The sequence below is a fragment of the Ixodes scapularis genome, unplaced genomic scaffold, assembly GCF_016920785.2.
Source record: "Ixodes scapularis isolate PalLabHiFi unplaced genomic scaffold, ASM1692078v2 PGA_scaffold4__175_contigs__length_147842914, whole genome shotgun sequence".
NCBI lineage: Eukaryota > Metazoa > Arthropoda > Arachnida > Ixodida > Ixodidae > Ixodes > Ixodes scapularis.
In genome coordinates, this window is record NW_024609879.1 from 30,780,274 (window position 1) to 30,924,452 (window position 144,179).

The following is a 144,179-nucleotide window of genomic DNA, read 5'->3' on the forward strand; positions in this document are numbered from 1 at the left end:
AACCGTTGGAGACCTCTTTAACATCGTTCGCGTGCTCTTTCAGGCGGTCGTTTAAGCAGCGCCCAATTTGGCCGATGTTTCGGGCAACACAGGACATAGGAACTGAGTAAGCACACTCTTTGCGGCAAGGAACGTAACAGGTTTTGTGGTTCTTTTGACAAGGGGGCGCCGCTCCGGGGCTCTTGACTTTTTTGCAAACAGATGCCAATTTAAACTTACACGATAAATTCATATTGGTGTTGAAGCCCCGCGCTATTGGTTTCGATCGATGCGAAATGTTATGAATGCAGGGAATGCACGCGAAGCGGGACTTTGGAGGCGGTTTTTTGGACTGAGACCCTGTGACAAGTCTTTTGATGGTAAGCTCGATACACTCGTTTGGGTAACCTGTCTTGAGAAGGTGGCCTATCTGATTGGACAGACTAGTTGCGGAAAGGTGATGACACGACTTGGATTTGGCAGCAGTCATAAGGTTTCGGACAATACCGGTTTTTTTACGTTTTTTGAGAACGAGCTCCTGAACGGCAGAACAGGCTTCGCAGACCTCCGTGGATTTTACCAGCAGACCCCGACACATGATAGGGACCAATCTCAGATCAAGGAACTGTAATCCCTCAGATGAGGGGGTCTCTTTTGTGAACATGAGCCCGAAGGAGTTATTCTGGAAAACACTTTCAATCGCTGCGGTATCTGAATTAGTGGAATGAAGGAAAAGATAATCACCTACGTAGCGATAAATCCTGGCTTCGGGAAACTCCTCCTGAAGGTTTGATTGAACGTAGTGTCAACGTGAAACATAAAGATTTGGCTTAAGGTGGGCGCTAGGCACGATCCTATGGACACACCGAATTCCTGAAGCAACACTTTGCCCTCGTGTTCAACTAGGGTGGACTGAAGATACAGGCGAATGAACTCAAGAAATGGTGAGAGTGAGATGCCACAATAATTTTGAAAGTCTATAACGCCTCTTAAGTGCACTGCTTCAGACACGAACCCCAGAAGGGTTTTCACATTGAGACTATGATACAAATCTTCAACATCAAGAGAGAACAGTCCAACAGTTCCCGTACCGGCATGCAAATTATCTACACTCTAACCGAAAATATACCCAGACGCGAGTACATCGCTTGTCCTCTAGCGCATTCCCTTACGAGAGGTTTTTATACTCTGTAGGATGGGAGCTCAGAATGAACTCCCACGCAGGCCAGAGTTTTTTGGGGGGTGCAAGGTAGTATGTACAGAACTCCCAGCAGTACGGGAGTCTGGTCATGGATCAATGGGAGTATTTATTTACTTCCATCAGAGTGTTCCTATGTGGATCCAAGGGAATGTTCTTTCACATCCTTATGGCAGTTTTTACGTGGACTCACGGGAAATGTTCCTTTACATCCACCTGGGAGTTCTTACGTGGATCCACGGGAGTATTCTTTCACATCCATATGGGAGTCTTTACGTGCATTTATGGGACTATTCTTTCACATCCATATGGGAGTTTGTACGTGCACTTATGGGACTATTTTTCCACATCCATATGGGAGTTTTTACGTGCATTTATGGGACTATTTTTTCGCATCCATATGCGAGTTTTTACGTGCATTTATGGGACTATTTTTTCGCATCCATATCGGAGTTTTTACGTGCATTTATGGGACTATTTTTTCACATCCATATGGGAGTTTTTATGTGCATTTATGGGACTTTTTTTTCACATCCATATGGGAGTTTTTACGTGCATTTATGGGACTATTCTCTCACATCCACCTGGGAGTTACTGCAGGGACCTAAGGGAGTATTGTTTCACATCCATTTGGGAGTTAGTACGTGGACCCACGGGAGTCTTCTTTCACATCCTCCTAGGAGTTGTATACCGACGGGAGTATTCCTTCGCATCCATCTAGGAGTTTCTTCAAAGCCAGGAAGTGTGGAAGGAAAGGCACAAGCAGGTAGCATCATGTACGAAATGAATTTATTGCACATGTCGTGAAACAAGAGCTCACTTTGCCTTGGGCGCAAACTGGCTTATACCCCGTCAGACGGCCATTTAAATGGCCTTCAGAGCAAACTCCTCAAAAAATGTCTGCGAACACCAAAGGGCACAGGCAGAGCCGAGATTGTGAACTGATTCGCCGATTCTTTGAAGTAATTCATTCCGAAGACCATTTAAATGCCCGACTGACAGGGGTATTTATTACAATGTAGGGTACGCTAGGCTAACTGTGGTACACAAGCCACGATTGCTCTGTAGAAATTTATCAATTCCAGTGCCTTCACCCGTGGCTTCATGTAGCAGTCGGCAAAACCACGTTCAATGAAAGTCAGCATCTTATGTGCCTTCTTTACATAGTGGATGTGGAAAATCCAGTAGACGGCAATGAGGTACGCCACATCCTGATGGAGCCATACCATAAGTTTAAAGTTCTTCCTTAATCAGTCCTAAAATATTGAAATAAATTACCTCAAACTTGACAGAATTTGATAAAACATAATATGAGAGTCACAGATTTTTCACCTCAGCTTATTTATGTTAAACACTCTGACTGCTCCTTCTTAGACGTCGCAGCTTGCTCGTTATATGTAGTAGCGGCAGATCCAATTACTCTTCCTGCAATCAGTCCACTGTTGGCCATTCTCTTTCCTGCGTAGTGCTGGAAGGAACCTATAACCAAAAAAGCACAAGTATTTAAGTTAAAATGTACTCACAATCTACACAACAGATGTTTCTGACGTTATCATATGAACCTTGCAAACCAGGTGGGGAGTGGACTTCTCTCAAAAAGTGAATTGAAGACAGTTTCTTCAAGGCAATATCAATACCACTGATATTGAAAATGGGGTAAAAGGGCAGAATGGTTTTAAAGTGATATAGCAACGAAATTGTAGTGCCTATTTTATTGTCTAAATGTCGACCATGTTTTGACCATACAGTGGAGACACCAATTTTTTGCTCAAAACGACACAAAACATTTAAAAGTGTCTCAGAAGATCTCCCGATATGCATCACGTTTGCGACGTCCGGTTCTCCTTCAGTCAAAGCCACGTGGGGGCTGGCGTGGTTGTGAGCTTACACGTTCGTGACGTCTGGTTCTCCTTCAGTCAAGGCTATATGGGGGCTGGCGTGGCTGTGAGCTTCGCCACTTGATGACGTCAATGCACTACAAGCTGGCCGTTCGAGTTGTCCCTCCTCGCTCTCCGCAGGAGTTGAATAGGCACGGGAGAAAAAAGAAAACCGGTTCAGCCAAGTTAGACAGGGCTCGGGCTCACACAGCCTGCCACCATGTTCCCGTGTAGCGGTGCTGCTTTTATGTGGTGTGACGTGACAGTATTTGGTTTATTTAAATAATGTTTCGGCGTCTTTTTAGGAAAAAAAATCGGTGTCTCCATGGCGTGGGCAGAACATGGTTAACATTTAGACAATACAATTAGTGCTAAAATTTTGTTGTAATAACCTTTAAAAAAAAAGAACAAGGTACACCCTTATTTTCAACAGTTCACATCAAACATGTTTATAACTATCTACCTTTCTGTACTAGTTTCCTTTTCCATCGTTTCATAGTCTCAGTAGCTTTAAGAGTGAGTGACAGTCCTGCAAAAATGTCATCAAGCATGTAAAAATTTTCAAAGCCGGAAAATTTGACAGCTTATTGCAAGCTTTTAAAAAGTCAAACCAAACACAACGACCTATTGCAAAAACTGTAGGATACCTGTCTTGCTGCATGTAAGCTTAAGAAATTGAAATTAGTATACATTTCTAGCGATTTACTCCTACAAACTATAATTTTCTTCACTCTCGCACAATCACTAGGCAGAAGAAGCAAAAGCCCTCCCATTATCATAATCGCGTGCACTGCAAACGTGCAAGGGTTATCAACATTTTGAGAAACGACTATAAGGGATAGCTCACATATACGGCAGATAGCTAAATCAACAGTAAAACAGTGCTGACTTGAACTTAACTTAGCACTGATACAGCAGTGTATGAGCATCAGATCATTAACAAAGAGCAAAATCAGCACTATTCCCAGCACTTACTAATAGTACTGCACTATTGTAATGCCCCGAATCTGGGTGAAGCCTTTCAAATCACTGCATAAATTGGCTTAACAATGTATCGCACTACGATTTACCAGAGAGGTGCCTGAAGGTGGTGAAAGCATCGCAGAAAAAATTTCAAAGAATGAACTTACCCGAGTAAAAAGTAAAAAAACTGGTTTGGCTACCTATGGCACCAGTGTGCTAGTATATGCGCACCCTCCGACTGGCAGAACAACCGACAGATGGCGGCAACGGCACCGACGCCTTATGGCAGCTCAGTAGCTCCACGGTCACGCCAAAAGCACACCACATGTAGCTGAAATTACTCAACGAACCATCGGTTTGATTATTTTTGTGTCCATTTAATGTAATTTATTGGGGGTGAAAATAAAATTATGTTCTGACAATTATAGCACCGAAAAAGTGTGCACCATTTATGACTCAAAAAGGTTGTCTGATTTTGGTGTGACTGGGCGGCTGCTGAGCAGCTAGAAGCCGCTACGGTTGATGTCGCCATCTGTCAGTTATTGAGCCAGTCAAAGGGTGCACAGTTAGCAGACGGGCGCCGTAGGTAGAAAAAAATAGTAATTTTTTCACCTTTTACTCAGGTAAGTTTGTTCTTTGAGCTTTTGATGCAGTGATTCCAATACCTTCGGGCACCTCTGTCGTAAATTGTAGCGAGATGCATCCCAAACCGAATTAATGCAGTACTTTAAAATCTTCACCAAGATTGAGAACTTTGCAGCAGATGTGTAGTGTATATGTGAACAGGTCTTAAAGGAAAGGAACAGAAATTTAGATTTCACGAAATAAGGTAGCAGGAGTGTTCAACGGGGCGTCACCAACCCCTAAACACCACTCATAAAGCGATATCTCGAACAGATGGCCATATTTTTGTAAAATAAGGATGCGATGAGTAAGAATTGCGACATCGTGTTTCCTGCAGAATAGTTGAGGAAGGGGGGAAACGGCCTTGCTTCTTTCCCTTTTCGCGTCCTCGCGGAGTCAAAGTGAGAAGAGGAGGAAACCAGAATCGCGAAGTCACGGGCCTTTTTGGCCATTGTTCAAGCATGCTCTTCTTTCACAAAAATACAACCATCCGTTAGAAATATCGCTTTATGCGTGATGCTTTCGGGGTTGTAGCGTCCCGCCTAGAGTTTCTGCGTTGTTTTCCGAAATCAAAATTTCGCTTCAGCATTCCTTTAAAGGATGTACACCTAACAATTATATTTGGCAAATATATAACAAGGAATTACCTAACTTATACAAATAATTTTAATTCTTTTCGTTGTAATAGACTGATTTCACAGGCCAGTTTGGCTAAGCCACTGCTGCTGCAATGCATCAAGGGAACTTTCGTTTTTCTGCATGAGCCCCAACCTCGCTGGAGCTCTGCGCGTGCAAAACGCGAAACGGCACGAGGTGTCTCAAGCACTGCCACCTGCCTCTTGTGAACTAAAGTTATGGCGGCTTCACACATGCACTGAACGCTAGGTGAGATCGGCCTATTCCACTAAAGAGTAAAATAACTATACCAACAGACTCTTATCAATCTTTCATGAGTCTTGATTGTTTCAAAAAGCAGCGTGTCCCCTATACCCTGTTTCATTATAGTAAGTTACAGCTCAAGAATATGGGGCGAGGGAAAGGAAGGGCGGGGAGGAGGAAGCAGACCGAATGCTAGAGAGAAGAGGGAAAAACTTCCTCCTCTCCTCTCCAGCAGTTCGTCTGCTTCTTCCTCCCGGCCTTCCTTTCCCTTTCCTTACATTCTTGAGTTGTAACAGACTATAATTACGCGAACGACAGACGAAGGCAACGCCAGACGAGGGGAGAAAGGCCAAGCACTAGAAAGGTTGGGGAGAAACCTACCCTCCTCTCTAACGTTCCTAGTGCTCTCTCTTTCTCGCCTTGCCCTCTTCTTCTGTCCAGCCTTCCTAGTGCTGGCCCTTTTTTTTTGCCTGGCGTTGCTTCGCTTGCACTGCACACAACTAGTGACGCAGACTATTAGCAACGTGCACGACAAAAGCGTCGCTGTAGTTGAAATTCGCGATCCGCCGAACCATAGCTTCCTGTATACTGATAATGCTTACCCAAATGCCGGCTAACGGAGAGGGAAATCCTGCCAATTACAGAAAGGTAGAAGCAAATATTGCCAATCAGGACAAGGAAAATTCTGTTTGTGACGTCACGGACAAAAACCATTAGAGGGCGCCAACGAAACATCTTGGAGCTAATGGAAGTGGAACATAAATAGCTCTGATGACTGCCCGGTCCGGTTTTCGAGCTGCGCAAGGCCCACTGGTCCTCTCACTCGAACAGTGCTTTCAGCTCTTCATTCTGGTACCTGGGCCACAAGTTGTGCCAGCAAGCTTGCAGCACCAGCTGCAAGCTTGCTGCAAGCTTGCAGCTGCAGCAAGCTTGCGGTCTGGTTTACAACCTGATAACTCGGAATCAGAGGACAAAAAATTGTAACAAAGCCAAGTTACAATTAGTGGCCAATCAGACAATAACCTCTCAATATTTAGAAAGCATTGACAAAGAAGATGAGCACAGCCATGACAATCTACTTGACTCACAATACCAAGTTAAGTGTCAGTCAACCAAATATTGCTTTATGCCCTTGAAAACTGTGGCACGGATAAAGAATACCACCAAAAAGATACCCCGTCACCATGCTAAAGCTTGCTCTACAAACGGACGTGTGAAGAGCAACCCACAAGGGCCACAAGAAAGCACCTGCCTCTCAAGAACCTTAGCTTCACCACAGAAGATGGTCTACTTTGATAAAAAGAACATAGCCTTGCAGCTATTTCAACTATCCGCTCACGTGATGGGAATAGTATACTAAACATCTATATCAGATTGAAGATATAGTTTGACGGTCAAGTTGACCGACTGATTACGGAGCAAATTGCACGGAACAGAGGAGCCTGCTTTAATCTGTTGGTTAGCAATTGTCTGTTAAAAAATTAAAGAAGCACCTAACCAATTTAAGTAGCTATTGCTACTTAAATCGGCATCAGAAATCGATTCCTCGGGAACTATTGCAGACACCTCCACATTTATGACCGTAAATAGACTTTCGCAGACATTGGTTTAGTGCCCCTTTAAGAAAAAAGGAAGACAAGTATTTAGAACACAATGCCTGTATGGGTAGTGAGCTTCAAAGAAACTGCTCGTGCAGCTAAAAGGCTTTTGATCGCCTTGTAAATGTGCATAATGGTGACGGGGTATCTCATGAGAGATCATTAATGCTGGAGAAAATTGAGTATGTCGTAGAGCTGCGAGAAGGAAAAAACGAGAAGGAGGAGGCAGTGCAGAAATATCAAGCGAGCATTCGCACAACCGAGTCGAAGTTGCCGGAGTCTTTCCTTTTTCAAATGTGCTGGCGACCTTCGGAAACTCGTGAAAGAAAAAGCATATTAATTTTTTTTTTAAAAAGGCGCCCACCAAATTGCTGTTAACTGCGGTAGCTTCCTAAAAGCAGAGGGACAAAGGGGAGGCCTGGTCGCTCTGACGAAACAACAGATATTCTGTCGGCCCGTCACAAATTTCCCTCGGCTCCCCACGAGCTGGGGGGATTTGAGAACATTTGTAATGCGGAGCACGGGAGTTTAGAGCTCGATGACGTTTAATCCTGTGCTCAGGGAGAAACCTAGTCGTGCGAATACTCTATTAAGAACTCGCAAAAGGATGTTGGTCTGAACTCGAAGTTTTGATTGATCCTGCTTTGACTGCTCAAAACTGATATCGTTTTGATATCAGTTTGATAAATTAACTGAAATGAAACGTTTGTGATGGCTGTTTCACAAACTTGTGACTGCTTGTAACAGGAGGGTGCAAAAACAGATTTTAATCTCTTGCGACTGCTTAGAATTGGTAATATCGCTGCACAGTTAGTAAGAAGTTGAACGAGGCGTAAAGTCCGGTTTTCACCCTCACTCTGGAAAAGAGAGGATGTAGTTGTGCACGCCATGGTGAGCGAGATTATTTCTAACTGCTCACAGGACACTGCTGCATCTCGCCGCGCGAGACCGCGCCAACCGGGGACGTAGCCAGGATTTTGTTTCGGGAAAGGGGGGGGGGGGGGGGGCGGGGCCGCCTAGGACAAAATTCTGTATGAGGGGGAGGGGGGTCACGAGGTCCCAGCAAAATGGAAGATTTCGGGGGGGGGGGGGGGGGGGGCCAAGCCCCATGGGCCCCCCACTTGCTACATGCCTGGCGCCAACCACCGCCGAACCCCGAGGCTGAGAGTTTCCGGCATAAGCATGGAGAGGTAGGCGCTGCTCGATCTGTGGTACCAGTGCTTGCAGAGTTCCTGTATAGGCTCCCTATGGGAGCCAAAGTTGCGTGCTTATCCCCGTAGCGCCGTCTTTCCTGCACGGCACGTTGATCCTGCTCCTCATCTGACTGAATTCGGTGAATATCGGCGCCGCGCGTTCGAGGCTCGCCCGAAAGCAGGGTAATGTACGCCGGGGCGCACTCAACGTCTACTTTCCTGCACGGCATTTGAGTCTGCTCCTCACAAGATCGGATCTCGGCGATTAGCGGCGCGGCAGCACGTGGAAAACAGATGCGCAACTCTGGCTCCCGTAGGGAGCTTATAGGCCATTCCATTTAGCTCTCTCAGAGCGGCGCCATTTTGTTAGACCAGAGCACCCTCTCCACACATCCGGGAAGTTCAGCAGGGTCGGCGGGGTGAAACGAGAGAGGGCACGCGCCCGACTCTGCTAGCAGACGAAAAACAGCCCGTCGGAAAAACCGACGGGCTGTACCAAACATCGAACTCTCGCTTGTGGCTGCCGTTATGAAGTGGTTCGCATTCTTAGAATATTTATGGCTACTCCAAAATCAGCCTTTAGCGCTCTGTTGTTTTATCTCCGTAAATGATCAACTAGCGTATCTTTGCCCTCTTACTTCAATAGCAGTGGAGTCAGCTGGCAACTCAACCACTGCGTCTATTGCGCCAGGAGAGCACGTTTTTATTTATTATTCCAGGCTTCCACTCATTGTCGCGAAGGGCCCACACCAGTACCAACTTCGTATAGTAAAATAGCTACAGCGACCGGATTTAACATTAAAAACGAGCGTGTTGGTAATTATACTTAAACAATCGGAAATAATAAACAAATATTTCGTCTCCGTTCAAACGACGGCCATCGAGCAGGTTCAGGGGAGGGTGCAGAGAAGGAAAAAGGAGGGGGGTTTGAAAGAGGAGGAGGGGGGAAAATGAGTTATTCGCGGCTTTCCCTCAAGGCCTCTGGTCCCTTCCGCCCAGTTCGGGACGGAGGAATTTCATCTGCCTGTCGGAAAGGGCTAGATAGAGAAGCCGAAGCGACGTTAGTGACCAAGCTCTTAATGGCCTACGATTCGGCGACTTCCCTGTCAAATCTCTGCCAATGTCCTCCCAATATGCGCTTACCTTCGCATCTGGGCGAACAACCGTCGCATGTCATACGGTGTACGACTATTGGATGCATGGAGTCGTCGGGGGGTTTGCTCAGTGATAGGCGAGTCCCTTAAGGCGATGTGCGGTGTTGTGCAAGTAGGGGATAACTGTAAAACGCTTTTTGCGAGGAACAGGAGCAGCTGGCGGTGCCCGGGAGGTGGTGTTCAGGCTCTTTAGTGTATTTGCCACTAAGTCTTCAGGATACCCTGCCCTCTTTAGCCTCTCTGTTTGTAGAAGCACGCTGTGCGCGCAGTGCATAGGAGCTGAATGGAGGAGACCGCACCGGAGAGCCGGGTCTTCCGGTATGTAGACGATTGTCGGATTGTGCACCCAAAGCAGACCCCTCCCGAGTCTGTCATTCAGGCTTTCGCTTCGAGACCCACCGGACTCTCCTTCAAGAGAGAAAAAGCTGAAGACGGTCTTCAATACTTGGACCTGCACGTGAAGATGCACCCCGATGGGGTATGCTGGGAGTTCAGATAGCGCACACAAAAGCCGGTCCGCCCTTCACGAGTGCCCACTCCAAAGGAGTAAAACGGGATCTCGTGAACTCACTCCTAAAATTCTCTCGAACCAGGTCGTGCCCCCATCTCACCGCGCACAGCGTGCTTCTACAGACAGAGAGGCTAAAGAGGGCAGGGTACCCTGAAGACTTAGTGGCAAATACACTAAAGAGGCTGATCACTGCCTCCCGGGCTCCGCCAGCCGCTCCTGTTCCTCGTAAAAAAACATTTTGCAGTTATCCCCTACTCGCACAACACCGCACATCGCATCACTTCGAGATAGGGGTAGTGTTTAGCTGCAAGCAAAAGCTTCAACAAATGTGCAGAATGGTGAATACCCCACCCTCCGTGACCCAATGCAACAAAAAGCACGGACAGCAGTTTGTTAAGTGCAGGAAGGAGGTGGTTTATACCATCCTTTTTTCGTGTGTGTGTGTGTGTGGGGGGGGGGGGGGTATATAGGGCGGACCGGCACGTGCCTAAATGAGCGCCTGAAAGAACACTCGCGAGAGGTCAGCAAACCCCCCGACGACTCCATGCGTCCAATAGTCGTACACCGTATGAAGTGCGACGGTTGTTCGCCCAGATATGAAGGTACGCACGTATTGGGAGGACACCGGCAGAGATTTGGCAGGGAAGTCGCCGAATCGTACGCCATTAAGAGCTCGGTCACTAACGTTGCTTCGGCTTCTCTAGCCCTTTCCGACAGGGAGATGAGATTCCTCCATCCCGAACTGGGCGGAAGGGACAGGGGCCTTGAGGGAAGGCCGCGAATAACTCATTTTTCCCCCTCCTCTTTTTTCAACCCCCCCCCCCCCTTTTTTTTTCCTTCTCTGCTCCCTCCCTTGAACCTGCTCGATGGCCGTCGTTTTAACGGAGACGAAATAAATCTCGTTGAGAGTTGAACGAGTTGTATGCGTCTGTTTTCGTCCCTAATTTTTGTTTATTCTACCGGATTTACTTTTCGCCGGAGCGACCGAGCCCATGCTAGCGCTAACTTTAGCGCATGCGTTAGCGCGCGCTGTGCCAGGGTGTTTTAGAATAGTGTTTCTACACCGCAACGGAAAGGCCTAAGCACCTTGTGCTTGCAACGCCACAAAGATAGAGTAACACTTTTTATTTTGCACACAAAATACTGTAACTTGAGTAGAAAAAAAGTTTCTTGGTTCACAGTAACATTTTAAATTTGTTTAAATATGAGAATGCAACAGAAGCAGTCGACTGCTAATGTCCACTTGCGTCGCCTAAGCAAGAGAGGTCTCGTGTACTGACCTTCGCACTCCATAACTTCGCCGAGAAACGTTTGCGCGTCGCAAGTTACCGGCAATTGTTGCCCACCTTGTTGGGTCCTATTAAACGTTTCTGACGCGCAACTCCTATAGCAGTGGTCTCAAACTCATTTGAGTCTGAGGGCCAGATATCCCATACCGGAAAGGTCGAGGGCCAACGCAACGGGGGGGGGGGGGGGGGGGGAGTCAGACGATTTTAAAAATGAAAAGACCTCGTACTCTATGCTTTTTGTAACTCACAGTATTGCCAGTGACATGTTTAAATTTGATTGGTTTATATGACTACTTGGGGCTCACGTCATGTGGTATCTATAATTAAAATGACACCGCCCCGCCAGCATGCTAGCATTTTTAATGAAACAAGAGAGAAATTGCACTGTCGTTTTCGCTGCTTAATTCGCTCGGAAATTCACCAAGCCCAACATGTCTCTAAAAAATCAATCAGTTAATTTGACAGTTCTTGCTTTCCTGACGATTTTGATTACAACACACTGAGAAAATACTGTGATGGATCTAGTCCCGACCTCGTAGCTTTATCTTTGGCAGCTACTCCTGCTGATCGAGAGTTCGCGCAGCCGAGATGTATCCTGAGACGAATAGTTCGCGCTTGCAGCAGTAGCGTAATTTTTGTACATTACAAAAAGCCGGGAAGCAAGAAAATAAAGCGAAACAAAGGGCAAATGAGCACAGATAAGTATAAGCTATATGAATACGTTAAAATAGCAGAGCTACTTTTCGAGCGGAAATGAATCGGCGTGATGAGATCACTACACACTTAAAATTTTTACACCCTTATTCGTGTAAATGGCTCGTCCTCTGGCTAACGCCTTTATTCGTGTAAGGGTGTTAGCCGCCGGAGGTGGTGAAAATCGTGTTAACTGCTAACACCCTAAAAACAATATGGCGGCCAGTATGCGACAGGCGATACGAGCCTGGCGAGCCGTACGCGGCTTCTCGCCGGAGCAAGAGCATACGGCTCGCACGCTCGTTTGGTGTCATCTGTAGGCGCAAAAAACTTTCCAAACATCTCTATGTCCAAGCGCCAACACCGCAAATAATACGAGTAAGGCCGAAACCGCTGGAGACTGAACAGCCGAGACTGTCGCCGAAGTCTCGCTCGGCCTGCTCAATGCCGGTCGCATTTTCATCGCATCAGAAGCGCTTATAAAGAAGGGATAGCTTTACAAAACACTGACAGGCTGGCTTTATTGAACAAAACGCCCACTTGCCGTGGACAAGTTGACAACGAATCGCTCCGACACCCTCTGTCGACAGCGGCTAGGAGATATCGCACTCGCGCTCCGTGTGGCTCTCGATTAACTATTGCCTGTGCTCACCTGTTACGTGCGTTATCCACTCATGAACGTTTGTGCGTGAACAGCGGCATTCAGCACCTAGAACACGCGCTGGGGAAGCCGCCTAACCTCCTTTTGTTGCAATCAGGCAGCATAACACGGCAACACAGCTGCCAGCGGAACCGAACAACTCGGAGCGATCAACACGACGGATGGACTAATGGCATCCAGCCCTCTAATAGTTATAGATCACCAACCGCCACACTTTTCAAATTGGGCGGCGACAACCCCCATCTAGCGACGAAAACAAAAAGTGATAAACATTTGAAAAAAGAAAACAGCTGCTTTTTTGCTGCCCACCGCGCGGTTACATTCACTCACTACATCGACATACACACAACACTGTACATACACACGCGCATACAAGCACTGATCAATAGCACAACACACAACAAATAGTACATACAACCTACTAATACAAACCAAAAACTGCCCCGAGCGGTATATATGCCCTCCTATTTCGCGCATCGGTTAGCCCAGTGACCACGCTAGTCTTAATCAAGATATGAAAAGATTACGCCAATTTTATTTTTCAATCATATTTTTTCTGCATTTGTCTTAGGCAGGTACACATATCCCTTAATAACTTCTTACAGCATAATGTATTATAATGATACGCGCCTAACTTCTAGTAACTCAACGTGAGTGACGAGAAAAAAAAATCGTGTGAATTCTGTCTGGCAACCACACTCGCGGCGTGGTTGCTATGGCGACGCTGTCGGTACGCGCGCCGGCAGCCGTCCAGCTGGTTCGGCCGTTCGGCTGGTTCGGCTACGGCCGAGTGCGCGAGTCCACGGTGAACGCCGCGAACGCAATCGAGAAAACAAAGCGTCGACTACTGAAGCTGTACGTAATCGAGTTTCCGCCCGTTCGCTGCCGAATTCTTCGTAGTCTTCTTCCGCCCGTTCGAAAGGGAACAGCCTACCAGTACGATTACCGCCGTGGCTTCAGTGGCTTCATCTTCGGAGGGAACTGTCAACTGAATTAGTTCCAAAACGCGGGTGCATCAGGCAGCGCAACGTGGCGCGGTCCACGCACAAAGTCGGTAAGTAAACAAAACACTCAATGCCGTTCCATTCTTTTTTTTTTTTTTTTTTTTACGGGGGCGCGCGGTGTTTCTGGGTGGCTCAAGGTATGGGAAAGCAACCGGAAAAATCGGCGCCTGATCGACCATGGGGTGAAAATTTCAAGGCGTATCGTACGCAAACGACAGCGTTTGCCAGCGGAAGACTCGGTCGTCCGTGGCGAACGCATTTTTAGTATTTTTAAGGATGTTCTAGCTGCAAAAGAAAGGAGCGCCTTAAAATTTCACAAGGTAAAATACACTGCTGAGGAAACGACGCCCCTTTGCGTGCAGGCGCCGATTTTTCCGGCAGAGTTTAGCGCGCTGTGAAATGCAGTGTGCATTTAGGGAGAGTTTTGGCATAATATAATGTTGCTCATTGGAAATAAAAAAAAGAAATGCTGGCATCATATGTTTACACAGTCTTAGTCATTTTTGGAAACTTAGGTACCCTTTTTGTGGCAGGTATCGGACGCCAGCACATTTTACGTAGGAACGAAGAGTGGAATCCGGCCAATTCCCTTCCACATTAACATCAAATGAGTGCTGTGAAAGCAAAGAAGAAAGTGAGGGTGAAACAGTTCCTGCAGTAGTAAGTGCCAGAAACAAGAAAAGTGCCCCGAAGTGGAAAATATACTCCCTTGAAAAGGATCCAAAAGAAGTAAGAGGTTATCAGGTATACCGCCGAGCGTCACAGACCTGGACACTCCATTTCAGTTTTTTAAATGCCCATGCCCTGATGAGCTGTTTACAGCGGTATTTGAGGGGACCATCCTGTATTGAACTCAATGCCACCATGAACACCATTTTCGGGTTCTGGTCACACCTCCACGCAGGATGTCCTGCTTCAGATCAAGGAGGATATCCTTGACAGAATCTCCTGTACGACAACGCGGGCGGTCCTGGCCCTGGATATAAAGGGCGCCTTTGACAACGTCAGTCACACGCTGGTGTTCGAGAACTTGGCTTCAACTGGGTGCGGGCCCCGGATGTATGATTATGTGTGGGACTTCCTGAGCAACTGGATGGCCACCATCGGAATCGACTCCATCCGCACAAGCACCATCCCGATACCGAGCAAGGGCAACCGGCAAGGCTCGGTCCTGTCACCCACCTTGTTACCTGGCGATGTGCAAGCCGCCTCCTCTACTGGAACGGATTCCCCGGATGAAGCATACACTCTATGCCACTCTATGTGGACGACCTGACGATTTGGGCTACGTCGGGATCGGACAGCGGGAGGCAAGACTTCCTCGAAGAAGTCATTGAGACGGTGCAGAACTACCTCGAGGCCAGCAACCTCCAGCGCGCCCCCGATAAGTCTCAGCTGTTGCTCCTCCGCGCGGGCAAGCCAATTCCCGAAGAAGAAGAAGGCGGACATCCGCCTCACGTTAAAGGATGGTACCCCCGTGCCGGTGGTGAAGCGGGTTCGGATACTGGGGCCTTCACCTCCAGCGGGACGGCGGAGCCAAGTACACGGTCGACCGACTCGTCAAGACAACCACGCAAGTCATGCGCATGGTGAGAAGGATAACGAGTCACAGACACGGGCTCGAGGAGTCGGACCTGATCCGGCTGACCCAACCACTCGTCGTGAGCCACATCGCCTGCGCAAATCCGTATCTCAACCTGACCTGCTGTCGAGAGGTAAGGGCAAGATGGACGTGATTATTCGCAAGGGGTACTAGCTGGCACTGGGGGTGCCGCCGTACGCGTCGAACGCCAAGCTCCGGCTGCTAAGTGTAAACAACACCTTCCAGGAACTCATCAACATGCACCTAGCCAGTCAGTGGGAGCACCTGGCCCTCACACTGAGTGGGCGGCATGCCCCGAGCTCGCTCGGCATCCCCATCCCCGCATCGCAATGCGAGGCTATCCAGCTGCTGCTGGCCCTTTGGGACAAGATCCAGGTGGCACCAATCCCGTGAAAGCTGAACCCATCTTTGCATCCAGGTCGCTGGATGGCTCCCGGTCCCTTGATTCCGCTTGGTCCCGTCGTGTAGCATAGGGCCTCTGGTAGCAATCGGTTGCTAGCCCAGCATTTAAGCATACTCCAGCCTTTTTGTGCGTAAAGCAAAACAATTACTGCAACTGAATACTTCTTACCTGACAATAATCGTAGTTTGCACTGCTCAATGCCCTTCTGTTTTATCTAAAATACCGCAACTAAGTACTCCGAGTACTGGTCGGAGCACTGCGGTGCAGGTGAAGTTTCTACTTCACCTGTTGCCCTTCTGTTTTATCTAAAGTACCGCAACTAAGTACTCCGAGTACCGGTCGGAGCTCTGCGGTGCCAGGTGAAGTTTCTGCTTATAAAAAAGTGTCTGCCCAAAAGCTTGCTTCGGTACCACGAGCTGCAACAGGAAGCCTGATGCAGAGGCTTTAAGAGCAAGCTCCATGCTTTGAATGTTGCTAAGCATGCGCGCTTGTGCAGTGCAACTGTCGTTCAGGACAACGTGCTCATTCTTGGCATTTCAGTTTCACTTGCAGTTAAAGGGATGTTGAACCGAAATCTGGATTCCATAAAACACGGCGGGAAAAGCGTGTAACAAGATGCTACAAACACCAAAACATCACTCATACTGCGATATTTCGAATGGATGACCTTACTTTTAAAAATAGGAGGCGCATTTGACAGATTTGTTTGTTTTGTTTCTCCGAGAAGGAAAGGGAACGACCTCGCGTCTTCTCCGCCTCGCCGCCTTGAGGGGGCGAAGCAGAGAGGAGAAAACGAGATATCTTGACGTCACGCGCCTCATCGGCCTCTTTCAATCTCAACCTCTTTCTCCAAAAATACGGCCGTCCATTCGAGATATCGCCTTGTGACTACGAGTAGTGTTTTAGGGATTGTAGCGTCCCGCCTACGGCTTCTGCATCGTTTTCTGAAATCCAAATTTCGGTTCATTAGCCCTTTAAAGGGAAACGGAGTGTGGCAGCGATTGGATGATTTCTTGTGTCAGCCGGAGTTGCCTACCATTACCACTGTAGGGCAGCAAAGGCTACAGGCATGCAAGAGCGACTTTGAGAAGCGCTTTCGCAGAACAAGAGCTTGCGATAGAGCGTGTACTAGCTCGCACTTGTCGCCTTCGACCGCGCTGTCACCCTGGCAAGCCTTCGGCAACACCTTCAGAATGCCCGCATTCTTCAAGAAAGCCACAATGTTATGAATATACCACAACAATGCCTGGCTTTTATATTTTTCTAAAAAAGAGCATTTATGAAACTTTGAAAATGCAGCAGTGCACGCTCATTACCTTCGGTACTGCTTAGTACGTGCTCACTCACGCTCACCTTATCCAGGCTGAAAAGCTTGTGCTCGGACGGGGCGTATTGAGCACTGGTAGTGTCTTTTGACTGAAGTAATATACAAAGTATGAACAGGAGTGATAAAGAAACACAACATTTAATGCCGGTCATCTCCACTTTTAAAAAGTATCTCAACGTGAGATTAATTTGACATTTCGTAGCAAGGGTGATGAATTCCAGACAGGGTGACACAAACCGTTTTGATAAAAACGTAAAAACAAAATGTAACTACTCCATACAGGTGCCTAATAGTTCGATGACTAGGAAACAACACGGAGGACTAGAGAAATGTGATGAATATAAATGAATAAAGCTGGTATGTGAGCCACACAACTTGCAGCTGCCATCTCAAGAAAAACAAACAAAGCCTTTAATGATTTCGAAAATCGGAACAATCCTGGCAGGAGTTTCACAGACTTTGGCGATTGCACTATGTGATCAGCAATCAGGCTACAGGTGTTTTCTTGATTGTATTAATCACCTTGATTGCAACTGGCCGTAGCTGTGAGTAGATTAGAATAAGACAAAGCCTCTCAAGAAGGCAGCTCGTATGTACGTCTTCTGGCCATGGGCGAAGCCGAAAAGCCAGTAGGCCGCCATGACCACAGTAAAGCCTTCGAAAAGCCAAATGGTTCCCTCCTGCATATTAAAGCAGAATTGATTCAGTCAGAGAATAATAAAGGCCGCACTGATGAGTATGATTTTAAGCATGAAATGCTTTTAGCTCCCGGCCACCAAACTGATGACATATCTTTTCGGGAACTAATGCCAAAGATCACTTCAAAACATCCCAGGTTTCGAAGTTGACTTTTGCGTTGGTTTTCTTATTTGAAACCGGCTTTGAAACCTACTGGGTCTCGAAGTCAGTTTTGGATCAGAAACGTGTACACTAGCAGGGTTCAAAATTTGCTGTCAAAATTTTGTTTCCTTAAGACAAGGAAAACAAAAAGGAACATACACACCACCGTCTCAAAACCAGCACAGCATACAGCTGTCATTTATTTCCACAAGTCATCTTCCTTGGCATCCCACAAGCTACACATGCTATGGAACCTATTCCTATACACACTATGAAACCTATTAATTCCGAACTACAGCTTTAAAAAAATTATCCAACATTCAAATTACTTTTTTGTATGACATCTCACTACCGAATTCTAAACCAAGAGCGCATCATTCGTTTAAACCGTTTGAAGCAATCGCCTGACGAGGAGCCCGTTGTCGTCACGCTTTGACGGCGCACTTTAGTTCACCTTTCTGCCGCCGTCTTGGGGGGGGGGTCTCAGGCATTGTCCCCGCGCAAATATTACCACAACCGTTTAATTGATTGGTGCGGCACACAAACTTCTGTTCGGGCTGGAACTTGGTCAACAGTGTCTGAGATGAGCCCGACGCCCATTTCAGACATCAAATAAAATTTCGAAATTGCTTTTATAATCTCTTTAAGAGTTTGAATGCAGGCGTCTGGAATTCGCAAAATTTAGTGGCCGCGATTATGTCCTCTGTGACCGATTTGCAAAAATAAATGGTTTTACAGTAATGATCCAGATTGTGATTTATTGGGAATTAACCAGTGCTGTTAATAACATGCTCTGTATTGTCCGCTCTGCTGGTGTTTTTTCTGCCGTCACTGCATCCACGCAGCTTGAAAGTGCACTGCTTTATGCGACAGGTGGCACGCACACACCGTGGCACTCCACTTCATAGCGTGGCATGTGGTGGCAGCAAAAGGCTCTGCCAAAAACATGCTAAGCACAGCATTTGTGGCGGCAGAAAAGATACAAGGCTATTATCTTGTTCCCGAGAGTATAGTATGTTGCAGGTTAAGACGGTACGGTGAGGGGAAGAAGCTCCGTCTACACTCTTTCCACTTTAGCAGAAAGGATGCTATAGAGAAAAGAAGGAAACTGCCAATCGTGGCAAGCAAACCCTTTTTGGACTGGCAGAAGTGATGGGAGACGCTAGGCAGTGTAAAAAAAGGGGAAGGGGGTGGACTGCAAACGTGTTTACCAGTAATAAAAAGGGGGAAGAGTGAAAGGAGGTATTCTTCTGTAGATTCCTCTTTCTCCCGGAGCTGTGAATGTGCCATGGCCGGACTGGGCTCAACTATGGTGCCTGGATCGCGTCTTTGACTGGTGTGTTTAGCGTCCTATCCCGCCCATACATCAAAAGTGGTCCCGATGTGGCAACAAATGACGCGAGTGTCATGCTGTTGCCTGTCGCAATCCTGGCGGTTGGCCGTAGAAATGCTGGCGAAAAGCACGAGCGAACGCGAGTGTCGCTGTCGTCACGGCGTCCCTTTAGACGTCCCAAATCCGGCTGCTAGAGCTACCGTGAACTGTCACAGTGGAAAGCGACCTGCAGCAGAACAGGCATCTGCTACATACACCACAGCTGTTGGGACGCCGCCAGGGTCGCGACCGGCGACAGCATGACACTTTTATGATGTCATCAGGCGGAAATCGAGGGACCACTTTTTTGTCTGCGGTAGACACACCAGTCGGAGACGCGTTCCAGGCACCATAGCTCAACTCGATGCCCCAAATCATATTTAAAAAAAAAAAATTATTGCCGGCAGAGTTTTGCGGACTCCTAAAATGCCTTTACGGAGAGGTTCCACAAACCCTCTTTCCAGAACCGTTGGCCTAGATTGCGGGCATGGGCATCTGCAGTACGTTTTGCAGGAAAAGGAGGGGGAGGGGGGCAAACCTTGTTTTCTTTCAAAGTTATAGGTTTGAAAGCTACACCCCTTCAGAATAATCCCCCCCCCCACCCCCTTTTCCGCCACTTTGCTGACGCCCATGATTGTGGGCACCTCATCACTTACAAAATGTTTCCTAGGACCCATGTGTAGAAAGTAGGAGCCACCATTCAAGCCCCTGTCATGACTACAGTGCAGACATATCACAATAGCAGGGAAGAACAATAAATAATAATGGACAGTCTGACCAGAAACAATATTGGTACAGTTTCAGACTCGCCACTCAGCTTGCCAGCTAAGCCAGGCTAGAAAAACGAAATTGGCAAAGTGAATGAGTTGCGAGTATAAAGATGCAACAACAAAACCCTACTGGAGTTCTTAGAAAATGTTGGGGCCTTCTTGTCAATGGAAAAGGCACTCAGTAATTAAATCCAATACTCTTTCGGATAGTGAGATTGGTATCGTGGTAAGGTGGGTGCTTGTCCCAAGCTCTTGTTTTAGCACCAGTGGGTGTCAAGTTACACACAGCCAGAAAACAAATCAGCATAGCCAAACGTAGCACAGGACAATTGCATCCGTAAAATAGCCGATGTTCCATATTTCAATTAGTTTTTGATCTCACTCTGCGCAGCACACAATTCATAGCAGACGATTGTCCCTTTTTGGCTCTGTTCGCAGAGCCAAAAAGGGACAATCGACGAACAGACTTGCCAGTCTATTCGTCGTTTTGTTTCTGTCAGAGAATGATACCTACCTAGTAGCAAACAAACTCATTATTATTCCCTCATGTTAGCAGACGATGCGTCTGGTAGCGGTATTTTATAGCGAGTTCGCTTCACACGCACTGGCACCGTTCGATTTCTCTCCCAGAATGCATCGCACTCGCAGAGTGTTGCACTGAGAACTGGACTCAAACGAATTCGCCAAATGCACCAAGTGCGGAAGACTGATGCTGCCGCCATCTATGTTGTAGAAAGAATACCGACCTCAAACCGAAACTGGCGCCTTGCTGTTCGGAGTGATGGGTGGGAATGCGAGAGTACAGTCGCTACCAACGTTTATCTACGAACGTTGGTCGCTGCAGCCTGTAGTTTATAGTTGCGATGACTTCAAGCAACTCGGCTGTCATAGGGATAGTTACAGACGGCGTAAATTTCCGCAACCAGCTGTCTACAAAGCAGCTGGTTGCGATCTTTCAATTCTCATAACCGTTTACACTGAAGAAAATGGATGATGCTGTCCGAGCAGAAGCTTGATCCATTTCAGCATGGCATTATGCGTGGACCACTGAAAGGGTACGCCTTAAAACTAGTCTGCTGGAATACCCAGCAAAACTTTTCGATTTTGATCGTCATTACAGGTGGATCAGATATTAGCTTTGGTGAGGGCGTCGAGAACGAGAGCTTTCTCGAACAAAATATGACGGGGCAAGTTAGCTGAAGTAGGTAAATGTTAAACATGATGATGTTGCCCAAGCCTCGGGTAAGATCACTAAATTTAGCTTTCTCTGATGCTTATTGGGCAGTCAAAGTTTCTGCTGGGGCAGTTTTGTCGACAAATGTTCAATTTTTCACCCGCACAAGTTGGTGATAAATATCTCGGGGGGCCGCTGATGCATTTGTTCTGAGCATTTCTTTACACACTGGTATATTTCAGCGTTTTTACGGCAACAGAGCGACTTAAAACCTCCAAATAAAGCACGGTTTGTCAACTGCTTCCTTCATGAAATAGGAGACGCTCACAGTTCAAGCTCGCGTTTGATTCCGTTGCCCGCGGGACGCAATTTCTATCAGGAAATCTACTTTTTTTCCTTTCAGTTCTGCGACACATCGTAGCAGACAAACTTTCGTCATCTGCTCCAGCACCTTGCCGGCCTAGCCGGAGCGAGGCACGACGGGATTGCATTTTGGCGCAATCTCGATTTTCTCGGTGCAGCGAGTGCATGCACGCGTGGGGTGTCAGCAATGAAACGAACTCGGAGAGTGCAACCACTTGTGGAGTGCCGGCTGAAACGAACCCACTCCACGCTGCGGGTGCCGTGAAACGAACTCGCTAATACTTCTTCAGTGCAAGCCGGTTGAGACCTCAATGACCAAAATCGGGCTCTCGGTGAGATGGAATGGCAAACTGAGAATGATTTCATGACCAGGGGCCAAACAAATAACAGGTGCATTGTATGGTGAGAGTATTAGCACCGAGAAGTTTGGGAGGCGACCTTTTACAGCGAGCCGGGGTGACGTCCTGCTGAGGACAAAATTTACCCCCTCACTCGCCCTACATTGGCCGAGACGGCGTTAACTGTCGGCATATTACTTTCATTTTTTTTTTGTGCGCATTTTACGTAGGAAATGCGAATTATTATATGCGGCCTTATTGAGGTATGGTCTGTAGCTGCAGGCGAAACTTCAACCAACATTCCGAGCATGGTTTCCAGGGCAGACAGTGCATGAATCACAGATGGTATATGAAAAGGAAGAAATGCCACCACACTTGCAGGAGCATTGCAGTATATTTACATCTCGCACAATCAACGCTGCTGATGATTTGAATAAATTAAGAGGTTTTTTTCAACTTTGTTTCTAAACAAAAACGCCTCGGCGAAAAAGCTGCACTCTGCTCGAGCAACATGTTAAATATATTCTGGGCCATGGGGAGAAAATTACAAGTGAGACCGCCCAAAGGCCTTTGACTTAGATGCCATTTGTATGCCCGCAAAGCGGGGTCTGATGTTCTCCTAAAGCGCGAGACAAATGGACGGCAGAATCGTCCGATCCGACAGTCCGAACGCCGCTCCGAATTGAGACACACGCACACGCTTCCGACCTTGCAAGCGACACAACAATCCGTTCGGCTCCGCCCAGGAGATCCAACTTCCAAGCACTCCAGCGGAGGTCCACGTTCATAGATCTCTGGTCCCAGATTGATGGTTTAGCTCGCACGAGCGAAGCTAGGAGCTCGTTCTTGTTAGCGCGTGCATTCTTTGCCGGGGCCATCTTTCTCGAATGGATCAGCGGGATCTACGCGTCCGGCTTCCCGTCGCCCGTCCCGTTTTCTTATTCGTCCCGACAGACCAAGTATGTCATCATGACGTTCGCGCTAGCTGTGCTGTCATTGGCTGGACGCATCCGACAATCCGTCCGCCGTGCGAAACTATCTGGCGCGTTTGACGCATCTCGGATCGCCGATCTGACGCCTGAAGCGACCAAATTTTTCGGATCCGGCAGTCGTACTGTCGGATAGGACGTCGGATCGGATGGATTTTTCGCGCATGTGTCTCGTGCTTAACTCATGAATCTGCAAAGAACAGAATTTCAGTGTCTGAAACACTTACACCGCCGCTTCCACAACCCCTTGCACAACCGCCTTATATCGTGTGGAGGGGGCGGGGGGGGTTCATCGACGGAGTTGCCTCCACCGATAGCTTTCCATACTTATAACCCAATTATAAGGGTAAACGTGACAAACACGGTTGGAAAAGCTATGAAAATTCTGTCGGCATAAGTCTCACCCAGCGCCTTGTACACTGGGTAAACGAAGCCCCGCTTCTCAACGTGCTTACAGCTCACAACGGCCGATGTTGACGGTGCCTTTCCCATCCTTAGTCTGACTGTCCATGCTCTTTTTAATCTCGAAGTTTTCGGGTGGTAGAATATAATACCAGCTTCTTTTTGGAAATTGCATTGCAGCGCTGAACAGTAGGTCAGCATGATCACAAACCTCCGATCGTGAGGAAATGGGCGCAGGGAAGCCAGCTAGATGCCAGCTAGATGCCAGAACGCGAAGCGGAGTCCGTCACCAGACGTCACGGTACACCTCACCCAATCAAGACGTGGCGACCGCAGCGACACTTGTGTTTGCTCTGAAGACTAATAGTACGCCGTGCAAGCAATACCATTGATCTCCACGACAATTTGCTGGATCGCGTGTCTCCGCTTGGTCGTTGCAGCTCAGGTGCGGCCACCGGATGGCCACCTTGGGACAAAGATTATCAGTCAACCTTTTGGAGCGTCGTGGAGGCTGCGCGGCAGTAAGCTGAAGACATGTTTTCTGCTCGTTCGTTGTCATTTACCGAAGAAGTTTGTTAAAACCCCGAACGGTGAGAATTGCGTTTGAGAACACGTGGAAATTTTTACGAAAGCTCAGCACCGCAAGAAAAAGGGGCAACTCGTCTAACGCAAATCTTACCGTTCTGGCGGCATGATCAAAGCTTCCTTGGCATGCCAAAGTGCTGCATCTTTGTCTTCGCACGCTTGAATACCGATCAAGAATTAACGCCGTGTGGATTTGTTTCGTGAGTGCAAAGAGCATGAAGATGCATGTGCCTCTGGAGCAGCATTTTACTTTACTCTTACGACTGTATTTGTAACTTGCGGCACTTGCAGTCCAGAAGCGGGCATGATCCAGTGGCGAAAAAGGAGGGGTAGGAGGCTATGGCGACGGCGACAGATTGCACACAACTATATGGACGGGCTTCATACTTTTGCCTTCGAAAACGTGCTCCACAGCATTGCTCTATTTGCGCTGTCATGTGATCCATTTGAGTAGATTTGGAACATAGCCATGGTTAATCCATAATAGCAACCACCGATTTCGTTTCCTATTGATAGCAACTCGCTGGAACAGCTGGGTGATAGAGAAGACGCCTATGTACGACATACCTTCAAAGCTCTGCCATGGGATTGATTCTTGATAAGTATCCAAGCGTGAAAAGGCACAGAGACGCAGCAGTTTGGCAGGCCAAGGAAGCTTTGATCACGCCGCAAGACCGGCGAGACTCGACGTTCGACGAGTTGTGCCTTTTTCTTGCGGTGCCGCGCTGTTGTAAAAAATTTTATGCGATTTCAAAGGAAATTCTTATTGTTTACACATTGCGAGCGTTTGGCGCTCCTTTCACTAAACAGAGGGGAGCGCCGCCGGAGACTGACACTCGAGCGTGCTCTTCGTGCTCCGAGCATTTCTTGGAGCACAAGTGACTTCTTTGCGCTCCGTGATGTCACGTCCACAAACAAGATGGCTGTGCCATTGTTGAGATTGTTGAAACAAAAGGCGTAGCCGGACAGCTGCTCCTTTTCAGTCCATTAGTGGTTAATCCAGCAGGTAAAAACAATTTGATTTGAAAGCCAAGACAGCAATTAGCATTCCGGAAAAGGTTTGTTCATGTGCCTTGCCTGAGAACAAAGTGATCTATCGAACGAGCGTGCTGATAGCTCGGCGACAGAAAAGTTGCCGAGAAGACAGTGGGACGGCTGCCCTTTTTAAACTGCTTAGTCCAGCTGCAGCGAATAAAGATACTTAGATTGGAAAGCCGAAGCATCAGTTAGCATTGCGGGAAAGGTTTGTTCGTGCATCTCGCCTGAAAACAGCTTGCACGGTCAAATATAAACAGCTTGCACGGTCAATAAATAGATCAGCCAAGGTGCCTTTCCCTGCACGTGCTCGAAGCGAGTCTCCAAACCTCTCAGAAATACTTAAACGTTCGTAGAAACTTCATAACGTCGCCGTCTCTTTTACTTTGTACCCTGCCGCTCTACACTGGCTTTAATTAATTTACCACCGAAATAATTTTGGCTTCTCCCACCCGTATCCACGGGATGCCAGGTTCGTCATAACCGTGCGGTGGGAAGGAGCTTGTGCGGCTCGTCAATAGATTTGGTGTGTACGCCATGCGCCGTTTAGTTGCTGTGCCTGGAGTATGAAACTCGGAGCGTCAGAGTAGGAGTAAAGGAGTGTGGACTTAAAGGGGAGCTGCAATCATACTTAAGCGTCTACCTCTTTTGCGGTTTCCACGTCTCTTTGGGTCCGGGTAAGCCAGCGGGCACGGAGAGAATAACTAAATATCAGTGAGTCATATTTTAACCGGACGACGCGGAAACCTCCTCCAACTACGAGGGCGACCCGCGTTGCCGAAAGCGCGGAATATGTGACGTCTTTGGTCCTGGGCTTACTACTGGTCAGAGCCGCTAAAAGCATTTTTTTTAGTCGATACAAAATATAAGTGTCGCGAACCGTTTCAATTATGTATGAAAGTAGTTTTTGTTCAGTATTTTAGATCAGAAAAGAAACAAATGCAGTTTATAAAGTACGGAAACAAGAAAAGACCCGTCGACAAACCCGCCACCAAGCGGTGAAAAAAACGGCGCATACTAGAAAGGCGTAGTGGGATGAGGCTCCGACGAACAATGGGCTTAGAAAGGTCCCGGATGTACGCGGTGGCGCTGCGGTCGTATACCGGCTCGAAAATCCGACCGGTTCCGAGCGTTCCCAAGGCTTTCGGCGCGGGCTTGGCTGGCGATTTGACCCTTTGGCGGTATGGCAGCGCGAAGTGGCTCCCGTTCTGAACTGATCTTTACACCGTGTTTGCCGTCGTTTGTGGCCAATGAAGTGTTATGCCGAATTAGTCTTTAATCGCGCGGCAAATGCAATGCGAGCTACCCTGGCCGCCCGCTTCATACAGCCTAGTCAACACGTGCTTTAGTGGCACCCTCTCGAGCCGTCGACACTGAGTGCGGCAGCCGTGAGCGCTCGATGAGCTCACTACTTCACGGCCACTCAAGCCAGGACCTACGACGTCATGAAGGATGTTATTTTTTGCTTGTTTTTGTAAGTCTAATTTGCCTATAACTTTTAGAATAAAGCGAAATTTGAGAAAAGAAAAGTTTCTTTAAATTACTACGTTCAGTGCGCTCAGGTTCGGTCCAAATTAAAAACCAGTCAAAAAGTTATTGCAGGGCCACTTTAACGCTCCCAATGACGACAAACGAGCAAAAAACATGTCTTCAGCACGCTGCCGGCCAGCCTCTGCAACGCTCCAAAAGGTTAATTTTCCGTGTCCCAAGATGGTCGTCCGGCAGCCGCAATCACGGAGCGGGGAAGCGCAATTTAGCAATTGTCGTAGAGATCAGTAAAAAAATATGGAACGCATACCCTCCTAGCATCCATCAGGTAGGGATAAGCATTCTGTGCAGTCTATATGCCCATCAATGTCAACACATGTAGCCATTTGCAGGCAGTCGCATCCTTTCGAAGATCAATCTGGCCTTCGTCAGGCACCAGCTTTCGCTCTCAGCACACAGCCACTGTTGGTGGGCTTCGAGGCTGCTCGCATCTTCACCCTCCACAGGCGGGGCAGCCCCGGTCTGTAAATGTAGAATATGAATATGGCAGGTATTATTTGATAACACTTTATGTTTTGGCCGTGTAAAGAAAATCTGCATTCCATTTTCTAACATATCTGTTATGAAATAACAAGGTCAAGTGGAACGGCTCGAGTTCGCTGACTGAAAGACAGAGGGCTTAGCCTGAACCAATATCCTAGCAGCCTTCGATATTGGTGTGGGGGGAGAGAAGGCTGAACCTCTAAAGATGTCTTCAAATGATTCTCTAATTGCTTAACTCCAAAGTTTCAGGCTGCTGCACTTCAATGTTCTGAACTTTTTCCTTTAACATATATTTGCGCTGTCGCTAACCATGTTCCATTTGCCAATTTTTTACACGCCCCTTCTCCTCCAATCAGAACAGCACGAGAGTCCGCCGTGAACAGACTTGGCATCATCGTGTGTCATATATCCCCGATGATTGCCCATTAAAGCCAAGGTTCGAGCACAAGCTCATAGCATCGCTAGATGGTCGCACTGCACGAACCCTCGTGCAGCCTGAGTATCTACTAGTACTGTTAAAAGCGAGCGAGTTGAAAATGAATACTTAAAATCGAAAGAATAAAGCGCGAGGGACAAGCACAGGACAACCACGTAAAGCCTGGTTCAAACAGTTGCGTTTGACCGCGTTGCGGCTGCGAGAAACCAGGACATCCCTGCTGCTTATATCGCGTGCCAAGATGATTCTTTGAATTGGAATCCACGCTTCATACGAAGCACAGATGTGACGGTGACTCGTTTTCGGTTCTAAACGCAACGCAGACAAACACACTCAAACGCAAGTGTCGGAACCGACCTTTACGGTACAGGCTCACAGTAAAGCTGTGAGCCCGAACCGTCTCGCACGTCTAGCCTTCGCTTTAGTACATCTCAGGATAAGAAGGAATGTATCATAATAGAACCGATGTGGTCTCACCATTCTGAGCAGAAGTGCGTGAGTAACCGATGCTATTTTCTTGGTCGCTTGCACGTAAACAACCAAGGAGCTTGTACACAACGCCGGCATTCATCTGGCTTGAAAACAACTTGAGCGTTGGCTTGGCTTGGATGTCAGCTGCCCATTGTGCTTACTTGAACTTCACGAAATCCTCTAAATTGAGCAGGCTGCTTCTTGACTTCTGCTGTCGGCGCGTATGTCTGCAATTCGGCGGTTTCCGAGTTCGACGATTCGGAAATCATGGGTGTACCACCGCAACACCCTCTTAACACGATTTCGGTAGCCGTAGGGTGTAAAAAGGATGTACGAAGGGTTAGGCCTTTCCGTACACCCTTGAATATTCAAAAATCATGTAAAAATGGTGTAGGAAGGGTGTGAGCTCGGAAAAACACCCTTTTAACACGAACATGGGTGTTGAAATTTTTAGTGTGTATGGCGCATGCGATTTCCAGCGCACAGTAACCGGAACGCGTAGCCGGTTGCCTGCGGGCCGCGTCCCAGCGAGTCGGGGGTCGCGTGCTTGAGACCCCTGTCCTATAGGAATGCAATGTCGTCCTGCGTTGTAGATCGCAGCTGAGATGATGTGGTGAGGGTCTAGGACAAATCGTCGATGGTCAACTCGTCGGCGGTTCATTCGTCGAATAGGCCTATTCGTCATAGGGCAATTCGCCGCACGAAAAAACGTCCCAGATGTTAACTGGATGCAGCTTTTTAAAAGCCAAAATATACTTTTTTCCCTGACATTTTAAAACAAATACTGCGTCATAGTAATCCCTAAAATTGCCACAAGGTAATGTACCCCCATGTGCCCTTCCTTGTCGAAGAAAATAACCTACCACTTTCACTGCTTTCACGGTGCCATGCATAGATTTTTTTTTTCTTTTTTTTTGGGGGGGGGGGGGGGCCTGGCTGGAGAAGTTTGGGATCTTTATGACCAGGGGAGGGAGGGCTGAAGCCCGATAAGCCTCCTCCCTGTCCACGCCACTGCAGTGGGGGACGACCACTATGTCGCACACGTAACACTAAGGCGCGTGTTAAAGGGATACTGAACCGAGATTTCGAGCTAACAAAACAACGCCGGGCGGATAGGCGGGAAGTTGCAAAACCAAAAAATACCACACATACGGCGATATATCTAACGGATCGCCATATTTTTTTGGGAAAGAAGTGCGCGATTGAACTCGGCCGACGAGACAAGGCACGTCACGATTCCCATTCTCTCTCCTCGCTACGTCCCGCCAAGCTGGTGAACCGAAGCGAGGAGGAGAGAAGCGAGGCCGCTTCTCCTCATTCTCAAATTCTCCCGGAGGACAGTTACGTCAAAGAACTAGCTTGATCACGCCCTTCTTTTCCAAAAGTACGGCCATCCGTTTGAGATATCGATGTACGAGGGATGTTTTGGAGTTCGTAGAATCCGGTTCAAACTTCGGCAGCCTTACTTTGCGAAATCCAAATTTCGGTTCAGTATCCCTTTAACCTACCCGGTCCACCCATTCAAGCCGCTTCGCGGTGACAGTCTGCGACGACTTGTTACAAAACGTAAGAAATAAAATTAACAAAAGGACGATCCCAAGATGACACATTTTTCAACTTGTCTCAAGGTCCTTTCCTGTCTTTGCACTCTTGCGACCTCTTTTTTTTTTTTTTTTTTTTTTTTTTAGTTTTAGGGATGCCGCGAACCACCCTAGGTTCGATTTCGAAAGGTTCGATATTTTCGACCCGAACTGATGCTCGAATTCGAAAGGTTTCTATATTTTTGACCGTACGGAGGTTTTAATTCGAAACATTCGCAACTTTCCTAAATCGCGGGGTTTCGAAATCGAAAAGATCGAAGCTTTCACGGTTTCTGAAAGTTGGGGTCGATTATTTCGAATTTTTGTTTACTTGAGGTTCGATAAATTTGAAAATTTCTAACTTCCCTAATTTGAAATTCGAGAGATTCGAACGTTTCGATTTGCTTTAGATATAAAATTCGAAAAATTCGAGTGTTTCGAATTTTTAAAGACAAAGGTCGATAAATTCGAAGATTTCGATTTCCTTTCTATATAAAGTTCAAAGAGGTCGAAGGTTTCGATTCTCTTTCAAAGATAAATTAAAAAAAAAAAAAAAGCTTTGAAGGTTTTAAATTTTTTTGATGTCCAAGTGCGCAAAGTTCGAAGTCGGGTTTTCATGTTCCGCCAACAGTTTCAGTTTCAAATAAGGTTTTCACGCCACACTGGTTTTCACGAAATCAGGTTTAGAAAAGTTCGGGTGTGATATTTAGACTGCGCAAAGTTGGTCAGGCAATTAAATGAGACGACGAGTGTCCGGGATGTGCTGGAATATTTGCCAGTGCAGAGTGACGTGTGACAATAGATCAGTAATTGTGACCGCCAGCCCGGGGTGGTCATTAACGTGCATCACGAAGTAGTGATCCTACGAACGCACTGTTTAACGATACTCATCCAGTTCGAAACGGCCGGGGACAAGCAGGTGGTTGAGGCTCGGAAAAACCTTGAAATGATCTGGCAAACTGCCCCCCTACCCCCTTGCACGCTGGTAGTAATCCGATCGAACGCCGCCCGAGTGACACTGGTATATAGTAAGTTTAGTTTGTAGATGATGCAAAATCCTGAGACTGGGAATGAAATTTTGAAGAAAAAGTGTAAGAAGGCAGAAAGAAGGGGACAGGACAACGCCTCAAACTCAGCTCTGGGAATGAGATTTGAAAGAAAAAGTGTAAGAAGACAGAAAAAAAGGTGACAGGACAACGTCTCAAACTCAGCTCAGGACAACGTGTCAAACTCAACTCAGCTGAAAACTCAGCTCAGGACAACGTCTCAAACTCAACTCAGCTGAGTTTAAAACGTTGTCCTGTTCCTTTTTTTTCATTCTTCTTAAGGCGCGTTCACACTCTTGCAACCGAGTACGACCGAGAAAGACTTCTTGGGACCGGATGCACTGAGCGGAGCTGGTCCTAAGAGATCGCAAAAGGCTTAAAAACCGGTTTGGTCTCTCTCGGTCGCACTCGGTTGCAAGAGTGTGAACGGGCCTTTACACTATTTCTTGCGAATTTCATTCCCAGTCTCGGGATTTTGCATCGTGATAAACATACACCAGCTCGCCTGCATCTTGACAATTGTTTGTTTGTAATTGCTTTGGAGGCTTATCTTCGGAGGCGGAAGAAACGCCGAGCAAAAAGCACAGAAGATGATGCAACTTGAGGTCGAGGAGCGTTCAACAATACCAGTGGCGTCGGAAGAGGAAAAACGGGGGGGGGGGGGGGGGGGGGGGCTCCAGACCCTCCCCCCCCCCCCTCCCAGATATTTCGGACTGTTAAAGAAAACATTACAGGGAAAGAGGGCATGCTCTAGCTTATTTTAATCTGAAATTATTTATGCATATGTATAGCTACTGTCGCTCTTCACTGCATAAAAGATCGCGTAGATGGTCATTGTTAGAAACTCGTTGTCAGAAGACACTGCTCGTCACATGCTCGGTGGCTCGGAAGTTCAAAGCTATGTGTTTTCGACCCAAAAAACTGTGCCATTGGTAAAAAATAATCAATAAATAAACATAACAATAAATGCAAAAATAAAAAGCTGAAGAGAAAAAAGAACTCTCAAGAACCAGCCGGAAGTGTTGTATTCTTGCATATTCAGTGGCCCAGAACTATGAAACAAGTTTCTCCTACCAAAATGTGTACAGGCCAAAGGAAACACGTCCCAAAAACGTAAATTGAGAAAAAAAACTGTTTTTTTTTTTTTTTTTATGACGTGCTGAACTTGAACAATTTTAGAAATCTTCCCCCATGAGCTAATTTGTTCTTCAACGGGGAAAAAAAGAAAGACGTTATTTTGTAAACTGCAGATGGTAATGATATGTACTGTCTCTGGTGTTAATTTAACTGCGATACCTCAAAGAATGTAGGCGAAAAAAATTACCAAGTTTAGGGCATAATTGCCCGTAGGTACATGTTTGGATATTTCTTCGAAACTCGTCTTGAACAACAATAATCATATCTTAAGACGACACTTACCTAGGTTATACATAGATCATTCTTAAAAAAAGTTTAACATCTTTACCATAAATAGCTTCGGCTATAGCGCGCTTCAAATATGGCACGAACGACAATTGTCAAAAACCCGTTGTCCTTTTTCGCTCCTTCGGGAATCTATTTCTTTAAAACCAAGCGTGCCAGATGATTGAAATAAACGGCATTGTCTTTCGCAAGGAATGCGGCACCGCATGTAAAATTGCTAGAAAAAAAATTACGAATGTACCTCACTGCTTGAGTCCAAATGAAACCGCCCGCCGGTCTTTCGAAGTTCCACGTACTTCGAACTTTTACCCTAAAAGTTCGAAGTTCGTTAAACCTTTGACGTTTCAGGAATCGAAAGTTCGACAATTTTTGAATTATGTAGATTAATTAAGTTCGAAAGTTCGAAAATTTTCGATTTCTTAGCGTAGAAAGTTTGAAAGTTCGAAAAGCTTCGAACGTTTTAATGCAAGAAGGTCGAAAGTTCGAAAATCATCGATTTTTTAGTCTATCAAGTTCGAAAGTTCGACAAGCATCGAATTTTGCCGGGTAATAAGCTCGAAATTTCGGAAAGCGTCGAAGTTCTTAGTTTACTAAGTTGGAAAATTTGACTTCCGTCGAATTTTTCGATATGGAAAGTTCAAAAATTCGAAATCTTTTGAACCACTTGAATCGATTACCGAAACTTCGGTCCAAAAATGTTCGCGGCATACCTACACGGGATTAAATATAAAGATGGACGACTTAATTCACAGTATGATTGAATTTGTTTATGCGCCTAAATCTTGTCACTTTACCTGTTGATATTTTACGCACATTTTCGGAATTAAAGGGCACGGCGAGATTGGTGCGTTTTCCACCCATCGCAGATAACACGCCAGCTCGTTGTCCTTTTTGAGCATTGCACAGCGATCCGGTACGCGAACAGTTAGAAAGCAGTCCGCCAGTGCCGTAGCCAGGAAATGTTTTCAGGGGATGCTTTCCTTTGCCCAGACCATTAAAAAGTAGAAAACAAAATCAAGAAAGAGGAAAAGAAATTCCGCAAACACAATTTTAGTTGCTATTTTTCTGTTTCTCAGAAGACAAGAATCCAACCTTTTTTATTTCGTCCCTCCGATCTTTAAAGAGGGGAACTTTACTGTGGAACAACGAAAACACGCAATCATAAAATATAATAATGCGCTTTGAACAAAAAAGTCTAGACAGGCTCACAAAATATCCCGGTGCGTTCACTTCTCTGCGGAACACTTGGGTATCCAATGACTGAAAGCTACGTAAGAGTGCCAAAGAATAGCGAAGTTTAGAATACGATTACCCATAAAAACTCCAATGCGCACCGACCGGGGTAACGAGCAAGTGAAACATCACGCTCATTGGTCTTGCGCACATTTTTCAGAAATGATCGTGTTGTGGTCATATTTCGGGTTTTTCCCGTTCCTCGTTGTCGTTTTACGAGAAAGCGGCAGAGAAAAGTACCAGTTTCTATCATTTTGTGGGGTCTAAAGATTTAGTGGAAGCCGCGGTTGGTCGATCGAAAGAAGCGAGAGGACCCTTTCGGAGCTGTCTCGGATGTTCCCGTGAATGTTCAAAAGCGCAACCCCTATACTCCGTTCACCCTTAGCTGAGACTAGAAGCTCCGCCTTCAGCGCGAGCTTTCTGCCCTTGCTGGCACAAGTCTGAACGCGAAGGCGAGCGCAAACAAAGCACAGCGGAAGCCAGCGAGCTCGCGCTGAAGGCGGAGCTTCTGGTCTGAGCTAAGAACGGAGTAGCAAGCGCTCCGGGGACGTTGAAGCTCTCAGGTATGGCTTCCGTCTTCGGAGTATCGAGACCGAACGTTCCGCCTCAGCGGCGCTAACGGGCATGGTGGCCAGGATTTGCAGCAGGCGGTTGACATTAGAATACAAGACCTGGGGACCAATGCAAGTTGTCTCTACCGGTGACACGCGCTAAGCGGTGCGGTCCCTTCGCATCTGTGTCCAAACCAGAACTTCCTCAAACAGTTTGTTTAATGAAACGAATGCTCCGCACAGTATGGTGATTGGCCCAACCCGAGGATTGCGACATTGCAACCGACGTCGTTGGCCATGACATTGCTCTAGCCTAGGGCGGACGACGCTGCCTGACGTGAATGTGCCGACTCTGTTGGAGACGTTGATGGCACGCTTGAAGTTGTAGCTCAATAATCATTCTTTAAAAAAGCTTCAAGCGAGAGCTTTGGCTATTGAATTAATTTTTGAGTGTCTATATACGCAAAGGAACTTTCACGACTCACGTGTTGAACGCAAGATTATAAACATTACCCACTGCAGCGATTAAAGAAGTAACCTCGGTACGCTTTGAAACCAAAAGAATTATGAGCATTCCAAAGTGCTTCTACGGTGCATATGCTGCCGCTTTTCTCTCCCGCTTCTTTTTTTTTTTTTTTTTTACAGTTTCGTATGCCCCCAAAACAAATAAAAGACAGGACGAAAAAAAAAGAAAGCTAAGCTGTTTGTCATTTTGTCGTCCTGTTTGCAGGGTTGTGGGGTTTGCAAAGTCAAAGTATTGCTATTTTGAAATTTTGTTTCACTGCCCTGATAGTGGCGTGGAGTCCTTGAGGCTCAAAGAGTATGGGGGACTTTAGTCAAGCCGCCTGCATTCTCCGAGGCGAGGCCAGCGTCCTTCGAGGTCAGGATTTCGCGGCTTATGTGACGTCAGGAGCGGAGTGATCAGCACCTGCGAGCCCGAAGAAAGGCTTAGGTTGTAATAACACTGTCGAGTTTGGCGAGAGCTCTTCGGAAAGCCGGAGTTCTCACGCTCACGCAGTCCACGGACAGTGTTGTCATCTTCGTTTTGCTTTGGGATGTTCCGGACCCTCGCCGTAGTGGGTTGTCGAACAGAAAGAGAAGCACATAGGACTTTTAATGCCTTCACAAAACAAGAAAAAAAAAAAAAAAAAAAAGAAGCTGACAATGGAAAAGGAAAAGGGGGAAAAAGGAAAGCCATGCAATTTCGAAGGTGTTTCGACCCTTGAACACGACCCGGCTACGCCACTGTCTGGTTTATCAGCGCGGCCAACCAGCGCACCCCGACGAGCTGCCACCTTGAGCATGCGTGTCTTCGCGGCAACCGCGTCGTATTTACACGTACCGTATGTCGGATTCCCAGTCCGGTACCTTTTGTTCCCGTGGTTTGGACCCGCTTCAAAACAACGATTCTGTGTAGTCGTTAGCAGATCGAAGACAATCAAATGTTGGGGGATAACGAATGCAGACCAGCATTTATTTTCTCCAAAATCTCACACAAATGTGACAAAACAGAAATCACACTATCGGGTTTGTCGAAACTAGCTGCTTGGCAGATTTTCCGGAGTCGTGTCAAACGACTCTTGTGATTCCGCCGGAATGCTTCGATGAAATCGATATTCCACAGCGACCTCTTTCTGACAGATGGCCAGTCTGTTCGCCGAGTCAAGAAACTGACACCAAAGAAAGCGGACGAAGCCTAATTACACAACGTACGCGTTTGAAATTGTAGCGCATTTCACAGAACCTTTACAAAGAATGCGAAAATTGAGTCCCACTTTCATCGCGTACCGCTACTATCGTTTACCTAGCCGAGACACTCCAGATGAAAATTTCTGGCCGGCTTGGTTAAAACGTTTCATTGGGTTCACCGTTCCCGTACATTCGACGGCGCTTGTTTCGACCGGGAACGGCTGCCATTACGTATGACTAGCACATGAGATAATATAGCACACACATGAGGTCATCCTTAATTCTAATTAACTCTACCTTTGGCGCGTCATGGAGATTCCCGCTTGTGCCGGCACCCCACCACCACCACCACCGGTTGTTGGGCCTATGGGCCCGAGCTCGCTAGAAAGATAGGCCTAACGGCGTAGCACATCCTCGGAGCAGTCCACGTCCACAATCGCGCAGTGAGCGCACGAATGTTAAATGTGCACACCAGCACGGGAAAACGTAGACAGCAGGCGACACGCGGCAAGAGCGGCAGGTTCAGTTCGCAGAAATGAGCGCCTCGAGCACCACACTGGCCCCAGCTGCCCCGAATTCCGTTCCCGTACATTCGATGGCGCTTGTTTCGACCGGGAATGGCTGCCTTAACGTACGACTAGCACATGATAAAATATAGCACACACATGAGGTCATCGTTAATTTCTAATTAACTCTACCTTTGACGCGTCATGGAGCTTCCCGCTTTCGCCGGCACCCCACCACCACCACAACCGGCTGTTAGGCCTATGGGCCCGGGCTCGTTAGACAGATAGGCCTAAGGGCGGTAGCGCATCCTCGGAGCAGTCCACGTCCACGCGCACAATCGCCCAGTCGAGCGCACGAACGTTAAAAATGCACACCAGCACGGAAAAACGTGTACAGCAGACGACACGCGGCAAGAACGGCAGGTTCAGATCGCAGAAGTGAGCGCCTCGAGCACCACACTGGCCCCAGCTGCCCCGAATTCCCGTAAGGGGCGCTCGCGCGTGGGCTTCTGGGTAGTCACCGCCGTCGGGCAGCGCTCTCCGGGCTCGTTGACGGCGCGAATAGAGCATTCTTGGCGGCGACGTGCAATGTTCGCGCTCGTCGCTACGAGTGCACAAAAATTGAGAAAGCTGCCACGCTCTACTGAAGCTGCCACGCGCCACCGACCTGTGCGCACCCGAACTCGTATGGACCAAGAAAACGCAACCTACGTATCCATCCGTGGATCGCGCCGTGTTTATTTACTTTTTTTCTGCTGTGGCTTTGAATCGGGAAGAAATCTGGCCCCGCCAGGTACCGACGCCGGTATTTCAAGAGAGGGGAGGTTAGCGTATCAGATCTCTTTTGAAATCCCCCTCCCCCCCCCCCCCCCCCCCCCACCCTTTCCTTTTATTTTCCCGCCCTAAATTTTTACACATGCACAAATCAAGAGGAAGTCGGAACATCTGAACAAACCGCCCCCCCCCCCCCCTCTTAATCCGCCACTGGGCTCCGCCAACTGCTCGCTTATCCTTTTGAGATCGCGTGAAAGCTTTCGCGAGAGGCCGTTGGCTGTGTTTTTCGTGAAAACCCAGGGAGATGCAGACGCACATTTTTCGGTCCTGTTCAGACGGCGCATTCATTTCACGAAACTCGTTTCGCGAGTCAAGATGCGCCAGAAAAATGCATCGTGTGAAAGGGCCTTTAAACGACACACAATGGTTGCACTATACTTGAGTCTGCCCGAAAAGAGCTGGATTGTCTTCTGCTTCCCCATAGTACCCTCAACTTTTGAGTATTCGCCAGATTGAGCGAAAAGTTCGTACTTTGTGATTGGTTTTTCACTGATGTAATATTTGTTGTTCGAGAGCGTCGGGATTTTGGACAAAAACCAGCCCCCAAACATCTTGGACCCATTAAAACGACCTCTTCCACGACGGGAAACCCGTTGGTGCCAGAACCGGGACTGAGCGGGACGGGGGAAACGCCGGCTGCGTCTATAGGCCCATACGCACATTCGCGTTTGAACGCGTTTGAGTGCGTTGCGGAGTCCTTGCGGCCAAGCGCGGTCGCTTGCAGAGCGACGCGCGCCTCCCCGCAACGCTCGGTAGCGCGACACAAGCGAGTAGAGACTTGTTCAACTTTCCGAAGCGTTGCGGTGCGTTCGGGTGCGTTCGACCAATCAGAAGCCGAAAGAGGAGAGGGGGTGACGCGTTCGCTCGCCCCACCCAGCCGACTCGGCGACTGCGAGACGTATCCGGTTCGCCGGTCGCAGTGCTTGCTTTTTCGTTTTGGGGAGCGGTGGGGACTGTATTTTCCAAGGCTGCGATGGTTCAAGCGTGACAAAACGTCGGGGAAGCCTGCGAGATCGCCCCAAGATCGAAACATTTCGACGCTGTCGCTGTGCGCCGCCATGTTGCCTTGCATTTCGCTTCCTATTGGTGAGCCACTAGCGACGATAGCGCGTTCTTATTGGCTCTTGACTGCGGTTGACTGCGTGTCAACGCAACTGTGCGTACAAGTTTGGCGCAAGCGGTCTTCGCAACGCAACGCGTCCGCTTGCCGCTACGGAACGCACCGCGCTCAAACGCGAATGTGCGTATGGGCCTTATGGCGGCCGATCTCCCGCAGACGGGTGGACGGATGGGAGTATTTTCAGCTCCCATTTCGTCTTGCGGAGGGTTGTCATACAAGAACTCTGGTTTAAAATGGGAGTAAAATCAGGTGTTGTCGCTTTTATACCTCGTCTCTTAGCGACCAGAGTAAAGTTGTGGTTTCTAGTTTTTATACTCCCATGTGCGGGAGTTAATGCTTTAGGCTTGGGAGTTTAATCGGTATCTTATTCTTTAAAACCCCCATCCGGTCTACTTTTCGTTTACAGTGTAACGCTGGGATAAGGTCCTAGGCATTCCTTAGCCGGAAAGGTTGAAGAAGGTCCAAGGTTTCGAGATGTTCTTGTAAGGACATCGCCAAGGGGTTCTGAAAGCACCCTGTTTCCGAAATAATGCTACGGGAAGGCACTCCAGGCTTATGTTTCTTGGCAGAAAAGAAAATGAATAGGTACACTCTAAAACCGGTCTTTCATAAAAAACGCTGTCCCTCTGATTTTAGAGGGGACAACAATGCTTTCAGGGTGTCATGTTCCTCCGCGGGGACGAGGGCAGGTCGAAAGACGAAGCGACACATAAGTAGACGAACAAAAATTAATTTACTCACAAGCACAAAAAAAAACAGAACAGAAAACAAAATTATAAGTGGAAGCGAAAGAGCAAAAATAGAGTGGTTAAATAGCTACAGTCAAAACAGTCAGTCTCGGTCGCGATCTGAGAACACTCACAGTCTCGAGCGTCGATCTTCCTTGGGACGGAACGCGGCCTTGTTCTTCGATGTTACGGGTGTGGGTCCAAGCTTGCTAGGAGCTCTAGGCCACCCAGCACCGGTTCGATGGTGTCGCTTGACCAACCAGGTACGCGGCCTGGGTTGACAGGAGTGTTGCGGGGCCACCCCTTCGCGTCCGCCTTCGAGCTCGAAGTCCAATGCTCCGGGCTTCTGGTGCGAGCAGCAGGCACGACGTCGCTCCGGCTCGATGGCGGCGAGAAGACCTGGAGCGGAGCCAGGGTTCACCAGGAGCGAAGTCTGGGCTGCCGGGAGCGTTCGCGTCTCAGCTGCCGCCCTTCAGGTTCAGTCGTCGAATGTCTTGCGCGAGCTTCTCCATTCTCTTTTGCTCGAGCTTATCCTTTCCCTTTTGCTCGAGCTTGACCACTTCTTCGTTTCTCGCTTTCACCGTCACTTCAGGAACGTGACACTCCCCCCTTCTTCAAGAGCCTCACTTCCTGAGGCGATTAGTGGTCAAAGTTCTGATGAGATGTGCATCACGTCGTTGACGTCGCTTGTCTTCCTCACAACGCTCACCACACAAACACGCATAAAAACATCAGCGTACAGATAAAAAACAAAATGAAACTTTGATAATCGCACCAGTCTTACACTGTTCATAACACTCGTTCAGGCTCAGCAGTTTATCCTTTGAAAGTTTCGGCCAGACGTCTGCTTCTGGAAACCTTACTGTAACTTTCCTTTAACTTTGTTCCAAATGAACTCAAAGCTTAATGGTAAATTCTATAGGCTAGTCACGACTTCTCACACGCGACTCACAAAGTCAGCCCCCACGTTGTCTCTACCCTTAATATATTCTACATGAAAACTTTGATCTTGTAGCGTCCAAAGGCTGATGGTCGGTGTGTACCTTGAAACATGGGCGTACCAACCGGGGGGGCAAGGGGGGCACTTGCCCCCCCAGTTCTCAGAGTGGGGGGGCAAGGCATGCGTTCTGCCCCCCCTGAAACGGCCGCCACTGGGCAGAGCAGACACAGGCCGGCGGCGCCCAAGGAATACCAAGGGCACTGCCCCCCGACCCGCGCGGGCATATTTTTAACGCGCAGGCGATACAAACCCTAGCAACGGTGCTCACGCACGCCGGATTGGCTGGTTTGTGGAGCCTTGCCCCACGAACAAAGCTACACGGTAACCTAACGGAATCCATCCGCGAGACATGGGCCGGACGGGCCGTCCAGACCAGGACGTAGGCCCTTACAGAAAATAAAGTTTTGCTTGCTTGCTTGGAGATAGGCGCTGCCGCCGTCAACATAGGCAGCGGATGCAATGCGAGTTTCCGAAGAGGTAGCGTAACTTAGTGGTGAGATGTCTGCCTCATACGTGTCAGACCCGGGTTTTATTTATGGTGTGGGCCGGCTTACTTATTTTTATTTTTTTTTCTCGAACATTTTGTTTTGTCGAGGCATTTGGCGATATTTACATTTATTTTTTACCATTAACACTAAAAAAACGAATGTTGTTGACGAAACATCGCTAAACTAAATCGTATCGACTCTATTTACGGAAGTGCATGGGGGGCAGCGGGGCTTGGGTTGCCGACCGGACGCCACAAAGCGGCGTGTACGGGGGGTGGGGGGGGGCTAGGTGGGTTAATAGATTTGTAATTAGCAGCCGCACACCGTCACCGCGAAGCGGCGTGAACGCAGGCGCGGGGGTGGGTTAACGCGCTTCGAGTGATACACGAGCAGCCCATCCGGCGTGAGCGTCGTTGTTAGGGGTTCTATCGCCTGCACCGTAAAAGGAGCAGTGTGTGCACCTCCTGTAGTGGGCAAGAATTCCTACATTGGAGAGAAGCGGGGACAAGCCCTTTCTTCAAATGCGTCAAGTCTCCTTGAGCTTCGGAATACAAAGAAACGCCACTATTCGGAGCAAATCCCACAGTTACTCGACCTCTCTTGCGTCGTGTCTGTTCGCTCCCCGCGCCTCGTAGCAGTGTTGTTGCAGTGGGGGGGCTCGTTAAAATTTTGGGATTTTTTGGACTATCTAAATCACTTTCTTCCTTCCCATCCCCCCCCTTTTCTACTCCGCATGCTTCCCCCTCTGCAAATATCAGCTGACCTTCCGACATCTTTTCTGTGTTGATAGGCAAAACAACCACTAAAATTAGAAAGTAATTTGTAATTTGAGGGGAAGTCACTCGGAAAAGTAGTTAAAGTAAACTACGAATTACTAGAATATAAATGTAATGTAAATGTAAAAGACTGGGAACTACCCTTCCCACCTTTTGGTCAGATGGAAGGCACCTTTGAGATAAGGACTGAATAAAGATAAGTTTTAAATACTCACTCGAAATAACACTGGTGTTTCTTTTAAATTTTAAAGTTGATGTTTTCGGTTCCAGCGGACGAAGTAAGTTTTAGTTTATCAATCAATGTTATAATACCGGCGGAGTTAACGTTAATAGGATGCATGCGCTCGTAAAGCTCTTCAGGGAGAGTGGGGACGGAGTCCAAGCACTCGTTAGTAAACACTGATGAAAAATATTCGTTAAACACAAAACTATCATGGTCGGCGTTGCACATCCGACCATTCCTAACTCTCCCCATCTTCCTAAACGTCCGTGTGTGTCCGAACACCAGAAACCGGAATTTTAAAGGTTAAAAACGGCACGTTGCGAATATGGAACGCGCACTTTCATGCAAAGCTGACGTCAAGTGACTCAAATCGAACAACATGCATATTTACAATATTGTTATCTCTTCTGGTGAAGGCTCAGCAACCGTTGCATCCGTTTTCGCGCACGAAACGGCGACTTCCAGAGAAAGAAAGAACGCAGTGATTGCCTTTATTTTAACAATGTAAACACACTTGCAGGCGTGCGCTGATGAAGCCTCAAAATCAAAGCTCTCGTAGTGTGATTCGTGACTGTGCCGGCTACTACCCAACCTCGTTGTCACGCCACTTTCTGGAAGCATACACCAAAATTACAAGTAAACACACAAAAGCGACATCGATACAATTATCTTCTAGAATATCACCTTATTTAGTCATAACTCTTTCAATAGGCACTACAAGTTGTATTTATTTTAAGAAGAAGAAGCAAAATTTTTTTCGCGAGAAAAAACAAAATATCAATGTTAAGTCTGGTAACGTTGTAATTTTGCCGAATCATTGCCAAATCTTTAGAAAAGTTGGACAAAAGTTGCGCCGAATTTTCGATTTGGGGGGGGGGGGGGGGGGAGAGGGTCTGGTTTGCCCCCCCACTCAAAAACAAGTTGGTACGCCACTGCCTTGAAAGTTCTCCCGTACAACAACAACTTGAATTCTTGCGATCTGGTGATACCTTCCCGAGTTGAAGAACTGTTCAAAAGAAACTTAAATTTATGCTGTAAGCTATTACTGGACACTAAGTCCAAGAAGACAAGAAAACGAACAGTCACAAACTGGATTCCAAATAACTGGCCTGGAAGTAGCGAAGTATCAACACAAAAGTTCGAAAACCCGAAGTTCGTTTAGAGTTCGAATACCACGTATAACCCACTTACCAAGTGGAAGTTTAAAAAGAAAACACTGAAACCGCCATGACAACAGTGCGAAATCCAAAGACGAAAAACAATCAAAAACGACGCAGCTTATGACTTGCAGCAGACGCCACAGACATGCTGTGTACAATGTCCTGTCATAATTTCAGTATTAAATTGGCATTCTAAATCTAAATTAGCTAACCGCCCAACCTGGGCCTTCGAGCTGACCAGCTTGGCGTAGGACCTAACCGCGTTTTGGCTTCACTCTCAATCTGTGCTAGGCTGGCCTCAGCAGGGTCGTACCCAACCTCTGAGCATCTAGGGCTTCCGGTTTGTTTTTGTGTCCGCACTTGCTTCTGCATCTTCTGGACCACTCGTCTCTGACTCCTGCTTATCTGGGGTACGTCCTGTCTCAGCCCAGTGATTCCTGTTCGGCGGCGAAGCTTGCGTACTTTGAAGCACTCTCTCCGCCGTCCTCTGATCTGCACTACGTAAGACATTTGACTCTGTGGTCCTCCCGCAGGAACAACGCTGCGTTTCGTTCGACGAGATTCAGTCAGACATTTCTTTATTTCGGACTTTTCGCCGCTACCTCGTTGTCGGGATTCCGAAGCATCACCGGCTAGAAGCCCCAGCAACAATTCATTGGTTACGTCCTCCACGCTCGGCATCTCATTTTTCACCGTCTCTGTGGTGCAGCTTAAACCACCGTAAGGTTTGCAAGCCTCCCCGCATAATCTCATTTCCCTGTCAGGCGCCTCTGTGTCTGCACTCAGGTTACGGGTGAGTGTTATCGAGTCACCCTCAGGTTTCTCCTCCGCGTTTCGCTCTTCAACTGATGCGCACATCGCATCTTGTGCTGTAGTCACTATGGCTTCCAAAAGCCCGATCATCTCTTTCAGGCTACGAGATTCTGCCTGAAGACGCGAAAGTCGTGCGGCCGTCTCTCTTTTACATTTCTGCATTTCTAAGGAATCTGCGTCACCTCCATTTTCCGTCTCTTGCCATAGCATTTCCCATTCTTCACATTCCAGCTCCCACTCTTGCTTTACGAACGAAAGGTGACCTTCTAGCCACTTCTTCAGTGACACCTCGTCCATTTCCAAGGACTGCCCGAGTTTCGTTACCCTATTGAGTGTGTCATCTTTTCTCATCCATGCTCTTTCGTCGTCTACAGATTTCTTCAACTCCGGCCCAACATAGCCCAGTTCCTTTTCGACAGCCGTTAATCCCTCTACCTCCATGACCCTGGATGCCTTTCGCCTTCCGACGCTCCTCGACCTCTCAGAAGAACAAGACGTTAGAATGGGCCATTATCCTGGCAGGCTCGCCAATTGTCATGTTCCTCCGCGGGGACGAGGGCAGGTCGAATGACGAAGCGACACATAAGTAGACGAACAAAAATTAATTTGCTCACAAGCACAAAAAAAAAACAGAACAGAAAAAAAAATTATAAGCGGAAGCGAAAGAACAAAAATAGAGTGGTTAAATAGCTACAGTCAATACAGTCAGTCTCGGTCGCGATCTGAGAACACTCACAGTCTCGTGCGTCGATCTTCCTTGGGACGGAACGCGGCCTTGTTCTTCGATGTTACGGGTGTGGGTCCAAGCTTGCTAGGAGCTCTAGGCCACCCAGCACCGGTTCGATGGTGTCGCTTGACCAACCAGGTACGCGGCCTGGGTTGACAGGAGTGTTGCGGGGCCACCCCTTCGCGTCCGCCTTCGAGCTCGAAGTCCAATGCTCCGGGCTTCTGGTGCGAGCAGCAGGCACGACGTCGCTCCGGCTCGATGGCGGCGAGAAGACCTGGAGCGGAGCCAGGGTTCACCAGGAGCGAAGCCTGGGCTGCCGGGAGCGTTCGCGTCTCAGCTGCCGCCCTTCAGGTTCAGTCGTCGAATGTCTTGCGCGAGCTTCTCCTTTCTCTTTTGCTCGAGCTTATCCTCTCCCTTTTGCTCGAGCTTGCCCACTTCTTCGTTTCTCGCTTTCACCGTCACTTAAGGAACGTGACACAGGGGGACAGCTCTTTTTAAGAGGGAAATTGAAAAACAAAATAGCAACATCTAGAGGGACACCAACATATTAAGAGAGACCAAGGAAACTGTTTCGTTGGTCCCTCTGAACAGGAAAGACCGACAGAAAGATTCACGCGTCTCCCTTCATAATAAGAGGGGACTGGTCCCTCTTAACTCGACCAATGTAGTTCGGTCAGGAGGAGGGGGGCAGGCGCACTAATCCACGGCAAAGAGTTCGGACGGTGCTAAGGCTTCGCGCCAATTCACGGAGAGCTGGAAACGGTCGTTGCCGGAGAGTCGCAAGCGTCATGCTGCTCGTTTGGCTTCCTTCGGGTGAGTAATCCTGCCATATTGACGCTTTTGTTTTGGGTGCATTGCGGTTGGGAATAACGAGCCATCAATATTTTCACGCTGGCTGTGAGATGCACGAGCTTTGCATGTAGAGCGAGAGTGTTCAGCCGTAGTCCGCGGACGCGGTCGCTTCCTGGATCTGCTCGCTCAGCTAGGACAAAGCGTCGCTAATCGTTTGCCCTGCCGTGAGCCGCAGGGCTGTCTTTCGAACAAAACACTTTTAGCGGGTTAGGGTGTCCCAATGTGTACGCGTCTGTCTTAGGCTGGTGATATCAGACCATTTTCTGTCCGACGCTCTTGTCTACTTTTCAATTTCGAACGCGCGTTCGTTCTTCTCCCAGCTTGAGCTGCTAGCTTTGGCACTGCTACGCCGGCATTTTATTACCGGCACTTTCCTTGTATTTTATCCGTGAGCGTACACTGTCGGCATCGAGTACCACAAAGGATGGCATCACTCTCCCTAAGGCAAAGCTAACATAAAGGCACCCTAGCTGGGGCAGTCAGTGTTTGTAAGCTTGGCTCGCCCATTTCTTTCTCGGTGTGCACTCTAAATGCTTGAGGTTGACCGCCCGAGAGCGTTGATTGACGGAAACAATGTTGGCAATTTTGCGTTTGTTTGCCTTCAGAATTCATTACATCAATTTACACTGCAACGTTATGTTGTAGACATCGTTAGCGTTGCAGTGATTATGAACTTTTTTCTCAAGTGGGAGGTGAGCAAAAACCCATAATGTGTGTGTGTGTATGTGAAAAGGGCAGGGGGATTGGACGAGCACAAAAAAAAAGAAGAAAAAAAGTGTTTTTTTTTTTTCTTAGCGCGTTCGCGTTGCGTCGGCGTCGCGGCGTCTGCGGAAAGAGGGGAAGGGTGTAACGGTGGCCAGGGAGTACATATTTTTTTTTTAGTACTTCTTTGGCGTACTTTTTTGTTCGTTATATTTTGACGGCCGTGCCGGCAAAGCTACCGGCTTTTTTTTTTTTTTTTGGTGCCGACCATGTTTTTGTTTTTGGAGTTTTTATTTATGATGTTTATTATGCTCTTTGTTTTCTGTAGCTGGCTGAATATTCTTTTTCTGTGTCGTACATCCGCGAAAAATATATAAACAGAAGTTTGCTTTTTTTCTTTCTTTTTTTTTTTCCTTTCTTAGGCGCTTTAGGGCTAGGTTGAGTATGGACGTTAAATGGCTGACCGTTAACAATCTTGTTTTCAGAGTGAGGCAACGGTAATGAAAGTTGACATGAAGGGAATCAGATGGGGGTTCTGCTCGGATAGCTCGTGTAAAGAGCTCTACTGGGACCCTCTGCACGATGGAACGCACCACCCTGAGTGGTGAGCCTACTGCGGCCACTCGCACACGATTCACAACGAACTCGGTAATTATTAACTTTTTGTATTCTGGTATGTAGGTAGGCTCTATTTACGTTCGGTTCGCATATGCATTGCTTCTGGAAAAAAAAAAAAGAAAAAATGAATGGCTTGCGTTGAATCGTCTGCAGAAATATAATTTTTTATTTGATTATGTTGCTTTCTAAAACAAGCATTAGATCTATTCTGCAGCTTCGAGCCGCAAATGCAATCCATGCTTTCCAAAGCACATGGGGCTTCTAATGTTCATCTACTACTAAATGCGTTTTCGTTTTGTCTTGGTAAGACAAAAACGATTGATTCTCGTAAATTAATTAAAACAGCAGTCTATCCTCGTACCAAAAATTAGTAGTAGCAGAAGTTACGTCATAAGCTAATGTCACTCGCTATTTCATCGTATACAGATTGGGTTCCGAATCTTTGAAATGTTTGCACTTTATTTTCGCATTTGTTTCCTATCGCCTGTTTGATAACAGGAGAAAGCGCTTCATTACCTTCATTTTAATTCCTACTCTCTGTATCTAAAGGAAAACAATATGGTCTTTCATTCAGCCAAACGTGGATGCACAACTTCGGTTCCATAACACGATCGTCACCATGCTGGGAAAACTGGAGGAAGTGATAGGGGCCTTCTGCGGAGGCAACCCAACAACATTCTTGAACATTAAGACCATCCTCCGGTCTCGATTGTCTAGAAGTTCTCTCATCACCTATGGTATGTGAAAAAGCGAATGCAAAAATATAAATGTAAGTTTGACGCTGACGTAATTTTTTTTTTTAACAATTTCTGCTTGCAGGACGATTTTACCCCTGACAAAAAGTTCCGGGACCCAAGACTTTCTTCGGTTCGGAGAAACGGATCGTTTCTGGGAACCGGTCAGTGAAAATCTCCGCTAGCACGGCTAGCACTAGTCATGTGTTTATGGGTGTATTACATAACGCGACTCTCCTACCTGTGGCATGTGGACAAACCCTTGGACTCCTCCACGGTCTGCTCGTTAAAAATAAAGTCTTTTGATTCAGTTTATGTCGGAGAAGTTCAGAAAATTGCTAATGGCCGTTTAAAAACAACAGAAATTCTGAGCTTCTGCTGATGGCAAGAGACGCCGAATAATTCGTTTTTAATGCTATGAAGTAGGTAACTACGCTCTAAAATAAAGCACAGGAATCTACTTTCCCGAAAAGCACTTGGAAAGTCAATCACCGTAACTCAAGGAAGCAGCTCAGCGAATCACGATGCCGAAACATAAGATTAGACCAAAAAAGCCAGTCCGAGTTGTGACATTAACCAATGCAAAACATCACGCTCGTGGTGCTTAGTGTCGCAACTCATTTTTTTTTTGTATAATCATGTTTCGGCCTCTACATTCGCTGAGCTGCCTCCGAGAGTTATGGTGATTGTCTTTCCAAGTGTTGTGCGGGAAACTAGACGCGCGGGCTTTTTTTTAGAATGTACTTATCTTTTTGTGTTATCCGCTAAAAGAAAAAGTTTTTTTTTTTTCAGCACGATTTTATTGTTATTGTTTATGATAGGCAAAATGAGTCACTTTGCAGCACGACATTTTTTGTGTGATAGTTTCCAAGAAACGCCGATTTCTGGCGTCGTTCTGAGTCTTTTTTATCCGTAAAAGCTACCAGAACATCGTTATGAAATTACTATTTTGATAAAGACATTTCAAAATATTTTCTTGTGTCATGGCAAATAAAACACGTGTTTACTCTTAAAAAGTTTGTTACTGTTTTCTTTAACACATTGATTCCGTTTATCAAACAAAATATACTGATCAAATTTAAATTCTGCTACGCAGCACAGAATAACTTTGGTTAAACAATATCAGCAAAAGTCCGAGAAGTGCAGTGCAGCATGTCAGCTGACAGTAAAAACCCGAAGGAGCAGAAATTGTACGATACAATAACAGAGGTAACCTAAAGCCAGGGTCACGCTGTTTATACATTATACAAAATACATTCTGCACACATGTTCCAATACGAGTCACCGCGACATCCGTGCTTTGTATGCCACGTGACATAACCCCTTGATTTGGTTGCCTCGTGGCGTACGAAGCACGGATGTCGAGGCGACTTGTTTCGGAACATGTGTGCAGAATGTATTTTGTATGATGTATAAGCAGCGTGACCCCGACGTAAGGGGGACTATACCCCTGCATTTTAAGCGGGCCACCGTCCCTCCAAATTTAAGGAAGAAAATATCTAAAAAATGTCCCTCTTACCAAAGGGACTCTGACCTCAAAATTAAGGGAGACGCCGTATCGCTTACTTTAAGAGGGGTGGTGTCTCACTTAATTAAGAGGGAGCATCTCCATGTGATATTCAGAGGTCTGTCGCCCCCCTTAAAATTAAGTGGGAAAAAATCGAAGAAATGTCCCTCTTACTAAGTGGGACCGGGCTTAGAGTGTACTGCTTAGCAAGAGCAAGAATGACACTTTTTAGAGAAGGGAGGTTGGAGGGAGGTTTCACCCCCTTCCGTTTCCTGTATATAAATGTTGTTGCCAGTTGGAAGTTCGTGTTTGTCCGTCACTTCTTGTTTTCTTCCTCAAGTTTAATTGGACGGCATTTTTTACGTTTATGCGCACTCTGTCGAGGATGGCTCGCTTCTGATACAAGACGACTGCCTTCGTCTTCCCCGTCGAGGTGCCGTCGGCGCCAGGACTCTCCATCTTTGAGTGGCGAAGATTCGCCGAATTTGTACTTCAGCGAAGCAGACTTTTGCGCAAGAGCGACCCCACCGACCAGACGCCGACACGGATCACGAAGCAAACAGAGAAGCGCACACGGCACCGAGTTCGTGCTAAAGCTTGTCTGTCGTCGATATAGAGAGTATAGATTTAGGAGGTAGAGCGACTTTTCCATAGGGTCACGTGGTTTATAGACTGCGTTTGCAAAAAGGTGCCATGCAAAGAGTCAAAACTCAAAAGCGTTCACCTTCTGCAAACGTGTCCGCCTCTCTTTATTCTTTATTCATAAAAAACGCACAGCGCCTATACAGGCATTATTGCAGGGGGCACAATGCATTATTAAAGAGATCCACAGTCTCGCGGCACACCACTTTCGCCGGCAATGAATTCCATGCCGCAATGGTTCGTGCAAAAAAAAAGTGTTTCATAATTTTTTTTTTCCTGGAGAAGTACGGCTGAACCTTATAACAAGGGTCTGTGCGAGCAGAACGTTAAGATGGGGAATGCAGAAACTTTGCAGCACAAAGTCCTCTTTGGTTGTGATAAATCGAGTAGAACAATTTGAGACGCAGCCTTTTACGACGTTCATTTAAATTCACCCATCCCAGTTCCTTTTTCATTTCAATTGTGCTACTGAAACGATCGTATCTTCCCAAAACAAACCGAGCAGCAACAGATTGAGTACGTTCGATAGCACTGATACGAACCTGGTAAGACGGATCCCACACATGACAAGCATACTCTAATATCGGTCTAACATACGATTTATACGCTGCCTCCTTAAGCTCTTTGCTTACATGTTTAAGGTTGCGCTGTAAAACATTTAAAGTCCTGCCTGCCCTGGAAACGACACTGTTCACTTGAGCTGTCCATGTTTCGTCTTCAGAAAATATAACACCTAAATATTTATAAGATGGCTCAATTCTAATATTTTCATTGTTAATGAAGTACTGATGAGCCAATTTATTATGTTTTCTAGTGAAACACACATGAACACACTTGCTAGCGTTCCATGACATATTATTGTTACTACACCATGATTCAATTCGTTTAACATCTCTCATAAGCTGTGTGAAATTCGTTGCACCAGACACTGCGTTGTACAATGCACAATCATCGGCAAATAGACGTATTTTGTATTCAATTTCTCGGAAAATATCATTAATATAAATCAGGAAGAGAAGCGGTCCCAACACAGACCCCTGTGGCACGCCAGACGTTACAAAAACACGACCCGAACTTGTCCCATTTACCACAACATGTTGCTGCCTTGAAGCTAGGTAATCTCTTAACCAGTGCATCACAATATTATCAATATTTAAAACTTAAAGTTTCTGCAGTAATACTGAATAAGAGACAGTATCAAATGCTTTCTTGATATCTAAAAATATACAATCAACTTCACCTCTATTATCAAGTACTCTGACAATATCATGATAAAACTCGATTAACGGCGTCGTACATGAAACACCTTTCTGGAACCCATGCTGTTGATCATTCAGAAAGCCGATCAAAACAAGGTGCTTCATTAACGCCGAGTACAAAACATGTTCGACAATTTTACAGCCCACTGGGGTTAGCGAGATCGGCCTATAGTTCGATACAGTACCTTTAGATCCGCCCTTTAAAACTGGCACGACATTGGCTATTTTCTAATCATCAAGTAGTGTTCCCTCCTGTATCGACTTAGAAAAAATGACAAAAAGATATTTCGCTACTGCACTCGAACAATACTTTAACACCCTAGGGGAGATACTATTAGGACCAGTAGCTTTGGATTCATCAATGTTAACAAACAATTTATTGATTCCATTAATGGAGAACTCAACCTGTGGCATGCCAACATACTGGTCGCTGACCATCTGCAGGGAAACATTTTCATCGGGAAGGAATACTGACTTAAAGAAATCATTAAATAATGTAGCTTTATCATAATCATTTGTTACTACAAACCCTTCATGTTGCATTTGACTGGGGGCCCAAGTTTATCTTTACCGCACCGTTTCATAAATTTCCAAAACTTCTTCTTGTTGTTGCTTTGCAGGTCTGAAGTTAAACCTTGAAAGAAGGTCCTCTGGCATTCTCTCAATTTTTTCTCATATTCTGACGTTAGGTCCCGCAGTTTACAAAAGTTATCCTCAGATTTATTTTTGCAGTACCTTGTAAAGGTTCTCTGGAGTCTGCGTATCATGCAAATTAGCTCACCAGTAATCCATGGTTTCTCCATCCTTTTCAGTTTACTGCTTAACTTACTATGTACGTGAGCGTTCATGAGAGTAAGAATTCTTTCCTTAAACGTTAGCCACAAATTATTAACGCTTATGTCGTCTGCAATACATTAAAACGACAAGAAACTGTTCTCAAGATTCATTGAGATCTTCGCATAATTCCCTTTGTTAAAAAAGAAAACTTTCCTAGACTCGTTAATTTTTACTCGATTAGTAGTTGTGGCCAAATTGGCAACGACGGCATGATGATCACTGATACCAGGTATGACGCAAAGATTCGACACAACATCGGGGGTGTTGCATAACAATATATCAAGAAGGTTAGGGCCGCGTGCCGGCTGGGTGACATATTGAGAAAACCGAAGTGTACCTGACATAGTTTTCATCTCACAGTATAAACCGCTATTCGAGCCTAAAACACATATACCGTCACTTCATGTGGCATCCGGTAAATTAAAATCACCTCCAAGAAAAATACACTCGGCAGAAAAAGAACAAACAATCTTGCGCAGCTGCCGCATAACACTTAAATCAGAAGCTGGTGGACGATAAAAGGAGCCAACCACAAATCTGGAACCATCAGACTGTATGACAAGGCACCAAACAGATTCGGTTGAGTTGCTATCAACACGAAGTTCACAGCTATTTAATGAATCCCCCACTGGGATAAAGACTCCGCCACCGTGCGTCGTTCTATCACAACGGTACACATTGAAAGAACGAGGAAATACTTCATTGTCCATTATCGTTGCGTCGAGCCAAGACTCCGTTCCGATGACGACATCAGCACATATTGAACTGATTAGGCCAGCCAACTCGCCCACTTTATTCTTAACACTCCGGCAATTTACAACAAGTACTACAGTTTCACAAACTGTCCTTGATTTGGGGGTACATTATGATCGTTTAGCTTGTACCACTTCCTGAAGTTCTGAGTCCCATGTATATGACTTGCCATCTATGTATAGTTTATCGCGTAATAGTTTAACCGAGTGGTCGCCTTGCTCCCTTTCTGCTTTCGCATGGTCCCATAAGTGCTTACGCTTAATACGTACAGTCTCCGGAAATATGAAAAACCTACTGGGAGCGCGCGGCCGAGGTGGTGGCTGGCGGGAGCGCTGCCAGCGCTCCGGGCATTTCCATTCTGCTTCGAGGGAAGGACGCTCCCTCGGGCTCAGCGAAAGCGAAACGCGCTTATCAGATTGTGCTGAGCCTCGAGTGAGCGTCCTTCCCTCGAAGCAGAGTGGAATTGCCCGGAGCGCTGGCAGCGCCCCCGCCATCCACCGCCTCGGCCACGCGCTCCCAGTGGGTCTTTCATATTGCCGGAGACTGTACATCCTGCGAATGGTCGTCACATAGTGACAAGCCAGAATCTTTAAGTCTACGAGCGTTCCTAAAGAGCTCAGTTTCCTCGCCACGCTGGCCACGCGACAATCAAATGCAGGCATATTCACTGCTCCCACTCTAATATCTAGGCTCTCTCCGTCATCTCCGCCGGAACGATGTCGCTAGCGCTCGGACGCCCCTATTGGTTCCGGCACGACGGCTTCTCCACTTGCGATGCGGTAAAGCAGCTTCCTAGATAAGGAGCGGGGAGCAGGGGACGTTGCTGAGACTGCCGCCGGTTGCCTTTCCAGCATTTCCTGCAGCCTGTTCTGGTGGCTTATTGGCCGCGTCAGCAAAGTGCAGCGGTCCGATACTTAATAAACTTACCGAATTTTATCATTATTTGTTTAAATTATCACAAAATTTCTCTTCGCTATATCTGCGGGAGCTGCTCAAACTCTTTCACTAAAAACAGGCAGAAATGCTTTGAAAAAGTGCGAACGGGAATAAAAAATCGTAATCGCCTCGCTGTAGCCTCTATTTTGTTAGAACCGACTTCGTTATAACCGGTGTCGCGCACCCTTTCGGGCACTTTTACAGGGGTGGAACGTCAAATCCAATACACATCGTATCGTGCAATATGATTTCATTTCTTAACACCCTATGCATTTTATGCAAAAAGGCAAAACTACGCCGTTTGACATCACGCTACACAAGCAAATAATGTATATCGTTTTAAAAACATTAGGCGCTTTTTTACACACTCGTAAGCAGAAATTAGATTCTCATGCAGTTCAAGTAGAAAATTTCCGACTGAGGCTAATGAATCACAATTTACCACACTTCCAAGGATCGTGTTCCAAATTTTAATTGTTCTAACAAAAACGTAATGTTTTTATGTGCCATTAATTCGGTCTGCTCCGTCTTGAAGTGATGGCAACCCTCCGTGTCGTGCTTGTTGCAGATGGTCGTGTTGCATGACCTATCGGCGGCGCTGGCCACTAGATGGATAGTGCTTAGACTTCCTAATGCATCGGTGCTTCACGCAGTGCTGCAACATAAAAAAAAATATATTTTAAAATCGTAACTAAAACAACTTATAAACTTGATTCACGATTGCCTGCATGGATGATCGCTCCTGTAAAACCCCACCCAGAGGCGCTAATTTACTTAGGCTTAAGACTGACTCCAGAGGAGTGATATGGAATCGTTGCAAAAACGTTACCTTTTGTTACTGGCAAACATGATCTGGAAGGTGGCGAAAACGACGAGCGGCATGACAGGAAAGGCACGAGGAGAGGACATACCACAGCGGCCCAAACGAGCCGGTCCTGCCTGTGGCATCCTCGTAAACCTGAACTACATGATGAATTGCTCGGTGTACCGAACTGGTTTGTCCCCAACAACCACTAAACACCATCGATCAGTAAATTCGGAGGTATCCCGCAGGATGCCGTTCAAACACCAATCGGCCATTCGGGCATGTCCTGAATTGGAGTCGTCCCAACACCGGTCCTTAACTACGACGGTGTCGCGAATCGAGGCCGTCCCAACATTGACCGTCATCTTCCGCGGTATTCCAAAGGCTTGAAGGACCACAACCAAACTACGACAGAAGAGAGCAAGCTCTGTGCTGAATTATAGGTATCCTTCAAAGTTATAATCACGGATGTCGCGAACCTGCTAGCGTTCAAGTTTTTATTGTCTATTTCAAAGTTTAATGAAATTTTGAGTGTTGTCCAACTATTATGTGCATGCTCGGATATTGAAAACGAGTAGAAGCAACCTGGCTGAGGAGGGGTGCAATAATTTCCGGGTATATTGTTTTAGAGCGCAGCTCTTAGGCGCCGGTTTCCGGCTTGAGCGGCGTCGGCGTTGCCGTCGGCGTCGGCGTAACCGAGCGGCGCATTATGGGACGCGTGACGTCACTGATAACGTCATCAGTGACGTCATCGGCATCGTCATTGCCATCGTCACTGATGACGTCATCATTGACGTCACTGGTGACGTCATCGGCATCTACATTGTCATCGTCCCTGACGACGTCATCAGTGACGTCATTAATGACGTCATCGGCATCGGTATCGGCACTGATGACGTCATCAGTGACGTCACTGATGACGTATTCGTCCTCGTCACGTGACTTCATAGGGGTCACGTGACCCCCGTGAGGTCATGTGACCCTCGTGAGAAGACGGCGACGCCGCTCGGAGGGAGGAGTAGCAGACAGGATGAGGAGGTGAGAAGGGAGGAAGAATATACCTTCCCCTCAGAACCCTTCCCCTCCTCCTCCTCATGAGCTGCGCTCTAATCCGGCGCTACAGCGAGTTGTAAACGGCTTCCATTTTTTTATTGTTTCGCATAACTAAATCACATATTTTTTTTTTAATTGTGTAAACACTAGTAATCATTTTATAGATTTTAACATTTTTTAAAGCTTCTTGGCCAAAAAATATAAAATGTCGTATACAGGTCGGACAACATTGCTCTCAAGTTGAACTTTGTCGAATTTCGGTAAAATGTCCTGAATTTGCCAGCGAGCTAAACCTCGGGGTTCGGCGTCGAACGTTGGGTTAGACAAACGTTCGCGACAGCCCCATACATTTTTTAGCCTAAATTAAGACGCAGCCAACACGACGAGATGATAGGACCAATTTAGCGGGGTCAAAAATGCAGTCACTTGGCATTTCATGTTCACGATTAATTCAGCGATGATACGACACGTACAGAAGCAACAAACACCATGATTTTGCCATTTTGATGTTCTCCGATTGGTGATATCAAGTCGCAGCATCGGCGGCGTCTGAACTTAAGATCAGAAGTAGGGATACTCTTTCACATTTCTCCATTTACTTCCAAAAAAATGGTTCGTGTAAATTTTTCGTTCAGAGAGCAATTAGTGGTTTTAAATATCTTCCAATCTCAAATGGTACGTCATTTCAGGTGTGCCTGATATTGTTGTTGATGCTCGTTCTGCCATTACAATGTTTGCAGATGAGTGAGTAATGCATAGAGAGGTCAGTAACACACATGATAGCCTGATTTTGCAAAAACACATGGACAACACTTAATCATGGTGCCAGTCATAACAAATGACTCTGAACATTAAAAAAAAACTGTACAAGTCATCTTCAGAAGGAATGTACTGCCTCCAGAATTTAGTTATTCACTAAACGAAAAAGTACTAGAAACTGTTAATAAAATTAAATATATGGGTGTGCACTTCACTTCCGATCTGCGGTGGAAGGAACATGTTGACTACAATTCCCCGAAGGCCTCGCGTATGCTTAGCTTTTAACTTCTAACCCAGTCGCTCAAAGAAACAATTTATTTCGACTTTTGTGTTCTATGAATATGCATGCGTTGTCTGGGACCCTTGTACCGCATTTTCTATTCAAGAACTTGAAAAAAAATGCAAAATATAGCTGTAACGTTTTCGTTTTCTTAGAAAATTTTGACTGGCGACTTAGTATGACGGAGTGCAAGCACGAGCCAAAATTAAGTTGGTCATTGTTAGGTGATCGTGGAAAAGCCCCTCCGTCTGAAATAAGTTCACAATATTTTTTTATTGCATGTATTTCAATATATTTTTTACTACTGGCGTAGTAAAAATATTTATATGAAAATATTTTTCTGCTTATACAGTAGAAATGAACATACCTTAACAATAAGAGAAAATCCTTTTAGGGGTGACGTGCTGCGGCACTCTTTTTTTGCTGAGACCACGCGTGATTGAAGTTCGTTTCCATCGCGCACGGTCAGTATAACTTCAAATGACGCCTTTCTTCACGCGCAGATTTTTTGTAGTCCCCCTACTCCAATTTAGATGGTGAAGTAGATACGGAAATAAAGAATAAAAAAGAAACGAAACAGCGCAGCACATTTTAAGTTGGTGTGTCAGGTCCAAACACAGCTGACGGCCCGATCCGATCGAGCAACCTCGAAAGTACATCCTTACGGCAATCGTCGTGCTAATGAGTTTGATATCACCGGCTGAACTAATCATGCGTAGTGAAGGCGCCGAGATCTGGCACTCTTTTTCAGCGAGTGATTGGTTTTAGCAGGTGATGCTCTTTTCGGCGCTCGCTGCTTGAGTGGCTCGTTTGTTACGTAGCGCCGTCTGCGCTCCATCTTAGTGTCCCTCATCCTCTTGCTGGACAACAGACACTGTTACCGTAGCGTTTGCATCCCGATAAGCCAGTAAAGCGGTCACTGCACTGTGAGAAGGAGTATAGCTAACAAGCCCGTAGTGCCCTTCACGTGCCAAAGGCCAGCACGTGACACAGAATGGACACGAGCGTCGCGTCAGAGTTTGACTGGAACTCGTGTTTTGAAAGACTGGACACGAGTCGCTACCGACTCAGCAGCACTCCCGTTAAAGATGTGCCCCCGCCGTCCCCTTACGGGGACATAAAAGATCCAGAACTACGGCTTCGTTGCTTAGGTGGTCTTGGTGTGGCCCGCACAACCTGGCCAGTGTTGGGACGTGCGGAAAGACGTGTACGAAAACAAGGCAAAAGCACCACGGACACACGCTGCCTTTCAGTTGGTTTAATCAGAATTCTGATCCCGCGCTACATGTTGTTCCCCTGCTTATTCAGCCGCCACACCGGTCAGAGAAAAAAAAAACAGATGTATCTTAATTATACGATTGAAGTCGAAATGAATATAGGTGGCAGCCGAAAGAGTAGGGATATATGCTATCTATTTATAAGTATGAATTAAGTGGTAGCAAATAATAACGAGGTTTAATTAATTTATATATATGTAAGACCACTGAATTTAGCGGTCATGAGACGGTTGCTGGTGACTCTGTTTTGTAATTTTATGTTCATCTTATAGAAGCCGGCCCTAAAACACTTCACCCTTTAGTTTATAATTATTAATTAAAAGCCTGCAATGAATTTACGCCTTCATTTTTTTTTTTTTTTGCCTTGAAAAATCTTTAAAGCCTTGTTTGTTTTCACGCTAAGCGATAGTTATTTTATTTCTAAGTGCTTTTAGTGAATGTTTTAGGCTTCGTTTCAAGTTTGTGTACGGTGAATCTTTTATAAAGCACACTGTAGATGTGCCCACTCGCATATATTTTGTGTACTTTGTGCATTTATATAGGCATATTTTGTGTCTATTGGAAAATGTATTTTCAAATTCTGTTTATGTCAGTTTGGCGTGTGCCCATACTGCTAGTTTTGGGGACTATTTATCGGGCATTCTGCGTATGTACTGCTGAAGACTGGTGTTCTCCTTTTTGTAAATGTTTCCTGGTCTTGTACAAATGTAAGTCAACCAGTTCGGCCTTTAGCACCACGAACCTCTGTAAGGTGTCCTCCCGCCACTGCTTGACAAAAAGTATAAAAAAGCTGAAGCTTGTAATAAATCACTCTATATTAAAACCTAAAAAATTACGTCCTCAATGGGTCATACTTTTATTTAGCGCACTCGATGGCGTGCTAGCGCATTTGCCAAGTAAATGTTTCATTAAAAAATTCTTAGGTATGTTTTTTTTTTTCAATCATATATTCAATTTTTGATAACTGCGAAAACTTACCGCGAAAATATACGCGCAATAAAATCGACCAAAAGCCGCCCAGCATTGAAGAGGTACTTCTGCTTTCTTGAATTCCGTGGGGATACAATGTATCATAAGCTACTTATAAAAAGGGGTGTTTGGCCGGTGAGAGTTGCTGGCATCCAAAGCGTTGCTTGCTATATTCTACAAAAACTAAAGAAACTATATTTTGAGTGGACCTTTTTTGTTTCGATTATAAAGTTTTTGCACGAGACCATGACGAAACTCTTCTACCGGTTCCTAAAGCTCACCGGAACCCGCGGAATCCATGTTGGAGGCATTTGAAGCTGTTATGCAATGTTATGCGTGATCCGTGACAAACTGTAGCTACTGCCAGCAGTATATTTTTTTGTTTTATTATATACCGGCAATCATTAAAATTAGTACATAGCGACACTCGAGCAATCGGTAGTTCGCCGGCGATATGAATTGCTCGGACGAATACGTCGGCAATATCTGGACTAAAAAGCTTCGTCTCTAGTGAAACAGCCATTTGTATGAAAAATCCCCTGTGTCCAATAAACACTTATGAATCATACAAGATATATGAAAGGATAAACGACTACATAAGAACTATATAGGAACATAAGAACCATATAAGAAACTTATAAAAAATCTCTTACATGTTTCTTATATGGTTCTTATATATCACGTATGATACACGTGGGTTTTTCGGACCCACAAATTTCTCATACAAATGAGATTTTTCAATAGGGTTACCAACTAAGAGTTTGTGGACTGTACTTCGTGTTAGGCGAACCGCAAGGAACTGTTTTGCGATTGACTAGGAAAAGTAAAGCAGACCAAATTACTTCTGTGGCACTTCCTGTCTTCATCTGTGTAGCTAGTCAAAAAGTTGGAGGTTCGGCTAAAGTATTGAAAGTTTATGGACGATATCTTCTATTAAGTTCACGGATAGATAGTGGCACTAATTCTCCGGTCATTCAACGGAAATGATTAGCAGATGATGCATTTTTTGCTGTCCCACGCCATTCTTGCGAGGCGTTCAAGTGCCGAGCGATGGCACTCCACGCGCGCTTTCGAGTGCCGTCCGAGGAATTTATACTCAAGGAACGCTTATTCCTAATTGTGTTCCATCGCCTGCATGAAACGAGTTTGTTTTAGCTTCAACGTGAGCGGGGCAAACGCCAGGGCCTTACGACACAACTGGTGCTGCAATAAGACGTTCATTCCATCCAACATGGCGCCAAGGCACAGTTGGCAGACGACAATGTTGGTTTCTATTTCGAGACTATCCGAAAGTTACCAGGTGCAAGAAGCCTACACTGCCTGATCCAGTTATGACAAAGCGATGGTCATAATGTAACAAGCAGCGTTAGTGTCGATAAGTGTAGATGATGTGACACTCATTTATGCTGGCCGTCACCTGCGTTTTTTTACTGTTTGTACACTCCGAAATATCCAGTGAACTTAGTTTTCAGTAGGGCGCTTGGGAGAGTCACTCGCCGCTTTATACTAAGAGTTGCGCGAACGGCGACGATGAAAATATGTTTGGACCCGAAATAACGATCTCATCTGGAACACCGAGCATGATGCAAGCTCATGTTAAATGTCACGAATAAGGCTGTATTTTGTAGGTCTAAAGATTGTGTGAGCCTCATCATTTGTCAAACTCCCTCCGTAGATTACAGGGTTTAGCCCTTCTATACACTGTGGGAAAACCTAGACGCATCTGATTACTTAGATTGCGTAATTCGCTGAAGCAACTCGGCTAGTTCAGCATCGTAATGAAAGAAGTAAGGCGGCTGACGCGCTGACCTCTCGATACACCAACCCAGTGTTTAGAAACAAGCCCGCTTTGCCCACACCAGGTGTGGGCACTGCGCGTGCGCAGAAACGAAATTCGGGAGGAGCGAAGCGTTTGCGGAAGCGCAGTACCGACAGCAGCGCCACCGCAGTGCGTGACGTTAGCGCTTTGAGTTTGTCTATATGTCTATCTTTTGTAAGCAAAAGTTCACAATAATTTTGTTTAAAAACACTAAGTTGTTTTGTGTAATATTGGACTAATAAGTTACCTACATGGACTTTTAGAGTAGCGCCTAATAAACAAAAAACCAAAATGGAACATTTGATTGCTTAAAAAAGCCACGAAACTATTAACCTCTCTCTTTACGTAACTCACCGTCAGAGTTCTACATATTTGAGGTCCAAAGCCTCGGAATAAACCAACGTCACCGGGCATCTGTCACTAGGTTTTTACTTGAAAATAAACATATCCTAGTTGAATTGCAAACTTCGGTGGCAATTCAGTTTTTATGGATGTGCAGAAAGAGTAAAGTGCCCAAATTTTACAGTCTTGCTCCTCAATGCTAGCTGTTGATGTCACCGTAGACTGTCTCTTTGATCTACAAAATGAAGCTTACTCATTTCGTTTTTGATTGAACAACAATATTCTGCTAAACGTATTTCTTTCCTCGGAAATAGCAAATATTATTCACAATATGTTGCTAATAGTTTAAGAAACGTTAGTGATAACGAAGACACATACTAGACAAAGAGATGCTTAAAGAGATGTTATTACGTGGCTAAGTGATTTCCTTTCACCGAAGTCAATACCACCTTAACTGCGCCCTTGTAAGCTTCCATATTTTTTTTTTGTTTGTTTAAAAGCTGACTTTTGTTGTAGAACAAGAATAATAATCGCTTTCGAGAAGCAATATCAGGTGTTTTTCGGCCCGGGTAAAAGCTACGCATCGCAGAGAGCTCACACTCCGTGGAAATGTGAATATAGCGGTTAGGTTAGAACCCGAAGATTCACAACATGACGTTACTTGAATAAGAAAATATTTGCGAGAAATAAAATTTCTCTACGAGCCGATGTCCTCCTGAGCTTCATATCTTCAAAATAGACGTCGACGTTGTGCACGTTTTTAGAAATTATATCAGTGGAAAACACTTCCCAGCAAGAAAGAGGATATATGTTTTCTTTCTTCGTGACAAAATTTTTTCACTGAAATTTGAGCTACAGACACCCGCAAGGTCATTTCTTGTAGTTCACAATATTAGGCTTAGGTGGACATCCGTTCGTAGAGGAATTTCGTCGTTCCGAATTGTCGTTTAATTCAGGTAAGGTCATCTTGTCAAACTGCCAAGTTTTATTCCAAGCGCTAGCGTCACATTCTAACGGAGTTGGAGCTTTCTGCGATGCATAGCTGTTTTTTTGTTTTTTTTACTCTTGCCGGATAACGCGGCTCACTCTTCTTGGGAGCTCCCTGTATGATGGTTTCATGCACATTGGAACTATCAAGGCGTAATGAACTGATATGTTTTAAATAAAGTGCATTTGGTTGGAATAATCCACTATAAAAGTTAGCAACAAACAGTCCTTACATATCCGTATATACATTGCATTCCATCCGTAAGAGCAGCTTGTAGGCATTTTTTGTAATCTCTAAAGCAGCACCATATCACACAGTCTCGGGAGTTTTCAAAATCCTGTCAACAAAAAAGATTATATATAATTTTGACAGCATTACGAACGTGCGGTCTTGTGCTTTAACTCGGCAGCTTTCGCGACTCAACGAGAAGTAATCTCAAAATTAATTGATGCAAAATCGTCGTTTTTTTACAAAAACGCTGAGGTTGATCTTTTTAAATAGTATACACCGGTTGAGACCTGGTCGACGTATCCCGCAGTGCCCAGTTTGGTACCGACCCCCGAGGCTTGCATACTGTTTTGAAGTCATCCCACACTTTCTGTAGATTTTCAAAAGCTAAGTTTTAAGCCATGTAAAATGTTGTTTTTAAGACAATCACTTTTGCAAACGCTTAGGCGCTTAGTGGTATACGCAACTGCAAGATTGACATCTTTCTGGCGTTGTTGGCGTGCAAGCATATGCGGTACTTTTGGATAACGTTGGTAAGCTTGCAATCGCACCTGTTCCCACACTAAGACAGAGTCACATGAAAGCTCCCAGAACCCTCCGTTTATGACACGTTGTAAAAACTCTGAATCAGCGATCAATCCCAACTCTGCACAAAGGTAGCCTTATTTATTTGAAGAATATAACATGACCCCAGTACTGTGAAAGAGATAGGCTTAATTTGCTAGAGAAATGTTTTGTTCTCTTCTGCTGAACCCAGGAACGGCGTTTCTACTGAGAACGTCTATGCATCAGGACAGTCAGATAGACTAAACTTAAGGAAAGGTGTCCATAATTTACCCTTGACAGGAAAAATATTACAAAACAAAACAAGAGGACACACACATACGCTAGTGCTTAAGTTGAGCGAAGAATAAAAAAAAAAGCAGTTTGGCTTAAGAAAAACACTTAACAAGCCTTAATTTTAGCTTTCCTTTTAAAGTTGTTTCCAGAATCCTTGCTCGCGTATATGGACCACCTTGTAGTGATTATTCGAGTTCCTGTGCTTGGTTCCTGATTTACGCCAGAGCGCAACCGACTTTCTAAGCCGAAGAACCAGTCAAGCAGCGTCAACAGCCTGAGGTCACAGCGTTCGTCGTCATTATTCGGGTTATTTAATGTAGGAAGAAAATGCGCCCTGACTTTGCGCTTTTAGTCGATGTGTGTGTTTTTGGTTGTCTTTAAGGATTTTGCAGCGCACCGATCTAAAGCAAAAAATACAGGTACTGAGCTACGCGCAATATAAAAAAAAAATATGCTGCATTGTGCTGGAATATCACGACTCCCATTTTTGTGAACATATAAATCTGGCATTCGAAGCGAATTTTTAGCCAAATAATAGGTCCCAGGTCATTGGGCTTATAGTGTGTTTTGTAAGAACCTTGTCAAAGTAATGCAACTACCCAGATATAGAAGGAAACAATTTTAGATTTTACGAGCATTCGGTCCGCGGCTTCCCGTAGAAGATCGTTGTAAACGAAAATTTGTCTCTTTCAGAGATGGTACAGCTTCCGTCCAGTTGCATGAGATGATGTAGAATCAACCATTCATGAAACACATATACGTTAGACAGGGTGTTCGTCGAATCCGTGCACACAATCGTCCTCCGGCATTCCCGTGCACTCTCGGTTGTTTCGCCGGTGCCGAATCCTAACAAAATGTGTTCTGCGCAGCTGAGCATTGTGACGACAGATTTAGGCCTTACGGGGTGGACGCGGATTCCCGTGAAGCCTGGGTAGGTTCTTTCACACAATTGTAGCTTTGTCATTCCTTCTCCCGGAAGTACCGTCATGTTTATCGAGTAGTGCCTTGATGAGAGTAGATCGAAGCAGGCTTGTTTTAGAGTCCTAAAAAAGAGATAAAATCAGTATTGTCCATAATCACTAATATCACGATTAAACTGCAGCGTATTCTCTACACTTGAACTCAACATGTACCTTTATCATATTCGTTTAACATATTTAACATATCCGTTTACCAGGGTTTCTTAAACGCTCCACTCGATTTTCTTAATGTGTGTGTATAAAGGACAACATCCACCGTTTCTAGTATACTGAGTCGGCTACCGCACAACACTAACCAGCTACTGTACTAGCTGTCGTTTGCTTGCGCAACATGACAAATCTCTCCACCCGGAAACGATATCGCGCAAACCTGGAAGCTTGTGCCTTGAATCACTTTGAGACTAGCCCTTAAATAGCAGGGCTATGTCCACCACAACGCAAGACACTTCAGCGTGGTTGAAAATATTTATAAAATATCATTTTAATTAGGTCTTATTCAAACAAAACCTTCAACGTCACGGCTTCATTCCTAGAGCTAGCTTTTAGTAAAGCTTAATGTTTCTGAGACAAGGAACTTCCTTATGCACTGCGTAAAACAATTTTTGGGGCCTATCCGGTACGCATTTGCTGATATAATCAAACCCACGTCTTTAAATTTTATGCAGTTACCAATACCGGTATGTCCAACACAAACTTATAAACCAAGCCTATCCAGAAATAAAAAGAAATATGATTATTCCGGCAAATGCACTTTTATTCCGGTGCCGCTTAGAGATCCTTCTAAATTTTTATTTTTATTTTTGCTTGTCTGCTCACTATTGTTTGAAATTGGTATTTTATAGTTTGACTAAACTATGCAATTAGAAAATATCCACCGCGTATATATTGTAATTCGTGTTGTCGTGTTTACATTATTAAGTAAAGTATACAGTGGACAAGAGAAATTAGGTCGTTTGATGGAGACATAACCGAAGGCTAACTATACTTTAAATGCTCCACAGTAAGCAAATAATTTCTTCTCCGCGCTTGGTCTCATATTTTTAGCAAGTCTGACCCAACACGAAACTTTTTTTTTTGTTTTTGTTCCCGAAACGTAGCAGGTGCCAAATATACTCGAGCGCTTAATTGGTTTGTTTGTCACTGCTTGACGTAATAGGCAGCTTCGTTTTCGTTTTCATGCCATAAAAACAGAGTTGTGTATAGAAAAGACGGGCTTCGAAAGGTTACGTGTTTTTTCATGACATTTGGTGTGGGGACGCTTCGGCCTGGGTCAGACCTTTTCCAAGAACGGTTGCATGATCAACATCATCACTGTCAGTTTAGGAAAGGCAGGAAGGATTTTGCGTTCCGAACATCTTATAATGGCTCTGCAGGTGATCAGGTTGCGCCTTTAGCCCGATATAAACGCCAAAAAACAAATCACAAAAGCAAAGAAGGGGGAGCAGATGTTTTGCTGTATTTTTAGCGATCTGTGTCTACAGCCTTCGCAGACTGGAATCAAATCCTGTGTCGCATAAGGTGGTGCAACAATCATAATGAATTTTGATGGTTAACATTAAGATAAACCTATATTTGTTTCCATCGTTAAGCTGCAACAACTTCAGGTTCGTTTTCATTTTGTTAGAATTGTTTACTATGTTTATTAAGCCCAAAACCTTACTTGTCCTATTACGCGAAAAGGCGGCGTCGGCGTTGCGCCCGAAAGATGGTGCTTTGCAGATGCTTTGTCACGGAAGCCGACGGGGTGCTCAAGGTCAAAGCGGACGCTCCTTAGAAATAAAACACAAAGAAAAGCACAGCAGTGCAGATGCTCCGTCTGGGAAGCCGTAAAGCCGGAGGGGGCCCAGCGACTGAGAAGTGGAGGAGTGTAAGGTCACCGCTGGAGTGCCGTTTGCAAAATGATGACGTGATTCGCTGCTTGTAGGAATGCGCTGTGTGTAGGAATGTTTTCGCAGTCTTACATCTAAGCAGTCCTAAGTATCTTCGCCGTGTTTTTCCAGTAAAGTATTTTTAACTAAAATGTGTTATAAAACAAATCGTCTAATTTTGTGCATAGTGCCGAGCAAAACGAAATAGACAAGGCGGCCCGGTTGCCTTGCGTACCTGTGGTGCCATTTGCCAGGTGAAGTGGTCTATCTGGTGTCGCGAGTTGCACACGCGAACAGGTGCCAAACACTCAGTCACTCTTCGTGCTTGATGCACAACCCCTGATAGCTGATCAATGATGGCGAAGAGTGTGCAATGATAGCATTTTTTTTCTTTGCAACTGCTTAAAACGATATTTTTTTGTTTCCAAAGGGTGATCTTGTAATATATGGGCTGCAGGAAACATCATTGTTGTTTGTCTATGAATTGCGACAGCAGTCTTCGTGAGGCTCACGAAGTGTCTCGCTGCAAATAATTGAATACGCAAATATTGGTTAAGCAATTTTTTTTTTTTTTTATGAATGGCTTACAACGATATCCTTCAGGTAAGCACAACTTTAGCGCGCCACTTCGAGATTGAGTGATTGCTTCGTCTCTGTGTATTCGTATAGTATTCTGTCTATGCATAATCGTTTGATGTACAAGCTCTTTCCCTACCATCATTGCAGGTTCGTGTGTGTTCTCGTCCGCTATCGGCGTGATCGTTCAATGTTCACACTGTTTTGCCACGATCATTGACCATCTACCAACTAGCTCCACCCAAACCGATAATTGCTTCGTAGCTTGGGCAGAAATGTGAATGTGTACGCACTGGCGCTCCGTGTATGCGTGGCGCGGGTTTATCTTTTTGCTAGGACAACGTCCAGGACGACGCCTTAGAGGACGACGTCAACGACTACGTGTAGGACGACCTCTAGAACGACGCCGAGGACGACGTCAAGGATGTGAGGTGCTTAGAACAGGGTGCAAATGTGCAGTGAAGTTGAAATTTGGGCTAGTTGGTAGTCTAACATACTGAGGTATTTAGCGCACAAGGTAGAGAAAAGAAGGACAGGACAGAAAAGAGCGCTACTCTCTACTTCGTTTACTGACAAGAAAGGAAGAGAAAGAAAAAAACAAATAATCATCCGCGGACTCGTGCATCTACCACCAGCCCCGTGAATGATGGTTGCTCGTCCATCCAGGTTCGTGTGGGCCCTTCATTGTTTGTTGAAGAAATTCCCTTTCCTTGTTTGAGAGGGCTATGGATTCTGCACTAATACAATTCCTGTCCTCACGGAGGATGTAGAAGGCCTCCAATGCCTCGCGGGTTAATTTGTCTTTGTTCTTCCCCAAGATATTGGTCTCGCCGAATAATGGTCTGCACATGCACTCCCTGCAATGGAGTGGAAGATTTCCGCCCAGTATAGGCCTTCAGGGAGTAATCATGTTCCCGGAGTCGGTCATTGAACCACCTGCCCGTTTGGTCTATGTAGCTCTTGCCACACGAAAGAGGAATCTTATATACTACTTCCGAAGCGCATGGACGGAAATTGCTTCCATGCTTCTTGGTGCACTTCTGTTTTGTGGTAACCTCAACATGCGCATTCACTCTAGGGCAAATTTGGCTATTTTCTTTGTGGTGCTGAAAAAACCTACTCTGAACCCATAGAGGTTGGCGACGGTGTTTTTTTTTTTTTTCAAATTATGGGACATTTTCTGCTGGTACGGTACTACTATTGGCCTTGCTTACTCGACACTGGTCTTGTTGGATTGGAAGCCTTTTGCCTTCTTCACCAGAGCGTTTGCCAGATCAGCCAGTGGGGCTGACGAATAGTTGGCTTTTCTTAACCTCTCTGCTTGCATACTGAAGTTGGCTGAGGTAGTATGAAGACAGGACTTCTTTAGTCTCGAGCCCAGACACTTTAGAGCTATGCACATCTTGATGACTTTTGAGTGGACCGAGCTGTAGTCTAGAATGCCTTTCTTTGTTTGTGAGCTGTACGACCAACAAAGATGGGTGTCACCCAGGTTGGATGGGGTCACCCAGGAGCAAAAAAGATTCTTCACATAAATACTGAATGCAGTTCTCTTCTCAGTATCCCCTAACCGGAGGTATTCCACTATCTCCTCGGAGTTGAAAACCCGGAAGAAATTTCTAATACTGGAGCGAAAGATCCAGTTCCTGCATATTTAGCTCCACCTACCTGGGTGACACCCATCTTTGTTGGTCGTACAGCTCACAACCTAAGAAAGGCATTCTAGACTACAGCTCGGCGCACTCAAAGGTCATCAAGAGGGACATAGCTCTAACGTATCTGGGCTTGGCACTTAAGAAATCCTGTGTTCATACTATGTCAGCCAGGTTCAGTTTGCTAATAGAGAGGCTAAGAAGGGCCGGCTATTTGTCAGCCTTACTGGATGATCTGGCAAACGCTCTGGTGAAGAAGGCAAAAGGCTTCCAATCAAACAAGACAAGTGTCGAGTAAACAAGACCAATAGTAATACCTTACTAGCACAGGATGCTCCATATTTAAAAAAAAAAACTACGCAAGCCGCTATGGGGACAGAGTAGTTTTTTCAGCGCCACAAAGAATTAGCCAAATTTGCCCTAGAGTGAATGCGCAAGCTGAGGGTGCCACAAAACACAAGTGCACCAAGAAGCATGCAAACTAATTCCGTCTATGCGCTTCGGGAGTCGTATCTAAGATTCCTCTTTTTGTGTGGCAAGAGCTACATAGGCCAAACAAGCAGGTGCCTCACTATCCGACTCCGTGAGCAGGATTATTCGGCGAGAACAACGTCTTGGAGAAGAACAAAGACAAACTGACCTGCGAGGTATTAGAGGCCTTCTAGATCCTCTCTGAGGAGAGGACTGGTATTAGCGCAGAATCCGTAACACTGTCAAACAAGGAAAGGGAATTCCTTGAACGAACAATGAAGGGCCCACACAAGCCTGGATGAACGAGCCACTATCATACAAGGAGCTGGTGGTAGATGCTTGAGTCCGCGGATGATAGGATGATTTTTTTCTTTATCTTCCTTTCGTGTCAGTTAATGTAGTTGTGAGTAGCGCTCTTTTCTGCCCTGTCCTTCTTCTCTCTACCTTGTGCGTTAAATACCTCAATATGTTAGGTGCAAATCTGAAGGATTGCGTACTGCCGCCCCGAATACGCGTGGTGCATTCGAGGCCAGATACCGCATTGCGAATACCGGGTGAAGTAGCTAAAGAGTGATATCGCATTAAAACTTTCCACCACTGGCAGTGTTCTCACTGTTTATACTAAATAAATGCGTAGTGTCATGGCACGTGCGCCCTTTTCTAGGCGGAATAAATAAGATGTCTTCCCTTTTCGCTGTTTTCTTTTTTTAACATATTTGAGAAAAACACTTCACATCCTGAAGGACTGATAAAATTCCGTGTGTTTCGCGATGATTAAAAAAAATATTATGCTTGAAATTCATTCTTTGTAGTAGTCACCTAAAGGGGGTTGCGCTACAAACGCAAACAGCCGCTGACTGCTCCTACATTGTGTCAGCGAGAGGCGCTGTATAATAAAAAAGAGTAACCATATATGAATTGCAGTCATCTTCGTTTAATTTTAACAAACGTAGCAACCGTATGTTTAATATGGGGCCTCTTAAAACTTCTTATTGCGTGCTGCTATTTCTAACTCTAATCAATATGTTGTTGACCTATGCGAAACCACGTGGTAGTGTTCTTAAATATAGTCAACTTTCACCCTATTTGTACATTTGTTTCTTTTTTTTGCCTAATATGTATGATGGGAACCCTCATCATAATTAATACCTACTTTTGTGTGTTATAGATAAAAAAATGAACCAAATTCTATTATCCTAGGTTTTTGGTCCAAGGTTAATAGGATTGCATACGGCTTGTCCGCGAAGAAAATTAGTGTATTTTTTCAGAGCAAAAATAAACTACGCTTTGCCGAACTCGCAGTTTTCCCCCAAACATAACACTAGCGGTTCGAACCAGATGCGAACGTTTTACAGCTAACCTTTATCTTGTTCAAAAGTTAAAGCTTATACTTACTTTTCTGACACTTTCAATAAAAGAATTGGCCCGTTCCCGGTACGTGAACCATTAAGTTACATGCTTTCGTGATCCTCGTCGGCCAGAATTTTCACATTGAAAATATACGAAGCTCGCGTAAACTTTGGAGTAAGATAACAGATATTTCTAAAATGTATCATATGAACCGGACCTCTAGCGTTATGTTTGAGAGGGGTCTGTGTGCGTTCGACGATGCGTAGTTTTTTTATTCGATAAAAAAGCGAGGTTTGTTGCGGGGACTACTTGTACTTATATCTTATAGTGAGGATTATATCTAGTCCGATTTCTTCCGCCTATAGTTAGCTCGTCAGCTGAGCAGCAATAGGCAGGTACCGAACATCAAATTTCCTTTAAAAAGCCCAGAAGCAATGCAACAGAAAAATGTAAGGACAAACATTTTTTTTTTTAATATTTCAAAAGCCGATGTAAAATTAGAAAAAGCTACGTAATTGAGTGACCTCCATAGCAAACATACTCAAGTAGATAGTAAAATTACTTCCGTAAACCATGGAATGGGAATGGCGAATGCTGCACTTATGTCCCGTGTGAACGATCCGGGACCGCCAAGTTTGCACATGTGTTACTAAGCTGAAGCGCGCATATAAAAGAAAGAATATCTTTCAAGTCCCGCAAGAGAGTTTCTAAATGGCAACTCAATTTTAAGAATAATTTCTGATTTCAGATAATGTTAGAATGCCTTTCTACCACTCAATATGTCCAGTGTACTTGTAAGATCGATCTTAATGTAAAATAGGGTCATTAACCTTTTTTCACATGTTGTTTATATCTCTACTACTAAAATTGAGAATACTGATGTATTTCAAAGTAATATTTTCAAATACGCGAATAGCTTTAACATAGCCGTATAAATTATTACGTATCGGTACATTCGTGTCTTTAATGAGGTCGACTTTACGGGTCGTTGACGTACAATTCTCAAAAAAAAAATATGAGATGTATTTTGATAGATTTGAATTCAGCAAGAACTACTTTGTGCAGTGATGCTAATATTGTTGATTTTGGCGCTATATCATATTTATAATTAATTGGCCTTCAAATACATAGCTTCTTGTTTTATGCAACATGGTAATAAATAATGTTAACAGTATAATTTTTGTAATTTTGGTTTAAAAGAGCATCACTCATCAATGCTCTTCTTATGAATGCAAATAAAGTAATATTTCAAATAAATTTTGCAGAATTGTTTAATATCGACTTCTGAGAATAGCCTGATTAAGCTTACAAATGTCATGACAAGTCAGGATCTAGTACAGGTATATAAAAACTAAGTGCATATTTGAAAGTTTCACAAAGAAACAAATCACTAAGAAAGATTTCAGCTCGATCAATGACTAAACATTGAAAACTTTAAAGCCACTCAGCCCCCTTAATTAATATCCACGTTACTTTATTCTAAATAGGATGTGGCGATCGCGGTTTTTCGATTTGGTTTAATTCTTCCTACGTTTTGTTTTAATGTGAAACGAAAGTTTTATTTTTATAGTGAATATGTCTACGCCTCTAACTATAATGGGCGTTTATCGGTTCATATGCGAGTATCTTAACACCACCTGGAAGCTATTTACTTTTTTGTTTTGTGGGTTCTGACCAATTTCCTAATAACTTAGCCTCAAACTTAACGAAAACGATAAATGAAAAAAGCATATTTATTTATGAAATGGATACATAAAAATGGTAAGGAAAAAAGGACGTGAAGGTGCAAATGAATTCGATATAACGTATCCACTAAGAAACATTGCATTTAATTCGTCATCTAGGCGCACCACGATTACTTGACCTGATTGTTGAGAAAACGCTCAACCTTTTCTCGCAGGTTTTTTTTTTTTGTTTATAACTAGGGTTTTACATTTTCAGCAAATACCAATACGCACAGTAAGGTAGCATCTGAGGTTGTGCTATTAAAAAGGGGGAATATAAAAAAACGAATTTAAGATAGTTTTAAATTAAAAAGAAAGCTTTCCAAAGAAATGAAATATCTCCAGGTTCATCAGGCGCCGACCGCGAACACAACACAACTGATCTATTTGCGAGGCTGCATTTTTTAATAGGAATGGTCCCCCCCCCCCCCCCCCCCCCCGCCTTCCCTGATATCTCGTTTTTTTTGTTTTCTCGCTACTGGGAACTTTCCAGGATACGCATATTCTCTGGAGGTTGGGGACTCGCATGCTTGCGTCCTGTTTCCTTCATCATAAGCCCCGATGAACACCGATACTTAGTACGACGCTGCAAATTTACACTGAAAACACTTAATTCCTAGAAAAAATAAGCCCCGAACGCCCCCCCTCTCTCCCTCTCAACGTAAAAAAAAGTCAAGCTGGAAACACGGAACTTTTTATACAACTCTGATTTTAGCATAATTCTCAGAGTTTAACCTTGAAACTGCCTTGCTGATCGGGCGGAGTGATGCAGTAGCTAGCTTAGGCTAAATAATAAAATGTTCGGACCGACTACAGAAGGAGCACTAACTAAACCGTGCTAGTTTATTACTGCTTCACTGAAAAAAAAATCCGGGTGGACCTTGATGGCAAATGCGAGAGCCACACTTCCTAATCTTCTTCCAGTAAATGGGATGCCAGTCCAGCACTCTTCCACGCCACATACAAATTGACTTAATTAAAAATAATTATTTGTGTCCTGAAACAAGGCGAAGTTTGAAGAAGGGTGTTAAAAATTAGTTTGGAACCTTATTGTTCAACCTCTTCTGTCCACAGAGAGGACAAATGGGATAAAAATGCCCTAGGCCAAGTCCTTTCTCAGAAAGGGAACATTGCATACAAAACCCTATAGCAAAATGCATACAGATTTTTCCCCTGAAGACCAAAAGCTACACCCTCAAGTCATTGTTGAAAGTTAAGCTTCCTTACTGCTTAATAAAAGGAGATGCGGAAGACAGTATAATTTGATGAGGTGGTGTCAGGGAATAAATGTGGAGTCATTGCAGGATCCCCCTCTCCTAAAACCCGTCGCTAGCTGTAACAAACTGCTAAAACATACACGCCCTATTTTCTTAAAGCAGGATATAGCAAAAAAAAAAAGAAAAGGCTTACTTTTAGTGTTTTTGTCTTTTTAAAACAAAGCCATCATATACTATCATGCCCTTATTATAACAGGCGCGTATTCGATGAGCCCTATAGAAAACGTACCTGACAAAACCACGAACCTGGTCCAAGGAACAGCGGGACCACTGTCCATTCCGCGGGCCGTGTGCAACAGGTGCCATTATGAAGCCGTCACTTGCGGAGCATACTTGACGCTCGTTTCCAGGAGTGCTATATTTTGGTTTGTCCCCATCATGGACCATGCCAAGGCTGTTGAGATAATTCGGTTCAAGATATTTGTTAGTAACGTGCTCGTGAATGATGGCTTGATGAAATCCCACGTCCATCCACATTTGGCGTAGTAGGTGTTAGTTACATAAAAATATATTGTTTAATTTGAATGGCGCTCATTTTTTACCGTAAAAATTAAATATCTAGTAGTTGTTTTGCACTACTGCGTAGATTTACAAGGTCTGTGTGAGTTCACATCACGAAGATCGCTTTCAAACTTGAAGCTGTCAGCTCGTTTGTTATTGTTTGGCAGTTCCTCGAAGTACAGAGGGCTGTTCGCAAGGATTTGTCTTGTCGTGTACCATGCTCAAAGGATTCACGATTTTTGGGCAGGGTACGGGAGAACGGTACAGCTGTATAGTACAATATTAGACAAATTACCAGTTATATTGAGCCTGTCTCAAAGGTCTGTTCTTGAGCAACTTCTGTAGACATTTAGTTTTATATTATTTTTATTTATTGAACCGCAAATGCCTCAAATAAGAAGTATTACATGAGGGTAGTACAATATTTAAACATCAAAACAAAATTTCTTCGATGAATGCTTTAAAATGGGTGGGGTTGGAGTGGAGCGCGGTATCGGTGGGCAGAGCATTTCAATCCTAGGCTTTATTGCAGAAAAAAATGAGAAAAAGATGCGCAGTGCAGCGGGCATGGGAGGGGGGGGGGGGGTGGAGGGGGAGGGGAGTAGACAGCGACCTGATGACTGATGCTACATGAAACGCAGTGAGCTGGTGCAATAACAGAGCTGTCAAGTGATGAGTGATTATACTTGTGAAAGGACAGAGTCTGGAAATTTTACGCCGTGATTCGAGGTTAAGAAGATTAGCTTGAGATATAAGTGCGGTGACACTGGTATGATAGGAGTTTTTTGACTAGATGAATCTTGCTGCTCGATCTTGCACAGATTTGACTGTCCCAGCTTGCCCTACTACAACGGGCAGGTGCTTGAATGAGAGGCTACGGGAGCACAAACACGCGTGTGAGCAGTTGCAAGCTTTAGGGAATCTCGCAGCACATTCTACTGCATGCCCCTGCGATACTTTATTTGGAGCAACGATTATCTTAGAAAGATTGAGTGAAAGGACGAAGCGAAAAATAATGGAGAACTTTTTGCGTAAGGTCCGGAAGGCGCGGGACGTGCCCGCTGCCAGGCCGGAAACCCAAGAGACGTGGAAATTGCAAAAAAAGGTAGACGCTTAAATATTATTGCAGGGCCCCGTTAGGGACATAGGGCGTGCTGAGTCCCGGCATATTTATTATAGTTCCGGTTTTAAGGAGCTGACGGCATTGGCCAGTTGAAACGCAAAATAACCACTCATGAAGCAAGAAGCGTTATGATAATAAGCCCCGGCCCTGCATCCCTGCGTTTCTTAAGATCTAAAGTTTTCTATTTTTTTTAAGTAGAATATAAAACTGTATTGCTAACGTAGGAAATATATACAATAATGCATTAAAAAAAGCTCTGGACAACTATACAGAAAAAAAATGCAAATGAAGAGCCGAAATTAGCCCCATGTATGTTTTTATGTCACCAACGATAGAATTTGTAGGCCAGTATAGGAGGCATTAACGCAAAAAAAAAGTCTACAATATAGACCTTTGCAAAAAGAGCTCTCTGGCCGGCGCCATTTTGCGATTCGAGCGACCCCTATCAGGCGGACATATCTGTCACCCGCCTGAGGTGTGAAACCCGGTCAGCGCGACTCTCCACCTGCATCGTGCATTCGAGTTCGTCAGCTTTTCTTGGAAGTTTTTACTTTATTTCTCTATTCAGGATGCTTACCCTTTTTGTATATCTTCCATTCTGAGAACCAGTGAATACCAGGGCCCGTAGCCTGCTTTGCCTCCGCAGGAAACGAACCAAGAAAGCGAACGTCAGGTAGCCAGCGACGCGGGTCATTCCACATTCTTCGAGGATTATTTCCGTTGAGATAATCTCCGAAAAGCCTTCCCGGCTATGTTCTGAGTCTTCGCGAAAAATAGCTGATAGGGTCGGGTCCGGGGTGTGGGGACGGATTACAGACGGTCGTCCATTTGCTTTGGTGCTGTGCAAAAGAAGCAGCTTTCTTTAAGACGCGGCCTATTACAAGCCGGACTCCGTTCGTTCGCCGTGAAGTGACTATAGTGGGCACTGTATGTTGAATATGCTTTGTCATTTGAGACCTTTCTCAAATCCCGTTCGAATAACGCGGCACCGTGGGGTACGTACTATATAAGTTGTTCGATTTATGAGACTCGTTGAATTTCATCTTGTGAGCGGGGAATGCCCATACCATTATTCTAATATTTGTGGTCAAATATTTTCGACAGTTAAGATCTCTGTAGATATATACGGCTGAGTGTGCGGTGCCGCAAAAAGATCAACGTAAAGAAAACAAAAAAAAAGAAAACATTCCAGTTGCATTTGTTCTGACACGAACGGACTCACCAAATCAGCTTTCATTTGTTTGTTTTTGTTCACAAAAATAGTACAATGCGTTCTTAAAAACCTCGAAAAATTCTATTCGTCATAGAACACGAAAGAAAAGATAAAACGCGGCGATTTTGCCTCCACCAGCGTCTGGGAGTGGGCAGTGGCAGGCTGCCGCTGTCCACTGACGAGAAAACCCACAGCCCCGCGCAGTCGGGCAACACTGACGTACACTCTCAAACCCAGGGACGCTCGCTGTAAATCGCTTCGTTCGAGACTGCCGCTGAAAGGTCTATGAAGCGGAAATAAATTAACCTTGTAAACCATTTTGCGAGAGGTCGACGAGACGTAGGGTATTACAAAGCTCGTACTTACGAGTGCCCGAGTTCGTGCACCAAAATGGGGACCATACTGTGCGTATGAGGCGTGTCTTCGGATTGGGCAACACGCATATGGATAGTGCAGAGTCCCCCGAGGTAGGCAAGACCTGCAGAAAACGTCGACATTTGAAGTTTTCAGTACGACTGTTCGATGCATGGTTAGCAAAGCCGAAGAGGCTTTTTCCACAAAGCCCTCCACTCGTTCCATGTCAGGAAAGCGAACCCTGGAGATGAGGCGAGTGGAGAGGAGGAAACCGCCAATCATCACGAGCAAAGACCTTCGTGGGAGGGGCTTGTTCTACTACTCGAGGTGAGGCCAGGCAGACATATTGAAAGGACCAAAAATACTTCAATTTAAGAGAAAAACCGCAAACAAAGAAGGCGTGTCACTTCAAAACAAAATGTGTGTTTTCAGTTCATGGCCATAGCCGTTCATAAAAAAATTACCCAGTATCCTTTAGTACGGTGATTCTTTATTCGGAAAACACGGGCCTCGTTCGATGTGCGAAAGGGCACAACGCTCACAAAACGCAAACTGTTTTCTTGTTCAATGTCTTTCTTTTTGTGTTTTCCCGGAGGGGGGGGGGGGGGGGGGGGAGGGGTGGAGTGAGGGTAGGTTTATTAGGGGGCCGAGAGCCGCAAGTGTGCCCCAAAGGAACTGGCACAAGGCTCGCCAGCCGCGCTGTGGCCACCCCCTTTGTTTTTCTAAACCTGTAGCATGCAATAAGAACGTTTTATTTTTAAATCCACAAATGGGAAAGGCATGGAGCAAGAACCTGCACATGTGTGTCTGTGTGTGCGTTGTTTTTCTACGTTTACAAGGATAATAGCATCGAACGATTTACTACGAGATACATCTCAATTCGTGAAAATTCAATAGGATTCGCGCGCAGCCTTGGGGTTTTCCCCTTTGACCTGCGAGGGCTGACTGGCCCCATCTATTGTCCTGAAAACCCCATTGAGACAACGGAGACAGCTGTTTCTGTTCTCTTGTCGAATCCGGTATCTGAGGGCGTCGATCGAAGCCCTATCCCTCTGAGCCGTCCGCAAGGGAACCTCGTGGGCAGTGAAAGGCACAGGCGTCCTCTCGGAAAGCGGGGTTTTTACACCTCGAGGGGTTTCATACAAATAGACAGAGTTGAATATATTTTCCTAGTGAAGTACTTAATAAAGTGTATAAAAGAAGGCACCTTGCGACAACATATGGTGGCGCATATATTAAATTGCGTAATAGTTAAAATTAATACTAGTGAGTTTTAGTAGATACGTATGCGAGCGAACCCTTTTACTGTGCGTTTGCGTCAGCGTTGCGCGTTTCACACTGCGCGTGCGCGGAGCCCAGTCTGCGGTCTTCGACTGGACAATGGCGACGACGCGCATCATAATGCAAGGAGTACGCTACCGTAACGCAAACTCAGAGCGCTTGCGTTGGCTGCTATACGCAGTACTAAAACTCTCTATTCGCGGCTGATGTATGTTTATAGCCAAAATTTCCTTCATTGGGTTGCACCATTATGCAAGATGAAAATTGATGGATTTATAAATGCTTTGACCACTCAGAAGGGCGAATTTAACTCTTCACGTTTAAAAGCATAAAACGAAGTAATCAAACCAAAAATATTTTTTTTTCTTTGTTTTTAAGCAGACCCGTGTACGACGAAAGAGGGCCATTAGGCATGCCACCTTCTTGAAAATATTAGGTGCATTAGTGAGCTTTTAAGTATTTTACCCAAACGCTTTGCGTGCAAAAAAAATAAAAAGAGTCTGGTTGCCATGCTTCAATCAAAAACCAGATTGGTACCCCGGGGCGTCAATGCTATTTTTTTTTTTGTACACGAAGCTGTAAAGGCCACCCTTCCGAAACTTCGTTTTGTCTCTTCGCGAAGTATAAGGCAGGCACTAGATCATCTCAAAGATAGAAAATAATTTAAGCTATAATTGAACTGATGAATTACAAACCCAGAAAAATAAAAAAGATACAAATAGCTCCAACCAAATTTTCCTCGGGGTACTTGGCGCGTGGAAAGACGCCTCAACGACGGGTCCTATCTTGAAGCATCTACATAAACATTTAAAAATAATTGGCGCACGCCTACTTTCCATGAAATAACTAACAGACGTGAATACTATGATTCACGGCAATATGACAAAATGAGGATTAATCGCAAGTGCTCCAAAGTCGACCATATGGTTTTGTGATTCACAGATCACCAGTCCAGACAAATGCGTAAATGTAGTATTTCGACCTCTGTGCTCCAAAGGTTCACTTTTATTGGACGGGAATTGTACGTAAAAGAAAAACATCGCCATGGTTCCCGCTGTGGCTGCCCGTGTACTCAAGCTCCTGACGCGGCCGGTCCTGCGACGCAGACCGCGCAAGCGGACGGCGGCCGCAGGGGTGAAACCCGGCACCACGTATTCTGGAGGGGGAGAACTCGGTGCTTGACCGTCGGGGGACCGTCGGCTGGAAAGCCAGACGTCTTAATAGATTCTCCGTCACCTACGTGAAGAGAACTCGCCGAGAGGGAGTCTTCGTCTGCACTCGTAAAGCAAACACGTTTTTCGGTCCAACTTGTTAACTTTGTTATTAAACTTACGTAGTCCTTGTTAAGCAGTTATCTCGCTCTACTCTCCTATTACCCATATTGAAGTTTCTTCGCGACTACGCTACCAACAACTTGGGCCTATCATTCAATTTTGTAATCAAACTACTGTTTTTTTTATCAATAACTAGAATCCTTTTCTGTCGTCATTAGACGCTAATAATACACGCAACAGGAGGTAAAAAAAAGTATGGTTCGTGTCTCTTCCAAGATTGCACGGTATTATCGTTGGAAGCAGAGATTTTGGGCGCACGGACATTGACGAGTGCTCCGCTCCTATTTATGGCAGTTATATTTCCAGCTTCATTCGTAGTACATGTGATTTTGGACCATGCTAGCAGGTAGTCGGTCCAAAATAAATTGAACTTGTTTCAGGAACGCCGCTATTATTTACATCAATTCGATGACGGGGTGCCCTTTTGAACGTGGCTAGAACTGCACTTTGAAGGCGGCAAATTACAACTTTCCTAAAAATGATTTTAAGTCTGCCAGAAATATGAATTGCGACACTAAGCCCCATGACGAGTTATAAGGTAAGACGTGAGCAGGAATAACTACGTCCCTCTAGTTATTAATGCATTATAAACGGCAAAGGCCTACAGTACCCACGACCTCGTTGGAAAGTTTTCCACTTTCAATATCTGCGAGGTCCAGCCTAAAAAAAAGAAAAAAAAAAGAAGAAATTAGACAGTGCTTCAAGTTTAACTAAACTGTAAAGTTTTCAATCATACGTGTAACTTCCTTCATTTACTGCATGAGCGAAGGCATATTGTCACGGGTGGTGACTAAAAAACAATAAATAAACAGGCAGAAATAAACGTTTAATGTGGAGAACTTGTGCCAAAAATAAAAGAGTACAAAAGATAATAATAGAGCGTCGCGGGCGTCGAAGTCGGCGTGGCAGCAGAGTCGAACGCTGGGGCGAGACTGACTCCGGCTGGCCGCGGAGCCGCTTTTGTACACACATTGGCTTCTGGAGCATTCGACGTAGAAGGTTCGCCGCGTAGAACATTCTGACCTCAAATCAGCTAGACGGTTTTCGATTTCACCAGAACATCACATTACAGTGTTAACAAAAATGCATAGTCGCGTCCAGGAATCGAACCCTGGCCCTTCGCGTGGGAGGCAAGCGCGATAACCATTAGGCTACGGCCGCGCTGCCTACTTGGCGCGCGGCATTACTCCCCCCTTAAAAAGTGCATCGCCCCGATGCATCCCAAAACAAAACAAAGCACATAAGAAGAACGGCAAACTAAAGAGTCACTTGAAACACATAGGATTCACAGTCCTATCGAGCATAGTACGGCTTCAGGCGCACGACGTGGACGACTTCAGGTCGTGGTGGGCGGCGTGATGATGTTCTTGTTCCGTCGGGCATCACCTCGTAGTTGAGCTCGCCGAGGCGACGAAGTACCTTCTATGGTCCAAAGTACCGTTTCAGCAGTTTCTCACTGAGGCCGCGGCGACGGATGGGCGTCCACACCCACACCCTGTCTCCGGGCTGGAAGAGAACGTCCCTGCGACGAAGGTTGTAGCGGCCCGCGTCGACGCGTTGCTGGTCTTGAATCATGAGTCGGGCGAGCTGGCGGACTTCTTCGGCGCGTTGAGGAACCGCCTGGGCGTCGTCGCTCTCGTTGTCAGATGGCTCATGGGGCAGCATTGCGTCCAGCATAGTCGTTACCTTCCGACCATGTACCAGCTGGAAAGGTGTGAATCCAGTGGTCTCCTGAACCGCCGTATTGTAGGCAAACGTGACGTAGGGCAACACCTCGTCCCACGTCTTGTGCTCTACGTCGACGTACATAGAGATCATATCGGCGTTTGTCTTGTTGAGTCGCTCGGTCAGCCCGTTGGTCTGCGGGTGGTATGCAGTGGTTCGACGATGGCCGGTGCCACTGAGACGAAGGATCTCTTGCGTCAGCTTGGCCATGAACGAAGATCCGCGATCTGTAATCAGAACTTCGGGAGCGCCGTGCCGGAGGACGATGGACTCCATGAAAAACTTGGCGACTTCCACAGCAGTCCCTGAAGGAAGAGCTTTCGTTTCGGCGTACCGCGTGAGATAATCTGTGGCGACAATGATCCAGCGGTTCCCCGACATCGAAGGCGGAAAAGGACCAAGTAGATCCATTCCGATCTGCTGGAAGGGCGTAGTTGGAGGAGAAATGGGCTGCAGAAGTCCGGCCGGCCTCGTCGGCGGTTTCTTGCGTCGCTGGCACTCGCGGCATGATCGTGTGTATAGGTGGACGGTCTTGGCGAGCTTCGGCCAGTAATACTTTTCGCGAATACGGGCCAGTGTCCGGCTGTAACCAAGGTGTCCGGATGTCGGGTCGTCGTGGCAAGCTTGGAAGATCTCCTCTCGAATGTCACTCGGGATTACCAGCAACTACGGTGTGTTGTTGTCGCCGAAGTTCTCTTTTGTAGAGTACACCTTGTCGGATGGCGAACGTCGGCAGTACTAGTGAGAAGACACGTGGCACGGTACTCCTGCCCCCTTCCAGGTGCTCGATTAATGCGCGCAGCTCAGGATCGTCCCGTTGACGTCGTGCCATATCGTCGGTGTTCACTGCTCCTAGGAAGCGCTCGTCGTCATTGTCGTCGCTGCAGCCGGAAGGGGTTTCGACGGGGGCTCTGGACAGGCAGTCAGCGTCGCTGTGCTTCCGGCCTGACTTATAGACCACTGTCATGTTGAACTCTTGTAGTCGAAGTCTCCATCGAGCGAGGCGTCCTGACGGGTCCTTCAGGTTCGCAAGCCAGCAGATCGAGTGGTGGTCCGTGACCACACGGAACGGGCTCCCGTACAAGTACGGACGAAACTTCGTTATTGCCCAGACGACCGCAAGGCATTCGTTTTCAGTCGTGGAGTAATTTTTCTCCGCCTTGGACAACGTCCGACTTGCGTAGGCGATGACTCGCTCGATGCCTTCTTGCACTTGGACTAGTACTGCGCCCAGTCCCACGTTACTTGCGTCCGTGTGAATTTCTGTTTCCGCATCCTGGTCGAAATGTCCAAGCACAGGAGGAGTCTGGAGTCGTCGTTTCAGTTCGTCGAATGCCTGCTGTTGCTCCTCGGCCCATTTGAACTTCTCGGCGTCTTTCGTGAGATTCGTAAGTGGTGCGGAAATCCTTGCGAAATCCCGAACGAAGCGTCGATAATACGCACAAAGTCCATGGAATCTTCGCACGGCCTTCTTATCTGTCGGCGCTGGAAATGCCGCGACGGCGCGAGTCTTCTCGGGGTCTGGGCGGACGCCGTCGTTACTAACAACGTGGCCGAGGAACTTCAGTTCGTCATAGGCGAACCGGCACTTTGACGGCTTGAGTGCGAGTCCGGCGGTCTGAATGGCTTGAAGAACAGCTCGGAGTCGTCTCAAGTGCTCGTCGAAGTCAGCTGAAAATACTACGACGTCGTCAAGGTAGACGAGACAACTCTGCCACTTCAGCCCTGCCAGTACGGTGTCCATGACACGCTGGAAAGTCGCTGGCGCCGTGCATAGTCCGAAGTGCATCACCTTGAACTCATACAGTCCATTCGGCGTAACGAAGGCTGTCTTCTCTCGGTCCCGTTCGTCGACCTCGATTTGCCATTAGCCGCTCTTCAGGTCCATCGATGAAAAGTATCGAGAGTAGCGCAGCCGGTCTAGAGTGTCGTCGATGCGGGGGAGCGGGTAGACGTCCTTCTTTGTAACCGTGTTGAGCTGCCGGTAGTCTACGCAGAACCGAAGAGTTCCGTCCTTTTTCTTAACCAGCACGACTGGAGAGGCCCATGGACTGCTTGAAGGTTGAATTATGTCGTCATTCAGCATCTCTTGAACTTGCTGATGGATCACCTCCCTTTCCTTAGCGGAGACTCTGTACGGCGATCGATGCACAGGGCGCGCGTCGTCCTCGATAACGATGCGATGCTTGGCAACCGCGGTCTGGCGCACCTTCGACGACGTCGCAAAGCAGTCGCGGTATTCGGCGAGGAGGTTAACCAGCTGACGCCGTTTAGGGTCCGGAAGCTTAGGGTCAATGTCGAGCTGCGCTGGCGACGTACTGTCTTGCTGGGGCGGCGAGGATTCGTCAGTAATCGCGTTGATTTCGGCGGGGTTCCGGAGTTTCTCGACGTGGCCCACGGCTGCACCTTTCGTGAGGTGTTGCGTTTCGTTTCGGAAGTTCGTCACGAGGGCCACAGTCCGCCCATCCTGAACTTCAGCTACTCCCCTTGCGACGCCTATGCCTCTTCCCAGGAGCAATTGGAGGCTTCCCTCGAGGAGAACTTCGCCACAGGAAGCTTCATCGATCCCGACAAGTACGAAAACACTCGACCGCGGTGGTAGGTTTACGTGGTTTGCGAGGACTCGGACCGTGGGTGACGTCGCTTGGGGTTCCTCCGCTGGTGGAGCAGGTTTTCGTAGCGTCAGCCGGTTTGTTCCGAGGTCGATGACGGCGCCATACTCGCAGAGAAAGTCCATTCCGAGGATAACGTCCCTCGAACAGTCTTGCAGAACGACGAACTTCACAGGGCACGTTTCACCGTGGATCTCGACGCGAGCAGTGCATCTCCCGACTGGTGTGATGAGATGTCCTCCGGCGGTTCGTATTTGGGGTCCTTCCCACGGCGTCATGACTTTTCGAAGGCGGCGGGAGAGCCTCCCACTCAAGACTGAGTAGTCTGCTCCGGTGTCCACGAGTGCAGATGCGTCGTGGCCGTCGATGACGACGTTTAGGTTATTGGACACCACTGCAGCGGCGTCGTTTTGGTCTCTGGTAGCGTTCGAGTGGGGGCCCCCCGACCTCAGTGGAGGATCTTGGCGTCGGTCGTCTTCGGCAACTCCACCTCCAGGGGTTGCCGCGCCTAGTTTCCCCGGTGAGGAGCGAGGGGGGACAGGCTTTCACGTCGTGATCGGTGCATCGGCGAAGCTGGACGTCGCGGTGACGGCGACCGGAACTCTCGGCGGGACGCAGGCACGGGGGACTGAGGTCGTCGCAGGTACTCGTCGATCTCGATAGGGCGTTCACCATGACGGGGGCGCGGGTCGTTCGGGTGGAACCCCCGTTGCCCGAGTCGTCGGTATGGGCATCGGCGGTAGGTGTGGTCCGCTTCCCCGCAATGGAAGCACAGAGGGCGTCGGTCGGGCGTTCGCCACACGTCGGTCTTGCGGGGTGCGCGAGGCTCCGGGCAGGCGTACTGGACCCGGTCGTCGTGGCGTCGGTCGTGCTGCGGCGCAGGAGACTGACATCGGGGCGGCGTGACATAGGTGCGACGAGGAGGCGGTGGCCGTCGGGCCACTGCGACGTAACTCAACGTCGGTGGTTCCGAAGCGGTGCTGACGAGAACCTCAGGCTGCAGCGCTTGCTGGACTTCTTCCCTGACAATCTCGGCGATTGAGGGCGAAGCTGGGCTTGCGGCGGCAGGTAGAAGTTTCTTGATCTCTTCCCGGACGACGTCTCGGATGATCTCGCGGATGTCTGTGGTGTTGCAGCCGGAAGGCGAAAAGGAACCGACGCCGGGAACTCGGTGATAGTGGGTGGCTCGTGCTTGAAGGGCACGTTCGATGTTGGTGGCCTCCGTCATGAAGCCTTCGACGGTGGTAGGCGGGCTCCGCACAAGACCACCGAAAATGTTTTCTTTGACGCCACGCATCAAGACTCTGAGCTTCTTTGCTTCGGATGCTTCGGGATCGGCGCGGTTGCTCAGTCGCAGGACATCTTCCACGAAGCTAACTACGCTCTCGTTAGGGCCTTGAATCCTCGCTTGAAGAAGCTCTTCCGCGCGTTCTCTTCGTTGTTGGTTCCTGAACGTTCTTCGCAACTCAGCCTTGAGTTGCTCCCAGGAAGTGATCGAAGCTTCGTGGTTCTTGAACCAGTTCCGGGCGGTGGCTTCCAAGGCGAAGTAAGCGTTTTGCAGACACTGTTCCGGTGTCCACCCGTTATGACGGGCACTCGTTCGTACTGTTGGACCCAGTCGTCGATGTCTTCGTGGCTTTCGCCGTGGAAGGGAGCCGGTGTCCTAGGAGCGACGGGTAGGTAGACGACGGCAGCAGCGGCGGGGGCCTGCGACTGGTTGTCCATCGTCGTCTTCTTAGGCTTGGGTTTGTCCAGGAGCAAACCGTACTCCGGATCCTCTCCTTTGGTGCGGCGGCTGGTCCGAGTTTCAGGTTCCGCGCTGAGTGGTCTTCTCAGCGAGCTTGGAGTCGGGCTTGCACTGCGGGTCCTGGGAGGGGAACGCTGCACGGGCATGCGGTACCCCGCACCTCCACCAAAATGTCACGGGTGGTGACTAAAAAACAATAAATAAACAGGAAGAAATAAACGTTTAATGTGGCGAACTTGTGCCAAAAATAAAAGAGTACAAAAGATAATAATAGAGCGTCGCGGGCGTCGGAGTCGGCGTGGCAGCAGAGTCGAACGCTGGGGCGAGACTGACTCCGGCTTGCCCGCGGAGCCGCTTTCGTACACACGTTGGCTTCTGGAGCATTCGACGTAGAAGGTTCGCCGCCTAGAACATTCTGACCTCGAATCAGCTAGACGGTTTTCGATTTCACCAGAACATCACATTACAGTGTTAACAAAAATGCATAGTCGCGGCCAGGAATCGAACCCTGGCCCTTCGCGTGGGAGGCAAGCGCGATAACCATTAGGCTACGGCCGCGCTGCCTACTTGGCGCGCGTCAATATTTAAACAAGTTTTCTGTATTTCATGACAGCTTCAGAAACGCAGGGCGGGGCTCTATACTCTCGAGATTCGTTTGCAGCCAATACTATTGCTGCATCTAATCAGTAAACAAATTTAAAACAAATAATAAATACAATAAGCCCCACTTTGCGTTACCTAACTTGTCAGCTATAGGCTGTTTTATCGCGGCGGCCGCCACGTTAAAATATGACGTAGCATGAATTGGGAAAAAGAACTGCAAATATTTTTATTTGCCGATTGGAAGGCGCTAGAATTCAAGTGGTTCACACAATTAGTTTAATTTATTCATGGCTGGACTTTTGTTTGTTGAGGTTATGCTTAAACTATTTACTTCTTGGTCTGTTCTTGTTCTTGTCGCCCAACCCAACTACGTCATATTCCAACATGGCAACCGTTTCACAAAAACAGCCTATGGCCAGTGACTGCTTAAGATAGGTTTGGCCTTCGGTATCTTTTGACTACGCGTCCATTTGAATTATAGCATCAGCTATAAGGATCACATATATGTATGAAAAAGTAAGTATTACGAAGCACGAAGCATTGTCATATTAGGTCACGCCCTGTGGTTATGAACCTTGATTAAATCGTGGCATGCTGGCGTAGTATAGATGCGCTATAGCATTGCCTATCTCTAAAAAAAAGAACAAATAAATTTCTGCCATGTGCGTCGCTAGTGTGACTGGTTTCCTCAGAGCGTTCGGTTTACAAATTAGACGGTGGTTTAGAAGGTATTTAGTTTAATTATATTTGAGCAATTGTGCAATCATTTCCCCTCGCCGATTCGGAAGTAGAGGGCGGCGGCTAAATTTAGTTAAATGGATACTACAACGAAATTTCGGCGCTCATTTTTTGGTCTATATGTGTTCAAAAAAGCACCATCAAATCGAACATACCAATATCTTGTTAAAAAAGTCACGAAAAGGAATTTTAAAACGAATTAAACGATTAACAAAGAACACCTGGTGGATGTCGCTAACGCCTCGCTTGTAATGCCCGTCTAGCAACCTTGGCAGCTAGTGACGGAGGTTGTCTCGTCTTCGGCCACGACGAGAGAAGGGGGGAAGGAGAAACTCCCCTCTTCCCGAGAACCCCTTTTGTGTGTCGCAGAAGTCGCTATTGTCCCCCTAGAAGATTATAGAAGATTAACCCATCACTCAAAATTCGTACAAAAGCAGCCGCTTCGGTGGCTGGAACGACTAGGCCATCCTCTCTACGTCAGCCTCGCCGTAGCTTTGCTCGTCTTGAGACGACCTACGTCACGATTGCGTTGGATGTCACGTGCTCTAAGCTGGGCCTTCTCCGAGCGCTTGCCTGAGTGGGCCGTTTATAACGAAAAATACAGCCACCAGGCTCAAAATACAAACGTGCGATTGCCATTTACGGATATTGTGGATCATATTCAACCTCTTTTTGAACACGACGGGAATATTTCAAATATCGTTGAAGTATCCCTTTAAAAAAGTGGTGAACCGAAATTTGGATTTCAGAAACAACAATGCACGAGATGTAGGTCGGACGCTACAATCGCTACAATACTACTCGTAAGGCGATATCTCGAATTGAAGGGCGTTTTTTCGGATAAAGAGGTCGAGATTGAACCAGGCCGACGAGGCGCGTGACCGTGAAGATGCCTATACTCCGCGACAACTTTTCTTGGCAATGCAGTGGAAGGTACAGGCCGGCGTCCCCCCTCCCATTTTGAGTTTGCGGGGGCTCTCCTCCTCTCCTGGAAATGGGGGAGGAAGAGAGCCTGCGTACACTCAAAATGGGAGAGGGGACGCGGGCCTGTACCTTCCACTGCATTGCCAAGAAAAGTTGTCGTGGAGTATAGTTTCCTCCCCTTTTCTCTTCGCTCCATCAAGGCCCCGAGGAGGAGAAGACGCGAGACCGTCCCCTCTCCTTCTCGGAGAAACATGACGTGAACATTTCTGTAAAGTGTGCCTCCTTATCTTGAATATTACGGTCATCCGTTCGAGATATTGCTGTATGAGTGATGTTTTGGTGTTTGTAGCATACCGTTGCACGCTCTGCCGCGTGTTTTTTGGAATCCAGATTTCGGTTCAGCATCCCTTTAAAGGACGAAGTGAAACCTCGGTTTTCTGCTGACAAAATAATCCTCCTTGTACTCCAATCTCCTAAGCCGCGAGAGAAGCCTAGTTGGGGCAAGATAAAAGGTGGGGAGAATATAGGAAAGGAGGTGGGCAAAAGAGGAAAGCTCGAAGTGCAGGTTGGCCTTTAAGGTTTCCCTTGTGACTCAAGGAATATAATTAAATGGAGACCCGTCGCGTGAATAACATTAGCATCCATCAATGAAATAATATAATAATAATAAAACTTTATTTCCAAATGAATTGGAGGGCAGAAGGAAAAAAAGCCTCCAGAGGAGGCTTGACGAGCCCGAAGTCCCCTCCCTGCTATATGTTATCCCGAGCCGAATATGTGTGCATAAGATTTTGGCAGCTATGATTTTATAAACAAAATGTAATTGTACAATGAGCTGATGTCAAACAAATCTTCAAACTTCTTATATCAATTTTCAGCTCTGCTTGAGAATTAGTATTCTTCCAGTGCCACTTTATTTACCAACATATCGGGATTTTTCATAATTATGTATGACATTATGTTCGCGCTAGTAAATGCTGGCTTCTATAATTTACCTTAGGCAAGAAGAAATGTTTAAAAAGGCTGTATTGTTATATAATAAAAACAAAAACAAATAGAGAACATCTTCAAGAGCACGAACATGACAAGGACAAAAAAGGTACACCTAGATAATGACGGGTGCAGACCCTTCTTGTATGTTTCTTTTCATACTTCTCCTGTTCGCGTTTTTATTTGTTTTAAGTACGAACCAACTATCCTAATCAAGTGTGGCATTGCAAAAAAGTGTGCCATGGAACGTAACAAGACAGTCAAAAAATGAAAGCCGCTTAGAACTCCCTGTAACGCTGAATTAGAGCGCAGCTCTTGTGGAGGAGAAGGGAAGGGTACTAAGGGAAGGGTATACCCTCCCCACCTCATCCTCCCTGCTACTCCTCATTCCTCCTCTCTCGTCCTCCTTCTCCTCCTCCCCTCCTTCACCTCCGATCCTCTTTACCCCCTCCCCCTCTTCCCCCTTCCCCCTCCTCCCCTCCTTTCTCCTCCTCCTCCCCTCCTCCTCCCCTCCCCGAAACGTCACGAGGGCGACGTTTTGTCATGGTGCCGAAACGTCATCGTGCCGAAACGTCACCTCGGTTACGCCGACGGCGAGCCGCTCAAGCCGGAAATGGGAGCCTAAGAGCGTCGCTCTAAAATAGCTATCTGTTCCTCCCAAAGTGTTTTCTTTGCGCAATCACTTCAGAGTGGGGAACCAAGCGGCATCATGGGAGCCGGACAACGTTATCTCCTGCGATTGGTCAGCGCCGCGCCGCTGATCAGTTCCAGCAGACAGCGTTTTCCCGGTACCTTGGTCGCGGTTGGTCCCGCTGTGTACAATGTGGCCCTAGCACTTATTTAAAAAAAAAGTTTATAGTTTGATTGATCTTACGATGTAATCAAGACGACCAGGTCTGCCACAACTTTGACGTGTCCCGTTTGAACAGCATCTGCTAGATTAGTCAGCGTGTTCCCAGAGAGCATATATCTTTTTCGGTGTGTTTGGGGCCTCAAGTCATCTGCAGCTTCTATTGTTTGCATAATGGAGTTCCACTAGAAAACAATATGATTTTTCGTAACAAGTTTCTTAGAAACGGGAAACAAACAGAGAGCAATAAAGAGAGACAAATGAAAGGCCACATACCTTTTCCAGCATCATAATACCAACCAGAACAAAGCGAATTCTCGGAATCGAAGTATCGTGGTATCGCAGGTTCACCTTGGGAAAAAGGTGGGTTAAATTTAGTAAGTTTTTATATCAGCGGCTGAGAACAAGGGCATGGGAAAGAACGTAACCAAGAGGGGGAGGGGGTGTTTAGAACGCTTTCTACTCCCCGCCACCACCATCGCATTTACAAATCGTAGTAATTGCCCGACGGGCGCTTAGAGGGCACTGGCGGGCTCGCCACTATGAGATATCTCCGATTTTGTACATTTCAGTTCCAGAGCACTCCCGGCAGCATTGGTACTTTAGGACTTTTTTCCCGTTAGGTTCTGATGCAAAATGTGTTTCTTGTAGCAAACTGCCAATAGAACCGATATATCGAACCACATCGAGACCTGCTGAGCGGTTTCGAGCCTAAATTTCGGACTTCTGTACGTACTCCTAGTTATGCATGTGGCCTTGTTCGTCGTTCGGTGACGATACCCCTGAACTGATGCGGGAAGCGAGTTACCAGATTACTTACGTTTCTGCCGTGCTCTCTGACAGTAGTTTCCAGATAGAATATAGTATTGAAGGAACTAATGAATTGATATTGGACAAAACGCACGTCCAAAACCCTGATTAGCGATATCTTGAACGCGGAGAAAAAATGAAATCACAAGTTTAGTGTGCATTACCTTATTCTCTATCTTTTCATTTTCGAAGCTTCACAGAAATCCGAGTTAGCGAATATAAAACCTGGTATTGTCTTAGCCTGTTTCATTTTCAACAAATAGATGCTACAACTGGGCAACGGCATTCCTCTTTCAAGTTCTATAATTCAGTCATTGAAGCAGACATTGAAACTGTTTAAAAGACGTTAAACACTCGTTTGGGAAATGAAGAACTTTTCTTTTTATCAATTTAGAAGAAACGGAATACGTGTGGTCACGTGACCAAGGAAAGGGAATGGGGAAAACAGAAAACTGGAGAGTGGAGGGAAGGGCAGGCACTGTAGGAAGGCGAGGGAGGGATAGGGAAGGCAGGACGTGGAAATGAGGAAGGGAAAGGTAGGGAAGGGAGCAGATGGAAAAGGGGAGGGGAGCAACACCACCTAGCCGTAGCACTTCTCTCTCTCCCTTCAAGGGGCATCTCCATGATTAGGCTAAACTGATAGCGCGCCTCTTCGCAAGGATCCCGTGACAGTTGGCTTCTTTGCAATGCACGTTTTCTTTTATTTTCTCTCTACCCCTCTGACTAGGCAAAGCTAACCTAACAAAAAAAAAAAAAAAAAAAAAAAGCTTCGCAGTAAGGTGTTAAGTTTGTTTTTTCTTTTTTTCTCCCCAACGGTTTTCCGTCGCGTTCGTTTCTTCGATGGCTTTGTTGAGCTAGTCCTGCTGGTTGCATTAGGTGTATATGCGTCCAGAGGCTGATGGATAGTTTACAGCGGATGTGAAAATGTCCATATTTGAGTTTCTCCAAAGATGACTATGGAGACCTTGACTACAGCGAACCGACGGGAAGGTCTTTCTTTTTCACGGCATGGCATGGTGAGAACTTCTCAATTTTTTTGATCGTGGGTTCGTTTCATCTTTTTGCGTTCCGCTGAATGCACAATTAGGAGTGACTTGGTTGTGCCCTGAAAGCAACATATTCAAGTGCTGATCTGGTCGCTATTTGTAGACGCATAACTAAATAAAAATGGCTTGATTGATTTAGCGAGTTCAGGTTGGAATAATTCTTGTAAGCCAGGCAAGTGTTCAACTTTCAGGGTTGCAACCACCACATCAATCTAAATATATAAATAAAGGAAGAAGTTCATCGTGTCGTTTTTGCGTATCGTCATCGGAGCGCAGAAATGATCCGCTAAAACTCTATAGTAAGACCAATATTTTAGCGGGTTTTCGAGGTGTAGTTTGTAGAGCACGCAAGCTCGAATATGGTTCATTGACCAGTTTACATATCAATACAACACAGGCATATACTAAAAATTTAGCTGGAGCTGCAGCCCCTTCAGGCTTCCAAAGGAATCCCACCCCACATCATGTAGCTCTATTATTATCACGCAGTCAACGAGATTCTTCATGCAGGCTAGAACAATGTGGACTAACTCTTAGGAATGTACGTATTTGAGTGTTTTGAAACACAATATTAATATACAGAACCAACTTTTTTATGGTATTACAGGTGAACATAAGAAGCACAAGGAAGCATTGGAACCTCTTCAACGTCGTGGTGAAAGACGTGACGGCAAACACCGACATTTTTGTACTTACCGAAACGAATGTCTGTGAGGACTGCTGTAATCAATATGAGCTAGCAGGTTATAATTCATTCAGGTTTTCGCGATTGAATACTGGGGGTGGGGGCTCGCGGTTTTCGTTGAAAACACGTGGCTAGTTTCTGGAAATGACATCTCGTTTTCTCACGCAGAAGCGATTGCCCTTAAAATTGACAATACTTGTTCTGTGATATTTTTCTTAGCTTCTTAAAGTCCCCCTTCGAAGAGTATTAGCAGTTTTCTTGACGAATTGAAAGAAATACTCCCTACAATGAGTAACCTATGTTTGTTTTGCTTGGCTGGTGAAAATATGGATGTTGCGAAGCAGGATAGGTTTGACGTGTGTGATTATTTGAATATAGTGGCACATGGGGGTGGGGCATCGTGAACGTTATTACTACACCTACACGAGAAGAGATAGTAGCGGGTCAGCTAGCATCGTCACGCATTAATCACGTCTGCATTCGACCTGAAAAAATACCGTTGTTATGTCATCAGTCATTAAGCGAAAATTGACAGATGATGGCACATTCTCTTTTTGGTCGGCGCTACAATTACAAGACAACATCAGGGAAAAAGCGCGCACGCAAGCTCAAGTTAGCTGCTAAACCTGCACAGAAGACCCGAAGACAGTGCACGGGTTGTTATGCACCGATCAGTGGACGTGGCAGCCCAACGGAGGCCTGATAGATGGCGAAGAGTCTCACGAAATTCTGCGGAGACTGTTCGGGAAAGCCATTTATGTTTCTGGCATGATTCAAGAATCGGCGCAAACAGAAGCCATAGAACGTCAATAGATAGTGGTCATTCTGAAGATGACAATACAGGCAGTATTGTTAGAGAAAACGTCAGAATGTTAGCAATTTTAAGTTTCTTTTTGTTTCACTGAAATGCTCTGAAGGTGCTTTCAGTAAAATGTACTACAAAATATATAACCCTTGAGCATCAGCGGTATACGGGCGGTCACTGTACTAGCATTACTTGTTTATAGTAAAATAATAATTTGAGCTTCGGTAGTTCAAAGCTAAACGCCAAAATCCTTCGTCCGCATTTGTGTATTTATCACCCGGTGCGACTTAGGGTACCGGTGGGCCACGCGATGAGGTCTTCCGCTAGATCGGCACGTTTTGAAAAGCCTGACACAGCACCAAGAGCATTGCCGCTCTCGCCACATCTCGGTGGCACCAGATGGCAGTTTTACTGGCACCGGCTAGGACACGAGGCAACCGAGGGAAATGACAGGAGATCACCGGTTTGGTCATGGGTATGACACATAGGAATCAAGGCCTAAAAAAGAGCTGCTGCAGTGAACGTGTTAAAATTGATGATTAATGGTGTTAGTAACGTTCCGTACAACCTTACATTTATTGCTCCGCGTTTTCAGTCCATGCCGATAAACTCCCCAAATTTTTCCCCGAGCAGTTTTATTTTGTGCGAATCTGAATGAGAGCTTGCCCCCCCCCCCCCCCCCCCCCCCCCTTCACCTCTCCCTTTCCCCACATCAACTATGCCCGAGGCTCTTAGCAAGGCTGTTTCTTTCTTTGAAACAAGACCCCTTGTTTCGTTTTTTTTTTTTTTTTTTTTTTTTGGTAAGAAGACATTTTTAAAGTTTGCGGGGCTTTTGTATGTTGCCTGCAGGTTGTGAAATTCCCTTTTCCAATCTAATTTGCTTCAACATAGAGTCGCATAAACACCAATAAATCTCCCGAAACAGAAAATACAAAAAAAAACACACACACACACACAAAAAAAACAACGTATTTTGGGGAAAAAGTTTACTTCCCAAAACACTCCCGAATTCTAGGGAACATAAACCTTAAGAGCACATAGTGAAAAGAAAAGCATTGAATAGCACGGGGCCCTAGTTATAATTAAATAATTGGCTTTCCGACCTGAAAATAAGCAGACGAAAATCGGATACATTCTAGAGTACAAAAAAAAACACAAAAAAACATTACTCTATAATCTTTATGAAGGGGAGAAGTCATACCATCTCAACACTTAGCGCTGCATATTGTAATAGCTGTTGTTCATTTAGAAACTGCTTGTGGTGGTCTTCAGTGAAAATAAAAAACACCTCGACCTCGAAAACGTTGGGGATTCGTACTTGGGGTCGGATTGCTGAAAAAAAAAGACATTCATTTGGCGCAATAAAATAAATTATTAAAACTAGAACTGCGCTAATCATAAAATTCTAGTTGGAATCGAATTAGCGTCATCAAACCAAACGTCAAATATATTTGTACTGTAAAAAAAGCACTTAAGAGAGCCAATGGCTGCAGTCCTATGAGGCAACACGGCGATGGGCTAGGTTGAAAATCTGTTCAGACTCAAAAAAGTAGTGCGCTGTGGCACTGAGCTTGATGTCTCACGTCCTTACGTCATGTTCAACGCCGTAGCGCGAACAGTTCTCCTCTTCTTTTTTTCAAAGAGGCCCTCCCCCCTCCCTCCCTGGTGTAAACGTACTTTGAGTTTTGTCATTCAGCGAGTTCGGTTCGTAGATTGCAGCCATTGGCTCTTCCTATTTCATTGTAAATTTAAAGACACACCGCAAATCTAGAAATCCAATACAATAAAACTAGCAACAAAAAAAACAACAAATAGAACGCGTAGACAAAAAAACAAAAAAGGCAACTATGCGCATATTCTGCCCAAAGCGCGCTGACTGAAGAGCCTCTAGCACAAATAAATGGCGTCATTGATCACTTGCCATGCTTGGTAGTGACAAACTGGTGGCCAGTACAGCCAGTGCCTCCTATATACAGTACTTTCGTTCCCTGGAGAAACAGGCTCCCGAGGCAGTCGCGCTACCGCTCGTGGCGACCGAGTGAGGAATTCATGTTCACAGGTTTTGTAAGAGTCTTCACTCTGTAGCAGCTGAAGAGGCGACTAATGTAACGAACGCAATGGGATTTAGGAACAGTGAGGAAAAAATAGACATGGGGAAGGGGGAGATAACCAAGAAGAGATTATCTGACTACCGGCATAGGTCGAGGCAAGGAGGAATGTTTCTTTATTCCCTTCCGGGCGACCCGTAGGGCGCGAATTGTGTGCACCTGGTACCGCAGAGGCGCCCCCGTCGTACGGTTTATAGCAGCTTTTTAAAATACATCTGTAGATGTATAACTCTACCTTAAATAAATGTTAGAAGAAATAAAACGCATGCATACACTGGCTAGGTGGCGCGAGCCGTCGCACAATTCAAAGGGGTTAGGCTTTGGATTCAGCCCAACGTTACTAAGCACTCAGTTGGGAGACATACCCTTGAAATCCGAACCGCTCGCGTCCACCGATACCATACTAAATACTATAACAGCACCACCCTTCAGAGATTAGTCAAAACAGGAAAGTTAATTTAGAGTGCTAGTGCGAAATGGCAATGCGAGATGACGGCACCGACCCTTGCGCGACTCTACCTGGATCGGTACTTGAAGATGTGCTGCAGGAGCACTACATAGCTCCTACGGAGCAGAGTAGCGCAATCCTTTGATCCGCGTGTTTCGCCGACAACATGGCGGACAGAGCAGCTCGGCGCGAGTCACGTGGTACTGAGGGCTCCAAGAGGCGGCCCGCTCTATGGGAGAATACATGGAGATCGACTCAACACGGCTGACTAAAAAATGAACGCCGAGTTCACACTTTTCGAAACTAGTCTGTCGAGAAGTTGGTAAAGCACTAAATAGTTCATCAGTTTTAATAATATTGGATGCGTGTGAAAATTGTGAGAAGGCAATTTTCAAGGCAATGGCTTTTCGAGCAGACGATTGCTTTGCGCAGCGGAGATGGACTTTATGGATTGGCCGGAGCGGGCACGTGAACCGTACGACGTTGCCGCGTCGTCTGCTGCATGATGCCGCTCAAGCATTTTTAAAAGAAATTACGTTATTACATGGCAGACAACTTATCGCAACTTATTGTAAACTGTTCATTTATTATGTCGAAAAATATTGTCGTTCCCTGCACACCCAAAATATTTCAGAAACGGCGATTTTGTCACGTTCTCCATGCATTATTGACCGGAGTTGGAACCCTCGGGCGTTCGCCGCTACTCGCCGAGAGATGGCGTTCTAGATTGCGCTACTCTGCTCCGAAGGAGCTATATAGTGCTCTACTGCAGTACAGTTCCCAGAGTTTCCGCTACGGGAGAAATGCCGACGTTGCGACCGCCTACAGTTCGGTTCTGGAGCACAGGTGGAAGCCACTTTTTCAAAGCACACTCTATGGAAGTTTCCCATCTTAGTCCTTCTAGAAACGTTGGTTCAGCCTCATCCCTCGAGCCAGCAGCCAAGGGAGCCAAGATTTTAGAAAGGGAGCAGGTCAAACCATGGAAAACTCGAACAGTTTAATGATGAATTGCCCTTGGTAGACTTTTCGCAGGTTAGCATGCGTTGCACCAACACCACCGAGATAGGAAAGCCTAAGCGATAAATGTGCCTGCTTCAATAAAGAAAGCCACCCGAGCCACTGTTTGGACTCGATTGCGGCGTTTGCGTTCGGCTTGGAGTTGTGTGCAATCAGTGAGAACACGATTCCTAGCCGAACACTGGCGCCGTAGTCGTGTCCTATCTGTGGCCCACGGTGGTTCTCTTTAGTGGCGCAGAAACATTCAGCACAGTTTCTTTTTTTATCGATGAGGTGTTGGTTACGCTGTCGGCGTGACGAGGAAGAAAGCCGACGGAAAGGCGCAGACGCTTGCCAACGATCGAAGCTAGATTTGACCTCCAGGCAACTAATATTGCGAACTCGGCCCATAAACCACGTGACTGTGATGCAGATGCTGAAATCCAGGCCCACTATATAGGGTCCGCGTCGTCTGCTTCCGTCTATAGTTTGTCTTCAACATTCGAGACATTTTTGTGTGATTTCACCTTGAAGCAACGCTGAAATGACACACGTTTCCTCTGCTCCGATGGAAGTCGGACGAATGACAAAAGTCAGAAAGGCTTTCTTTCATAAAGTCCTTGCTGACCCCCGCCTAAAAAAGAAGTGGCTTTTTGCTGTACAACAAAAACGCTGGGCACCAAATGCGACGCCATGCTACTCAAAGGTATGCAATCTGCGTTTCGAGAAATAACCCTTTTCTGGGAGGACGAACGTGGCGACTCAAAAAAGAAGCCTGCTTTCAGAGCAAATCGCACAAAGATATACATAAAAATAATGCATTAGCGTTGCGATTTCATCACACGGTAGAGGTCGACGTTCGTCACCACTGCATGCGTGAACGCTATAGGTTCTATATGTACAGCGGGTATCACAGTAGCGGTGGCCAACGACCCTGTTTCCATAAAGCGTCTAGTGGCGAAGCGTTTTACTTGCGAGGACGGCGGTGGCTCTTTGCTGCTGGTTGTTGAAAGTACATATATAGGAGGCACTAGTACTATCAGGAATGGATCCTCTCATTCACGGGTAGATACACAGATTCAAAATGGTTGAAAATGAATGGACAGATATGGCTGAAGTGTTTGAATCAAAGTAGCGATCCTTCGTACACACTGAGGCTCTTTAATTCGAAGCGACGTCCTGGGCCACCTATCAGTGGCCCCTCGCTTGCAATAGCGGGAAGCAACGTATCAGCGAATCACCAAAAAAAAGCGGGTGTAGCTATAGTTATTATTTGTGCTTTGGCAGATGATCACCGCGCTATAAACGGAGCAAGTAGCTCGTAGCATAAGAGCTGCCGGTAAGTGGTACTTGGATTCAAGACGGCGACATGTGCGGTTTGCGTGTTTTCGTCGAGCGTGTCAAATGAGCACGAGCGCGACTGCTTCTTTCGTGGAACACATGAAGAAACTATATATGTACATATATACATTTTTTTCTAAATGGTTAGTGGGTATTGATTCCTCAATAAAGACTTCATTTACATTCAGGCGAGGCCTGCGGGAATTTTTTAACAGGAGCATTGAATATATCAAATTATTCGCAAATTTGAATAACAGAAATCGAATAATGGAATCGATTTATTCTGGGAATCAATCACTATTGGGTATGAATTCGAAACTCCAATATTTGCACGGCCGTAACCAAAATATCGTTGTGCCTTTTCTCAATTTCTGGTTAAAAGTGACAAAAAAAGTAATACGTCACACACTGAGTGGCACACTATATTCTTCAATGGGTGTCAGAAGTACCGTACAAATCAGTACATTTTGTCCAAGAAAAAGAAACATAATTCGTTCCACTTTTGCCACTATAACCACCAACATCTAGGTCTTATCTACATATCATTGAACCTGGGTTTAAGTTGAAATATTAGCAAAAGAAAATCTCATGACATCGACTTTCTAGAGTGTTAACGACACATCCTAAATACGTGTTTTGTTAATATGGACACCTCCGCTCCTCAGAAAAATCGTCCATAATGTGAGTGGCTCATAAAAGTAAATAATTATCAAGACAGAGTATCCTAAACAATCGTGGCCACAAAGTAGTGTTAGGCAGAACCATGCCTGACAATGCCTTTACTTCTAAGTGGTAAGGAAGGTGTCGCCTTTACTTTTATGCACAGATGGTAGTTATTAACTATGAAGGACACAACGCGAAAATGAATAGCGACCGATTTGGACGAAATTCTTCAAACATTTGACTATGGTTCGGCACCCCGGGATTATCTTTATCTCAGGAAGGGCAGCCTACAACAGAGAATAGTGAAGCACTGGGAGAAGGACAATGACTTCACTATATATATTTTTTTGTGTATGTTTACGTGTATTTTTCTTAACGAGTCAAATATCTTTCTGTGTTTATCGAACTATTCGTATATTAACCAGGCAGAAAGGTACGGGGAGAAATCGGCCCCGAGAATGTTGTTTCTATAGACGTTTGCAAGCAGCATCGCTTCGAGAGTTAGTCCGGCCACTGTGGATGGAGAACGCTTTTTATGGGCGCCAGTCTCTGAAACCGTGGGTACGCCTGAACAATGCTTGACTATCAGACAATTTACCCACTCCAGCAGCAAGATAGCGGTTTCCAGAGGCCGTACTTAGAAACCTCTATAGGACGCATATACTAAAGGCATCCATATGCAGAAGACATGACTAGCTTTGCAGCGAAACTGATATTGTTCATACAAACATACCTTGTATCTTCGTTCTTTTTTCTTCTTTATAATATACCGGGTGTTTTTTTGTTTATTTTTTGTTTCTTGCAGATTTGTTTAAAAAACGTCATCAAACCTACACTTATGTGGTTTGTACGAGTGAGTTATACGCCCAGGGGGACATCATGTGGGTGGTTCATCTTTGCGATAAGTCGGCTAATTAGTTAAAATTCACTAATTAACGTTTTAATGAGTAAAAATAGACATATGGTTCTAATTAGAAACTTGCTGAGCGTCGTCCAACACCCCTAAATCTATAATTTTTAGAAAGACTTTGATCCCGTAAGAAGCACAATGGTGCGCTGAATTTACCACTCGTGTAGCAGGTACAAGGATGGGGCTAGATAAGAGACGGAAAAATTGCGCGGGCGCCTTACCAAAACCGCTAGCCTTGTACCTGCTCCATGAGTGGTAACTTTAGTGCACTACTACGCTTCTCACGCGATAAATGTCTTTCTGAAAATAACTGATTTAGAGTTTTTCGATAACGCTCAGCAAGCTTCTAATTGGAATATACTTTTTTTTTATTTCTCTGTTTCGTGTCGTGAGTGACTCAATTTTGCACGTCGTCTACTGTAATTTTCTAATGTTTCTAGGGCTGTGTTTGATTTGCTTTCTATGTATTATCTTTTGCACGGTTAACCTCTTTTGAAGACCTCCATTTGGCATAAATGATCATTCCAAAATATATATCGTGTGTAATTGGGACCTCTTATAATTTTACTGACGCATTCATATCAAGACACAATTATCACAAATCTGGAATGTTAAATTTTTTTTTCCCACAGTTCAAAAGATGGCATCAAAACGATTGTATAATAAATTCTGATTATATGCGGCACCATCTTACACGACATGAGTCGCTACTCGCCGCTAAACTATGCAAAACAAATGTGAAGAAATACTGATGCCGTGTTTCTTTTGACTTGGTAGCGCAGTGCACAATTTATCTAGATGCCGTATTTTTTTAAATTGTCAGTTAGAATATTACAAAATTTGCTAACTTTATAATAGATATTCAAATAACTATTGTGTCTGTCGTTGTTGCGCCATGAATAGCTTACATTTTTAAATAAATGTAATTGTGAGTGTTTAATAGCCGACTTCACTTACGTGGTCTTCTCCAGTTATATCGCTCCGTTGGGACTGTAAAAAAACACATTTAGTTTAAAATTTATAGAAAATTCCGCAAGCGTTTTAAACTATAAAAAAAGAATTAAAAAAAATATTGGCCAAGTTTTTAGCGTCATGGCTTTCACTTAAGAACAATATTATTCAAGGTAGAAGCTTATATTTTAAAAAGAAAAGTTTTGAAAAAAGTTCAAGTTTGATTGCGGCGCTTGTAGCGTTTTATTGCCATGGAAAGACCGGGATGACTTAGAGTGTATGAAAAGAAACCTAGGCGGCTGGTGGCTCTCAATACTTTCATTATTTCTGTCGCAGAATCCACGGTACCATTCATTTGCACGCAAGTTCGCCCACATAAATTGTGAACTTCAGTGCCTTTAGTAAATCTTCTTTTTTTTTTAACTCGTGACAATAGTGGTATCATAAGTTGGAGTAGTATAGTTTTTAATATAGGGAATATGACGCAGGAAATGCTTGGGATAGTTCTACTTGAAAAAATACTTATCTTCTCTACAATGCAATACACTGCATGCCAAACAGGGCGAAAAAATTGAGGGGTCTTAGCGAAAGACGACGTTCATAATACAATAAAATCTGAACAATGTAAAGTGTGAAGGGACCATGGGACGGCGTGCTCTGTGCCCTTGTGCATATCGTATTTTTAGTATCATATTATTCCGAGCTTGGTGTCATACCAAAAACAGCGCACAAGCAGTGACGAAGAAAAGGAAGAGAAAATAAAGTGCTGACTCCCAACTGCAGCTTTTTGAAATAAAGAGGAAGACGGGGCATCAGAAATGAAACACACGCACCGTAAAAAATACGTGTTTCATTTCTGGTGCGTTGTTCTCCACTTTATTTCGCAATATATAAGTCTGGAGTCAGAGCGCTGTGTTCTCTTCTCTTCCTCACTGCTCGTGCGCTGTTTTTAATATGATGTATTTTCACCAACCAGCTCAACTCTGCACTTTACCGAGCTTGGTGGCTCGGCGCAACTCTGGCAGTTTTCGCCGTAAATTGTTGTCTCATATTCTGCACGAAATATATATCATAGATACCTTACAGCACTATAAACAATACAATTATTCGCTGGAAGGTGTTAAATATTACGCCCAATATGCTTTGTAGCTCCGCATGTTCACGTACTATTCGGCATTCTGCCTGATGAGCCATGCAATTGAAGAGTATTATATAAACTTGAACAGAACATTTACCGCCACATTTACCTTAATTCGGTGAAACTCCGCCATAACTACAGTTTAACACACACCAGCAGAACATAGTAATTAATGCATGTGCACTTCAGAAGCTGCGAGTGCGTCAATTTATACTACAGAAAAGGTAAAACGAAACAATGCGGGATATGGTAGGGAAAGAAATTGCACTTATCGCTGCCTTATCTACTCGTAAGTCTACCTATAGACATCAAATACCTGTGGCGTTCAAACTGTTTTCCTCAAGGTAGGACAAAAAGGTTTGCGTACGTAGTGTTGTAACTTTTATTTTCTAAAAAAAACAAGAAAAAACTGGCAGTTTACTTTTCTTGCGCCGTTTGGTAGCTCACGCGGAATCTTTAGAACCTAGGAATTAAAAGTAAAATTAAAGTTATATGCGGTGTGCATTTATATATCTAAAGGTGTAGCTAGGGCTAGAATAAAAGTTACGCTGCAGAGTAACAGCACTGCAGCCGTCTTATCGCTCCAGTTATCTGAAGTAGGAAAACACGCAATTTTCCTTCCAGAACTGTTAAAACAGTCCGCGACGGAGCAAAGCACGAGGGCCTCAACTTCCTGACACATCTAAGCCTTAGAAAGTGGAATTTTCAAATAGTAACTGTAGCAGCGTGGCGCTGCAAGTCACGGCGCACCACGGCGCATCGGCTGTGCGCACCCCGGTCACGGATGTCACGTGACAAGCGCCTATAAGTATAGCGCGTTCAATAAAGAAGCCCTCTTTGCCCGTTGGAATGTCGTCTGCTCAAGTTAGCACATTGGCGACGAGGATGGGATCGCACCCGCGCTGCCCAGCAGAAGCAACTAGTGTCATGGGAAGAAGGTGTGGTGACTCAAGTCGTCAGTCCTGTGACATATTTAGCGAAAGTGGCGCAGGTTGTGCGGTTCACACACGCCGACCACATCCGAGACCGCCTTGCAAGCCCGACGTCCCTTACTGCACCGCCTACGCCGGAGGAGCCTACGCTCCCAGATGTTCCGGTGCCTCGAGAAACCCAGCCGATGGTGCCACAAGTTGCTTCTGCTGCTATGCCAGCGGACTCTCAAGCCGGCGGTCAACAAGCTACACGGACGCGTCAGCAGCCGCTTCCACCACCGAGTTCCACAAGTGCGCCAGTGACGACACCGGAGCCTTGTACTGAGGCACCGAGTTCCAGAAGAAGTACGCGAGTGCGGCGTCCACCGGACAGGTACAAACCGGAGGACTTCCGAAGCTGATGTGAGGGGGAAGGAATGTAGCAGCGTGGCGCTGCAAGTCACGGCGCACCACGGCGCATCGGCTGTGCTCACCCCGGTCACGGATGTCACGTGACAAGCGCCTATAAGTATAGCGCGTTCAATAAAGAAGCCCTCTTTGCCCGTTGGAATGTCGTCTGCTCAAGTTAGCACAGTAACGTGCGCCAATTAAGTCCGCCCTGCACTACGCAGCAAGTTGCGCCAACAAGAGTATCGGGGTAAGAAGTGTCGATAATTTGACCGTAGCTACCTACGAGACTCTAAGTGTAGCCTCTTTTATGCTGAGGAAGCATGGCAGACAGCATTACCGCTCATTCACACTGGAAGCGGATCCGCGTTCGCAAAGCGGTTGGGGACGCGGTTGTATAAATATTCAGTACAATTGCACGCGCACTTGATGTCATCGGGTGCGCGTGCAATTGCACTGGATCTTTATACAACCGCGTTCGCAACCGCTTTGCGAACGCGGATCCGCTTCCAGTGTGAATGAGCGGTAAAAGAGTCAACGCCGAAAAAGAAAGAATGAACTGAAGTAGAGAATTCTAGTCTGCCCACACCTTTGAGGAAATCCAAAGTATCTCCAATATTAGACACTTTTTGTTGATCGTTCCGATGCATCGAATACCAATATCCGGTATCGGGTCTATAGGAAGTGTGCGAAAAGACAGTGGCGCCATGGTGCGGCTCCGAGCAGAAGCATTTTGGATGGACCACTGGCAGACTAGCATAGACATACCGTGTAGCCGCCAGCCTTTTTAATCAATGTCATATTACCTGAGAGAGAAAACGTTCGAGGCGAGAATCGGCCCTGAATGCTTAGCGCCGACATCCCGGTAATTGGGAACACAGATCCCCTCCATGCGCTGTCGAAAAGCGCCGCGATCATGTCCATCCCAGTGCGTCTACTCAATCCGCCAACGAGCGAAGAAGATTCTGAGAATGACGTACTTCTTCTGTAGATTTGGTTAGTTACTGACACTGGTGAATGTCGTCCCGCAATGATTTACGGACCCTCGAATACACAAACGCCTGGTAGACGCATCTTCCAAAGCAGATAATAATAATAAAAAGAACATGGGGCTGTGTTCCTTGCGTCGCCGCTTACACCTGCGGGACACACGATTTAACCGAAGTCCGAGCAACTCCTGCGGGTCGAATTATAGAACAAGCATCCAGAGCAACGCTCTATATTGGTAGTTTTTTTTTAAATATTAAAGTGCTAAGCCTTCTCTTGGGAGGGAGATTGATAAACACGGATGCGGGAAGGCGCGGGCGCGGCCATGACGTTGCGGGCGAATTAGAAGAGGTCGTTACGGTCAGCGGGACATCACTTCCCCAGGCGTCGTAACGTGTACGCTACCAGTAGTTACGAACGGTACCAGATCGATATACTAAAACTCCCTATAAGCGTCACACACCGCAGCGGCCACTCTGAGAACCCCTGTTTGGAAGCCCATTTGGCGCCGGTGAGTGTTACGTGGCATGGATAGTGACTGTTGCGGATATAAACACATGAACTCCAAACAATGGGAGGAGTGCTAATTAAAGAACTATCCAAAGTTAAAGCACATACAGTTTTCCCTCACTGCAAAATTCAATTGGAATGAACATTTCGGCCACCGCACTGTGCATATATATCAAAGCTCGAATGAGTGCAGATGATTACATATAGATTTATTGGCAATCGGTACAAAAGAACTGGTAGCGTCACTGAGAAGACTAGTTTGCTATAGGTTTCGAAATGCTTGAATAGGTACTCAGAAAAGCGGTTGATATTTTTAAGCATTATATATAACGGTTTATCTAAAATAAATCAGTGTTTTTACTTAACTCCAATATTGCGAGCAAACTCTCGGTTTAACGGCTAAAAACAACAACAAAAAAAAAAAAGATTAGAGACTTTCGTGCATAAAGTAATCCAGTTAATATTTTGTTTTTTCCGAGAGCAATAGCGGCATAGACCTATTTGCCAAGAATTGCCGTTTATACTACAAATGCCGATACAATCATTTTAACCTTTTACTGCCGGTTGTCGCTAATTCGACACATACCGGCAGAGCGCTCCCAGCGCCGCAACGAAGTGTTGGCACGCCCAAATGCCGGTTGTCGCGTATTCGCCACAAACCCAGTTTTTTGCCACGGACGCGTAGCGCCATCTAGCGGTAGTGGTAGAAAGTTATAACCAGTTTCGTCCGCCGCTTTACGAAAGAAGCAGAACACGTGCTACGGACCTTATTTCTTCGATTTTTTCTGGAAAACAAAGGTGAGTTCAGGTCTAAAACAAATTGCTTTTCTTCGCTTACATCCTAGAGATTACCCACAGCATATTGTGAGTTCACGACACGTGTTTCTTTTTCTATGATGGCCGGTTAAGTGGTCTGTCGCGAATTCGCGACATTCGGCAGTTGATCCAGTGATAGTGTCATGATAAAATAAGCGGTGATTATTCATTTGACGAATTCTCTTATTGTTTGATGGCAGATAATGAATCCTGGCGCCTTCTATGGACAGAAAACGCTTCTGACGCGCCTTCCACCTGAGGATAAAAGTGACAACAGTTGTCTTAGTGACAGCGATGAAGACGATCCAGACTATAAGCCACCCACGCAAGGTGTTTCCTTAATGGCGACAGAATCTAGTAGCGACGAAGATGACGAGTGTGGCACAGTGGCTGCGCGGGCTGCGGGCATCACAACTAACAAACAATCTGTTAAGTGGACAAAAACCAATTGTCAAGAAGAGCACCAGATTCCATCATGGAATGGTTCTTTGCCTCAAAGTGAGAGCGTTCGAAACCCGATTGAATATTTCAAGGAGTTCTTTGATGATGCGCTTTTCGAATAGATCGTGGAGCAGAGCAAGCTCTTTGCCATCCAGAAAAATCCTACCAAACCACTGGGTTTGACTCGTGCAGAGCTGGAGCAGTTCCTGGGCACAATCACATTCAAGTCCTTCTGTAGCCTCCCACGAATCCGCCTGTACTGGGCTGCTGAAAGCAGAATACCAACCATTGCTGACACAATGTCCCGTGACCGCTGGGAAGCAATTAAATCAAATTTACATTTCAACAACAACGATGAGATGCCCTCACCCAATGACCTGCGAAAGGATCGTCTCTTCAAGGTTCGGCCACTCCTTGATTCTCTCCTCCCGAAGTTTAAAGCTATTCCAAAAAAAAAACAAGCTCTGTGCGTGGACGAACAAATAATGCCGTTTAAGGGCCGCTCAAGCATCAAACAATATATTCCCAGCAAACCACTGAAATGGGGTTATCAGATATTTCTGCTCTGCAATTCGCAAGGAATCGTACACTCCTTTGACATTTACACTGGGAAGATCGACGCTGTTCCTGGCGAACCAGACTTGGGTGCGTCTGGTAACGTGGTTCTCAAGCTGTGCAAGTTGATTCAGCCTGGCCTGAATCATCATCTATATTGTGACAACTGGTTCACATCTCTCAAGCTTTTCACTGCCCTGGCCAAGAAGGATATTCACTGCCTTGGAACTGCGCGTGCGAACCGTCTTCAAGGCTGTCCTTTGCCAAGCGATGGGGATCTCAAAAAGAAAGGCCGAGGCACCTTCGAAGAATTTGAAACGGTCATTGATGGCCAAAAAATCATAATTGCCAGGTGGTATGACAACCGCGCCGTGACAACAGCAAGCACCTTTGCAGGCGTTCAGCCAGTGGCATCTGTTGACAGGTGGGAACGCACGCAAAAACGGATTGTACAAGTCGACTGCCCAAGCTCGGTGCGTACATATAACAAGCACATGGGCGGTGGGGACCAAAACGATGCCCTCATTGCCTTCTACAGAATACACATCAGGTCCAAGAAATTTTACCTCAAGATTTTTTTTCATTTCATCGACATGGTGATTGTTGTGTCGTGGCTGCTTTACAGGCGCGACTCCCACTCACTAGCCATTCCAGCCCGACGGTAACTCGACCTCCTGAAGTTCAAGTTTTATATTGCCACATGTCTGCTGAAGCAGGGCAAGGACACCACCCCAAAGCGAAGAGGACGGCCGTCAACATCACTGGAAACTCAGCTGGAAACGAAGAAGAAGAGAGGCCCGATAAAGCCCGTGCCAGTAGCGAGCATCCGCACGGACAACACAGCCCACTGGCCAGCCGTAGACAGCGTGCGCCAGAGGTGCAAGCGACCTGGATGCAAAGGCCAGACAGTTGTCATGTGCACGAAATGCCAAGTGCACCTTTTTCTGAACAACAATGTCAACTGCTTTCTTGATTTTCACCAACCTTAGGACGCTGTAAGAGAAGTGTTGCAGTGTGTCTTGATAACCGAATATTTTCCTTTGCTTTTGAGGAGTTCTGGCACTCGAAATTACTCAAGAAATAAACTTTTTACTTGCGACTACCGCATATAATATTTCCGGCTTAAGTGCCCATTGTCGCGAATTCGCGACATACCAAAAATTCCGCCCAAGAGTGTTTTTTTGCGTGAAACATGTATTGAATTCGATTACACGGGCTAAACGAAGCCAAAATGTTTCCTAAGAATTTTTTATGGGGCGCCCTTGATAATTCAGGCATTAAAGGGATATATTTGAAAGTAGTGCTTTTGGACGAATAATTTATAACTAACTAAATAGATATCTTCTAGGTGATGTAACATTCTTCGTGGCGTGCTGTACTGCTGTTCCTGTTTTTCGCGGTGTCTTTTCATGGTGTGCCTTCCTGCTTGAACTGGAGTTCATGTGCAGTTTCAAGAAATGAAAGCAAATATGTTGCCCTCGCGGTGACACTTAAGACTTAACCCGCAGAGCGTTCTTGGGTAACATTTGAAGTAAAAAGAAGCTATGTTTTCAGCAAGGCGACGACCTTTTTCTCCAACGCGCTGAATTGGGCCATATAGATAACCAAAGTGAACGTTAGGGGAGGGGGGTGCAGAGATGGTTTCTTGATTTAAGCATATCTAAGCTGAGATTGCTCTAGCCTTTTTTCGGTAGGAGTTTTTGTGTTCATTATTGCTTGCGGTGATGCGATCATTCACATAAAGCCACTGAAAGTCGTTAAAGATTCTGGAGGTGTTCATCTGTTACAAACAAACTAAAGGTTTGAATCTATGGTCTTCATCTCGACTGTGCGTTTTAACCGACTCCGACGCCCGCTATGATTTGTAGTTATCTTCACCTACCCCTTTTGGTTTTTATTGATTCTGACACACGTTTTCCGATTAATCCTTTATTTTCAGTAGACGCTCGTCGAAACGCGTTCCATCCGCGACATTTCTGGTGTAGGTACGGCGTACTGCAGATTTTTTCAGCAAGCCTACTCTTCAGAAGACACGCAAGCCAAGTGAGGTACTCAGCCCCGGAAGACTACACTGAGCAGGATATGCCAAAGCCCGAGCAATCCGCCGCACCAATGACCAACCCCCGGAATCGGGACTCCTGCCGGGCAAGCCTAAGAAGAACAAGGCGATGACACCGCCGGCTTCGACCGCCCCCTCCCGTTACGCCCGTCGCACCCCGGAGGCCTTCTTCCTTCCATGGTGACGCATACAAAAGCATCGAGGATTTGATCAACGAATACGAGCGAGTGGCCCGGCACAAAGAGTGGGCGCTTGAACAGAGTCTTCGGAACATATACTTGGCCGGCACGGCGCGACACTGGTTAGAGAATCATGAGACCTCGATTACGTCGTGAGACCAGCTGAAAAAAGAGCTACGACGAAAGTTCGCCCTTCAGCAGCGACGGAAGAGAGCGGAGGACCTCCCTTGAGCGAAAACGCAAGGCCCCAACGAGAGCATCACCAGGTACGTTGAAGACGTCCTACGCTGAGTACACGCGCCAAGCCTCAGGCGAACGAGGAGAGGAAGCTGAAGGTTGTCATGTGCGCCTTACAGAGGAACATCTTTGGATGCCTTGTGCGCCACCAAACTCTGACCATCGAGACTTTCGTTACGGAGCCGTCAAGAATCGAACCGCCCTCCTTGCAAGAGCCAGTCACTATGAGAGACTTTCCCGCGTCGCCGGCCCCACGCCGGCCGCTGCGACATCGGCACCAGTATCCCGGCCATCCACGAGATCATCCATGACGTCGTCCGGGAGGAGCTCAAGAAGCAGCTTCCTACTGCCAAACGCCGAGCCTCGCTATCAATCGCCGAGGCAATTCGAGACGAAGTACATCGGGTCCTCCAGCCACAGGCTCCCGTCGATGCGCCAGGTATACCGAGGAACCGACGTTCACCTACACCGCAATGGCCCGCCGAGCACCGTTACCTGCTCTCCCGTAAGTGGCACCTCCGCGCCATGAGCCTCCAGTACCACTATACTCGTGACGTCACGAAGAACAAGTCCTGTACGTCCGCCCGGAACAACCTGCACCCAGAAAGACCGTCCTGTGGAGACGGCCGACCGACGTCCGTTGTGCCACCATTATGACGAAGCCGATCATACCTACCGCCGATAACTCGGCCTGCGCGGGTTCCACCCCAATGACTCTCGCACACGCTACGGAGAGCGCCCACAAGCCATTGAAGAGTATTTGCGTCATTGGCTCTGTTCGATGCCGGTTTCGCTTCGAGGATCTCGTTCACCATCCCCTCGACCCACGGCCTCTCCTGTAAGCCCCGTCGAGAAAGCTTTTCTCCTTTGTCCCGCCGGGAAAACTAAGCCCCGTGACTCGTAAAGGTGGAATTGTCGGAGACGACCGAAACGAACATCCTCCGAAAACATCTGGGGGCTCCCACACTAGCGACCAGACACATAGGAGCGACCCTTCAGCTACGGTGTCGAATAACTTCAGCGTCGGTATCGACGGCCACGATGAGATGGAACTCATCGACACTGGAGCAGAAATTCCGTGTTGAGTGGGTAGCTCTTTCGCTGCTTTCGAAAAGCCATGACGCCGTTGGATTGACTGCAAATACGAACCGTCGGCGGACCTCTCACACCAGTGGGAAGGTGCCGTTTCTCTCACACTGTACGTGTGAACATCCACGGGAAGACCTGTCCAGTCAAATGCGTCGCCCTCAAGGACTGTTCAAGAGACGTCATTTTGGAATGAACTCTCTCTGTGAATACGGCGCCGTCACCGACTTTTGAGCGGACAGGTTGACGCTGCGCAAACCTATTTTTACGTCGGAAGATCGCAATGAGACGTCAGTCCCGGTACGAGTTCTAAACGAACTCGTGAACCTGCCGGGGCCGTTGAGTGTCCTCGTGCCTTTTTGGATCACAACATATATGTGCGTTGAAGATATCTTGAAAGGAAACGTTAAATGTTTCCTAGAACGAGGAATCGGCATTGGCAGAGGCGTAACGAAGTTTGAGGAAGGGCGCACTATGGCTTGACGAACTTCCGAAAAGAGTCACAACACCGGACAAATGACGCAGTCGTGGGCCTGTCGAGGAACCTTCAGACTCAGCCGTGAACGCCTCCATCTCAAAAGGCTACTCTTTATTGCAGCACAGGAGGACTCCACATTCAGGGCTTGACATCTAACGGAAACCCTCAGCCCCAGAGCGGCGACAGCTGACTAACCTTCTCGCCGACTACAGCGAATGTTTCGCCACGCCGCAAGGGTGCGCCAAACGACGACTGCCAAACATCACATTGTTGAGCATGACGATGCTTTATCTATCTATCAGTCGCGGTACCTTGTCTTCGTGAAAAAACCGGGAGGTCACCCGAGAACAATTTCAAAATATGCTCGAGAAAGACATCATACCGTCTTTAAAAAATACGCGGTCCTCCCCCGTCGTGCAATTAAAGAAGGAGGACGTAACGCTTAGACTCTGTGTGGATTATTAAAGGCTGAATTCTCTTGAAAAGAAAGACGTCTATCCTCTTCCACGCATCGACGATACGCTAGGCCGACTACGCCACGCCCGTTACTTTTCATCTAGTGACTTGAAGAGTGACTACTGCAAGGTCGAAGCCCACAAACGGGACCGTGAAAAAACAACATTTGTGACGGCCGACGGACTGTACGAGTTTAAGGTAATGCCTTTTGGACTTGCACGGCACCAGTCACTTTCCAGCGTGTCATGAACACGGTGCTGGCGAGTCTGAAATGGCAGAGCTGTCTCGTCTTTTCGACGACGGTGTGGTGCTCACAAGCTCAGGGTCGCCTAAAGAGGCGACCTTGAGCATCGCGAACCAATCGAACATCTGGAAGGAGGAGGAAGTAGAGGTCCCCGTGTCCTCTCAGAAGCCCTGACAAGCTTCGCCGTTCGACAAGGCGTGCTTTACAAAGAGAAATTTGGGGAAAAAATTGGCGTGGCTTCTAAAAATCGCATTAGCTTTCGATAGAGTTTCGAAGCTTACCGCGACGACCCGACGGCAGGACATTTTAGCTACATCAGGACACTGGCACGAATTCGCGAAAAATACTGCAGGCCCAAATTCTCGAAGATCGCCCACCAGTACGAGAGATCGTGCTACGAATGCCAACGAAGCAACAAACACCCAAGGAAGGCCGCAGGATTGTTGCATCCCATCGTATCGCCAACTGCCCCGTTCTAGCAGATCCGAATGGATCTACTCGGGCTATTCCCCAAGTCGACACCAAGACGAAAACCATCCCATTCTGTAGAGCCCTGGAAGTCGTCATGTTTTTCATTCAGCCCGTCGTTCTTCGTCACGGGGCCCCTCAAGTCCTAATTCCGGACCAAAGAGAAGCATTTACGCCTCAGTTGACTCGGGTGGTACTTCGGCTAGGCCAAACCAGTCACCGAGGGGATTTTAGCCTACCGTTCGCAGAATAACGGGCTCACGCAGCGGCTCAAGAAGATGGCTTTCATGCACGCCGACGTGGAGCACAAGACGAGGGACGAAGTACGTGTTGCCGTACGCGAGGTTTGCTTATAACAGGGCAGTTCAAGAAACTGCTTGAGTTACATCGTTTCAGCTGGTGCATGGCAGAAAGGTCACGACGATGAAGACTCGATGCTGCCCCATGAGCCAGTCGACGACGTGAACGGAGAGGGCCAGGTGGTCAGTCAGCGAGCAGAGGAGACGCGCCAGCTAACCGGCCAGCGAATTGAAGGCCAACAACGCGTCGACGCTAGCCGATACAACCTTCGCCAACATGACGTTCGTTCTGAACCGGGAGACAGACACTGGGTGTGGAAACCGATACGACGCCGTGGCTTCAGAGCTCTTGAGACGCTCGCTACTTTCGACCGGACGAGGTGCTCCGTCGCCTCAGAGACCTGAACTACAAGGTGCTTCCTGACAACACAGTCGTCAGAACACCGTATTCCGCGACCCGAGGTGGTGCACGTCTTGCGTCTCGAGCCGTTCTGTGCTCGATTGGATTGAGGATTAGTTATGGCTAAGACGATCCCGCAGTTCAGTGTTCTCCGTTATTTGGTGGAGCTTTGTGTTGATATATTTACGGTTGCCTCGGTGCAATGCACTTTTGAAGTGGAGAGCAATTGCACGTGCATGACGAGAACGAAAGTTTTTCAGTACACGTAGAAGATTCGTTTTTCCTCTTGCCACGAGTGTAAAAATAAATCGTCCTGAACTACCTTGTTTAGTCAGTCTCACCCTAGCTCACTCCCGAACATTCTACGTCGAAGTGTTGGAGATGCTGAGTGTAGTATATAAGGAGCCGAACGTGGCAGTGCCGACTCATTCAGTCTCTTCCGAGCACAACTCACTCCTTCACACACTATCGGCTTTGAGTTTCCACCGACTCCGACACTCGCGACGCTCTGGGGTTGTCTTTATCTACCCCCTTTGGTGGTTCGTTTTTTCTGGCACAAGTTCGCTGATTAAATCTTTATTTTCAGTTTACACTGGTCGATTCTCCTTCTCTCCGCTACAATATATTCGATTGCACCACTTTTGAAACAATTATGTTTTCTTGCGCCATGGGCCATGGGGGATGTATGTGTGTTCAGGGGGGAGGGGGGGGGGGGGTTCGAGCAGCGTGTAGAAGGCCGCTTATTAGCCCCGCAGGCCGAACCGGGTTGCCAGCTGCCGACCCGTGGCTTAGAGGATCGGCGCTCTTCACGTCTTGCCCGAAGCCGCTTCGAGGGTCAAATTTTCGTTGACCTCACGTGACGTTTTTGTTAAATGTCAGCGGGTCGTGGGCGCAGAGATTTGGGTACTTAGGAGCGAATAGGTTATCGTCCTGAAATGCGACCCTTTAAACGCTATGCGTGCGGTGCTAGAAGGTCATCGCAATATTGTGTTTCTTTTGTTGTGGGCTATTTTAGCTGCAGGATCACTGAAAAAAAACCTCTTGCACCTTCCGTCAGTTACATCGCAAAAAGCTGGTGACAGCTGATTCACTGATTCTACACGCCAATTAGACAGAAGTATCGTCACTTTAAGGCGTACCTTATTTAATGGGTGTCCACAGTAACACTTACTGTGGACATGATAATATTAATTATTTTAACGCACACCAGCGTAAACGTTGTCAGTCTGGGTGTCTTTGAGTAACAAAATGCATGAGAAAGTGCAAGATTAAGCATTTTAGTTAGTTTATTGATATATAGAAAAGCAAACTCATGTCGCGTGTTCGCCCTCTCTTCTGTCGATTCTCTTTTTAAATATGCCAAATTACTCTGGTGGTACATATCACGGAACCTAGATCACCTGATTACTGGCATAAAAACTTCTGCGGTTTATGCGCTAATACATTTCGTCACCACAAGCAGCGCTGATTGATGTAGAAGTAAAAATATAAACAAAAAGAAGTTACAATGTTTTAAGATGTTTTCATATTTTAAAGTTTATATAGTTCCCATCATGTGATGCTACTACAAACAACCTGATTTTCGCAAATTATGCGACTTGTTTATTATCGTAAAAACAAATTACACGAATATGTTTCTCTATGGTAAATAATGCAAAACATACCACTTTCTATCGCAAAATATTTCCGAAGCCCAGATTTTTCAGCATTCTTAAAATATTGAGCCCGAGAAAACATTCCTTTAGAGTATTTCGAAGTAACACATGTCTTCTAAGTTTCAAGTGTAAATGACGTGTACAATTGTTTAATATTTCGGTGAATGCGCTGTGTTTCATGAAAGAGCCTAGGCACATTCCTCGACTACCTCCACAGTGACTTCTTCGAATCCACGTGCATCCGTTTGGTTCTGTGAACAATGTTACTGCATGACACGCAACTTTAACAGAGCGTCTCTGGTTCTGGGACAATCGAAGAGTACAGATTCAACAAAGAATGTTTTAAGAATACGTATTTCCTTCGGACGATAAGGGAATAAAATAAACTTCCTGAAAGCGTTTTAAATTCAAAACGGTTTTGGATTTTGTAAAGTGTCCCCCATGTAACCAATAGACCTCATCTTATAATTTTTGTTGTACTTTTGTGCTTTTGATATGAGTATTAGGTGTCGTATAGTCCATTTTTCGTTATTGTGTTCTGCATGTGTATTACATTGTCTATTGTGTTTAGTAGTCACTCCTATCATGGTCCCCGCTGGGGGACTGATAGTATTATAAAATAACTAAATAACTAACTCAATTTTTCTCTTAGGAAAACTTTCTCATAGCGTGACGAAAACGTTTCAGAACGGGTAATCAAAGGACAGTGGTGGCGTCTATTGAAAATGTAGTGCAGCGTTCCCTAAACCTTATTCACTTAGGAGGAAAGAAAATTGTACCACATTTTTCTACCATTTAAATATGTTGAAACAAACATAGGCTGTGTTTGAACCATTAGGTTAATATAATGTACGCCTGAGGTTCCACTGGCGCTAGTGTCTAAGAGAAAACGCGCGTGCATTTTGTCTCTTCACCAGGAAGTAACATGGATCACTTTTCTTATTTGGGTCGTACCGAATTATATCTACCTTTATTGACATTGTAAGAGTGTACTTGCGTTAGTTAGCGCATTTTTCTTTATCAACGAACGATGTTTAACTTCGCTAGATTTGAAGCCCACAGCTCTGTTCCGCAGCACGAGTGTAAAAACAAGCTATGATTCTAAGCAAAATAACAATCGAAAAGAATATAGAGCGTTTTGAAGGCTCGCCAGCATTCCGATAACGCTTATATATTGGATAAAATGCCAGTCTTGTCACGATATGAAAATAACCCCTTCTCGCATCTTTACGACCGGTTAAAACATTAAAAACCTAAAGACGTACGTGGGGTATGAAAGGCGTCTCTTTTTAATATCTTCTCTGACGGGCAGTCTTTATCGTGCACTTGTTTTCACAAATTTCGAGCGTGCGAGTGATGTTTTGAACGTCGAACAAGCATTTTCACACAGTGCAGAAAGAAGAAACAGTACTTATAGAACATGTAGCTATATTACCCGGCCTTCAATTTATTTTGATCGTGCATGCGGAGGGAGGTACTAATGCAGTGTTACTGCGTATTTCTTGCCGTCTTAGTTTTTTAGATGTCGTTCGTTCGTTTGGCACGTATACAGCATCCCTTATGCTGAAAAGCGACGACGTCGTGTTCGAGCTAATAGTGTCCGACAATGCACATAAATACATGTATGAACCCGTTTTACTCCGTTTTTAATGTAATTAAAAACCTGAAATATGAAAGAAAAACGTCGTAATTGACGAATTATTTTATCTGCGTGACTTAGAAATTTTCCAAGCCACCTAGTATGTACTCACTTTTTCCCATAGAAGTGCATTACCGAAAGTCAGGTTTCGACTGGTTGCTGTCTGCTCTAATTTGCAGCAGCACACTAGCGCTAGTTGAACCTCTAGGGTGTACAATATAATAGCTCTATGGTTCGAGCCATCGTAATATATTTCAACGTTGGGCTTGCAATTACAGAAAAAGGGAGCAAGTCTCTTTTTACGCACCGTTACTGGCGAGGTTTTGGAGCGGATCCCGTGTGCGTATTGTAGTCGTACGTCGTGGCCCATTAAATTGAGAGCAGAAACTTTCCCGCTAACACTGCGGGGTTTAGCGTTGTGAAATTGTGACGCCACCGCACGGTCACGTGATATTATATTATGGTAAATAGAAGTTTCGCGCTAAATTTATCAAAAACACTGTGTACGCGAAAATCTGTGCGTTTTGAAAACAATTAGCGTGGAATTAGCATTATGTGAGTTGGTGGTGCCCTATGACGTCACAGTGTCACGCGATGTCAAGGCTTCACACGTCGTCACCGTGTCTTACGAAAACCGTCTGCTAAATTTAGCGTGGCGTAGGTCCGCTAAATTTAAACCCGGCATTAGAGCTGTGACCAGCAGTGAGCAGCGTCTTAGCTGTGGCCGAAGCCCATTAACGAAACACGGCTAGACACGGCAACCAACCAGAAAGTTTGTAGCGATCTTTGCTGCAGCAACTCACCTATATAATCGGTCTTGAATTCCGCCGGCTCTTCGATTTCGAACACTCTGTGCGCAATCTGTCCATCTGCAGATCGCCCCATCAGTGGCAGAGGTACAATCCTCAGTGTGGTGCCCAAAGACCCGCTCTGCATGTAACACAAAACTGAATTATGAATAATTATTGGTCGGAAAGGCTTATTGAACTTTTATATAGGAATGAACAAATTTCGCAAAATATTACGTAGCTTCTACTGACGGAAATATAGCCGCCATTTTGGGGCCATGCTGATGACCGGGAACCTCCTGCGGCTTGTATTTCTCAGCACAGTCGGATTCTTTAAAAGCTGTGACCAAGTAATAATCGCCACCGGCATGATTCAACAACGATACATACAAACCTTATATAAAGTTATGCAAAGTATTCATTTTGGCTTGTCAATGTTAATTTAACAGTTACTCACTATAGAGGCCCATTACACACTCAAAAGAGGTTTTCTCTGACATTTAAAGTGAAGAGGAAGGGTACCTCTTCACTTTTTATATCAGAGCAAGGCTGTTTCGAACAAAATGTTTGAACTGATGCTGCTATGCGACAATTTGTACAGTTTATATTAGTTTGGAGTCAAACCCGGATTGGCCACATGAAGAGGCTCGCTCATAATTTAATTACTTCGTTGTTATTGTGATGTTAAGGGGGTAATGTTTCGTTTCACACAGCGCACTTTTTCAGGCGATAGGTGAGATAATTTCAGTAGAACCTACCTCTAGCTTTGACTTGTCGAAAACGGCTGTTTACCATTACGTTTACTATAAACATCAGCCATATCACATATGTTATACTATATACTGCATAATGTTAGCCGTCAGATTCATTTTTACAATCAGGCCTTGCTTTTTGAAAAAACACGTCTGAAACCCCGCACGTGCTGTACCTAACGTTTGCCATTTCTGCACACTGCGATAATATCTTATCAAAGTAAGTTTTAAAATACATAAAACGTTGTCGCGAGTCGAGATGCATTTCTTACAAGCGCTTTCCGTCACTCGGAATAAAATGCGAAGTCCAGAAGTCGTGGCTTTTGATACATGCTGTTATATCTGAAGGATGCGAGAGTGTGAACATCGTGGAAGGCACACACTCTCGCAGAACCCTCTTCACTCGGCGGTTTTATCAGCCTCCAGGCGGCGCAGCATGTATCGAAGGCGACGCGTTCTGGCGTTCCCGTTTCATTCCGTTCCGGTGGTATAAAGTAAAGCAAGGCATCCCTGGCATGGAGGTAGCAATAAGAGGTGGTGACATGCCAGCTCAAACAAGCCAAACGAGATATTCCCAAGTGAAGACAGAAGAAACTGTCGAGGTCGGTGGGAACGCCTCTAAGGGTGCGCGATTCCGTTCAATAGAGTTCAGGGGTGTTCAAGGCCGCCCAATGCCGCATTTTGCTTTCGGTCGTTCTTGGGGACGTGTTCCTCCAAACCTGAAGCCTTCCCCGGCTTTACCTCTGGTGGCGCCATGTCGCTTCCAGAAGCTTCCTACTTCCATGACCCTTAGATATCACTATTGGTATACGCCATATTACTTGTATAATGCTGACAGCTTAAGAAATGCAGGGCGTGAACAGTCCCAAGCTATCTGTTACACTCCGCACAAACAAGATTGTAGAATTCGATAGTAAGAACACGGAAGAACGAGGTACAAGGCAAGAGTGAACTTCTGAACACTTAGCGCGTTGTGAGCAGAATAATAACCCGAGTTGTGAGAAACAGACTTATTCTCCCTCAATAAAAAAGCGCGTGCCCGCACCTCACGGAGTGTTCACAGTAGTATGAGGATAAATGAAATCTGAACGTCTTAAATTGAAGGCATGTTTTTTTTTTGTTTTTTTTTCAAACAGTTTCGGCTTCTTCAGCCTCGTATATGCCAGCACAGAAGGTGGGACGATGTATAACGATATCCCAAGTTTCTGACATTCAATAAGGGTAAAAGCGTGAAGTGAAACACGGACAAAAGAGAAAGGACGTACGCAAGGGGGAAGCGCTTATAGTGCTTAAATTATATAAACCAAAGTTTTTCTGACACTGACACCAGAGTGTAAAAGTAGTTACAGTTTCACACTGCCATGACTAATAAGAAATAAACGTAGTTCGAGCTAGAAAGCATAAAGGTGTAAGAGCGTAAATAAATTTGGTGTAAATCGAATATAATTAAAAAGAGCCCCTACACTTAGGCAAAAATAAGATATTCGAAAAGCAGAATAAATATTTTTGATTGTCTGATCTTGCCTCAGTCTAGGGGTCCCTTATGATTAGATCGAAAATCACTTCTATGCAGTCAAGGTTTTCGCACCGTCTATTTCCCGGTGTGAAAGACGTCATTAGTCTAATAAATTGTGTTTTGAAAGATATTATACGAAGATTTCTTGAATATATATATATATATATATATATATATATATTTATATATTGGGTTTCACAAACAAATTTACAGCGTTTTGTTTACCGCAAAAATAAATTAGCCATCGCCGAACGCGTATTCCCTGCCCAAAGGTAGCGCTAGAGGTCACAACCAGATGCCTAAATTTCAACCCGATCGGATAACTTAATCAAAAGTTATCAGTGATTTTCTAAAAATTTCGATGGGAAAATGGCGGCCGACGGAGTTTTCGAATACAGGGGGTTCTATGGGCACCAGAAACCGAAAATGGACAAAATGGGGCTCCATTTTCCCATTAAAATATTCGGAAAATCACGTATAACTTTTGAATAAGGTATAAGATCGGGCTGAAATTGTTGTATATCTTTGTGACCTGAACCGCTACCTTTTGGAGGTGATTGAGCGTTTGGCGATGCTATAGTTTATTTTTGCGGTAAAAAAAAATCCCTGTAAGTTTTTGTTTTTTGTAACACTTTGTATGTATGATAGTAAAAGGTAGGATTCAGCTGAAACGAAACTTTCTCATGAAACTCATGTGTCATTCTCAGTGGGAACATTATTTTGAACCTGATTCTCCTGCATGTAACATAATTCATGAATGAAGTTCTTTGCGAGTTCCGTAAATGTGGTGTTCTTACCACTTCCACATTTCCGTCTTTTTCCGTCACAGATACCGCTGCCATCTGACTTTGATCACGATAAATGTTCTTTTCCACTTCTCTGCCAACTACCTGAAAAATGAGATACAGGCACTAATATTTCGTATGAAGAAATCGATGACCTGTCGAGACACTTTTTTTTTATAAATATTTGTTGCTTTTTTTTATGAAGAGCAAAGGAGCGGACTAGAGTTTACTAATATTATACGACGCTCACAAGCAGTTTCTGTGAAAACGTTTATACAGTTTAAGTACAAAAATTTCATTGATCGCACAAATCCATAGAGAAAATAAAAATACTGCCACAAAAGGTTTTTATTTTTGGAGGGAACTTGAAGTCCAGTGAAAGGAATAAATAGCGAGTCTTAAAGATAAAGTTAAAATTAAAAATGAGGTATACGCAACCTGTACTTAAGGTTAATGCAAAGTTATAAGAAATACCTTAAACTCTCGGCATAGACATAAAATGTGTGAAAAAAGAATGATGAAAGTGACTCGTGAACCTTGATCCATTCCTTCAAATCCTACATCGAGATTCGCTTGTACGGCTCGGAAATTTCGGATTACAAACATGATGTGCATCTGTTCTTGAGTAGAAATATGCAAGAAAAGCATCATACTTTTAAAGGTGACATAAAATAGTGGGTGTACATAACACTGAAGTGTATAAGAAATATAAGCTTCGCCAGTAAATAAGACAGCTTTATATAGCGGAAAAGTGGGGCAGTTCAAAATAGCAAGAAAAGCTTACTACTTTATCCACTTGGTTGGTGCCATGAAGACTTGATACAACGAAGTTTTTGGCGAGTACGGAGATTTTTTCTAAACGAAGAGTAAGCTTTTCATTGATGTGCAGAAGTTTTTCTCCATTCATTCCTCTTGTCTCCAAAATTCGTGGGTAAACAACATATTCTGCGGAAGGTCCTGCATTCAAGATCATAAAGAACGTTCCTCTTGCAGCAGTTAAAGTAAATAACTGCAACTTTGTCGCTTTGTTTTTTATTAACTGCTGCACTATAAACGCAATTTTTAACACGCCTAATACTCGTCTCAGGTTAAAACAATCAAAACGAAATGGAAAATGTTAGACGCCACTTAATTTTGTGTTGTGACCCATAGTTCCAAGGGGACGAACGATCGATGCAATGGCAAAGAAAGACATAACGACGCTTATCATCAACGGGACAAAATGTCAAACATTATCGACTATCAAAGATCAATTAGTTCACAATATATTTAACGTGAATCCAAGAGATATAACCAACTTCAAAAGAATCGCAAGAATACAACCTTGCATGATTTTATAAAAACATGCTAGGTGGTTGATATCTAACGCATAAATGTGCAAGTAAAATATTTCATCAAACAAAAACTATATATATAGACCGAAGTTTACCCATAAAAACCTAAATTTCAATTGCGACATCAAAATATTTGTTTTCTTGGTAGCTGTGCGTTCACAAGTATTTCTTTCTTTAATATTTTCACAAGTCACCTGATAGTAAATCATGGAATACAAGCGCTCAATGTTGACTTATACAATTTGTTTAACTTTTGCTTGATCGTTTGCTTCAAGCTAAAGTTATAGACCACGTCTCGACCTAATGCCTTTATATCTACTTTGTTTTCAGCATTTTTAAAACACCTTTAAGCTACAACGCACTAGCAGGACATGCATACTTCCACGCTTTTGAGACAAATCATTGAATTGCGAAAATGTAAGTAAAAACAAATATTAAAAGCAACCGGAGACACCCTCTTTGCCCATGCTAGCACATAAATAGCCAATAAAGAGTGTCTTCTTGGGACATTTGCAAAAGAAGATTCTTTTTTTTTTCTGAAACAAAAATAAATTACCACGGAATGCAAATGACACTCGTCATCGTACAGTCCTCTGCAACTGCATTGCGGATCTCGTATATAAATACCCCTCTATAAAATGAGCTTTCCAAATTATTGATATTTTTATTTGTTTCAAAATACTAATTACTTCGCCCGAAACGATTGAAACATGTGTAACTACATTACAAATTACCACGTCGGAAAGGTAATGAACTGCAAAGACAAGTTACTCAATAAAAGTAATTATATGACTTTCAAATTACGTTTACGCTTCACAAAACAAAACTAAAATATAATTTATTTCTATCAATGATTTTATTTACAGAATTTACAGATAACTACATGCCATCGATATACAAAACGTTTGCCTATTTTCTGCTCCAATATATTGCCTCAAAGATATAAAAACAAGCGTCTAGCATCTTCGCAATCCTTTTCTTGTGACTAAAAAAGATCATTTCACCATCATAACTGAACCTGGCAGAGGATGCAAATATGTTCCAAAAGCCAGGGGTAGTCAGAATGAAATAGGTTTACTCTAGCTTAACACAACAACAAAACAATATAACAACACAGACGCTTCGCCACCTCTCCGGGTGGCATTACCAGTATGAACTGGCCCGGTGGTGGGGAGAGCCAAACCAGTCGACTCTATTTTATCAAGTCCCCATAAACGTCCGGTGAGGGGGCCCCGATTTGTGTTGCACGCCTTGGGGTCACGGCGGATAAACAACGATTCCACGACCTTCCTCGGGCCCCAACGCTGCTCAAGAGCCAAGGTCGCCACATTGTCCAAGTCAAACGCATGCTCAGCCGTGCAGCTGTGGTCGACGAGCTCAGAGTTACTTCTCGTAGCATGCGTGGCCTTCGCCACATCCCTTTTGCGCCCCTTAAGCCGAGCGCTCCTATGTCTGCCGGTTTTTCCGATGTACGTGGCGTCGCAGTCGACACAGTTCACCTTGTACACCACACCTGTCTGGGCGTTGGCGGCGGTAATGTCTTTCGGCTTCGAAAGCGCGTTCGCCAAAGTGTACGCAGGCTTGAACACACTCCGGATGCCCGAAGTGGTCAAAGCTATTCTAATCGAGTCCGAGGTTCCCCGGACATAGGGAATACACACCATCGGCTTCCTTTTGCCTTCAGTGTCTACTCTGCACTGCTGCATGCGCTTACGCGTGTCACTTATGAAGAATCCTAGATAATTGCGCCTGCCCGAGGAAAAGGAGATCCTTGTCAGTTCTTGGGACCGGAGATCATCGTTCGAAGACAACACATGTATCGCAACGCGACAACAGTGTCCGTACCACGGCGCGCTTATGTTCCGCCGGGTGATGGGAATCAAAACACAAAACGTTTCCGCTCTTAGACGGTTTACAGTACACTTCAGTCTCTACGGCACCACCACCCGCCCGGCGCACCAATACGTTCGAAATCGGCAGCACACCGTCCCTCTCAGTTTCACACGTTAACCGGATAGCCGTATGAATACTATTCAGCGCCAAGTGAAAAGCTTGCTTGTTCGCCTTTTTCAGGACGACGAAGGTGTCATCAACATACCGGCAGTATATTTTCTAGGGGGAAGACAATGAGTTGATGACCAACTTCTTCGAATACTGCATTACGAAATAGGCCACCGTAACGGACACCGGGCTTCCCATAGAAAAACCTTCAATCTGATGGTACACCACGTTGTCAAAAGTAAAGTAAGTTTGATTTAACAAAACCGCAAAAAAATCACAATATTGTCTACCAGTAAGTTGATCCGATTCCAAAGTGCAATCATCTAGCAGACGTTTTTGCACAACATCAACAGCGAACCCAATTGGCACTTTCGTGAACAAAGAAACGACGTCAAAGAAAGCCATTACGTCGTCATCCTCAAGCTCTTGCTTACGGACAGCTGTTACAGAATCCCGAGAGTTCTCAAAAGACAGTGTGTTCTCCTCAGTCAACGGCCTCAGAAACTCCACCAGAAATTTCGAGAGGTCGTAGGTAGGGGATTCAATAAGCGAAACAATCGGACGTAGAGGACAGCCTTCCTTGTGCACTTTTGGTAGCCCGTAGATCTTGGGGGTGGACCCGTCGGACAAAAAAAGGCGGTGATAAGAACCTCATCGAACCTTTCCTTCGTCTTAAGCCTGCGCAAGTGGTTCACAAGTTGACTTTCTGGTCGCGCAGAAGGATCCACGTTCAATTTTACAAAGCGCAAAGGTTCACTTAAAATCTTCTACATTTTCTTTTTATAATCACTTCTGACTAACAGAACAGTGCCCTTTCCCTCTTCCGCCTCAATAATAATGACGGAAGTCTCTGACTTTAAATAAACTAAAGTTGCGCCTTCCCCTCCACTCAAGTTAGCGCGGACGTTCTTAGCGGGCCAAGTTGACGCCGGATACGTCACGAATATGTCGCAATCGTTCGTCGACTTCTACAATGATATCCCATTTTGGAACCCTTCGCGCCGCCAGAGCGAATTTCAGATCTTTCGACAAAATATTCACGACTCACTTCTGAAACTCGTTTTTATTCCTCTTGAAACGGTACATTCTGACACTTGTAGATAATGCTGAGCCTATTCGTAGTATTTGTGAGTACAACCCGCTTTAAGGTTAATGCTCACCTCTGCTAAAGCCTCTTCGATTTTATGGCACCCTTACACAATCAAAAATTCCTTCTAGTTTTATTGTGCACATTATTGCCTCCGGAATTCCTGGTCATAATTTAGTTTCAGCGTAGCTAAAGCTGCACGTTGCCGAGGTCAATCAAACACCGGCGATATGTCACAGGACTTCGCCCGCACTTTGTATATTGCCGCGCGCGCAGCTAGCCTTGTTCGTGGCGCGCCCGTGGCCGAATGGTTATCATGCTTGACTGCCACGCAAAGGGCCGGGGGATGATGCCTGAGAGCGAACGCACCATTTTGTTATTTCTGTAAATGTCGCGTTCTGGTGTATTTGGGAATTCTGTTGCTGACTAGAGGTCCGAATCTTCTACGCTCCGAACCGTCTACGCCGATCGTTCCAGAAGCCCACGCGTGTACATAAGCAGCACCGCGTGGCGAACTGGAGTCAGCCTCGCCCCAGTGCTTGATCCTGCTGTTTCGCCGTCATCGACGCCAGCGACACGAACCATTTTCTATTTTGTTTTTGTGTAGAGGTTCGCCCCAGTAAGCGTGTCGTTGCTCCAGTTATTCGCAGCCTCATCATTTGTCATTAGTGCTACCAGTGGCATTTGCACAGAGGGGTTGAAGACAGAAATTTCATCTGCTCCGAAAGTACCGTACGGTATCGTCTGCTGCACGAGAGAAAATGCCATAACGTTCGGTGCCCAGCCGCATCTTCCTCTCTGCCGTGGTGCCTGAGCCGTCCGAAGTCCACGGAAGAAGCGGGCAGAGTTCTCGAGCTCTCTGAGCCGACTGGCGCCCTGTCTCTGAATTCGAAAGAAGCAGCGCGCTCTTTCTGCGAAACGCGTAACTGCGGCAAAACAAAACCGCCTTCATCCGGTAGCACTTGACTCTCCAATCGCGCCACGACGAGGTTGGAGACTCATGACGAAGTCAAGAGTACGCATTCATCATGATCTCGCGTGCGTGACGCTCAAACGTACGTTTGCCAAAGGGCATTTTTAAGCAACTTGATGAAAAAAGCGTTAACCTCAAAGTTAAAGCAAAAAAAAAAAGAACCACAACGTGTAGCAGTTGTAGCAGTGTTGTCAGCTGGTATGCGTCTTTCGTCAGAGAATATTCATGACTACATATTAGGAACGTATAACGTAATTTATTTCCTCTTTAATAGGGGTGGGACATTTATCGCTTAACCTACTGATTAATCAGTTGATGATATAATCGCGCTTATATTTTTAATCGGTGGATCAGTAAAATGTTGACAACCACAAGAAGCAAAAATGTAAAGTTTGCACCTCAAGGAGGTGGACTGGTACACCTGTATGAAGGGCAATCTTTAGGGAAACATTTAGCCTCAAGTGAAATGTAGGGGTGAGATTTGTAACTCCAGAACATCGCAGAAGGTTACGCATGTCTCGGCCGCTTCAACAAATTTTGAATGTCCGTTTAGCGCAGCGGACTACTTTGAACAATCAAGAGAAGACGTTGTTGCCAGATAATATTAATTGACCTCTTTGCGCAACGCAGCTGACGTAATATTATGTTAGTGTGAGTGTCTTTGAATTGTTCTCAACTGCACATCAAGGTTCTGTTCTCTGTGTTTTGTGTGTTCAGTGATATATGTACATCCACTATGTGCGTCCAGAAGTCGAGGAAACATTGAAAAGAATTTTTTTAGAGTGTGCTCGCTAAAGAGAGCCATAGGAAAACCCATACAACCTTTTTTAGCAGACCATATAAATGGCTAAGGACACCAAAGGAAAAGCCTTAGGCAGCTATAGCATGCTGTCTATAGAGAGCCAGCCTTTAGAAAAGGTAAGGAGAGCTATAGCTGGACAATGATAGGGCCATAGATAAAGCTAAAGAGTCCTATAATGACGACCATAAAAAATGCAGACACTCACAAAAAAGTCTTTAGGTAATTGGGCCAATTAGCTAAAGCCGAACATAGAAAAACATTTCCTATAGCCGACCATAGAACATTTTAGTATGGGTCACCATAGCCTTGCTACGAGCCCCATTACCACGACGGTCCGGGAGACAAAGAAAATTAAATCCGTTTTTTGAGCGCAGCTCTCAAGCGCCCCTTTCCTGCTTGAGCGGCGTCGCCGTCGGCGTCGGCGTAACCGCGATCCCCCCCCCCCCCCCCGAGGACCTCGGGAGGACCTCGATCGGGTTCCTTCGGGAGCACCTCGGGAGGAGCTCGGGCACCTTCGGGAGAACCTCGGGAGGACCTCGGGTACCTTCGGTGAACTCGGGGAGAGGGGGGCCACGTGACTTCGGGGGGGAGGTCCACGAGGGGGGGGGGGGGGGGGGGGGGGGGTCTCGAGGTGGCGTGACCCCCCTATTGAAAAACACAGCTTAAGCTGGTCCCAGCTTCAATCTGGGTTATGGCCCCAGCATGCCCAGCTTGGCATGGTGGTCATGCTGGTTGATCTGGTCCCAGCTTCAAGCTGGGTTATTGCCCCAGCATGGCCAGCTTGCCATGCTGGTCATGCTGGTTGATCTGTTCCCAGCTTCAAGCTGGGCTATTGCCCCAGCATGCCCAGTTTGGCATGCTGGTCATGCTGGTCATGTTGGTGAACTTCCCAACCAGTTTAACCTGTTTAAATTAATACACAGGATAAAAAAGCCAAGCTCTTCAAAAAAGCCGACCCGGCATCCGATTTATTAGTTTCGTACTTGCGGCCGCCTCACATGGCTCAGATGCTACATATTCTCGGCGCTGAAACAGTACTAACCGACGCACAGACAGTGGTTCTCGATGCAAAGCCACCAATGTTTATAAAACCAGATTGCTTATCTTTCAACACGAAGAATACTAGACACACGCCAAAAATAGGCAATAGCTAAAGAAAAAACTAAACGGATGAGAGAAGCGAACCTGGGTCCCGCCAGTGATGGGGGCGAAGCGGCAACTTGAGTGGTCGGCAGAGGTGAGGACATCTGTGTGGCTTGGATGGCATTGGCGATACTCCTCGGCACCACCGTCATTCACGAGCACACACACGTTCGAAGACACGAAGTGACGCCTCATTCGGGACGTTCGACATCTTCCCGCACTGAGCGGACTACCGCTTGCTGTCTCCTCAAAACCCGCTTCGCTTGCATCGTCGTTCAACTAGTCTCCAAACAACGCGCACACAGCCGTCCCTTTGAAAATCTGCCTAAAATAGCCAAACGCGTCTAAAATTCTCCGTTCCTCCCACTCTCTCTCTCTTCTCACACACAAAGATTGCTTGCAGCGCGCCTGACGCGCCCTGTTGCCTACCGAAAACGATAGGACAAAGAACAGGACGTGGCCTCATTCCATCCTAAGCCGACCTTGGCGCGCGCGCTCCCAGCATGACCACCTTGACCACCACGATTAGTTCGACCAGATTCACCAGCTTGTCTCCCACCATGACCAGCTTGTCTCCCAGCTTGACCACATTGGCTCCACGGAAAACCAGTTTGACCAGTTAGGACCAGACTGGCTCTTAGCTACACCAGATTGAATCTAAAACCAGATTCTAGTTAGACCATGCTGGTTTTTTCTTAAACCAGACTGACCAGCTTAGATTCTACCTTGCCCAGCTTAAACCAGCTTGATTGCCAGTTGAACCAGTTTGACTACCACATTGAACTGATTAAGCAGCTTAGTTAGCAGCTTGGCCGGTTTGATTTTTATGCTGGTTTTTCCAATAGGGCTCCCAAGGTCACGTGACCCCCCCCCCCCCCCCCCGAGGTCACGTGACCCCCTCCCCGAGTTCACGTGACCACCCCTCCCCCTCAATACCCTCCCTACTCCTCCTCAAGAGCTGTGCTCTAATGCGGCGTTACAGGGAGTTGTAAACGGCTTTCACTTTTTTTTTGTGCCCATTACCTGTTTTTTTTTTTTGGTTGTTTTTTTTGAAGTACAGTGTAAAAATGTGTCCGAGTTCTTGCGCTCGAACTATTGTACACTCCCACTTAGATGGTAAGTTAGCTAATGCGTTTATTTACTCACGTATTTATTTGCCTTTTTTGAGTCTTCATTTGGAACTGTAAGTTTTGTAATAAACCTTCCCTTAGCGAAAAAAATCGCAATAAAAATATACTCGACATACTTCTAGTATACTATAAGGCAGCCAGTATAATAGAATATTACAAAAAGTAGAGTATTAGTATATGGCATGCTGGAGTCGTTCCATGATCCAAGTATACTTGCCAAGTATGTTTAGATCATATCACTACTAGCCTGCTCTAAATGCGCTCCAAGCAACCGCTGACACTTCAAGTATAATTAAGGCGCGCCATTTCTATTGTTTAGTATTATAGAAGTAGTGCACTCCCGGTAAACAAGTTAAGTTCCGCAGAAGGCTGGCGTTCCACGAATTTTGAATAAGTCCTGGCAAATTTTTAGCGGATAAAACGGGTTTAAGTGGAACGCTTGTTTTTTTCTATCTTACTATACTTGATTTTTTTTAGTTAGATGGAACACGTGCGTTTAAAGCAGGCTGATCACCTGTTCCGCCTAAATTGGTTCCAGTTACTAAAAACTTCTTCATCTTAAACTCTTCGCAATATCTTTTTTTTCTTTTAATTAATTTGTGGCTTTGTTTTACTCGTGTGGTGAGTTGCGGAGAAACTCACCAGAAAAGAACGAAGCGTTCGTTTTTCAAAATTGACCACTTTTTTAAAGACTTGGACTCATGTACAAGTTTCTCCTCCGTCTAAAACAGTATAATCTAGAGCTTTCTTCTTTAAGTTTCAAAGTTTTCAATTGAAAATTGCATAAGCCTTATGTCGCCTACTATACGTGCGCAAATCTTCGTCATAACATATATATATATATAGAGGGTGTCACAAAAGAAAATTTACAGTCTTTTTTACCACAAAAATAAACTAGGCATTGCCGAACGCTCATTTTCCGCCCAAAAATAGAGCTAAGAGTCACGAACAGATGCCAAAGTGCCCGATCCGATAATTTAATCAAAAGTTATAAGTGATTTTCTGAAAAGTTCAATGGAAAAATAGAGCCCCTTTTCGCCCGTTTTCGGTTTCCGGTGCCCATAGAGCCCCATGTATTCAAAAACTCAGGAAAAACTATAAGCCTCATTTGTTTCATGATTGGGATACGCCGCAATTAAAGCCGTACCTCTTTTTAAATTACGTGTGAAATATGAAAATGTTGATTTAGTTATTCAGCGCAGGCTACCGCGTGACAGTTATGTTTTCTGTTATACTATCGGCGCAGGAACAATACCAAGGTGATTTAAATTGGACCAATCTTAACGCGGTTATGAGACAGTGCCCGTGAATAACTTAGTCTAGATCGGTCCGCAAATTTTGAGGTGTTCTTATCTCCATATCCCCCGCTTTGGAGGACAGTCTTCCTGCGATGGTAAGCTTTTTTCCGGGATTCTACCGGCGACCGCCGGTAACAAACGGCCAATAAGACAACCTGCCCATCGACGCTTTGCGTTGGAAGAAAGTTCCTGGCAGAACGGCATGCTGCTGTGTGGACTGGTAATTTATTTATTACTCAAGGCTATATGTTACGTTACACAGCAGATACTATATTAAATTAAGTCGCGATTTTTATTTTTAGCTCGTGTCGTAATTTTCAGCTTTCTGATACTCTGGAAGCGCCTTGGAAGACAGTAAGTTGAAAGCTCCGCAATCGAAAAAAGAGGTAATGTATTATACCTGTATATACCATTCGTCCCTACAATCCCATTTTAACACTGATGATTTAATTTTGATTTCAGCAATGAACAATAAGAAAAGAAAAGTATACACGGAGTGCCGCAATTTCAATCAGGAATGTGGGGTCAAGTACTTGTTCATCCAGTCTGGGGAGAAAGCAGCATCCCGAAGGAAAAATCCATCAATGTAACCCTGTTTGGCAGTCAATGTTTTCTAGTGGACCGCTGACTGTGCCTGACTGTACGTCAAGCATGTCTGATTGGCCAACAAGCTACTCTGACCGAATTCCAACTCCAGTCAGACTCCGCTTGTCGGCTTTCTGATGGTTTCCTGGTGGAAGTCGGCCGCCGCGAAATGTCATCAAGATATCTTGATGGCGATTCTGATTGTACATCGATTGGCTCTGACTGTACATCAAAAAGCTTGACGTAAAGTTCCTTCGGATACCACTATTTCGTCAAATCTATGAATACGAAAAATAATCTATGCACAAGAAAACGATTTCGGGACGTGAGCCCATAAAACTGCTAATGTTAGAGATATGACACGCAGCCGACCGACAACCTTGATCAGAAGCCCGCCGTACACGCCAGTTCGCTGATTATCGCTTCGCCCATAGAGGCTTCGCCGAGCTTTCATGAACGATCGCTCTGTACTCGTTTCGTTTGCCCGCTTGCTCCAACCTGTCGATCCTGCCCGGGCTCTACAATGTCTTATGTTTTAGTAGAATTTCTACTCGACAAGACCCAGCCTGTTGTGAGTTCCGACGGTGTAAGGGACTTTAGCGGTGTAGTTGAAGACGACAAGGTGTACCAGGTCTACTGGGCCGGAGACGCGCGAACAAAAGGATCGTTCTACGGCGCGAAAGTGCTCTACATGGCAGGTGAGTAGAACTGAAATACAGCGAGTGATGTACGAGTGCTTTGCATAACATGCTGAAGGCTTAACTGTATTTGCAGCCGAAGCGTGTCGTATTAAACAAATGGTCAAATCGAGTTTCCAAAGCGATGGCATTGCATAGGGATTCCACTTCCGGCTGCCGCACAGTGCGGACGTGTGATCATGTGCTCCGAAGGAGCGGTTCCAGCGGCCCATGCCGTCCGCGGTATCAGATTCGAAGAGGCCCAAGATTATCAGTTCATGCTGCCTCCCCTGCCCACCGGGTATGTTGTTTTAAATACAGTTTTCTTACACGCCGATATGAAAGGTCGACCGCATCGCGTTGAAGATTTCTGGGACGCGCTGCATCGTCACGGTACGCTCCCCGATGTTTCGGCCGTGGGAGCGTACCAAATGAATCACGTATGGGCTGTAACCTTCAAGTCGCGGAAGGACAAAAGAAGATGCTGGAGACAACCGAGCTCATCGTTAAGGGTCACCGATGCGTTGTCGTCGACCCCTCCCACCAAGACGTAAGGGTAAAACTCCACTGGCTCCTCTTCAACGTGGCCGACGACGACGTGAGGGAGGCCCTGACGCCCTACGACCGGGTTCTCGAGGTCGCAAGGGAGCGGTGGCGTGTGGACGGCTGCCAGAGCGTTGGTACCCGAAGGAAAAATCCATCAATGTAACCCTGTTTGGCAGTCAATGTTTTCTAGTGGACCGCTGACTGTGCCTGACTGTACGTCAAACATGTCTGATTGGCCAACAAGTTACTCTGACCGACAGTTAAACTCCAGTCAGACTCCACTTGTCGGCTTTCTGATGGTTTTCTGGTGGCAGTCGGCCGCCGCGAAATTTCATCAAGATGTCTTGATGGCGATTCTGATTGTACATCGATTGGCTCTGACTGTACGTCAAAAAGCTTTGACGTGCAGACAGACGTACGGTCAAAGGACGTAAAGTTCTTTCGGATACCACGTTTTCCTCAAATCTATGAATACGAAAAATAATCTATGCACAAGAAAACGATTTCGGGACCTGAGCCCATAAAACCGCTGATGTTAGAGACATGACACGCAGCCGACAGACAACCTTGACCAGGAGCCCGCCGAAACACCCGAAACGGCGAAAGCCGAAAACGCCACTTCGCCATAGAGTAATATAGTAAACGTAAAGAGAGGACACAGGAGCCGATTCGCGGCCCAGATAGTGCGTTTAATACCCTCCGCTACGTGGCGCTTTTCTGCAATTTGGTTAAAATTAATTAAAACTTTTTCTGTGAAAAGCATTTATTTTTTAAATAGAAGTGTTTTAAAATTATGTAAAGAACTTAAAACGACTAAATAGTTTAAATCAAATACATCCAAAAACCACGTGATGGATGGCGCCTGCCATGGCCTGCGTGCCTGCACGCCGTCGCCTCTGCATCATTTTGCATGGCCTCTGCTCGTCGCTGCGTCGTTCGTCTGTGCCGTGCGTGCCGTCCATCTGTGCTTTCTGCTGCATCATGTTCGGTCGACTTTGCATCAATCAAGGTGACACATGACCGCCCACGTGCTCGCATGCTCGGCGTGAATTCGTGGAGCCGATCGGTTCGAGCTTCTCGCGCTGTTGTTTCTGCCGGGCTGTCAGGCTGCACTTGAACGTGTGTGCATGTTGATATTCGATGAGATTGTTTTAAAAAAAAAAATTTAACTTACGACCCTGCACACGACATTGTCTATGGGTTTACAGATGACGGTGTTGAACGATCCTCTAACATTGCAGATAGAGCCTTGGTTGTTATGCTGTCTGAAATTTACAGGAGGTGCGTTTAGCCCCTTGCATACACTGTTGTGCACACTCCAACAACGTCTTCTGTTCGACACAGTCTCCTCATTTCTCTCATTCGGGAGCTTAAGACTGTTGGCTTCACAGTAAAGGCTGTGGTCTGTGGTTAGGGGGCTTCAAACGTAAGCTTGGTGTGTGTGTTGATAAGCCATTTTTTTGAAGTTTACAACGAACACGTTTACTTTGTCTGTGAGGTTCCGCACCTTCCCAAAACAACCGAGAGCAATCTCCAAGCCCGCAAACTTTGCATTGGAAATGAGGTCATTGAGTGGTCTTCTATTGTTGAACTTTATTGTTCTGTCCATGAGATAAGCTTGCAATTGGCTCCGAAACTTACTGAGAGACACATTTTTTTCAAGACCCTTTCTGTAACAAGGAAGAAAATTGTGCGCCACAGGTACTGAGTGCCTCACTTTTTTTTTGCAATCATATCCCTTGTTTATGCCAAGGAACTTCCTGAGGCAGCCATGGCTACAGCCTCTTTCTGTGATAGGATGTGCATACATTTTTATTGTCTAAATAGCTAAAGAAAGTCAAGAAGACAGGGCAGAAGTTGCGTCATGCCATTCTGAAGGGAGAATCTGAAATACTTGATTTTCTCCACCAGTAACTCGGATGAATTTCAACATGGCAGTTCCAAAGTAGGAGGCCGCCATAAGCCATCATTGGGTGGCAAGTTACTATAAAAAGTGCCCTCACGCTCTGGGATGAGTTTTCAAGCAGCCATGACTTTAAGTTCTTACTTACACGACGCCTGCAGCAAGGCACACTTGAGAACGTTTTTGGAGCTATATAGGACAAATGCTGGGCTGCAACACAAACCCAAATGTGCATCTGTTCACCTCCAGGACTAAAACACCTCTCGATAAAGAAACTGTTCAAACTGTCGGACAATGAAAACGTAGAGGATGACAAGGCTGATCTCCTGAAGGAGTCGCAAATATCTTCCCACCATGAAAGTTTAATTTCAGACATTGTGGAATGTCTTCCAATTGATAACTTCCCGCCACTAGAGGATATTTTTCAGCTGGCATCAGACATCAGGTCTAACATAATTGATGACTCGCCCACTTTTTTATTACGTTTGGGGCTATTTGATCTAGCTTTTGCTTGAACAGGCAACTTACAGCTGTGGCTGTTCTCAGCTGCTATCGGATAAGTCTAATAACTTGACCAGGCCTTACCAGTACTGTCTTGTTCCTGAAGCATACCACGTGCCTGGAAAATTCTTCGGGAACTTAGTAGTACCATCACAGGCTGCCTTTTATTTCATTCCACAACTAGAAATTCACTTTCTTCCCGTAATAGAGAGTGTAACACATGTTCGAGGAGTGTGTGCCGCCTTGTATAGCACACTCTGAGGTCTGGGTGGTTTTAACCTTTGCCCAGAGGGTTTTTAAAATTGTTTTGCAGAATACGCTTGTGTTGACATGTTTAATTTCTTAACCGGAATTTGGACAAAATTTGGTTGCACTCTTTAGTGGCTAGTAAGCAACGAGACAGGTTTAACTGTTAATAGTGTATTACCAGAGGCGGTTGCCAAACCAAAAACAAAAAAGTGCTTATTAAGTGGGCGGTGCAGCTTGCTCTCCAATTATTTGTTTCCCCTCTTTTCCAGCGAATGTGTATCACGGCTCCCTAACAAAAATATTTGTCCAATTTCTACGAAATTCCGTTAGAAAATAGTGTATAGAGGCTAAAAATATCGGAAAGAAAATGTATCCAGTTTTGTATCCACTGTCCATAGTTTTTTAGACGCTTTTTTCTGAAGCCATATTTCTTTTCTGAACAATTTCGGGGAATGTCTAGAGACGTTGAATCTTGTCAGATTGCGAATAGAGTTCTCATTGTTTGGTAATGGCTCGCCCCCAGTGAGTTTGAGGCTATGCAAATTGGTGTTTTTTATATTTGCCGGAAATCGGGAATTTGTACTATCCGGCGTGTGCTTCACACTGTTATTATACTCTTATGACTGGTAATGAGAGCGATGTCTTATTAATTTTTGCACTTACTTCCCGTACCCGAGTCGGCATGAAAGTGAATGTATCATACAGCATGTTCTCCGTGGAAAGGTTTCGTTAACTTGGTTCCGCTAAGAATCTATTCCGAAGTGTACGATATGCCGAAGTCCTTCATATTCATTTATTTTTGTGAGTATCGATTTCTTTCGTATAAAACATACAGGCCTTCTGAAGTAAATCATCTATACATGAATGTGGTCCAATAAAATATGTTCGAACCACTTACTGTTGATGACCCCAAAATGCTCCACCAGCCAGGAGTCAATGCGGCGATTGTGTAACTTCAATGCTTTACAATAGAAAAACGAACAAGAAATATATATACTTCTGCTTTGTGAAGTAAGTTGAAATATTGGTTGACACATTTTGCACGGACTCTATTGTAAAAAAATAAAGCAAAAGTGCGTCAGTATTAAAAAAAAAAAAAAAACTAATAATAACAGCGGCTTCGGGAGTCAAGGAGCTCCCGAGAGCCGAGCGAGGCGGGGAGGGAAGGAAGAGAAAAGGGTACCGGAGAACCGGAGCAGAAACGCTCAAAACGAAACCGAAACTAACTTGACCGGAAACGGAATCAGATTATGTTTAATACCGCCCGCTAAGAGCGCTATATGTCACTGGTCTATCTGGGCCGCTGGGGCCTATGGCAGTGTCCGCTCTTTACCTTGTGTATATTACTCTATGACTTCCCTTCGCCCGTAGAGGCTTCGCCGAGCTTTCATGAACGATTGTTCTCGACTTGTTTTGTTTGCCCGCTTGCTCCAACCTGTCGATCCTGCCCGGGCTCTACAGTGTTTTATGTTTTAGTAGAATTTCTACTCGACAAGACGCAGCCTGTTGTGAGTTCCGACGATGTAAGGGACTTTAGCGGTGTAGTTGAAGACGACAAGGTGTACCGGGTCTACTGGGCCGGAGACGCGCGAACAAAAGGATCGTTGTACGGCGCGAAAGTGCTCTACATGGCAGGTGAGTAGAACTGAAATACAGCGAGTGATGTACGAGTGCTTTGCATAACATGCTGAAGGCTTAACTGTATTTGCAGCCGAAGCGTGTCGTATTAAACAAATGGTCAAATCGAGTTTCCAAAGCGATGGCATTGCATAGGGATTCCACTTCCGGCTGCCGCACAGTGCGGACGTGTGATCATGTGCTCCGAAGGAGCGGTTCCAGCGGCCCATGCCGTCCGCGGTATCAGATTCGAAGAGGCCCAAGATTATCAGTTCATGCTGCCTCCCCTGCCCACCGGGTATGTTGCTTTAAATACAGTTTTCTTACACGCCGATATGAAAGGTCGACCGCATCGCGTTGAAGATTTCTGGGACGCGCTGCATCGTCACGGTACGCTCCCCGATGTTTCGGCCGTGGGGGCGTACCAAATGAATCACGTATGGGCTGTAACCTTCATGTCGCGGAAGGACAAAAGAAGATGCTGGAGACAACCGAGCTCATCGTTAAGGGTCACCGATGCGTTGTCGTCGACCCCTCCCACCAAGACGTAAGGGTAAAACTCCACTGGCTCCTCTTCAACGTGGCCGACGACGACGTGAGGGAGGCCCTGACGCCCTACGACCGGGTTCTCGAGGTCGCAAGGGAGCGGTGGCGTGTGGACGGCTGCCAGAGCGTTGGTACCCGAAGGAAAAATCCATCAATGTAACCCTGTTTGGCAGTCAATGTTTTCTAGTGGACCGCTGACTGTGCCTGACTGTACGTCAAACATGTCTGATTGGCCAACAAGTTACTCTGACCGACAGTTAAACTCCAGTCAGACTCCACTTGTCGGCTTTCTGATGGTTTTCTGGTGGCAGTCGGCCGCCGCGAAATTTCATCAAGATGTCTTGGTGGCGATTCTGATTGTACATCAATTGGCTCTGACTGTACGTCAAAAAGCTTTGACGTGCAGACAGACGTACGGTCAAAGGACGTAAAGTTCTTTCGGATACCACGTTTTCCTCAAATCTATGAATACGAAAAATAATCTATGCACAAGAAAACGATTTCGGGACCTGAGCCCATAAAACCGCTGATGTTAGAGACATGACACGCAGCCGACAGACAACCTTGACCAGGAGCCCGCCGAAACACCCGAAACGGCGAAAGCCGAAAACGCCACTTCGCCATAGAGTAATATAGTAAACGTAAAGAGAGGACACAGGAGCCGATTCGCGGCCCAGATAGTGCGTTTAATACCCTCCGCTACGTGGCGCTTTTCTGCAATTTGGTTAAAATTAATTAAAACTTTTTCTGTGAAAAGCATTTATTTTTTAAATAGAAGTGTTTTAAAATTATGTAAAGAACTTAAAACGACTAAATAGTTTAAATCAAATACATCCAAAAACCACGTGATGGATGGCGCCTGCCATGGCCTGCGTGCCTGCACGCCGTCGCCTCTGCATCATTTTGCATGGCCTCTGCTCGTCGCTGCGTCGTTCGTCTGTGCCGTGCGTGCCGTCCATCTGTGCTTTCTGCTGCATCATGTTCGGTCGACTTTGCATCAATCAAGGTGACACATGACCGCCCACGTGCTCGCATGCTCGGCGTGAATTCGTGGAGCCGATCGGTTCGAGCTTCTCGCGCTGTTGTTTCTGCCGGGCTGTCAGGCTGCACTTGAACGTGTGTGCATGTTGATATTCGATGAGATTGTTTTAAAAAAAAAAATTTAACTTACGACCCTGCACACGACATTGTCTATGGGTTTACAGATGACGGTGTTGAACGATCCTCTAACATTGCAGATAGAGCCTTGGTTGTTATGCTGTCTGAAATTTACAGGAGGTGCGTTTAGCCCCTTGCATACACTGTTGTGCACACTCCAACAACGTCTTCTGTTCGACACAGTCTCCTCATTTCTCTCATTCGGGAGCTTAAGACTGTTGGCTTCACAGTAAAGGCTGTGGTCTGTGGTTAGGGGGCTTCAAACGTAAGCTTGGTGTGTGTGTTGATAAGCCATTTTTTTGAAGTTTACAACGAACACGTTTACTTTGTCTGTGAGGTTCCGCACCTTCCCAAAACAACCGAGAGCAATCTCCAAGCCCGCAAACTTTGCATTGGAAATGAGGTCATTGAGTGGTCTTCTATTGTTGAACTTTATTGTTCTGTCCATGAGATAAGCTTGCAATTGGCTCCGAAACTTACTGAGAGACACATTTTTTTCAAGACCCTTTCTGTAACAAGGAAGAAAATTGTGCGCCACAGGTACTGAGTGCCTCACTTTTTTTTTGCAATCATATCCCTTGTTTATGCCAAGGAACTTCCTGAGGCAGCCATGGCTACAGCCTCTTTCTGTGATAGGATGTGCATACATTTTTATTGTCTAAATAGCTAAAGAAAGTCAAGAAGACAGGGCAGAAGTTGCGTCATGCCATTCTGAAGGGAGAATCTGAAATACTTGATTTTCTCCACCAGTAACTCGGATGGGTTTCAACATGGCAGTTCCAAAGTAGGAGGCCGCCATAAGCCATCATTGGGTGGCAAGTTACTATAAAAAGTGCCCTCACGCTCTGGGATGAGTTTTCAAGGAGCCATGACTTTAAGTTCTTACTTACACGACGCCTGCAGCAAGGCACACTTGAGAACGTTTTTGGAGCTATATAGGACAAATGCTGGGCTGCAACACAAACCCAAATGTGCATCTGTTCACCTCCAGGACTAAAACACCTCTCGATAAAGAAACTGTTCAAACTGTCGGACAATGAAAACGTAGAGGATGACAAGGCTGATCTCCTGAAGGAGTCGCAAATATCTTCCCACCATGAAAGTTTAATTTCAGACATTGTGGAATGTCTTCCAATTGATAACTTCCCGCCACTAGAGGATATTTTTCAGCTGGCATCAGACATCAGGTCTAACATAATTGATGACTCGCCCACTTTTTTATTACGTTTGGGGCTATTTGATCTAGCTTTTGCTTGAACAGGCAACTTACAGCTGTGGCTGTTCTCAGCTGCTATCGGATAAGTCTAATAACTTGACCAGGCCTTACCAGTACTGTCTTGTTCCTGAAGCATACCACGTGCCTGGAAAATTCTTCGGGAACTTAGTAGTACCATCACAGGCTGCCTTTTATTTCATTCCACAACTAGAAATTCACTTTCTTCCCGTAATAGAGAGTGTAACACATGTTCGAGGAGTGTGTGCCGCCTTGTATAGCACACTCTGAGGTCTGGGTGGTTTTAACCTTTGCCCAGAGGGTTTTTAAAATTGTTTTGCAGAATACGCTTGTGTTGACATGTTTAATTTCTTAACCGGAATTTGGACAAAATTTGGTTGCACTCTTTAGTGGCTAGCAAGCAACGAGACAGGTTTAACTGTTAATAGTGTATTACCAGAGGCGGTTGCCAAACCAAAAACAAAAAAGTGCTTATTAAGTGGGCGGTGCAGCTTGCTCTCCAATTATTTGTTTCCCCTCTTTTCCAGCGAATGTGTATCACGGCTCCCTAACAAAAATATTTGTCCAATTTCTACGAAATTCCGTTAGAAAATAGTGTATAGAGGCTAAAAATATCGGAAAGAAAATGTATCCAGTTTTGTATCCACTGTCCATAGTTTTTTAGACGCTTTTTTCTGAAGCCATATTTCTTTTCTGAACAATTTCGGGGAATGTCTTGAGACGTTGAATCTTGTCAGATTGCGAATAGAGTTCTCATTGTTTGGTAATGGCTCGCCCCCAGTGAGTTTGAGGCTATGCAAATTGGTGTTTTTTATATTTGCCGGAAATCGGGAATTTGTACTATCCGGCGTGTGCTTCACACTGTTATTATACTCTTATGACTGGTAATGAGAGCGATGTCTTATTAATTTTTGCACTTACTTCCCGTACCCGAGTCGGCATGAAAGTGAATGTATCATACAGCATGTTCTCCGTGGAAAGGTTTCGTTAACTTGGTTCCGCTAAGAATCTATTCCGAAGTGTACGATATGCCGAAGTCCTTCATATTCATTTATTTTTGTGAGTATCGATTTCTTTCGTATAAAACATACAGGCCTTCTGAAGTAAATCATCTATACATGAATGTGGTCCAATAAAATATGTTCGAACCACTTACTGTTGATGACCCCAAAATGCTCCACCAGCCAGGAGTCAATGCGGCGATTGTGTAACTTCAATGCTTTACAATAGAAAAACGAACAAGAAATATATATACTTCTGCTTTGTGAAGTAAGTTGAAATATTGGTTGACACATTTTGCACGGACTCTATTGTAAAAAAATAAAGCAAAAGTGCGTCAGTATTAAAAAAAAAAAAAAAAACTAATAATAACAGCGGCTTCGGGAGTCAAGGAGCTCCCGAGAGCCGAGCGAGGCGGGGAGGGAAGGAAGAGAAAAGGGTACCGGAGAACCGGAGCAGAAACGCTCAAAACGAAACCGAAACTAACTTGACCGGAAACGGAATCAGATTATGTTTAATACCGCCCGCTAAGAGCGCTATATGTCACTGGTCTATCTGGGCCGCTGGGGCCTATGGCAGTGTCCGCTCTTTACCTTGTGTATATTACTCTATGACTTCCCTTCGCCCGTAGAGGCTTCGCCGAGCTTTCATGAACGATTGTTCTCGACTTGTTTTGTTTGCCCGCTTGCTCCAACCTGTCGATCCTGCCCGGGCTCTACAGTGTTTTATGTTTTAGTAGAATTTCTACTCGACAAGACGCAGCCTGTTGTGAGTTCCGACGATGTAAGGGACTTTAGCGGTGTAGTTGAAGACGACAAGGTGTACCGGGTCTACTGGGCCGGAGACGCGCGAACAAAAGGATCGTTGTACGGCGCGAAAGTGCTCTACATGGCAGGTGAGTAGAACTGAAATACAGCGAGTGATGTACGAGTGCTTTGCATAACATGCTGAAGGCTTAACTGTATTTGCAGCCGAAGCGTGTCGTATTAAACAAATGGTCAAATCGAGTTTCCAAAGCGATGGCATTGCATAGGGATTCCACTTCCGGCTGCCGCACAGTGCGGACGTGTGATCATGTGCTCCGAAGGAGCGGTTCCAGCGGCCCATGCCGTCCGCGGTATCAGATTCGAAGAGGCCCAAGATTATCAGTTCATGCTGCCTCCCCTGCCCACCGGGTATGTTGCTTTAAATACAGTTTTCTTACACGCCGATATGAAAGGTCGACCGCATCGCGTTGAAGATTTCTGGGACGCGCTGCATCGTCACGGTACGCTCCCCGATGTTTCGGCCGTGGGGGCGTACCAAATGAATCACGTATGGGCTGTAACCTTCATGTCGCGGAAGGACAAAAGAAGATGCTGGAGACAACCGAGCTCATCGTTAAGGGTCACCGATGCGTTGTCGTCGACCCCTCCCACCAAGACGTAAGGGTAAAACTCCACTGGCTCCTCTTCAACGTGGCCGACGACGACGTGAGGGAGGCCCTGACGCCCTACGACCGGGTTCTCGAGGTCGCAAGGGAGCGGTGGCGTGTGGACGGCTGCCAGAGCGTTGGTACCCGAAGGAAAAATCCATCAATGTAACCCTGTTTGGCAGTCAATGTTTTCTAGTGGACCGCTGACTGTGCCTGACTGTACGTCAAACATGTCTGATTGGCCAACAAGTTACTCTGACCGACAGTTAAACTCCAGTCAGACTCCACTTGTCGGCTTTCTGATGGTTTTCTGGTGGCAGTCGGCCGCCGCGAAATTTCATCAAGATGTCTTGGTGGCGATTCTGATTGTACATCAATTGGCTCTGACTGTACGTCAAAAAGCTTTGACGTGCAGACAGACGTACGGTCAAAGGACGTAAAGTTCTTTCGGATACCACGTTTTCCTCAAATCTATGAATACGAAAAATAATCTATGCACAAGAAAACGATTTCGGGACCTGAGCCCATAAAACCGCTGATGTTAGAGACATGACACGCAGCCGACAGACAACCTTGACCAGGAGCCCGCCGAAACACCCGAAACGGCGAAAGCCGAAAACGCCACTTCGCCATAGAGTAATATAGTAAACGTAAAGAGAGGACACAGGAGCCGATTCGCGGCCCAGATAGTGCGTTTAATACCCTCCGCTACGTGGCGCTTTTCTGCAATTTGGTTAAAATTAATTAAAACTTTTTCTGTGAAAAGCATTTATTTTTTAAATAGAAGTGTTTTAAAATTATGTAAAGAACTTAAAACGACTAAATAGTTTAAATCAAATACATCCAAAAACCACGTGATGGATGGCGCCTGCCATGGCCTGCGTGCCTGCACGCCGTCGCCTCTGCATCATTTTGCATGGCCTCTGCTCGTCGCTGCGTCGTTCGTCTGTGCCGTGCGTGCCGTCCATCTGTGCTTTCTGCTGCATCATGTTCGGTCGACTTTGCATCAATCAAGGTGACACATGACCGCCCACGTGCTCGCATGCTCGGCGTGAATTCGTGGAGCCGATCGGTTCGAGCTTCTCGCGCTGTTGTTTCTGCCGGGCTGTCAGGCTGCACTTGAACGTGTGTGCATGTTGATATTCGATGAGATTGTTTTAAAAAAAAAAATTTAACTTACGACCCTGCACACGACATTGTCTATGGGTTTACAGATGACGGTGTTGAACGATCCTCTAACATTGCAGATAGAGCCTTGGTTGTTATGCTGTCTGAAATTTACAGGAGGTGCGTTTAGCCCCTTGCATACACTGTTGTGCACACTCCAACAACGTCTTCTGTTCGACACAGTCTCCTCATTTCTCTCATTCGGGAGCTTAAGACTGTTGGCTTCACAGTAAAGGCTGTGGTCTGTGGTTAGGGGGCTTCAAACGTAAGCTTGGTGTGTGTGTTGATAAGCCATTTTTTTGAAGTTTACAACGAACACGTTTACTTTGTCTGTGAGGTTCCGCACCTTCCCAAAACAACCGAGAGCAATCTCCAAGCCCGCAAACTTTGCATTGGAAATGAGGTCATTGAGTGGTCTTCTATTGTTGAACTTTATTGTTCTGTCCATGAGATAAGCTTGCAATTGGCTCCGAAACTTACTGAGAGACACATTTTTTTCAAGACCCTTTCTGTAACAAGGAAGAAAATTGTGCGCCACAGGTACTGAGTGCCTCACTTTTTTTTTGCAATCATATCCCTTGTTTATGCCAAGGAACTTCCTGAGGCAGCCATGGCTACAGCCTCTTTCTGTGATAGGATGTGCATACATTTTTATTGTCTAAATAGCTAAAGAAAGTCAAGAAGACAGGGCAGAAGTTGCGTCATGCCATTCTGAAGGGAGAATCTGAAATACTTGATTTTCTCCACCAGTAACTCGGATGGGTTTCAACATGGCAGTTCCAAAGTAGGAGGCCGCCATAAGCCATCATTGGGTGGCAAGTTACTATAAAAAGTGCCCTCACGCTCTGGGATGAGTTTTCAAGGAGCCATGACTTTAAGTTCTTACTTACACGACGCCTGCAGCAAGGCACACTTGAGAACGTTTTTGGAGCTATATAGGACAAATGCTGGGCTGCAACACAAACCCAAATGTGCATCTGTTCACCTCCAGGACTAAAACACCTCTCGATAAAGAAACTGTTCAAACTGTCGGACAATGAAAACGTAGAGGATGACAAGGCTGATCTCCTGAAGGAGTCGCAAATATCTTCCCACCATGAAAGTTTAATTTCAGACATTGTGGAATGTCTTCCAATTGATAACTTCCCGCCACTAGAGGATATTTTTCAGCTGGCATCAGACATCAGGTCTAACATAATTGATGACTCGCCCACTTTTTTATTACGTTTGGGGCTATTTGATCTAGCTTTTGCTTGAACAGGCAACTTACAGCTGTGGCTGTTCTCAGCTGCTATCGGATAAGTCTAATAACTTGACCAGGCCTTACCAGTACTGTCTTGTTCCTGAAGCATACCACGTGCCTGGAAAATTCTTCGGGAACTTAGTAGTACCATCACAGGCTGCCTTTTATTTCATTCCACAACTAGAAATTCACTTTCTTCCCGTAATAGAGAGTGTAACACATGTTCGAGGAGTGTGTGCCGCCTTGTATAGCACACTCTGAGGTCTGGGTGGTTTTAACCTTTGCCCAGAGGGTTTTTAAAATTGTTTTGCAGAATACGCTTGTGTTGACATGTTTAATTTCTTAACCGGAATTTGGACAAAATTTGGTTGCACTCTTTAGTGGCTAGCAAGCAACGAGACAGGTTTAACTGTTAATAGTGTATTACCAGAGGCGGTTGCCAAACCAAAAACAAAAAAGTGCTTATTAAGTGGGCGGTGCAGCTTGCTCTCCAATTATTTGTTTCCCCTCTTTTCCAGCGAATGTGTATCACGGCTCCCTAACAAAAATATTTGTCCAATTTCTACGAAATTCCGTTAGAAAATAGTGTATAGAGGCTAAAAATATCGGAAAGAAAATGTATCCAGTTTTGTATCCACTGTCCATAGTTTTTTAGACGCTTTTTTCTGAAGCCATATTTCTTTTCTGAACAATTTCGGGGAATGTCTTGAGACGTTGAATCTTGTCAGATTGCGAATAGAGTTCTCATTGTTTGGTAATGGCTCGCCCCCAGTGAGTTTGAGGCTATGCAAATTGGTGTTTTTTATATTTGCCGGAAATCGGGAATTTGTACTATCCGGCGTGTGCTTCACACTGTTATTATACTCTTATGACTGGTAATGAGAGCGATGTCTTATTAATTTTTGCACTTACTTCCCGTACCCGAGTCGGCATGAAAGTGAATGTATCATACAGCATGTTCTCCGTGGAAAGGTTTCGTTAACTTGGTTCCGCTAAGAATCTATTCCGAAGTGTACGATATGCCGAAGTCCTTCATATTCATTTATTTTTGTGAGTATCGATTTCTTTCGTATAAAACATACAGGCCTTCTGAAGTAAATCATCTATACATGAATGTGGTCCAATAAAATATGTTCGAACCACTTACTGTTGATGACCCCAAAATGCTCCACCAGCCAGGAGTCAATGCGGCGATTGTGTAACTTCAATGCTTTACAATAGAAAAACGAACAAGAAATATATATACTTCTGCTTTGTGAAGTAAGTTGAAATATTGGTTGACACATTTTGCACGGACTCTATTGTAAAAAAATAAAGCAAAAGTGCGTCAGTATTAAAAAAAAAAAAAAAAACTAATAATAACAGCGGCTTCGGGAGTCAAGGAGCTCCCGAGAGCCGAGCGAGGCGGGGAGGGAAGGAAGAGAAAAGGGTACCGGAGAACCGGAGCAGAAACGCTCAAAACGAAACCGAAACTAACTTGACCGGAAACGGAATCAGATTATGTTTAATACCGCCCGCTAAGAGCGCTATATGTCACTGGTCTATCTGGGCCGCTGGGGCCTATGGCAGTGTCCGCTCTTTACCTTGTGTATATTACTCTATGACTTCCCTTCGCCCGTAGAGGCTTCGCCGAGCTTTCATGAACGATTGTTCTCGACTTGTTTTGTTTGCCCGCTTGCTCCAACCTGTCGATCCTGCCCGGGCTCTACAGTGTTTTATGTTTTAGTAGAATTTCTACTCGACAAGACGCAGCCTGTTGTGAGTTCCGACGATGTAAGGGACTTTAGCGGTGTAGTTGAAGACGACAAGGTGTACCGGGTCTACTGGGCCGGAGACGCGCGAACAAAAGGATCGTTGTACGGCGCGAAAGTGCTCTACATGGCAGGTGAGTAGAACTGAAATACAGCGAGTGATGTACGAGTGCTTTGCATAACATGCTGAAGGCTTAACTGTATTTGCAGCCGAAGCGTGTCGTATTAAACAAATGGTCAAATCGAGTTTCCAAAGCGATGGCATTGCATAGGGATTCCACTTCCGGCTGCCGCACAGTGCGGACGTGTGATCATGTGCTCCGAAGGAGCGGTTCCAGCGGCCCATGCCGTCCGCGGTATCAGATTCGAAGAGGCCCAAGATTATCAGTTCATGCTGCCTCCCCTGCCCACCGGGTATGTTGCTTTAAATACAGTTTTCTTACACGCCGATATGAAAGGTCGACCGCATCGCGTTGAAGATTTCTGGGACGCGCTGCATCGTCACGGTACGCTCCCCGATGTTTCGGCCGTGGGGGCGTACCAAATGAATCACGTATGGGCTGTAACCTTCATGTCGCGGAAGGACAAAAGAAGATGCTGGAGACAACCGAGCTCATCGTTAAGGGTCACCGATGCGTTGTCGTCGACCCCTCCCACCAAGACGTAAGGGTAAAACTCCACTGGCTCCTCTTCAACGTGGCCGACGACGACGTGAGGGAGGCCCTGACGCCCTACGACCGGGTTCTCGAGGTCGCAAGGGAGCGGTGGCGTGTGGACGGCTGCCAGAGCGTTGGTACCCGAAGGAAAAATCCATCAATGTAACCCTGTTTGGCAGTCAATGTTTTCTAGTGGACCGCTGACTGTGCCTGACTGTACGTCAAACATGTCTGATTGGCCAACAAGTTACTCTGACCGACAGTTAAACTCCAGTCAGACTCCACTTGTCGGCTTTCTGATGGTTTTCTGGTGGCAGTCGGCCGCCGCGAAATTTCATCAAGATGTCTTGGTGGCGATTCTGATTGTACATCAATTGGCTCTGACTGTACGTCAAAAAGCTTTGACGTGCAGACAGACGTACGGTCAAAGGACGTAAAGTTCTTTCGGATACCACGTTTTCCTCAAATCTATGAATACGAAAAATAATCTATGCACAAGAAAACGATTTCGGGACCTGAGCCCATAAAACCGCTGATGTTAGAGACATGACACGCAGCCGACAGACAACCTTGACCAGGAGCCCGCCGAAACACCCGAAACGGCGAAAGCCGAAAACGCCACTTCGCCATAGAGTAATATAGTAAACGTAAAGAGAGGACACAGGAGCCGATTCGCGGCCCAGATAGTGCGTTTAATACCCTCCGCTACGTGGCGCTTTTCTGCAATTTGGTTAAAATTAATTAAAACTTTTTCTGTGAAAAGCATTTATTTTTTAAATAGAAGTGTTTTAAAATTATGTAAAGAACTTAAAACGACTAAATAGTTTAAATCAAATACATCCAA

General features: G+C 45.8%; 1 protein-coding gene across 1 annotated transcript; it reads right to left on the minus strand.

The window, feature by feature from the left end:
* Window positions 1–53,084: 53,084 nt before the first annotated feature.
* Window positions 53,085–118,228, minus strand: LOC115330098 (A disintegrin and metalloproteinase with thrombospondin motifs 12-like). Its single transcript, XM_029991801.3, has 13 exons — window positions 118,106–118,228; window positions 117,334–117,426; window positions 114,284–114,410; window positions 98,521–98,553; window positions 92,299–92,429; window positions 88,028–88,102; window positions 87,776–87,936; window positions 78,173–78,222; window positions 74,960–75,071; window positions 71,986–72,150; window positions 62,760–62,901; window positions 61,023–61,127; window positions 53,085–53,153 (listed from the first exon to the last, which is right to left on the minus strand). Exons 1-13 carry the CDS (start codon window positions 118,226–118,228, stop codon window positions 53,085–53,087), a joined length of 1,386 nt encoding a protein of 461 aa, XP_029847661.3.
* Window positions 118,229–144,179: the final 25,951 nt, after the last annotated feature.

Excerpts from the sequence above, each read along its gene's own strand:
- LOC115330098 (XM_029991801.3), bottom strand. The coding sequence starts at position 118,228 with ATGAATGGAGAAAAACTTCTGCACATCAATGAAAAGCTTACTCTTCGT. Across the intron at positions 75,072-78,172 it reads ACTTTCCAACGAGGTCGTGG|GTCTTGCCTACCTCGGGGGA; the intron begins GTACTGTAGGCC and ends CGTTTTCTGCAG. Across the intron at positions 72,151-74,959 it reads GTGCACGAACTCGGGCACTC|CCTTGGCATGGTCCATGATG; the intron begins GTAAGTACGAGC and ends TTATCTCAACAG.